Below are 113,963 nucleotides of genomic sequence, written 5' to 3'. Positions count from 1 at the left end.
CCAGTTTGGCTTAGTGATTAGAGCATCAGACCTGCAGATTGAAGTCTTGGGTTCCATTCTGACCAAGGGCACATACCTGGGTTGCAGGCTCGATCCCCCGCCCCCATCAGGGCACGTGCAGGAGGAAACCGATCGGTGTGTCTCTCTCACATCAATGTTTCTCCCTCTGTCTTTTCCCTTCCCTCCCTCTCTCTCTCAAAAAAAGATTTTTTTTCAATGGAAAAAATATTCTTGAGTGAGGATTAACAGTAACAACAACAAAAAAGTAACCTAAACTCTTCAAGAATGTCAATGCTATAATAGACAAAAAGGCATTTAAGATTAGAAGATTAAACAACTTTTCAAGGTTAAAGGAGACTAGGGACATGACAAAATCTTGACAACTAATACATGTATGATCCTTCAATCAAAGCTGAATTGAAAAAAACATCTAGGAAATACATCATTGGGAGAACTTAAGAAATCTGAACAAGTATTGTATATTGGATGTACTCAATCAAATGTTAAATTTCCTTGGGTGCTAATTGTATTGTGGTTATATAGAAAATATTTTAGTTTTTAGAAAATAATTGCTGAAACATTTAGGATGAAGTAACATGATGTTCACATCTAACAGTCAAAAGGTTCATAAAATGAAAGATGAGAGCAAATGTGGCAAAATGTTAAAAATTGGTGAATCTAGGTGAAGAGTATGTGTTACATTATTTTTGTAAATTATCAGTACGTTTGAACATATATGAGTGTATAAATATTTGTATGTTATTCCTATAAAGTATCTGGAGTTTTGAACAGTTGGTAAGGAAGGAAATCCTGTACTATACACCTCTCTACATACTTAGTTCTGTGAGAGATAACAGTAGGCACTCATTACATATTTAATGAGTGTCTAAAGAAACTGGGCTTTGGAAGTCGGCAACTGGACAAAGTCCACTTTGCAGGAGTTCATCAGGGGTACAGTGGCAAATTCTTAGGGCACAAGAGGTTTCCCTCAAATTCACATCGTCACACCAAGGGAAAGATAGAAAAGCAGGCAATCAAAGCTATTATTATCTCACTGAGGCCATCGAGAAGTCAGGCACTCGACAAAATGCCCACTTACAGGGTATACTGTAGTTGCTGCCCCCACACAGGACCAAGAGCTGGAGTCATGCTGCATCCACTTTGCCAGAGGGTACCAAAAACTTGACAGCAAAACAAGTGTCTCTGGCCAGTCACAGGAAGGTACCCAAGTGGTCAAATAAATATGTCTGAAACATATGCAGTGTACTGCTCACCAGATAAACCAGTCCTCAGCTACAAAAAGGCAGAAGAAATCTACAAGACTAAATCACTGGCATTTCCTGCACTGGCTTCAAAGAAACTGGCCCCGAAATAGGACAGAAATGGCAGCTGCCACAGCTGCCAACAGAGGCCTCAACCCAGGAACATGCCATGCAATATGCCCTCTCTCCCTTCTACAACAACCAGACCATTTTACTTCTGCCAAGTGGTCCCTTATTAGGGCAAATGACTGCCCAATGGCCAATCTTTGACACTCTCCTTCCCTCATTGACAGCCAAGATGCTGCCCTTTCCAGATAATTCCTCCCCCAATTTATCAGAAGGAATAGGCAAAACTATTCTCCCTAAACCTCCATCAACTGGAATAAGAGCTATAGTGGTGTAACATAGAGCTTGCTTCTAAAACCTACCATGTTCAGCATTTTTACCAGACATGAAAACATGTAGGGCTTGCTTGCTGAGCTTTGGAATTCTAAGCTGTGGACAAAAAGTATTTTTAGATTTGATCTGGCAAAAAGATCTTAACAGGTTTGATGGGACCAAGATAACAAGATACAATTTAACAGGATTAAAAATAAATCCCTGCATTTAGAATAAAAGAAATCAACCAAACTAACACAGGATGGTGGAGACCTGGTATAGCAATTCATATTAAAGCAAAAGGTTGCCTTTGGGGGGAAAAAGGCTGCCTATAAGTGGGAGGTGGTGAAGAGGCTGTTACTACATACACTCTCAACGAACCAAGAATATGACCAAGCTCCCCAAAACATCAATGCTTGTTTTGCTACCCAAGGCTCAGGTCGCATGAGTAGAAGGCAACTCTGTGTGCCCACCTTTGAAAGGCAAAATCAGAGTACATGCAGAGGAAGGATAACAATCTTGGTGAAGGGTCTGCAAGTCATACTGTGGCAAATGTGAGGGAAGAACTACACATGTCTAACTGGGAAGAACATGAAAACTTTTTTTCAAACTAGGCACACTTATCATGCAGATGACGAGAAAAACTATGTTGTGTAAGAAGGCAAAACTAGAACTAGTGAGTGGAAGCTATAGGAAGATAGATTTTGGTTTGATTGATAGGGAAGAACTTTCAGGATAATAAAGACCTTAAGAATGTGGGTTATGGAACCCAGAATGCTTGGATTAGAACACCAACTCTACCACTTAAAAACTGTATATGGCCTTGGGTAGATTACTCAGTTTCCTTGCCTACTGAAGGACATAGTAATAATAATAGTACTTACCTCACAGAGCTTTAGGAAGCAGTTCATGTAAAATGCTTAGAACAGTGCCTGACTCAGTATATGCTGAGGGGGGGAGGAGTTAGCTATTGCTATTACTGACTGTTGATATAAGGAAGCAGATAACCCAAAAATCATCCTACTAAGTATGCCTGCAACTGCTCAGAAAATATAATAAACATCCTTTTAGACCAGGGGTGAAGAATGTCCAGCCCACGGTCTGGCCCTGCTAAGGCAACAGCAGGCGGGACTTGAAATTCAATAAATCTAGGAGCTTTTTTCTAGCTAATTTTTAAGTTGATAATTTTGTGTGGCCCCCAAATGATGTTATAAATATCCAAATGGCCCTTGGCAGGAAAAAGGTTCCCCACCACTGTTTTAGACTGTGCCAGTTAAGTTATTCTCTCTCAGCTCAACACCAACCCTGTTATGCTCGGCACTGTGATACTGGAGCTTGGACTCCACCAAACCCACTTTACCTTTGCCAGCTGGCTCCTGGTTAGGCTCTGTCAACAGGGGATGCTAAAGGGAAAATGGAAGGCAGAAGGACGCTACAAAAGACTTCTTCCTGTGGCTTGCTGTTTCTTGACAACAGCTGTTGGTTCCTCCTGGCATCTTTCTAAACTCTCAGTACCAGCTGGGCAGGGCTCAACCAAACCTGGCTCCTCCAGGCCCTTCCTATGAGCTCCTGAGAAACCAGCAGCACCAGGCAACACACTCTCCTCAGAGAATCAGGGTGCAGTTAACAACAAATCCCTCCAGACTTCTAGGTTCTGATAACTCCAACCTTCCTCCCTTTGTTTTTCAGTCCTGGATGAGGTAGCTGCTTAATGCAGTTATTATATCAGAGTTACTTTAAGATTCCCTTTTGGCTTTTTCTGTCCTCTATTAAAATAGTGGCTTTTTCAGTTCACTCTATTAAAATAGCTACATGTGGTTTCTATTTTCTTATTAGATCCTAACTGGTTATAGATAAACTGAGCTCACAAGAAAGTTAGGGAAATCCCAGGAATCAGAAACAAAGAAGCTGAAAATTGGATTAGGAGCTGACGGCATACTATCCTAGCAGTGTAAGGTATTTATGAACTGCTCGTACACCAGGAGACAGATCTTGAGTCCTCAAAAAGCAACTGAGATCACTGAATAAATGATGATACCTATAGTAAAAAGATAGACTAGGGGGGAAAACCTACGAACGGGGAAATAAGGAATCTTTCCTTGTTTACCTAGCAAAATGGGAGGGGAAAATCTAGGAATTCAAAACCATAGATGTATACATGAGATGGATCTGAAGTTAAAATTTATACTAAGTTTCTGCCCTGGAAATTTACAAGTAGAAAAAAATTACAAACATTTTGGTCCCAGGTTGGCAATAGCCTTGAGTGCCCAACAGAAGCACACACAAAGTTGCTCCAGAAGATGTACGAGTGCCCAGTGATATATGAAACGATGTTTAACATCATCAGTCATCAGGAAAATGCAAATCAGAACCACAATGAAATACTAGTACACCTCCACGAGAATGGCTCAAATTAAAAAGACTGACAACACCAAATGTGTTGGTTCTTACCAACTGAAACTGGAACTCTCATACTGCTTTGGGAACATAAAATGGTACAACCAATTTGGAAAACTGATAATTTCTTAAAAAGTTAGATATATACCTGCAATATGGCCCAGCCATTCCACTCTGAAAAGACAGGAAAATATGTAACCACTCAAAAATTTGTACATGAATGCCCACAGCAACTTTATTCACAACAGCAAAAGACTGAAAACCCAAAACGTCATCAAAGTGAACTATAAACAAAATTGTATGATATGCCATACAACAAACTACTGCTTAGCAATAAAGGGTAAATTATTGTTATATGCAACTAAATGGATAAATCTCAAATGCATTATAGTGCATAAAAGAAACCAGATACAAAAGTATCCACTGCATGATTTGACTTATATAAAATTCTAGAACATGCAAATTAATCTATGGTGGTTCCTGAGGCCTAGGTGAGGAAAAGATGTACTGTAAAGAGGTATGAGGAAACTTTTGGGAGTATAGGAAAGCTCTGTATCATTTTTTTCTTTCAATTTTTTTTATTGTGGTAAAATACACATAACAAAATTTACCATATTAATATTGTTTAATTGATTTGAAAGAGAAAGGGAAGGAGGGAGGAAGAGAGAGATTTGTTGTTCCACTTATTTATGCATTCACTGGTTGTCTCTTGTACGTGCCCTGACCAGGAATAGAACCTGAAACCTTGGCATATTGGGCTGATGTTCTAACCAACTGAATTACCCGGCCAGGTCCACCATATTAATATTTTTTAAGTGCACAATTCAGTGGTATTAAATACCTTGATTGTGACCCGGCCGGGCGTGGCTCAGCGGTTGAGCGTCAACCTAGGATCCAGGCAATCAGGGGTCGATTCCCGGTCAGGGCACATGCCTGGGTTGCGGGCTCAATCAATGACTCTCTCATCATTGATGTTTCTATCTCTCTCTTTCTCCCTCTCCTTTCCTCTCTCTGAAATCAATAAAGATATATTAAAAAACAAAAACAAAAAAACCTTCATTGTGCAACCATCACCACCATCCATCTCCGTTAATCTTTTCATCTTGTAAAACTGAAATTGTGCCCGGCCAGGTGTGGCTATGTGGTTGAGCGTCAACCTAAGATCCAGGCGATCAGGGTTCGATTCCCGGTCAGGGCACATGCCCGGGTTGTGGGCTCGATCAATGACTCTCTCATCATTGATGTTTCTATCTCTCTCTCTCCCTCTCCTTTCCTCTCTCTGAAATCAATAAAGATACATTTAAAAAAAAACACAAAAAACTGAAATTGTATAGCCATTAAATAATAATTCCTCATTCCCCTCTCCCAATCCCTGGGAAATACTATTCGATTTTCTGTTTCTGTGATTTTTGACTACTCTAGGTACCTCATATAAGTGGAATTATTCACTTGTGCTTTTATGACTGGCTTATTTCACTTAGCATAACGTCTTCAAGGTTCATCCATGCTGTAGCATGTCTCAGAATGTATTTCCCTTTCAAAACTAAATAACATTTCATTTTATATATATATATATATATATATATATATATATATATATATATATACACACACCACATTTTGCTTATCTATTCATCAACTGATGAATGGGTGCAGGTTGCTTCCACGCTTTAGTTACTGTAAATAATGTTGCTACGAACATAGGTATACAAATATCTCTTTGAGAATCTGATTTCAGTTTTGAGAGGGGGTATATACCTGTAAGTGGAATTGTGGGATCACATGGTAATTCTAGTTTCAATTTTTTGAGGAACCACCATACTGCCGTCCAAAGTGGCTATTCTATTTTACATTCCCACCAACAATGCACAAAGGTTCCAATTTCTCCACATCCTAGTAAACATATCATAATGGGTATGAGATAGATCTCATTGTAGTTTTAATTCATAATTCTTTAATGATTAGTGATGTTGGGGATCTTTTCATGTGCTTATTGGCCATCTGTGTATCTTTCTTGGAGAAATGTCTGTTAGTGTCCTTTGCCCATTTTTTAATTAGGTTGTATGGCTTTTTATTGTTTAGTTTTAGAATTTCTCTATATACTCTAGATATTAATCCTTTATCAGATATATGATTTGCAAATATTTCCTCCCATTCTATAGGTTGCCTTTTTACCCTGTTGAGAGTGTCTTCTGATGCAAATTTTTTAAATTTTTCATAATATTCAGTGTGTCTATTATTTCTTTTGCTGCCTCTGCCTTTGATGTTACATCCAAGAAATCATTACCAAATCCAATGTTACGAAGATTTTGTCATATGTTTTCTTCTAAGAGTTTTATAGTTTTAAGTCTTACAGTTAGGTCTTTGATCCAGTTTAGTCAACTTTTGTATGTAGTGTTAGGTCAGGGTCCAACTTTATTCTTTTCCATGTGAATATCCAGTTTTCCCAGCATCATTTGTTGAAAAGACTGTCCTTTCCCCATTGAAGGCCTTGATATCCTTGTCAAAAATCATTTGACCGTATTTTTGAGGGTTTATTTCTGGGCTCTCTATTTCTTCCATTGGTCAATACGTCTGTGTGGTTTTATACTAGTAACACACATTTTTGAATACTGCTACTTTATAATAAGTTTTGAAATCAGGAATTTTGAGTCCTTCAGCTTTGTTCTTTTTCAGTGTTTTGGCTACCCAGAGTATCTTGACATTTCATATAAATTTTAGTATGGGTTTTTCTACTTCTGTAAAAAAACACACAACACCGCTAGGATTTTGACAGAGATTGGTTTGACTTTATAGATTGCTTTGGGTAGTATATCTTAACAATATACACCTTCCAATTCATGAACATGAAATATATTTCCATTTATTTATGTCTTCTTTAATTTCTTTCAGCAATGTTTCGGAGTTTTCATTGTATAAATCACCTTTTTGGTTAATTTCTAACTACTTCATTCTTTTTGATGCTACTGGAAATGAAACTGTTCAGGGAATTTCATTTTCGTTCTTTGACATTGTATCCTGCTACTCTGCTGAATTTACTTATTAGTTCTAGCAGTTTTTTTGTGGAATCTTCAGAGTTTTCAATATGTAAAATCATATAACCTGTTAACAGAGATAATTTTACTTCTTCCTTTCCAATTTGGAAGCCTTTTATTTCTTTTTCTGGCCTAACTGATATGGTAGATCTTTCAGTACAATTAATGATAGCTTTAAAGAATTTTTGTAACTCCATAAATTCCCCATTGTTTCTTATAAGGCTTAACTTGAATTTTGTTTGTTTTGTTCTTTTCTTTGCAGTTTATCAAGCAATCTTAAGTACTGAAGGCAGTGTAAGCCCAAGGTTTGTTCCTTTCACTCTGTATCTTGATTGTGGCAGCTTCTTATAGGTGTACACATTGACAAAACGTTTCCCTTTAAATAAAGTTAATTGTACATAAATTATACCTAAGCAAAGTTGCTTTTCAAAAAATTGCTCTTAGGAGAACTGGCCTCAACACAAGCTACATAAGATTATCACAGATGATGCACCTTTGAATATGAACTCACCACAATTACAAAATACTTGAGGAAACAATCGTGAGCAAGAGTCAGTTACAACAAATGGCAGTATTATAACCCTAAAAACTTCAGATAATTGAACAATATGGCAGAGACTGTAACTTAAATTTATTTAAAATTCCTATAACATAAAAACAAAGATACCAAGAGAAACAAACCGGTAGATTTGAAAATGAACCAAAGAATATGTCTAAAAATAAGCATCCAAAAAGCAAATTAAATCTAGTTGAAGAGTAAATTAGCATGCAAAGATAAAGGAAATTACCCAGAAGGTGACAGAAATACAAAGATGAAAATTATGAAAGAAAGAATAAGAGATGTGGAGGGTAGAATGAGAAGGTCCCATGTAAGTTAAATATGAGATCTGGGAAAGGCACTACTTAAAGAGATAATGACTGGGAAGTTTTACAAAACTGATGAAAGATGTGAAATCTCAGATTGAAGAGTCACTACAAGCTTCCAATAGGATAAAATTAAGTCCACATCCTTTAATGAAACTATAGAACACAAATGACAAAAAGATCTTAAAAACAATTAGAAAGAAAGGCAAGTTATCTACAATGAAGTAATGGTTAAATTGTCAGCATAGTTCTCAAGAGTAATAAAAAGCCTGACATTTTCAAAGTGCTGAGAGAAAATAATTGGAAACCTAGTACCCAGCTAAACCATCACTCAAGACTAAAGAGGAAATAAAGATATTTTCCAACAAAGAGTGTTTACCACTAACAGACCCTCACTAAAGAAAACACCTGCCTGCCCAGCCGGGTGTGGCTCAGTGGTTAAGCGTCAACCTAGGATCCAGGCGATCAGGGTTTGATTCCCGGTCAAGGCACATGCCCGGGTTACGGGCTGCAGCCGATCAATGGTTCTCTCATCACTGATGTTTCTATCTCTCTCCCTCTCCCTTCCTCTCTCTGAAATCAATAAAGATATATTTAAAAAAAAAGAAAAAAAAAAGAAAACACCTGCCTGGCCGGGCGTGGCTCAGCAGTTGAGCGTCAACCTAGGATCCAGGCTATTGGGGTTCGGTTCCTGGTTGGGGCACATGCCCGGGTTGTGGGCTCGATCAGTGACTCTCTCATCATTGATGTTTCTCTCTCTCTTCCTCTCCTTTCCTCTCTCTGAAATCAATAAAGATATATTTAAAAACAAACAAACAAAAAACACCTGAAGCATATAACTATCTATTTGACACAAAAGGAAGAAATAACTTGCAAGAAAGAGTGGTGAAAAAACAAAGAGGAAATATAGCCCTGGCTAGTGTGGCTAAGTTGGTTGAGCATGACACGTGTGCAGGTTCAATTCCCAGTCAGGGCACATACCCAGGTTTCAGGCTCGATCCCCAGTAGGGGGCATACAGGAGGCAGCCCATCAATGTTTCTCTTTCACAATGTTTCTCTCCCTTCCTCTCTCTCTAAAACCAATAAAAAACATTTTAAAAAGAAAAAAGAGTCCCAGCTGGTGTGACTCAGTAGTTTGAGTGTCGGCAGGTGGACTGAAGGGTCCCGGGTTCAATTCCGGCCAAGGGCACGTACCTCGGTTGCAGGCTCGATCCCCGGCCAGGTCAGGGCTCATATAAGAGGCAACCAATCCATGTCTCTCTCTCACACAGATGTTCCTCTCTCTCTCTCTCTCCCCTCCTTTCCCCCTACTCTCTCTGAAAAGCAATGGGAAAAAAAATCCTTGGGTGAGGATTAAAAAAAACAAAGTAAATATATACAGGTAAAATGAATCACCAACAGCACAAAACAATAATTATTACTAATTAGAATTGTTCAACATTAATGTAGAGTACTTCATTTTTGGAAGTGCTCTTTTTTTTTTTAATGAACTTATTTGTACATTTTATGTAAAATTTTCAGACATCAAAGCAATACAAATTATAAAAAATTGGAACAATAATAGAAAGAATAATATTACTGTAACCTCCCACATGACAACTGTTTGGTGTATTGCCTTTATGCTTTTTAATACGCTTTATTTTATATAACTGAGATTGCATTGTGTGTGTGTGTGTGTGTGTATATACCTGTATATAAAATGTCCTAACCTGTTTTCAGAAGTGCTCATTTTTAGTACGGACAATACCTTTTACAATTCGTAGTGTAAACTAGATAGGAAGCTGAAATAAATGACCCCCAACATACTTATTCACCCTAGGGTTTTATTGATTAGACACAGCTATCAAAACATTCCCTCATCAGCTGGGGTTGGCCATCTGAGACAGGGCTTTGCCCTATCCTAAGAGTTCTAGAACTCAAGGCTTACTTCTAGGCATTCTTCCCATTCCCATATTCCATAAATTAAAAAAACGCACATTCTAAATAGAAATGTTTCTTATGTAAGCTTTGGGGCAATATCTTCTAGTTTGGGAGGAGTGGAGCTTTTGGCTTTAGATTAAGATTCATCATTTGCTTCAACTTGGGCTCCCTAAGTAATGTGCCTCTTCCTCTATGAGAGAATACTACACTGGAACAGAAAGGGAGGGAACACATACACTCCTCCCTGCTGACTGAAAGCTACTTTATGTGACCTGAACATTCCCTCTAGGTTCCCATATATTCACCACAGTACAGATCTCCACAAGATAGAGCTCCCCAAATCCCTTACCATCAAAGGTTTCGGCCCACCGCAGAGTAACACACTTGACAATCCATAACTTTGGAAATACAAGACTAGGCAAGACACCAGAGAGTAAAGCATGCATTAAAGCAAGTAAAGTAAATATTATCACATTTTCAGGAGGCAGTTCTATTCCAGGCAAGAGGAGAACATAATACAGAGGTCCAAAAGCCACTAAATGAAGAAGGAAAGCCAGGCTCCTATCCCCTTTCAACCCAAGAAAGCGCATTCATTTAAAAGAATACATTAATGGCCATGCTTCCTCTCATATCAGCATAGGCATGAAGCTACACGAACAAAAGACACTCTACCTAGAAGGGCAACATGCAGACACTCTTAGAATACCAGATGAAAAAGCTACCTCTGGGTTAAGCAAAAGAGGGCGCCCAGAGGGCTCTTTCCCATCCACAGCCTTCACACAGTCACTTTACAAGTCATAAATTTGTACTCTCCAAGATGCATCCACGAAACACCTTACCTGATCTGATCCTCAAAACAACCCCAGGAAGTAGGTAATGCAGGTAAATTCGCTGTTTACACACATGAAAAGTGAAGCTTTAAATAAAGTGGCTCCTCCAAGCCAATCTGCACCCCCTCACAGCTTCTTTCCTCCCCCTCATCTTCATTTAGGCGCACCGCCCCCCCCAAAACACCAGTATAGCCCAGCACGCACTACCTATGTAACCCAGGCCGAGTTAAACCTCAGATTCCCCATCTGTAATAAACTACAATAACGATGTTAGGAATATTAAAAAGATGATCCATATAATGGGTGTGGCACAATGTCTGACACGCCCCCAAACAGATTACTCCCTAGGTTGATGCTTAGAAAATGTTTACCACTATTACTACTATTGTTACTATTACTCCTATTATTAACAACAATAGGCAAAGACTTCCCACTACAGGACCCCTCGGGACAAGCCTTTCAGAAACGTGCACTTCCCACCCCCACCTTCACCCCCGCGACGCCCTCAGCCATAATTTCAGACACGCCCCCAAACAGACTCTACCCCTTACGCACGCCCGGCACCTCCCCCTCCGACATACCCCTCTCCTCACAAACCTTACCCCAGCCAGATTCTCCCCAGCCAGACTCCGTTACGAAGGAGGCCTTCTGCTCGCACCCGCCTCTCCAGCACCCCCTCTAGGGCTGGGCATTCCTGTGGGCCCCTAGGCTGAACACCAGTCGCGGGCCCGCGCCGGTTACCTGGACGCGCGCTCCCGCTCGCTTCCCGCTTCCTTCAGATCGCGTTCGACGGGGACTCGCGCCAGCGCCGTGAGTGCACAGTTAGTTTAAACTATGGCCCCACCCCCTCGCACCGCGCTCTGATAGGCTCCCGTGGGCTGGTGCGCACGCAAGGGCACGCCAGAGGACCGGGGAAAAGGAAGTGTGAGGGCCACCGGGAAAAAAGAAAGGGTGTCACTATTACTCGACCCCGGCCCGACCTGAGGGGAAAGACTACAAATCCCAGCACATCCGTGGCCTTGGAGCCCCGCCCCTGACAAACTACAGCTCCCGGTAGGCACTGCGGCAGTGCTTACGGCGCCTGGCCGAGGTGTAGTGTCGAAGGTAGTTACCATGGAGTTACGCTGGGTAACCCTCAGGTAGTGAGTGGGACGCCGAGGCTGGAAGGGCAGCAACTGCGGGTGAGTCGAGCGGGTAAATAGGAAACTCGTTCCAGAAAACAAAAGCTCCGTTGAAAGGGGAAGGGCACTTTCTTTCACGGGGACCTGAGATACCCCTCCCCCCCCCAAAAAAAAACACCTTTACCCTCTATCACAATGAACAAGACACAACACCCATATGGGATAGACGGGCGGGGGAGGGGAGGGATACATACCCATACAGATTCCGGGGTGCTTAAAAACCATCCCCCCCCCCCCCCCTCCGGTCACAAACATGGGGCTTCCTGATACAAATGCCTCAAATCCCTGGCACCCTGGGAGATATGAAACGCCCTGATAGGCTTGGTTTTCCTGATGAACTGAGACCCAGGGTCTTCAAGACAGGAGAGTAACATCAGAGTAAGTCACAGCCCTAATCCTGGAGATGTAAGGAACTTTATGGGGTTTGCACTGCCCCTTCCAAGCAGGAAGATCCCAGGGTAGGAGCCCCTGTCTCAGAGTCTCAGCAGGATCTTTCCACACACCGTATTAGGGGTCCTGTCCCCAAGTTGTCACTTCTCCCTACACCACCTCCATGGTCTGCTTCTCAAAGCTCTACAGTTAGAGCTTCATTCCTTTTTGTCTTCATGACAGATCTATTGCATTTAGTAACTTGCCCAGCACTTTCATATCCAGTGTCTCTCTTGAACTTTGTGAATCAAGGATATTTATCCCCATTTCACAGATTGGAAAACTGAAACCCAAAGAGGCGCAGTCACTTGCCCAAGGCCACACACCAAGTCACTGCCAGCTAGGACTAGATTCCAGTTCACTAACATCCAGCCAAGTCTCTAACTTGAGCCTACAAACTCTCTAGTTTAAAGACTTGTTCCAAGGAGTAGGAACTGCCCCAGGGAAAAAGAAACCTGTATGGCCCACATTGGATTATTTACATTTCAGCCTGAATGAGTTTCAGATCTTTCCTTGAAAGTTGACATGGGAAAGGGAACTAGAGAGACTGAAGACAATGGAAATCAAACAGAAACAGGAAACTGTCTGGCTACACAGCACCCAGGTCTGATGCTACCATGATTAGCTGGTTTCTGGCTGGCTTCTAGCTGGCCCTGATTGGTCCCCTACTGTCTTAAAGTCCCCCCAGGCTTGGTCCTAGGCCCACTTCCTACCTCACTCTCTATTCCCTTGTTGGGGATTCTCATCCACATCCACAACTTCAGTTACCACCTGTGTACGTCTCCAGCCCAGCTCTCATCTCTTAAGCTCCAGGTCTGTATAGCCAATTGCTTCTTCAACATCTCCTTCAGGATATGTCAAAGACAACCCAAACTCAACACGTCTGCAACTGAACTCATAACCTCTTTGTACTCCAAGCCTGAATTTCTTCCAGTGTTCTCACCTCTGTCCATTACAGAAGCAAAAAAAACAAGATTTAGCTTTAATACCTCTTATATTTCCTATTCATCGTAAAGTCCTGTGAGCTTTACTGCTATAATCCTAACAACCATCACATCCTTCCTTCCTACCCTCCCAGCCCTTTTGCATACTGCAACCAGAGTAATCCTTTAAAAATGGAAATTTGATATTGTTCACCTTCCCCATCCCACTCTCACTTAAAAAGTTACCTTGTTGCTTCCTATTGCTCTTAGCATCAAGCAACATCTCATCCTGACTCCTGCCCACCTCTCCAGCCTCTAGTCTAACTATACATATCCCTCCTTTTATCCCCTCCAGTTAGTTATATGGCCTTTTTAAAGGTCTTCAAAATTTCTAAGTAACCTCTCATCATAGAGCCTGTTTTTTCTGCCTGGAATGTTCATCTCCCCTCCTCTTCCGCCCCCCAGTACAGTTAATTTGTACTTATCCTCAATTTCTTCTCTCAATCACTTCTTTAAAAATGTCTTCCTGACTGTTCAGCAGGTCAGATCCCTCAGTTATAGTAACCTTATGTTCCTTACCTTTATAGCATTGTTTGTTCACTGTAGCAATTTTTAATGTATTTGTTCAGCACCTAGTACTTGCCACCACATAGGGATACAATTATGAGAAAAACATGGTTCCTGACCTGGTGGAGTTTATGGACATACAAATAGTAAGCAGATCATCCTAGTGATATGAGTGCTACCACGGCAGTAAGTATAGGGTATTTTGGAAGCTCAGAAGAGAGTTCCACATCCAAGATTTGGGCCTAAGATCAGGAGCCTCAGAAAAGATGAAACCCGAGCTAAGTCGTGAAGTAAGAATTGGCCAGGCAAAAGGAGGAAGAAACTGTATTCCAAACAGAAAGCTAGCCATGTTCTCTTGGCACTGGCAAAGAGCTAAAGGGCAAGCCCTCTCTTTAAACTTCTGTTTGCTTCACGTTCACCAACATCCCATTGGCCTCAGAAAGTCCAATGGCTGAGCCCAGCATCAGAGTGGATGGCACTAAAAGTAATAGGGCAAAAGAAATGGAAATGGGAGACAATGAATAGAGATCATCAAGGGAATCAGTCTACCATAGGACACACTGATCAATTTTATCTGGAAAGTGATCAACAAAAAGGGTACACTAGAGCTGAGTATTGAAACAGGAGAATATTTACTAAGTGGGCAACTGTTTCTTAGAACTGGATGCAGGCCATTTTGCCACAATCAATAGAAACCTAGCAGGTCTTCCTGTGCTCATGACAGACAGGGTTCTATTATTTGTATCTTGGCTTCATCCCTTCTGGTCAGGCACAGGGCAGCAGGCATTCAGCAAATGTTTGCAGAATTGAATTGGTTACTGTGAATGAGGTGTGGACCGAAACAGCTGAACCTCAAAGCCAATTGTTAGAACAAGCAGCTTAGTATCAACACTTCCAAAACAGAAATCCTGTATTTGGCAGTTTCTCATTCATTCGTCTCACAAACATTTCCTGAGTGCCCGTGGTAATAAGCCAGGTTCTGTGATAGGTGATGAATAAGACACAATACTAGCTTACAGCCTGGGCTACTGTTGTAAGTGGAGATTAATAACCCTTTCCAAATTTTTCAAATTTATCCAAATACTTAGGGATCCATTTTTAATACTAACTCACCCAGAAAAATGCATCAGAAGCCAGTACCACACTAAATCAGAAGTTTTTAAGAAATGCACTGAGGTAATTTGATGGTCAAGGAGACTAATAGTAAAAATCTGCCCTTAAACATTTCAAGCTAAAATTCATGTCCAGTAGTGCAGAACTCTGGGGTCCCAACCCAGGTCTTTGAGAAAAGTATCCAATCTTGCTCAAAGGCATCAGACCTACTTGTAGATTCCCAAGTGGAATGCACTTCTGTCTAGATGAGAGCACAAGTCAGGTTCCTCTATTTCTGCAAAAGAATGATGTGGGGTTTTTTTGTTTCTCTGTAGATGTTATCTAAAAGATTCAGCTCTCCCTAATCAACAACCCATGCCCACCTGGCCAGCCCCTCACTAGACGGAGTTCAGTTGTTACGTGACTCAAGCTGGCACTTCCCCAAAGCTCAGTTGAGACTGCTGCTTTTTTAGAGGAAGCCATTCACTTTCCATTCCTCTAAACCAGCCATTTTCAACTGGTGTGCCACAAGAATTTTAAAAATATGCAATACCTGACTATTTAGTCAGGGGCACTCACCTCTTTTCCCTTAGGTTGTCATTATTAAAAAATGACAACAGCCAACACAGCAATAGCCATCTGGTGTGAATGATTCAAAATCTTATGTTTTTTGGTCAGATTGGCAAAAAATTATTTTTTTGGTATGCCACAGAAGTTTAGTAATTAGTTTGTGTGCCATGAAATGAAAAAGGTTGAAAATTGCTGCTCTAAACTTGTTAAATTCTATCCTTGCATATATTAATTTACACACAAAAAATTTACTTGAACTGTATGTATTAAGCTTAAACTGAAATGCAAACTATCAGCTCTATAGTTTTAAAAAGAAATTCCATTTTAAGAACATTTGTGAATTTGTTTCTGCATACAAACTATTTGTTTCTTTGAATCAAGTGATGAAAACCACATATCCTAATGTTTCCCTTTTGGCCTTGTTTGCCAGGAATTTCAGAGCTAAATATAGGCCTAGTTTCCTAATTCTTTGGTATATCTCTCTCTTCCTTTAATCTGGTTTCTAATCTTTCTCTTCTGTGTTTATATTTTCTACATCCACATGGTCCAGTATGGTAGCCTCTAGTGACATGTGGATAGCGAGCACTTGACAGTTTGTCCAAATTGGGATGTGCTACAAGTGTAAAGAAATACATATATTTTTAATCCTCACCCAAGGATATTTTCTCCATTGCTTTTCAGAGAAAGTGGAAGGGGAGGAAAGGGGGGGAGAGAGAGAGAGAGAAAGAGAAAGAGAGAAACATCAGCATAAGAGAGACACATTGATTGGTTGTCTCCTGCACGTGCCCCAACCAGAGCCAGGGATCGAGCCTGCAACCAAGGTACGTGCCCTTGGCCAGAATCGAACCCGGGACCCTTCAGTCTGCAGGCCAACTCTCTAACCACTGAGCCAAACCGCCTAGGGCTTTCCCTGTTTCTTTAGACTTTTTTTTTTTTTTATGGCTACTAGAAAATGTTAAATTACATATGTGAAAAAAATTATGTATGTGGCTTGCATTTGTGACATTCTTTATATTTCTGTGGGACATTCTTTTCTACAAATCATCCTGTTTTGAGTGTGTTATTGTAAACTACCTCAAATCCCTTTGGAAAGCAGGTGAAATAGTAAATGCAAAGGAGGTGATGGCAGTGGATAGAGTGAAAAAGGGGAGGTTCACTAGGACATATACTTGTCCTTGCAATCCATTTGGTTGTGTCACATATAAAACCCCTCCATATTTTCAGCTGTTCTGAGCAGATGAATAGTGTTCTTATGACTGCTCAGACTCTTGAAAAGTTCTCAGCTTTCCTTAAGCTAACAAATTTTGGAAAGGATCTGATTAAGACAATTCACACACCACATGGTAAATGACTGATAACATTGTGTTCACCCTTCTCGGGGTATTTCCATTCTGACAGGGAACAATCTCTGAAGCCAAAGGAATGAATCCCTAATGGTGGAGTTTCAGGCATCAGTGACAGGTGAGTGCGAGTAAGGTAGTTCTAGTTTTATGTGTGTTTACATACATGTGACTACATTCAGGATGTGGCTGCAAGTAGGGTCCTTGGATGAAAAGATAATGAGACTGATGAACAAGCTGAGCAGAGAAAAGTAGCAAATCCCCAGCTGGATCAAACTCTAAAGGCTATCAGACACCATGACCTCAGGGGTTTGTTAAGCAATAGAATAGCCCAGTTGATGTCACCAGAGGGTAGGTACCAAGACAGTCTCCATGGTAACTACTGTGGAGTAGTAGGAAGGGCCTCAGAGTAGGATTCAGGAGACTATGATTGTGGTCCACAACTGACTCACTGGCTTAACTTTGGGCAAGTGCTTTCTCTCTGGGGTCTCAGTTTCTGTCTGGAAAGTAGAAATGGGTGTTATAACTATCAGTGAACTCTAAGGGATGTGAAGGGGCTCTGAGAAGTAGGAAGTGGCCAACAAATGCAAAGAATCATGATTACTATCTTAAAATATGAATGCAGCCAGACAAGCCTAGAGTAGTGGAGGGTAGAAAGCAAGGGTGGAGGGCCGTGGGGAAATCTGAGGGCTTATGCCCCTTGTACCCGGAATACCAGTCCTTCTCTGTCCTCCCAGGCTGAACCCGGACTCCCAGGGCCCGTGCTTACACCTGACAAATTATGGCCTGAGCTATGAGCAAACACGGCTGCATGAACACTTCGGTGCAAGAGCCCCCTCTTGACTACTCCTTCCGAAACATCCAGGTGATTCAAGGTCAGCCCACAGACAACAGCACTCCACTCACCATGGCAGCAGGCTGGGTGCGATCCCCTAGGGAGAAATCAGCCTTGTACTTAAAAGCTTCAAGAGATTCTTCTGTATGCTTGCATATTTTTTTGTTGTTTTTTTTCTAGGAGGAGTAGAAGAAAGGGAGGTGGGAGTGGAAGTGTTTGGCCTTTTAAAAAATTAGCAGAAAATCTGAAAGGAAAAGGGGCTCTCAGGGTAATTGATCATCTTCAAAACACAGGCTACAGCAAGAAAGTCAGGTGGGAGAAAGCTGGGAAGCCAGTCTGTCAGCCAATAGTTTTATTCTGTTTTTACCTGGAGAGAGGAAGAAGCTAATGGAAGGGAAACACAGCCTGCAGCAGAGTCCTATCTCCTCAGTCTGAGGACACAAGCTTATTCTGATAACCGGTAAAACATGGGGGATCTTATTATTAACAAACTGGCATGTTTCCAGTTTAAATATTTATTTTTTATATTCATTCCAGTCATATCCAAGTTTATTCCATCATCACCCACACTTATTGCAGGTTCTAGCACTGCCCACACTAATTGCCATTTTATCATTCGATGTCTTTGTAAATGGGCAGCTAGTATCTCTCAGGAAGGGACACAGCAGGACTCTAAGCAATATCATATTTTCAAGGGAATATGCTTCTTCCCAGGGAAGTTCTTCTGTCCCTTGCTTGTTATCAGGTCTCATAAATGCTTCAGTGTATCTGCCCTCACAGAACACAGGTTGGCATCAACATATCCTAGACCCATTATCTGGTTTAGCTCTTTCTTAGGCAATTGGTGGACACTTTTAAGTTCAGGAAAGAGGCAAACAGTTATCCAGGGTACTGGATACTACTTGGGTTTGGGTTTAGCGTACTACTTGGGTTGGCATCAGCTACGATAGTAACTCAAGTTTTTCTTCAGTGAGGACACACCACCTACCATGGTCTTTATTTTTTTATGCATGGTGTAGTCCATGTTTCACAAGGGTTTTAGCTGCAGTAATGGCTACATACAATATAGCTATGGTGACAGAAGTAGAAGGAAAGTGTGTCTCCCACCTACACTGGGAAGTCCCACCTCTGAGCAGGCAGATGTAGTTTACTCTCTATGGAGTCCTCACAATGAAGATAGAGACAAGCTACTACAACCAAGGATAACTCCACAGCACAAAACATAATCAGTACAGATCCCCTGTTTTTCATTCAACAGTTAAATATTTGTTGAGCACCTATATCCGTATGTATTGTGTGTGTATATATATATATATGTGTGTGTGTGTGTGTGTGTGTGTATACATATAGGCCAACCATAGTGCTCCTTGATGAATATTAGGAGGGGAGAGGAAGAGGCACATCAAAGCCCCCAAAGGCCAATCCCCTCAGGTTCCCCGGAGCTATGGAACACTTACTTAAAATTGGGGTTAGTGGACAGGGTAGAGTTTGGGGATACCTGGTACACTACTTAGTAATTAATCAATAGATAAATCATAGAATCTGAAATGGCAGTGACTTTAGAAGGTATACAATCTGTACTACCTCTAACCCATGGCCCTCTAACTTTTGCTCACCTAATGTTAAGGGAGTCCCTTACCATATACACCTACCCATCCCTTCCATTATGGGGTGAAGAATGACACAAGGAAGTTCTTCATATCAAACTAACTTCTGACTTCTGGGGACACATGGGAAAAGTTGCATGGTGACCCTTCAGACATATGAAGACAGAATCACATTCTCCCCAGGTTTTCCTGTAGCTAGAAAACCTCTAGTTCTCTGAGTGTTGATTATTTGTGGTCAGTTTCCAGACCTGCCTTTGCCTAATCTGAACAAGGCAGCTTCAACATATCCTCAGGTGATTCAGTGCCCTGGTGGAGCCTGAGGAGAGCAGTAACCTGTAGCAGTCTGGATACCTTGCTCCACCCTTGATAACAGCAGCCCCAAGTTTTAGGCAATGCCATCCCACCAGTGGCTCCCTCTTAGCTTGGGGTCAGCCCAGGATTGATGGCATTCCCAAGCTGCTGCCTTATCACACTGGATGCTAGTCCATATGTGGCCTATTTTGACCTTGGCTTTTATTCATCTTTGTCATTTCATTTCAGGACTTGCAGTCAGGAGATGTGAGGTTGGGAGGCAGGATTAGGAATTTCTTCATGAGCTGGGGTGCTCCAGTATCATTCTGCCACTTTCCTCCAACCTCGCCCCAACTGGGGGTTCTGCTCACTCTAGGATTAAGACAGGGAGCCATCTGGTGGATGCTGCGTGACATGCAGCTGAGGAGAGGAAGTTAACATTGACTAGGGGTGGGAGAGGAAGTATGTCCAGTTAAGAGCTGAGGGGAGGGTAAAGACAAGCTGGCCCTATTCAACAAATACTAAATTTTTCCTTCCCTAGAGACAGCTTTAGACAAGTAACCAGAGGCAAAGGGGCAATAGGAAAACTATAGTCACCTCAGCCAGAGCTGGTGTCTGATTCTGGCTCTGCCACTGTAAGCTTGGGCATAGCCCACCCTCTCTCTAGACCTCATTTGTCCAAAACAAACAAAAAAGGGAAGGGGGTAAGTAGGTATAGGGCTGTCCATACAGATGGGTTCTAACATTACTCTATTCCCTATTCTCCTCTTCACCTAAACTTTCTGAGGGTATTGTTTACACTACCTGCTTATAGTTCTTTAGCTTCCATTCACTCCAGTCGAGCTCATGTCTGCCATCTCATTGAAACAGCCCTCACCAAAGTTACCAGGGACTTCTGAGTTGTTTCAGTCCTCATCTCCCAAAAAATCATTCCTATAAACTATGGACTCCCTGAGCATCTTTAAAACTACCCTCTCCCGCCCTAGCCAGTTTTGCTCAGTGGTTAGAGCATAGGCCCGGGGTCCGAAGTGTCACAGGTTCAATTCCCGGTCAAGGGCATGTACCTAGATTGCTAGTTCCCCACCCATGTCCAAGTGCTAATTGATATGTTGATGTTTCTCCCTCTCTCCCTTCCACTCTCTGAAAAAGCAATGGAAAAAAATATCCTCGGGTGAGGATTTTAAAAAACCAAAAAACTATCCTTTCCTGGTTCTTCCTGTCCTTTCCTGATTATTTAGTAACTTCTTTAATGGACTCCCCTTCCTCCTTGTGCCTCCTCTCTACTTTTTCCTATCCCTGAGGACTCTCATCCATTTCTCTAACTTGTTCATTCTCTATGCTAATTATTCTCAAGCCTGTCTCTCAGACTTTCATATCCAACTGCCTACTTGGCTTTCCACCTTTTTGTACTATAGGAACCTCAGGCATACCAGTGCCAAATCTGAACTCATCACCTGCCCAACCATGTTTCTCCCTTTCTTAATTCCATTATCAGTTACATCAGTCAACCATCAAGTCATGCTGACTGTCCATCTCTTGCTTGGATGATTGAAAGAGCCAAATTGGTCTAGTCCCACCCACTCCCTAAAATCCAGACTCCATACTAAAGCTTCAGACTGATCTTTCTTAAATGAAAGATTTGATTATCTCCTTTGCTCTAAAACCTCCAGTGGCTTCCCATCACCTACGATAAAGTCCAAGATCTCAGCCTGGCATAGAGGTTCCTTGTCTCCTTTTTCCTCCTTGCCCCCTGTGCAGCACATACATGTACACCCATTATGTTCCATAACGTCTATGCCTTTGCTCATACTCTTCTCACCCTTCCCACCCTTCTCCTAATCCACTGAGATCCAGCTCAGGTTCCACCTTTCCTGGGAAACTTCCATGAGCTCCAGACTGTTAGGAGCCCCTCTTCTGTGCTTCCATAACTTAAATAGCATTTATCATACTATATTGCCAGTTTCCTTCCATGTTGCCCCTTTGAGCTCCTCCAAGACAAAAACATCTGCTTCATTCCTGCCCTATTACTCATATAGAGCTTGGCTCAGACTGTCTCTCACATTGTTCACCATGGTATATCCAGCATTGGGTACATAGTAGTTGTTCAATATTAATGGAAGAGAGCAAATCAGAGTGTTACACTGAAGTGAATTCTATAGGCTCTACCAGTGGATAATTCTGGATTTTGTGCTGTCGTCATTTTGGCTCAAACTCAACTCTGGTTTTGAGTTTCCTCATCTATAAAATAGTTGTTGTTTTGTCCCCCTCTCCCCAACACACATACAGAGAGGAGCCAATGATAAAATACATATGAGAGGAGCGTGTGACCTAAACCAAGAGTTTGGGATAGGAAGTCTTTGGCCCCTACTCCAGTCTTATTGACTTCTGGAGCCTGCGAGATGGGGGTCTTTAGCTGACAGTAAGTAGTCGCACTAGACTCAAGCGTCGATCTATGGCCCTGCCAGCACCTCCAGTTAGCTTGGGCTGCTTGTCCTCTCAGCTCCGTCCCTTCCCATCCCCTAGAACCAGACAATATACCCAGGACTCACTTTGTTTCCACAGATCTGATAAGCGAGGAGCCAAGGACAGGGCTGCGACCACTAAGGCACTCAAAGTCAGGGAAGTCACTGACCCAGTCCCTGTGGCTGAACAACAATGTCCTCAATGAGCTGAGAGACTTCAATAATGTAATTTCACAGCTGCTGGAACATCCGGAGAACCTGGCTTGGATCGACCTGTCTTTCAACGATCTGACTTCCATTGATCCTGTGAGTTTCCAGCCCTGGGAGTCTAGTCAGATTGGGCCAGAAGCTACCCTGTCTAGCCCCCAGCCTCTCCACTTCCCACATTTCATCAAGGAAATTGTGAGGCGTTATGGTACTGTGTGCAAAGCACATGGCTATTGACGCAGATGTAGGTTCAAATCCTAGATTTGCCCCTTACAATTTTGGACAACCTTCCTATCTCTTCAAAACCTCAGCTTCCTTGTCTGAAAAAATTGGGATAATATGAAATCATAAAGATTTTGTGAGAATGAAATGAGAATGTATGAAAACCAACTGGCACATAGGAGGCTGAAGTATAAAACCTTAGCTCTTGTTATAAGGCACCCACTGTGCCTTATGCAAAGTTCTTCTGTGGAAGAGGTAGATAGTAAAAGTATAGCACTTATCTTCTCTGCACTCAGTCTCAAGTTTTAAGAAATATATAAACGGGTCCCTTCTTGTCCAGGATCCATTAGGGGGAAAGGAGCTATAGCACAACTTAGGAAATGTCCCCCAGGTGTAGTGATTTCAATTTCACTACTATTATTATCTTTAAAATATATCTCTATTGATTTCAGAGAGAGGAAGGGAGAGGGAGATAGAAACATCAATGATAAAAGTCATAGACCAACTGCCTCCTGCTCGCCCCCTGCTGGGGATCAAGCCCACCACCCAGGCATGTGCCCAGATCAGGAATCGAACCTGGATCTCCTGGATCCTAGGTCAATGCTCAACTGCTCAGCCATGCCTGGCCAGGCTCACTACTATTTTAAAAGCTTTTCTTACGTACCTACCATGATGCTCTGCATCCCTGTCCCTTGTTGTGACAGACTCTCAGATCACCAAAGGTCTTCAGTGAAAAGGCAGCAAGCGAAGGCTCAGGTAGAGGGAGAAGGGCCCAGTCACCTGGCAAGTCAGTGGCAGTTCTAGGATCCAGGCCCATACCTTCCTGCCCCTCAGATCACAGCTCTATGTCAGTGGGATGCCTCTGTACCCCTTCGAAGGTGAATGAATGTAGGTTGGAGTAATCCAGTATGGCTGGGGATGAGGGGTGGTGGAGTGGAGGGCAAGTTGTTCCCCAAACTCTTCTCAAGTCAGTCCTGAGCACAGCTCTAGAGCCCTGTGTAGCCTGGCTTTCGGATTCTTCCCTCAACAGGTCCTGACAACTTTCTTCAACCTGAGTGTCCTCTACCTCCATGGCAACAGCATCCAGCGCCTGGGAGAGGTGAATAAGCTAGCTATCCTCCCTCGGCTCCGGAGCCTGACACTCCATGGGAACCCCATAGAGGAAGAGAAGGGGTATAGGTAAGTGCCCTGCCCTGGAGCTGGGCTGCCCTGAGGGAAAGGAGAGGAGACAAGAAACCCAACACCATCCTTCTGCCATGCTTGGGCCAGGGAAGGGAGTAGAGAGACCTTTAGGCATTTCCTGCTGTCAGGATAAACTCAGTCTCCCCCAAACTACACTCAAGTTCCTCCATTCCTGCAGTCAGGGGAGATAGCAGCAATTGGTGGTAGGGGAATGGGGTGCTGGTGGGGGGGCTGGCCCCCAGCCCGAGTCTTTCCCACAGGCAGTATGTGCTGTGCACCTTGCCCCGTATCACCACGTTCGACTTCAGTGGGGTCACCAAAGCAGACCGCACCACAGCTGAAGTGTGGAAACGCATGAATATCAAGCCCAAGAAAATCCGGATCAAGCAGGATGCACTCTGAGCTTCTCAGAACCCCAGCCGTCCCGAAGGCCTGAGGATGGCCAGTTTGGTTTTGACAATACAGTAACGCATTTGCACTGTTCACCAGATTAGAAGTCACTTGTACCGTGTAAAAATGCCCCCTCCAACTCAGGCAATTGCCAGTAGCTCTGGTCTTGCTTCACTGAAAAGTAGGCAGTGGAGGGAAAGGCTTGTTGGCCTGAGACACAGGAGACCTGGGTTCATTGCATGGCGTTGGGAAACTTATCTCAACTCTAGGTCTTTTTCTCACTCTTCAGCTCAGATATCCTGGGGTTAGAATTGCTTCACAGAGCACTGGGGTTCTATGGAGAGGCCTCTGTGATAGGCCAAGAAGATAGGCCATGAATGTTGAATCCCCCATTTCAATCAGACCATAGTAGTTACTCTCTTATGTTGTATACGTTGGGATTCTGCTTGAAGTTTCATTTGATAAAAAGAATCTTCTACTTGAAAACATTGGCCTTCTGACTCCATGTCAGGTACTCCTGGTCTGTCTGCACCACCACCACCAATCCTCCCCCCCCCCCCCAGGCTTTTCAGTAATTTTACTGAGCCTGTGGCAGGGTCCTCAACAATGACAGCTTGCCTATGTTCCCATCACTGGAGAAAGGACAAGCAACCTTATCCAATTTGAGGTTAGCCCAGGCCGAGTCTCAGCAAAGATCTGGGAACCCTCAACTCTTATCTCCTGGACTCCTTAATGTCCCTAAAAGATGTCCTCCTCCCCCTCATCCATTCTCACTGCTCATAGACTTAAATAGCCAGAAGTAAGCAGTAGGGTGCTGGGCAGGACAGAGGGGCTGAAATCAGCACACAGATGAATACATTTCCTTTATCGAGGGAGATAACTAAACAAACAAACAAAAAACACCAAAACCCCCAAACATGTAAAAACCCAGGGTGCTAGAAATGCAAACTCAATTCATTCAAATTCAAGCTCGTCCAGACACTGGTCACAAACCCTAGTGAGGTGCCTGTGAGCATAAAGTCAGGGAGAGGGGCACAGGAGTGAGGCCAAGAGAAAGAGTAGGAAAGGGGCCTCTACAGGCCCCCTAGTGATCACCCTCAGTGTTACCTCCACCTCTTCCCAGTGACAGTGAAGACCTACCAGGCCCTGTCCTTTTGACCCCCACCCCACCTCTGGCCAGGGCTTCAAAGGCCAGTCCCAAATGGTTCTTCCCTCTCTTGCTCCATCCTCACTTGTTCAGGCTTCTAGCCTCGCTCTTCTCCACATTCTTCTCTGTGATTAGTAGCAGGTTAGGGTACAGTAAAGTCGCAGTGAGGCTGGGGGCCGGGGGAGGCAGGGTGAAGACGGGGTGAAGAGAGGAGGAGAAGAGCTGTCCAAGGAACCCTGTCTTCATGGGATCCCAAACTGTACAACCAGCTCCTCTCTTGCATCCACACGGATCTGAGAAAGTGCACTGTAGGCATAAGCAGCTATCCTGGAGACCTGAGATAGAGGGATCAGGGAGGAGAGGAACAGAGAGAGACAGGTGAGTAGGGAGATCCAGAAACCAGGGGAGGAGGATCGGATGGCCACAGAGGAGGGAATGATGGGGGACAGAAAACCAAAGAGAAAAGTGGGAGTGAGCAGAGCCCACATGCTATCAGGTTAACTCCACTTCCCCACCTCCTCTGAGGAAGAGGGGATGAACCCTCTGCCACAGCCCGGGTAGTGTGAGTGGGTGGGCAGGCGTGGGGCGCGGGGTGGCTCACCTGCTGCAAGTCAGAGAAGGGGATGGGCTCGCTGGCCAGCACTTGGTGGGGCTGACTGGTGAGAGATGGCAGTGGCGGCAGCTTCTTCCAATGGGTCAGGCTGCTACTCAGCACAGCCAAGCGGGTGCTGCCCGAGAAGGAGGAGTGGGATGGGCAGTCAATTCAGTCTGCCCTGCTCTGCCCAGCTGAGCCCAGGTAAGCCTCCCTCAGACCAGAGAAGCAGGGCATGGGGCCTCAGCTCACCGCAAATTTACCTCTTCCCCCGCCCCCCTTGAGTGTCACAGGACAAATAGTGCTGACATGAATATTTGCTGAGGCACCCAAGAGGTTTGTGGGCAGTCTCCTGGGCTGCACCCAAATGAAGAGACTGGACTGGCTCCAAAGCTGGATCAGGGATGGATGGGAGCGGAGGAACCCAAGCTGGCCAGGTGCTCACCTGTACTGCCTTGCCCGGTCCATGTACTCATGCTGCTCCATGCCCTGGGAGTCTGCAGCAGACACATCGATGATGTTGCTTTAGGGAGAAAAGGCACAGAGAAGACATGACAAGTACATCCAAGAGGGATGAACAGGATTCACTGCCAGGCTCCAACTCCAGGACTGATACCAGTGTCCCCACCTGCCTACTGGAGCAGGGCTGGCGCCAGAGGTGCCTCACCCACTGACCTTGTCCCAGCCCCCATGTCCTGGGTCAGCTCCTTCTATCCCAGCCTTTAACATGGATGGAGGAGCTCTGCTCCAAGATGCTCACCTTGCTGTCTTGGCAAGAATAGAGGAGAGCAGGGCCTGCTCATCTGTGCGAGCAGAAGGCAGGCTGTGGTAGTTGGGCTCGGCTCCATTGAGGGCTTTGGTGGGGGGGCTGCTAGGGTCCAGCAGCAGCTTCCGCTCCTCTCGGTCCTGGGAGAGACCACCAGGGAGAAGTCAGCCCCAGGGTGCTTAGTCCAACCTGCCTTTCTGGGCTTTCCTCTCAGCCTAACTCTGACCTTTAAGCACCAAAAATATTTTTATTAGGAATATCCCAGTGCCCAACTATATGTCAGATAAGACTCAGTTCCTGCTTGCCCCTGGAAGCTCAGCTCAGTCTGGTGGTCCAGGATGAATTAAAGTGGAATCAAGCAGTCGTAGACACCCTGAAAAGATGGACGGAGGCACGAAACAAGTATTTAGTAACAGCTTTAGAGCTTCAGAAAATAGTCCAACAACTTACGGAGACAGAATATTAGAGGCTGGAAGTCAGAAGAGGTGGAAAATACCAAAAATAGTAGGGTCTACAGGGGAAATTCATGCAAGCCAGGAGCCCAAGAATGGCCTTCCTGATCCCCCAAACCAGGTCCCCCCCAGCAAGGATGTTCCCAGGATAGAGGGACCCTGTGAGGCCAGGCAAGGCCCTAAGCCCAAAGAGAAAGCAAGCCCAAACTCCCAATGCCCATTCTTTATATTATTCCAGGGCAGGAGTCCCAGCCCCAACCTCTGGGTCACACAGTCTGAGTATGCTTCCTTCTTGAGGGCAGGTCCCTTCCCCTTTCAGATGTTCACCCTGCTCTCTTTGTATAAGACTCCAGGAACCAAACTTGGTACACCTGGTATATCTTGACCTGAACAGTGGAGCTGTTCCCTCCCTTGCCCAGGTGCCACACCTCTATTAATGTGACTTCATTAATGTTCAGCAGCCACTGATCAGTTCTAGCCTACACTGATGATCACAACCCCCAGAACTGACTTGGGGCAAAGTCTCCCTGGTCCTGTATAATTCAGTATTTCTCCTTGTCCTGGTTTAGTCCCTTGTTCTAATCTTTCTGGACAAAACCCTGCCTTGAGCCTATCATCTGCAAATCCCTGCTGGCTTTGTCAGCTGCAAATTGGATAAGGAGACCTGCTGAGGATCTATCCAAGCCATAAAGAATGAGGGTGCTCAGGACAAAGTCAAAGACAAGGGGCCCATCCTGGCTAATGCTGACTCACCAACCCGTAGTGCCAGACCACCAGACTCCTCAGTGCTCCACTCCAGGCCTATCTCAGTTCCTGCCACTGACTTTCCCACTACAGGCTCCCAATTCCCTCCCCAACAACTTTCCTTGCAGAGGGCCAGTTCCTCCTGCCAGGCCTGCCCCACCCCTAGGCAGGCCCAGCCTTGTCACATGACTCTTCCTGCTCAATCCTAGGTTGCCCAAGTGTCCTAGGTTGCCCAAGTGTCCTCGGTTCCCAGCAGCATGAGACAGAAGCTGTGGGCTTCTGTCCCATCACCTCCCAACTCCTAAACAAGCACCATCCCTAAAACACAGGCTAAGTATTAAGGGGCTAGAAAGATAAAAATGCTTGCTAAAGATTAAACTATCCTTAAAGAAAGCTGGTTCCATAATGAAGCCTGAGTTTGCTTCCTAGGTGTCCATCCTTCCTCCAGCCCCACTTCAGACAGACCTTCTTGCAGGACAGGGCAGTTTTTCCCCTATCAGGTTCTTCAAAACCACGGTTGTGTTCCTGAGACCTAGCCTCCCAGAGGCCATACTACTACCATCAGAATGGACACATAACATTGCCTCACCCACAAAGGGCGAAGGGAGCAAAAGGGAAGTTTTTCACACCAAGTTTTGTCCCTGAGTCAATGTCAATTCAGGAGTCAAGAGTTTCACTGTCTACCCTCGCATAAACATGTACATGGCCTGCCCATGACTAGCCATCTGATCCATGGGCACAGCTAGAAGAGACAGCTTGGTCCAATGGACAGAGCACATGGCTTGGCATCAAAATACCTTGGCTATGGCACTTCTCAGCTTTGTAACCTTTGCTAAGTCACTTAGTCTCTCAACTTTTTCCTTGCCTTTATTTAAGTTTTATTTACTGATTTTAGAGAGAGGGAGAGAGATAAACATCTATTTGTTGTTCCACTTATTTATGCATTTATTGGCTAATTCTTATATGTGCCCTGACCAGGGATCAAACCCACAACCTTGGTGTATTGGGACAACCCTCTAACCAACTGAGCTACCTGGCCAGGGCTTCCTTGCCTTTAAATAGACATAAATGGTACCTTATGACAGATGTTTGGCAAAAGTCAAATGAGATAACTACAAAAGTGTTTTGAAAACTGTAATACATTGTGCATTTCTTTTTATTATTACACAAATTCCCAGGGTGAGAAAAAAATCCTCTAGCTAGAGGAACCCTCAGGCCTCAGTGATGAGAGGGGAAGAGGGGCCTGCCCAAGAGCTCAGAAAGGGAATTTTTGATAGTGAATGGTTATGGCTTATAGACAGGTAATTAGACTTTTGCCCCATGACCTCAAATCACCTAGCACTGACCAAACACTGTCTTTGGGGGTTAGGCCCATCAAGGGCAAGGTGGAGATTGAGGAGAGCAATAAGCCCAACTCTTCCAGCTACAAGCTGGTATCCCTTCTCATAAGGCAGGCATTAACCCTTTTGACTCATTACCAGAAAGAATCCATATAACTTCCCATAGGCCACAGCTTTCCCAGTAGGCAGGGATACTGTCCCTTTAACAGGCTGGGGTGAAGTGAAAGGTATTGGCCATAAGGCATGCCTAACATAAGACAGAGGAAATATGATAATGTCTTCATTGTGTTCAGCCACCCATGCCGCTCATACAAATGACATTTTCCCAACCCTAAGTCCTTAACCCAAAACAAATTCATGTGCGCCCCTGGGGAAAGACCTACTCCCAAGTACTAGTGATATAATCCATTTCTTTGATTATCTACCTCACCAGACTGTGGGCTAATTACTGAAACCTTTCTACTGTGTCTGTCTGTGTTGAAATGAGGAACCCAGGTGCACAGGCAATCAAAAAGGTGAGTGGCCAACAGCTTAAGACTTCATCCTGGAAAGCCCCCTCCCTCCCAAAGGAGGTCAGATGGGAAGGGCCAGAATTGAAAATGCACCAAGAGGAAGAGGGAGAATTTAAAACTGGACAGGTTTTCCCAGTCTAATTCTTCTTGCAAAGGGATCTGATCTACAGCCAAATTCCCAGGGTGAGAAAAAAACCCTCTAGCTAGAGGAACCCTCAGGCCCCAGGTAGGGACTGCACTAGAGCAGGCAAAACTGAGCTTCCCATCCCATCCCATCCCATCACCCCACCCAATCCAACGGAAGCTAAACCCGACTTGTTACTACCCAAATAATTCCCCACACGTCCCGATGTCCTCACTGTGTCTGTTAAACCTTTCACTGACTGACTCAAATACCACCACCTTCCAGAGGCCTCCTCTGTCCCCAGACCAGCAGTGAGCTTCCTTCTCCAACCCCAGGTACTGAGAGAATACACAGATTCCTGATTCATCTCGGGACAAACTAACTGAGCCTCAGTTTCCCCACCTTTACAACAGATTCACAAAGCCCGCTAATGCAAGCACAGGGAGGTGTAAAGAAAGTGCTTCCCAGGGACCTAGGCTAAGGATCCTTGAAGCTGTAAAGATTTAAAAGTAGGGAAGGTCAAAGGGATGGGAGCAAGTGAGATAGATAGGCGGCTGCCTGCACACCCCACCGCGGTGAATGTGCAAAGAACTGGGGCTTTAACAGTAGAGGCCGACTCGGGGTCTCCTCTGTAATCTGTCCCCTCCGGGCCTCCGTACTCAGTGAGTCCCGACGTCCGGCTCCCCTCTTCGGCAGGTTTTTTTTTTTTCAGAGCCCCATGCCCCAGGGTCTGAGCCCACATTCCCGAGCCCCGCCCGCCGCGGCCGCACCTGGTCCGAGTCCTCGTTCTCGCTGCTGTAGCAGCATCCCATGGCCGGGGTCGGGCCGGGCGCTCGGGACGCTAGGAGGAGGGACGGCGTCCGTCCGGAGCCCTTCCGGTCACATGTCCCGTGGCTGAAATCAGCAAGCAATCACCGCCCCTCATACTACCCCTTCCTGGAGCCGCTTCGCTGCCACTGCGCTGCGAACCCAGCTTCCGGGCCCGCCCCCACCGCGTGACCATCTCCAACCAATGGGAAGGCGCACCCTGCGGAACAAGACGCGAGACACGTGATGGGAGAAGAGGGAGGGGCGTATCACGTGATTTCAGCCTCGCCTCAATCTCTGAGCTCCGGTGGTCCCCTGCGGGGGGTACAGGCCCTCGTTAGGTCGTGTGGCTTCGGCCAGTGAGCAAACTCATAGCAGATGCCATCGTGATGTGGTTTTCCTAAATGCCACACGAGGAGTGAGTGGGATGCACACACATAGGTTCCAGTTGCCCAGCCACAAGTCGGGAGACGCAGAGGTGTGACAACCAATGTAGTTCTCAGGGCAGGCCTGGGCTCTGTACGTAGTGGAAGAAGGAACCTTCCACCTTCACAAGTGGAGCGGAGTGGAACTTAATCCCGGTAGTGGAGATAGAGACCCCCTTGGTCCCTTCTCTTCAATCCTGCCATTTTATGGCAGCAGTATTATCTTAACACACAAAGCTCACCATCATTGCGCTTTTTTTATTTTAATTTTAATTTTTTTAATACCCGAGGATATTATTTCCATTGCTTTTCAGAGAGAGTGGAAGGGAGAGCGAGGAAAAAAACAACACATCGATGTGAGAGAGATACATGAATTGGTTGCCTCCCACAGGTACCCTGACCTGGACTAGGAATCAAGCCTGCAACCTAAGTATGTGCCCTGGACCAGAACTGAACCCAGGACCTTTCAGTCGACGGGCTGATGCTCTAACCCCTGGGCCAAACCAGCTAGGGCTGATTGTGCTTTTTTTAGAACCATCCCATGTTTTCCCTTGGACCCTGAACACAGGTCCAAGTCTGTCATTCAAGATCTTGAAGATTCTAATACCTGCTTCCCACTCCAGGCCCAGAGGGTGGTGGAGGGTTGGGGAATGTCTCACCAGTCATAGCAGTTTTCTGATTAACCTGAACTTTGCACGTGTAACCTGTCACACTGTCTCCCCACCAGGCTGGCCTGTCGTCTTCAAGACAACAATATCCTCCTGATTGCCTTCTCTGACTTCATTCTTTCAGCATTTCCTGTGCTTAATCCCTATCATGTGTTGATTCATTCATTTTTTGAATCAAATATTTACTGAGTATCTGCAATGTGCCACACACTGTTCTGAATATGTACCAGTTCACAAAACAGCCAAGAGTCCTTGTATTCATGGAGCATCCATTTTAGTGATCGCATTATATTGTATTCTCTATTCCTACACCAGTTTCTTCTACCAAACATGGAGTTCCAGACACACACACACACAACAATAAACAACAACAACAAAAAAAATCATGGAGTTCCTGGACGACAGGGACAGGATCTCACTCTTTTCTGTGACCCACTCCCTGGCACTTACTTAGAGAAAACTTGAATTTGGAATGAATGAGTAAATTACAACCTCCCTATCACCTTGGCTCACACCAGATCCCATGTGCTGATCCAAGAGGTTGGAGGAGAGGCCATCAAGCCCTGTAGCTCTATTGCCCTCAAATCAAGACCCTGGGGTTCTCATAAGTTCTGTGAGTGCTCCTGAGGGTAGGAGGCAACTCCCGCTTGTCCCTGGGGTTAGTAACTTGAACTGCAAGTTTCAGGTGACAGCAGCAGCCTCACATCAATAATTGAGAACAAGTCCAGCCTGCCTCAGGGTTCTACCCCTACCCTCCAAGGACTGCCCCCTCCTGTCCTATGCTCTGATCTTCCCCAAGCAGGAGCCTCCAGCCCAGGTAAGCAGGGCCCCTGTGTGGGTTCCCAAGCACACCAGTTCAAATTTGCCATCACTTGCCTACCTATTCACACCCATTCATACATTCCCACTTTAATTTTTAGTTTCCACCACTATCAGTGGCCTCGCAGGGGTCAGATGGTCCAGGGCATGGAAGAAGACAGGAAACATCCCTCATAGTGGTCTGGGGGGAAGAGGGCTGAGTGAGGAGAAAAGTGTGTGCTCTGTGTATGCACATGTGAAGGGAATTCTGAGGAAGAAAAGGGGGGAATGCAAGGGAGGAGAGATGGGACTGAAAGAGAAATATGGAATCAAGGATTCTTCTCACCCCTAGGGAAGCACAGAGGGAAGGTCCTGGGGTGGGAAGGACATCTCATCCTAACACCCTGTGGAGTGTTTTGATTGCCTTTTACTGAGGCAGAGCAATGACAGTGAAGGGGTTTCTGATTGTAAAGCTGTGCTCTTTTGCTACACAGTAACGGTTCAGGGGAGACAGAGCAGGCAGGGGCAGGGCAGGAGGATATCTCAGAAGGGAACTGGTGAAAGGGGTCCTGAAGAATGGTGACAACAGAGATGAGGAGAAATGGGTGGAGGGAGCAAGGTGAAGATGGAAGTGGGAAGAGGTATTTTGGTGTTGAGTTCTGAATTTAGCATGGAGTCCTTGAAAGTACATGGGCTTGGGATCAGACCAACTCAGATTGAAATCCTAGTTCCACTGTGTGATTCTGGACAAAAGACAGCCTTTCTGAGCCACAGTTTATAAAATATAGGGATAATAATTACTACTGGTAAGGGCTGCACTAATGACAGGCAAATGTCAGGTGTGGGTTTCCCTCACTGCCTCCTTTCACCCCAGGACCCAGGTAGGGACGGACCATGTCTCCCGCCATCGCGCTAGCCTTCCTGCCACTGGTGGTGACATTGTTGGTGCGGTACCGGCACCATTTCCGACTTCTGGTGCGCACAGTCTTGCTGCGGAGCCTCCGAGACTACCTGTCAGGGCTGCGGATTGAGGAACGGGCCTTCAGCTATGTGCTCACTCATGCCCTCCCTGGGGACCCTAGTCACATCCTCACTACCCTGGACCACTGGAGCAGCCACTGCGAATACCTGAGCCACATGGGGCCTGTCAAAGGTCAGTGTTCCCTAGCATTCTACTCCAGGAAGCACCCTCTCCACCCCCCACCCCTCACCCTCCTAAATGGTGAAGGAAGAGCTGGGATCTGCCACTGTCTTAATGGGTGAATTGGGCAGGTTCTCAATCCTCTATGGGTCTCTTTTCTCTCCTCCAGAAATGGGAGGGCTAGACAAAGTTATTAATTCATCCAGCAAACATTTATTGCCACCTCTTTTGTACCAGGCATGTGCTGGGTGCTGGGGGAGAAGAAAGTAGAGGCCACACGGATGAATCAGCCACAGATGCTGGCCTCAAGGGGGGCTTAACACACAGGGGAATAACCATCTCTGCACATAACCCATAACTTTGTAATGTCTTTCTCCCCCACTTTGGAGGCTCCCACATCCCATTCAAGGCAGCCGTCTACCTAGATTTGTCTGAGTCCCAGCTCCTAGCACAAGTGCTTTCAGTCTTAAGGAATTGGTCCAGTTCCAAGGTTAGAAATATATCCAACAAACAAATAAGGGGAAATTAAACTGGAAGTTCTAGCAAAGCTCTCTCAGGAGACTGGAAAATGGATTCTCAGAAAATTGGTGGTTGTTTCTGCCTGGACCTTCCTGGAGAAAGCAAGAGTTGAACTGAGCCTAGTAGGACTGTTTTCAAGTTGGCCAGGCAGGTGAGGATAAGGTTGGGGAAGGGCAAAGCCAGCCACATGTACAAATGTGATAGGAAGGAACAAGCCAGAATGGCTGATCCTGGGCATAGCTGTTTGGGATGGCTGTGGTACAGGCTACAGGTAGGAAGAACTGAGAACTGAAATAGGAAAGGTAAGATAGGATCAGTTCCAAGAAGGTCCTGAATGTGAGGCTGAGATCCCAAGTTCAATTCCAAAGGCCTTAAGATCAAGGAACCAGGGAGTGACAGTGTCAGATTTGTTTTTCAGAGATTCCTAGTGGCTGGTGTGAAGACTAGATTGAAGGAAGCAAGTCGGGAGAAGCAGGGAGACCAGTGAGGGAGCTGAGACTAGCTCAAGAGAGATAAGACTCCAGCTGGTTGGGAGCTGCAATGAGGCAGGTGGGCATTTGAGATCTCTTTCTATGGCCTGCAATCCATCTCCCATGTCTGCTGCAGTAGCTCTCTCTCCCCACAGGTCAGATCCTGACACGGCTGGTGGAAGAGAAGGCCCCTGCTTGTGTGCTGGAGTTGGGTACCTACTGCGGGTACTCCACACTGCTTATTGCCCGTGCCCTGCCCCCTGGGAGTCGCCTTCTCACTGTGGAGCGTGACCCACGCACGGCAGTAGTGGCTGAAAAACTCATCCGCTTGGCTGGCTTCGACGAGCGCACGGTCAGCCCCCACCACCCCAACCCTGGTCTTTTCCCTTGGCCTTGCTCTGGCCAGGCCTCCCCAATAGGAGAATCCCACCTAGGAGAAGGAAGCAGCTCCACCTAGGGAACCTGGAAGCTGTATGAACTCCTGTTCTCCTGTTCAAGTCTTTTGCACATATGTGCTGCTGAATGATGAAGCAGTTAGGAGGAAAGTCTCTGGAGCCCAGCAAATCTGGGTCCAAACCTTAGTCTGCCTCTTATTAGCTATGAGACCTTGGGCAAAGCACTTATCCTCTGAATCTCAGCTTCTTCACTGGCTGAATAGAAATCACAATACCAATCCTGACTTCTTGTGTTCTGAGGCCAGAGGAAATGCGAGAACACTGGTGGGGATCTAGTCCAGGGCCTGCCATAAAGTAGGCCAGATCCTGGTGGGGTCTGGTGTGGGACAACCCTGGTTTGTCCCACCCTCACGTTCAGCTCCTCCCGACCCCACAGGTGGAGCTCATCGTGGGTAGCTCGGAGGAGGTGATCCCGCGCCTACGAACCCAGTACCAGCTGAGTCGGGCAGATCTGGTGCTCCTGGCACACCGGCCCCGATGTTACCTGCGGGACCTGCAGCTTCTGGAGGCTCATGCCCTGCTGCCAGCTGGTGCCACTGTGTTGGCTGACCACGTGCTCTTCCCTGGTGCACCTCGCTTCCTGCAGTACGCCAAGAGCTGTGGCCGCTACCGCTGCCGCATCCACCATACTGGCCTCCCAGACTTCCCTGCCATCAAGGACGGCATAGCCCAGCTCACCTATGCAGGGCCTGGCTGAGGTCCATGCTCAGGGGTACTTACTGCTGCCCCACCTCACCCCCACGCAAGCAAGGACCTCAGAACATCCCTTCCCCTCCCTGCTTGTGCCTGACACATGCTGGGCTCGGTTGGGGAGGCTCTCCTTCTACCTCTGCCCCACTTACCTGAGGCATCAAGTTCTGTCAGGCTGCTTGGTCCCACTGGTCCCCCTCTTTCCAGAAAAAGCCATGAACTGACAGGCAAAAGGTATGAACTCCCACCCCAGCTCTGTCACTGATTTGCTGGGTGACTCCAGTGGGGTCCCTGCCCTGCTCTGAGACTTAATCCACTCTCTTAACACCAAGGAAACTGGTTGGGAGAAGCTCTAGGGGCTTCCCAGTCCTGGACCTCAGAAAGCCTGCCCTCCCGAGCCCATGCCATTGTGGATAGGATTAAAAGAAACAGTAAACTGAGTTAGAAGCACTGCAGTAATGGCTGGTGCAAGCTGGGCCAGAGGAGATGGCAATGGACCCTGGACCCTGGCCTTCCCTAGCCCTGGCCCACATGCCAGGTAGGTTTGCCTGAAGTCCCTTGAATGCCCTCTCCCCAAAGCTCAAGAGAAGATGCTGGATTCCTCTGGGCCCCACCAACAAATAGGGAATAGACCCGGGGGGGAAAAAATCAGTCCTGTGTCTTTATTAAAGAGAGTTAGAAAGAGACTACACCTGGCAACCAAGGGGTGAGGTACTGGCCAGAAAGGTGGTGCGGGCTCAGGTCCTGGGGATTCAAGGGCAGACTGATGGCCTGGGAGAGGCCAACAAGACCAGGTCCTGGCAGCAGCGGAGGAGGTGCCTGAGGGTGAGCTTTCAGGCACTAGGGTGATCAGCTGGTTCTGCAGGGGTCACAGGGTAGGTTGGGTTGGCCTGGAATCTCTCAGAGGCCACGCTGCCTTGTCTACCTAGATCATCCACTGGTCCTGATCCTGTTCGTTGCCTTCCATGTCCACCTGGAGAGGAGGCTGGGTGTGGGTGGGGAGGGGCCTCAGCCACCCAGCCAGCCCCAGTGCCAGATCCTGCTCCTGGCTGGATCCAGGGTCTCTGTACCCCTTGGCCACGAATTAGGTCAGCAGCAGGGGCAAGGAGTAGAGGCCCTTCCCAACCCCTGCCTACCTCATTGACCTCTCCATCATCAGGTGACTCATTGTAGTCGTTCATCTCGTCCATGTCCTGCATGTCCTCATCATCCTCTGAGTCTTCTTCACTATCCTCGTCGTCATCTTCATCCTCCTCTTCATCATCATCATAGTGCTGGTGAGGCAGGGAGAGCCTGTAAACTCTACAGGCCTTCTTGGACCAGTTCAAGGGCTGACCCACTTGGAGCCACTCTCTGGAGCCAACAAATGATCCCTATTCCCCAACCCTGCCCTGCTTGAGTCTCAGAGGCTGGTGCGTTTTCTGCAGGACCTTAGTTCTGGGCCCAGTGCCCACCCCCTCTAGTTCCCGTTTCCAGCCTCCATCCAGAGCTGAGGAGTACAACTGCTCTGGAGTCAGAGGCAGGACCTTCAGAGTTAGAAGAGAGCCTTATTCCACCTGGGCCCCACTCACCTCTGAAGCTGGCTTGCCAATAGGTACCAGGTTGTTGTCTTTCTCTGCAATGCTCTGGAGCTATGGCCAAAGAGGAAGAAAAGCAGGGCCAGGGCCCAAGCAGGGAAGGTCAGGGGCATGGGTCTGGACCACCCTGCCTGCAAGAAGACCACCCAAGTGTGAAGGAGAAACTTCCTTCCAGTTCTCAGGAAAGTTCAATCCCTTTCCTTTCATCTGCAACTTAGTTATGAACTTGATCCAATTACATAAACTCTTTAGGCCTTGATTTCCTCATAAGATTATGCTGAGGGTGAAGTAAGAGACTATTGGCCTAGAACATGGCATCTGCTAGGTCTCCTCAATAAACAGTCAAAATTATTATTTCCTATGCTTTATGGAAAAGAGCCTGGGCTCCAATCTGGCTCAGAGGTCCCACGGTCCCCCAGAAAATTAGGGTAACACAAAGATGAGAATCCAGTTCCTAGCCTGATTATTCTCAGCTCAAAGCAAAAAGCTCTTCCAGGGCAGGCCTCCAGAGTAAGGCTGGGTCATGGCCAATGAAGGGGAGATCCCTGAATAAGGCTCCACCACTGTGCTGGGTCCTCACTCACCCAGGCCTGATGCTGCTGTTCTTGCTGTTGCAGCTCTGTCTCTTCCACACAAGGTCGATCCAGATTAAACCACAGAGTTTCAGTCACACGCGGGAAGAGGGAGGGAAACAAGGTAGACATGGCTCCTAGACTGAGAGAAAAGGTCAGGTGAATCCAGCTCTCAGATGTGTTTGGTTTTGGTTTTTACTTGGGTTACAGTTTGATTTGGTGGTGGGTTGGAGTGGAAGGGAGCAGAGAAGCAGCTCTTCCCTGTGGGAGTCAGACAGTCATGGGTTTGAGTCCAGGCTCCACCACTTACTAGCTGTTTGTCCTTGGCCAAGTCATTTAACCTCTCTGAGCCTCAGTTTCCTCATCTGTAAAATGGAGATAATAATGATACCACCCTCACAATTATTCTGATCATTAAGGTAATTTACTTTATGGATAAGTAAAGCTATTTGTAAGCTGTTCAAAGAGGGATGAGAATGGAAGCCAAATGCAGAGATAGGAATACAAAATGCAGACTAGCATTACAAAATTAGAGGTAGCAGGACTCTACTGAAACTGCCTCTATCTCCTCCTAAGACCTATTTTTTGCCCCTCTATGATTATCCACACATATACACCCAGTGTCAGAAATTTAGGACACTAATCACCTCTCTCATAAACCACAGCCAAATTGGTGGAGAGGGGTAGACGGGAGAACATCCAAGTATGGTTCAGTAAGCATTCTAAAGGCATGGGTAAATGTATAAATAAGTAGATGGAAGGTTGACTGGATGAATTAACGTGTTGTGAAAGAATAAATAAATTCAGCTTAACGAGCTGACCGGGAAGGTCCTAAAGAATATGAATTAAAACCTTTCGGCTCACAGGAAAACTGAGGCTCAGCGACAGGCAACGACTGGACTCTAGGTCACACAGTGAACTGAGGCATATAACTCCCGCCGGGAAGAAGTCCAGGCCGGGTACTAACGATGAGCAGGAGAAAAAGATCTAGGTCTAGTTCGGTTTTTGTCTTCACTTATTTGACCGATCCAGGGCCAGCCCTGCCGTTCCGTGAACCTGAGCTTCCCAGACCACGTACAGGTACAACAGCACCAACCATCATGTCCCAGAATTACTGACAGGCACAGAGACCCAGGCTGGGAAAACGCAAACCGTCGCCGCCAAGCCACCGCCCATTCTTTGCTTACGATAACAACCGTGAAGGTGACCAACGGGAATAAGGCAGGGGCGGGATTCAGAGAGGCATTTACCCTCATAGGGTTGCTAATAGCGAAAGGAGCGGGGCTTGAATAGGGCCAATTAACTGGAAGAAATGCTGGGTGACAAGAAGTAACACCAATGAGTGACGGGCCTTGTGTAACGGGGTGGGGCTTAGTCTCGCGGAAGCGGCCAATGAGTTGGCGCTCTTTAATATTAAAAGGAGTCGGAACACGGAGCTTCGGAGGAGCGGGTCCGGGGACCGGGGTTTCTCTAGGGGAGGGAGGAAGGCGCAAAGAGACAGTAGACGCAGCTTTACTTCTGTACTTACCGCGCCGGGAGGCGGCAGCCGGCAGCGACCCGGAAGCACTTCGCTCCGCCTCAGCGGAAGGACCCTCCAGAACCTGGGACGCACCAAACGCATGCGTCATTGGTCTCTTTTTGTTTGCCGCTCCCGTCCCGGATGTGACGTTACACACCTTAGCCGGGTAGTTGGAAGTGGCAATTTGTCCCGCCTGTTCTTTTGGCCCCGCCTGGAAACTCAGCTAATTGGCGCCCCCGCTCTGCTCCGCCCCTCTAGCCCGGTGGGTGGCTCCGTTTAACCCCACCCTCTGCCTGCAGACTATTTGCTGGTCAACCCCTGCTGCAAAATAGCTGGGCGCTACCTAGGTTAGTAGTGGGCCTGTTTGTTCTGCTGCATACCAAGAAAATTAACCTGCTTTTAACCAGAATCGCTGGGTGGTTTTACACCGTTTCTTTGTCTCCCAGTTTTCCGTGTTGCGCATACGTTCATTATGTATGCCTTCAGCGGAAATACAGGATCCCCTCCCAAATGTATACATACTTTAACAGCTGATAACTCCTTTTCAGGTTTAACTTACTTGAAATAATGAGTGAAGCCAGAGTGCTTTCATCAAAGAAAATTCATCCACTGGACTTTTTTATGGGGATACATAAAAGATGAAGCTTATGGTACAAAACTGGCGAGAGTTGACGAGTTGAGGGCACACAAATACCGAAGGAAATGATTCTTGATGTTTGTGATTACATTGCTTTACATTATCAATCAGCAGTGCCTGGACCAGACCAGTCATCAGTTTGAAAACAGGTGTTGACCAAAAAAATTATTCATTTCTGTCTTTCAAATTTTGAAAATGAACTGTATGGTAATAAACACTGACTTTATAATCATTCAAAGTGTATATACATTTTTTGGGAAACCCTGTATTTGAGTCCCTGCTATAATCCATGTTCTTCAAGAAGCTAAGGATAAATCTAGGAACATGATCTCTCTCCCAAACACCTCACAGTCCAATGGGGAAGCAAGACTGCACACTGGCAGTGGTCTCACTTGTCTCTCCAGATTGCCTGTCCAGTTGTGTATTCGAGATTATGAAAGGGTTTAAAGTGACTATCAGCCTCAGGCACAGAGGAATTCCTCTGCTGCTGAGGAATTCAGCTGCCCTTTCCAGACCAGGGCCAAATTCATCCTTGTCATGTCTTGTCAGCCTTGTCATCTCTTCCGCTCTTTTGCTGATGTCTCTGTTCTTGTAACCTGTAACCCACCCTCCCTTTCAGAGATCGTCATGTCTTCCAGCAAGAGGTCTTTTGAACCCAACCCCCATTAAGTTCTATCACCCATCAGCCTCTTCCAAGGCCAGTAATCCAAAACTACAAAACTGCACTCCTGCCCCAACAAGATGTGTGACACTTAACAGGTCTTTTTTTCCCCTGGACTGTTTCCTCCATAACTGGCATCATAATCTGTGCTCAGCCTTCCTCCTGGCCTGGACTGATGTGAGGTGTGATGAGGTAACATCTTTAAGAGGTCATGTACTGTGCATATCAACATGATTATATTTTAAGCAGCTCTGCTTGTTATAAAGTTTTTCATTAAGGAGTAAAATTTGCTTCTTGGAAATGTCCATTCTTTTCATTCATTCATTCAACAAATACCTACTGAGTGCCTCACAGTGTGTCTGTCAATATTCTAAGTAGCGGGTATACAATAGTGAACAAAACCAACAAAAAACTCTCTCTCACGCTAGCCTGGTGTCTCAATTGGTTGGAGTGTCATCGGTACACCAAAAGGTTGCAGGTTTGATTTCTGGTCAGGGCACATACCTAGGTTCTGGGTTTGATCCCTGGTCAGGGTGTGTGTGGGAGGCAACTGATCGATGTTTTTCTCACATTGATGTTTCTCTCTCTGTCTCTCTCCTCCCTCTCTCTCCCTAAAATCAAATTAAAAACAAACAAAAAGCCCTAACCTGTTTGGCTTTGTGTTAGAGCATTGGCCTTTGGACTGAAGGGTCCCGGATTCTATTCCAGCCAAGAGCCCGTACCTCGGTTGCAGGCAGCCAATTGATGTGTCTCTCTCATATGGACGTTCCTCCCTCTCTCTCTCACCCCCCTTCCACTCTCTCTGAATAGCAATGGAAAAAATATCCTCTGGTGAGGCTTAAAAACAAACAAACAGCCCGGCCAGTGTTGCTCAGTGGTTCAATATCGACCTATGATCCAGGAGATCACGGTTCAATTCCGGGTCAGGGCACATGCCCCCAGGCTGCAGGCTTGATCCCCAGTGGGGGCGTGCAGGAGGCAGCCAATCAATGATTCTCTCTTAATTGATGTTTCTATCTCTCTCTCCCTCTCCCTTCCTCTCTCTGAAATCAATAAAGATATATTTTAAAAAACAAAACAAAAACATATCCTTGGGTGATAATTTTAAAAAGTTAAAAAAAAAAATTTTCCTCATGGAGTTCCCCATTCTAATGAGATAGATAAACAATAAAGATAAATAAAATATATAGTTTAAGATTGCAGTAAATACCAAGGAGACAAAATAAATCAGAGAAGTGGAAGTAAAACATTGGTCGGGGGAGGTTTTATTTATTTATTTATTTATTTATTTATTTATTTATTTATGTATGTATGTATGTATGTATGTATTTATTTATGTATGTATGTATGTATGTATGTATTTATTTATTTATTTATTTATTTATTTATTTATTTATTTATTTATTTATTTATTTTTGTGGGGGGAGAGGTTTTATTTTAGATAGGAGAGCCAAAGAAGACCTTCCTGGGAAGGGGAGTTTTGAAGAAAGTTCTGAAAAAAAGGAGAGAGAGAGAGAGACAACACTATTCTGATGTTTAGGGAAGAGCATTTTGGGGACAGCAAGTGCAAAGGGCCTAGAAATGGCTGGAGCATAGTGTACCCTGGGGAGAGTAAGAGAAGACAGGGAACAACACGAGTTTGAACTGGGCGGGTCCACTTATCCACAGATTTTGAAAAACAAAAAACACAGTCGTCTCTGTTAGATGGGCCAGGTACAGAAACCCAGGTACAGAAACCTGGGTACAGAGACTCATCAGGGCAGGAAGCCCCGGATGCCTAGCAAGAGGCGAAACTGGGAAAAGAAGAACCTTGTCCCCAGGGTAACCTGGCCTCCCCAGCATATCGCTGGTCATGTGGTTTAGACCCCATAAGCGTTTCTCCCTAAAGATAACATCTAGGCCGCAGTTGTATTTCAGTTCCAGGCCCAGAAAAGCAGCGAAGAAAACAGACAAGTGGTGCCCTGGCTGCCTCAGGACCAGCCAAATTGACTAATGACCCCTGCCCTGACACCAATCAATCAATGGAGACCATGACCCTGAAAGAGCACACCTGGAAAGCTGATGAATATTCTATTAAGACCCTCCCCTGAGACCTTCCCTCAGATTGCCACCTGAAAGAGATAAATAAGCTCAGGACAAAGGACCCAGTGCACGCTCTCCAGAAGGGGAGCACGCCAGCACCGTCTCCATCCCTCCAAGGGGACCCCAAGAGACTTGCAACCAGGGAGCAATGGGCAGCAGCAGCTTGTCCCGGGCTTACCCCCTGAACTTGTCTCCGAGGCCCCCTTCTCTCTCTGACTTCTCAGTGAGCCAAAGCAGCCCAGCCTCCGCTCTCCTGTTGCCTCTTCTGTGCTCTTCCTTGTTTCACTGTCCCAAGTATATTTCTGCTACCATCATGGACCCCATATCCTTTGGCTCAGTGCTGTGTAGCCCTTCCCTTTGGATATCCCCACCCCCTTTTAATAAATTTAATTTTTCTTTTTTTAAAAAAAGAGAGAAGACAGAGAGGTAGCAGGAGCCAGCTAGCCTTGCAGGTCATAAGAACTTTGGCATTTACTCCATGTTGAGGGTCCTGTGAAGGGTTTTGAGTAGAAGATCCACACAATTTGATTTATATTTTAACAGAGTTACTCTGGCTGTTCTATGAAGAATAAATTTAGGAGAGGCAGTGGAATAAGCAGGGAGACCAATTGGGAGCCTATTATAATAATCCAGAGGTGGGGGATGAGAAGTGATTGATTTTGAATATACAGCTGACTCCGAACAATACAGGGCTTAGGGGCACCTACCCCTGCACAGTTGAAAGTCTGCATATAACTTTGACTCTTCCAAAACTTAAATTGTCCCTCAGTATCTTCAAGAGATTTGTTCCAGAACCGCCCCCATCTCCACACAAACATACATACACACAGATACTAAAATCCCCACAGATGCTCAATTTCCCTATACAGATCAATGCATATAGTTGGCTCTCCAAATCGGCGGGCTCCCAAATGTGAATCAAAAACAGTACTGGTATTGCCTGGCTGGTGTGTCTCAATGGTTGGCATCGACCCATGAACCAGGAGGTAACGGTTCAGGGCACATGCTGGGGGTGCAGGCTCGATCCTTAGTAGGGGGCATGCAGGAGGCAGCCAATCAATGATTCTCTCTCATCATTTATGCTTCTGTCTCTCCCCCTCCCTTCCTCTCTCTGAAATCAATAAAAACATGTAAAAATTTTTTTTAAAAAGCAGTACCAGTATTGACTGGAAAAAATCCACGTATAAGTGGAACATTCCATTCAAACCCATGTTGTTTTCTTTTTAATCCTCACCTGGGGATATTTTCCATTGTTTTTCAGAAAGAGTGGAAAGGGGGGAGGTGGGAGAGAGAGAGACAGAGAGAGAAACATTGATGTGAGAGAGACACATTGATTGGTTGCCTCCTGCATGTGCCCTGACGGGTGCCAGGGATCAAGCCTGCAACCGAGCTAATGAGGTCCATGCCCTTGGCTGGAATCAAACCCAAGACCCTTTAGTCTGCAGATCATTGAGCCAAACCAGCCAGGGTGAACCTATGTCCTTTAAGAGTCAACCATATTTAGAAGGTAACAATGTTTGCGGACAGATTGGATGTAGAGTATCAGAGGAAGAATGCAGCCAAGATTTTTGTTCTGAATGACTGGAAGACTGGTGGTGTCATTTCTTGAGATGGAAAAGAAAAGAGAGATGCTAGTTTTGAGGGGAACTATCTGGAGGTAATTTTGGGGTGTGTTGAGCTGGAGATGTTCATTAGAATAGAGATGCTGAGGGAGCAAGGGGGCACATGGGGCTGAAGGAGAGAGACGTAGGCTGGAGATAATTTAGAAGTCATCAGCACATACAGAGAGTTTAAAGCCATGAGTCTCAATGAGATCACCAAAGGAGTGTGTAGACGGAACACAGTTTCCTTCAAAATGCAGAATATGAGGAAAACAGAAACAGCAAACCAAACAGAGAAAGAAAGCCAAAAAGATTAGAAAGCCTGGAGAGTTGGATGGTACCCTGGAAGCCAAGTGAAGAAGGGAAGAAATAGTGATTCACTACAGCATGGTTCTGTACAAAATTGTATTTCTATGTATTTCCCCAGCAGACCATGAGCTCCTTGAGGGCACAGACTGAATGTTTTATATGTCCCCAGGGCCCACCCTGACCTCTCCCTTCTTCTGGACCCCTTATCTGCTTCCCCTTGTGACTTATGTCCCCATTAGTCTCTCCTCCTGCTTCCTTTCCTTGTAGGATCTCTAACTCCAATACCCTTTGCTTCCCATCCTTCCTGATAGCTCTCATTTGATGGGAAATTCCCTAGTAACCTAGAGTTTCTTACCAAGGACCTCAGACAGGTTCAACAAGTCATGGTGGCTGGAGAGGAATAAGTGGAAATTTTGAACAGTTGCCCGTGTTTGGCTTTGGCAACTTAGTCAATGATGGTGGTATTTGTTTTAAATTCATTATCCATCATTTATCCTTGCCAAATGTTTGACTTTCTTTCATATCAAGGATAATAAAAGTAAGACTCTAAGAGGTTAAATAATTTTCCTCATATTCCTTTCTTTGTTTCACTGTTTGGTCAACATTTACTCAGTGCGAACAGAGTGCCAGACACTTTGAATAAGCCCTTTGACAGAGAGATTAAGCAGAAATAATCCCTGTCCTAAAGAAAAATGCAGTGTAGTGAGGACAAAGACAATTATAGAAGAGGGTAGTAAATATCAAAATCAATGTATATAGAGAGTGTTATGAGAGCACAGAGGAGGGAGAGATGAATGGGTTCTGGATAAGTTGAGTTTATACTTTTGTTCTAGGAAAGGAAACATTTGAGTGGGCTTTGAGGGATGAGTAGGAGTTCATCTGGTAGCTAAATGGGAGAAGGGGATGTGCAGAGACACATGCAAGGGCATAAAGTTGAAAGCAGATGATGTGTTTGGAGAACAATAAGAATCTTTTTGGGCAGAACTAGGTGTCTGGGGATGGAGAGAAAAAGAATGGTATGAGGATTCAGATGGGGAAGGGCTTTGGTAGCCTTTAGATAGAGGGAGCCAGGATTTGGGGGTCTTACCTTGGCCCTATTGCTGACTTGCTGGGGACCACAGGCAGGTCCTGTCCCATCTCCCAGCTGCTGTTTTCTCTGACATAATATCCCAATCATGTTTCCAGCTCCGATGAGAATCCCTGGAAGATATGCCCTAGACCTTCCCCTTTCTGTCCTGAGGTGTTATCTTCTCATTCATTATGTTTTACACAAGCCACGGCCTGGGCTGAAAGCAGGATGATTTCCCAACAGTCAGAGGCCATAGGCTAGAGAGGGAAATCCATGGCTCTGTGCAGAAATTTCTCAAGGATTCAGGAAGGGCCACAACTGACTGATGTGAATTCAGTGCTAGTGAGAGCTGCTTCCACAATCCTTGAGGTGTGTGGCAGGCTCCGGCAGGGAACAGAGAGGACCATCATTGTCTTTCAGGCATACCACAGGATATTTGATCTCCAAAGGGCTTTCACATACATAGTTTCCTCTTACTCTCACCCGAGTCCTGGGAATCCTGCCCCCAGTTAGCATAGGAGAAAGTGAAGTGGCTTGCCCAAGCTGAAGCTACAACTAAAAAATATCAATCTTCTACTCACTCTTCAAAGTTTTCTTATGGGTTGATTTGTGCTTGGTGATGGGGACACACAGAAGAATCAGATCTGGCTCGGCCGGGCTTGGCTCAGTGGTTGAGTGTCAATCTAGGATCCAGGCGATCGCGGTTCGATTCCCAGTCAGGGCACATGCCCGCATAGTGGGCTCGATCCCCAGTCGGGGGCGTGCAGGAGGCAGCCGATCAATGACTCTCTCATCATTGATGTTTCTCCCTCTCTCTCCCTCTCCCTTTCTCTCTGAAATCAATAAAGATATATTTAAAAAAAAAGAATCAGAGCTGAGCCCTCATCCTCTGGAAGCCCCCAGTCTAGCTTGGAAGGCAAAGCAAATGATTAGGCTCTGAAGGCAGGTCTCTGGCTCATCTCTATTTCCTCACCTAGTACAGGACCTGGCGTAGAGCAGTAACTCAAGAAATGTCTGTACAATACGACTTTTTTCCTTCAGTCTAACGGAATTGAACTGTTCGTTCATGTGACTATGTGCTACAAATGCAACAGTGGAAACAGGTTCTGAGAAGAGTAGAAACATTGAGAAGAGAAAGGTAATGCGTGGGAGAGGATGTGGGGAGGGCTCCTCAGTGACATGGGACCTTGAAAGAGGAGAAGTTGGGAAAGGACATTCTAGACAGAAGGGGATAGCGTGTGGAAAAGCACGAAGACCTGAAAGGGCTGTGGTGTGCTCCACGCGGGGCTTGCTTGTGGCCATCTTAGTGGTAGGCACTGTGAGAGAAACAGGATCACAGGACTAGGCCCTAAAGTCAAAGGATGACACATATCCCGGGAAGAAGGCAAGGAGACATCGGCAAAGGCTTCCGTGAACAGGGGGGACTTCAACTGGGTCTTGAAGGAGGCTTTGGGGTTATACAGTCAGAGAGAAGGAAGGAAAGAGGAAACCTTCCAGGTGGGAGGGGACTCCATGAGCAGGCGCTGGGATGTGGGGTGAATGAGGAGCTTGTCTGGGCAGGAGAGCATGGCATATGGAGGGGATTGCGCGGGGGGGGGGGGGGGGGGAGGCTGGAGAGCCCCACTGGGTGGGCTGGCTGAGAGTGTACCTTTGCCTGGTGTATAAGTTTCCTTCTGCCTCAGGGTCACTTCACACCTCGTTTATTTTCTGGTCAGCAAACAGTCACTGGGGCCTCTCTGGGCTGACTCTGAGTTTCGGATGGAAGGGTGAGCTAGAAACAACCTCTGTGGGTTCTCTTGCAGTCCCTTGGAAAGCAGCCGGGGGGATGGGGGGTGGGGGGGGAGTGGGTGTGCTCAAGCCAGGCCCCTATTTGCATGGTGGGTTTGCATATATTTGCTTACCGAAGCTAAGGCTTCCTCACTCTGACCAAAGCAAAACCAATCAAAAAGTGGGAAGGGAGGCCCACTGTATTGGAGGCAACAACTGAGGGGACACAACCTATGCAAACATACACATACACTCACCAGCATACCCTCCTGGCACACAGGAATGTGGGGCAGAATAAAGCCCCCCCAAAATGTCCAGATCCTAACGCCAGAACCTGTGAAAATGTTATTTTACATGGCAAAAGGGACACTGCAGATGTGATTAAGGTTAAGGACATTAAAATGGGAAGATTAACCCAGATTATCTAGGGGACCCCAATCTGTTTACATAAATCCTTGAAATCGAAAAATCGGAAAGATTTTTTGTGGTCAGAAAAAAGGATGTGAGGAAGGAAGAAGAGTCAGAGAGATGCTACAGTGCTGGGTTTGAAGATAGAGGAAGAGGCCATGAGCCAAAGAAGGCAGGCGGCCCCTATAAGCAGGAAAGGGCAAGGGAACTGACCCTCATCTAGAGCTTCCAGAAAGGAATGCAGTCCTGTCTGGATACCTTGACTGTAGCCCACTGAGACCCATATGGGACGCGTAACTTACAGAACTAACTGTGAGATAATAAATTTGTGTTGCTTTAAGCCCCAAAGTTTACGGTAATTGGTTATGGCACCAATAGAAAAGGAATACACAGGCACGTACCTGCATCCTCACACCCAGAAAGACCCTGGATCACACTGTCATACACGCTTGGGCAGACACAGGCAGGGAGACCCAGAGACTTCCGCAGGCTATAAGTGGAAGTTGGGGAGCAATGTGCCTTCAGGTGTGTGCTGTGAGGGTGGGGTACAATTATAAAAGGGCTGCTCCTTGTGTGTTGTGAAGAAAGCACAGAACAAAGGCCTCAGCCTTTGACCTCATTTCTCACAGCCTTCCCCTTCTCTGCTTCCTCGGACTTTACTTCATAGTTTTACCAACCCTTACACCATCCTTTACTCTAGTTTTTACCTTAAAAACTGTTGAGCTCAGCCAGGCGTGGCTCAGCGGTTGAGCATCAACCTAGGATCCGGGAGATTAGGGTTCGATTCCCGGACAGGGCACATGTCGGGTTGCGCTCTCTATCCCCAGTCGGGGGCGTGCAGGAGGCAGCCGATCAATGACTCTCATCATTGATGTTTCTCTCTCTCTCCCTCTCCCTTCCTCTCTCCAAAATCAATAAATATATATTTTTTAAAAACAACACAACAAACCCATAAAACTGTTGAGTATCAACATGGGTGAACCTTGAGGACATTATGCAAAGTGAGAGAAGCAAGTCACAAAGGACAAAGAGTGTAATAATTCCATTTAATATGAGGGACCTAGAGGAGCCAAATTCATAGAGACAAAAAGTAGAATTAATGCAGGGGCTGGGGGAGGGGACATGGGGAGTTAGTGTTTGATGGGTGCACAGTTTGAGCTGGGGAAGTTTTGGAGGTGGGTGCCACATGGAGATGGTTCCACAACAATGTGAATGTACTTAATGTCATTGAACTAATACATCTTAAAATGGTAAATTTTATATTATGTGTATTTTACCACAATTTAAAATATATATTAATTTTTAACAAGTCTGCTGAGTAGGTACCATTTTAGAAAATGGGTTCAGGGGGAGCAACCAGTCACTTTTCCATCACTGCAGTGCTGCTGGAAACTTGAGAGATTCTGGTTGCCTGATATCTCCCTCTCACTCCCAGATGCTCTTCCCCATCTCTTTTCTCCATCATCATGTCCCACTCTAGTTCAGACTATCACCCCCTGGAACCTGGGCCACTGTGATAACTGAACAGTTTCCTGCACCCACTCCAAATCTCACACAGCAGCCTAAAACCTTCCCCTGGCTTCCCACTGCTTTTAGACTGTGAGCTGAAGTTCTTATCAGGCCATATCTGGCCCTACTTTTCTGTCCACCCTCACCTAAAGCCAACCTCCCTCTTTCTTTCTATACCCCAACCACACCCCAACAGCCTTGCAGTTCTCAGACCCACTAAAATGCTTCCTGCCTCAGGGCCTTTGCATGATGCTTTCATATGCGTGGAATGCTGTGCCCCTTCTTCAACAGGCCAGCTCTGTCGCTCCTTAATAATCTTTTTTTTTTTTTAATGTATCTTTATTGATTTCAGAGAGAGGATAGGAGAGGGAGAGAGGGAGGCAGAAATATCAATGATGAGAGAGTCATTGATCGAGTCCACAACCCGAGCATGTGCCCTGACCGGGAATTGAACCCCGATCACCTGGATCCTAGGTCAACGCTCAACCACTGAGCCACGCCCGGCCGGGCTGTCCCTCCTTTATTTAGGTCTCAGAGAGGGCCCCCTGAGACCTCAGACCAAGTTAGCTCTTCTTGCACACTTCCATGGCATCTTCTCTTTTTCTCACAGCACATCACCTAATATATACACATATATGCCACAAATGGTGTATTTTTAGCTCGAAATAATCCATGTGCCAAAGTAGCACATCTTGGGGAGGCCTGTCCTGAGCCCCTTCGGTACTTCGGATAGGTTAAGATGTCAATCAATATTTGAGGAAGCTGGATGAAAACTATACGGGAACTCTCTCTTTACTTCTTTTGCAATTTTTTCTGTAAGTCAAAGATTATTCTAAAATACAAAGTTGAAAAATCAAATAAACTTAGCAGCTTAAAGTAATAGCTCTCTTATTATATTTCAAGATTTTTGTGAGCCCGGAATTTGGGCAAGACTCAGCTGGATAATCCTTCTGCCCCATGTAGCAGTGACTAGGGTCACTTGGTGGTATTCAGCTAGTGTCCAGTTGGTCTTGAGCACCCAAGATGGTTTTACTCAGCTTGGCACTAGGGCAGGTACTGCTGGAAGGTTGGCCTCAGCTATGACCCCCTCCTCTCTAGGTAGTCCCTGGGCATCTCCAGCAGGGTATCAGTCTTCTTACATGGTGGCCCAGGGCTCTAAGAGCTGGTATTCCAAGATACAGGAAATAGACATTGCCACTGTCCGTCTTAGTCAGTTTGGGTGGCTATAACAGAATACCATAAACTAGGGGTCTTAAACAGAAATTTATTTCTCATGGTTCTGAAGGCTGGAAGTCTAAGATCAGGGTTCCAGTATGGTCATTTCAGTGAGGACCCTCTTCCTTTGCAGACTGATGACTTCTTGATGTATCCTGACTGGTGGAGAGCAGACAGAAAGCAAACTCTCTCACGACTCTTATAAGGGCACTAATCACAACTAATCCCAATCACCTCATTTAACCCTAATCACCTCCCAAGGCCCCACCTCCTAATACCATCACATGGGGCAGGGTAGGGTTTCAACATATGAATTTTGGAGAGATACAAACCTTCAGTCCATAACAGCCCCTTAAGGCTCGGAGCTGGAAACTTGCAGAGCGCCCCTTGTTACTATATTCTGTTGGTCAAAGCAGCCACAGAGCCTGTCCACATTCAAGGGGAGACATAGACCTCACTTCTCAATAGTCAAAGATTTGTTCCCTACTTTAACTCACCACATGTGGGAAAGGGGTGCCCCCTCCCCGCCCCATCGCACAGGTTTGGATTAATCATAACCCTTGGTTCCTGACATGCTCTCATCAATGGTCCAGGCATAGATGGCTTTTATATATTTATTGGTATGTGGTTTTGCTTAGGCTTTTTTCAAAAAGGCAAAGGGAATCTTATGTTCTTCCTTTTTGCGTCAAGTATGATTTGTATGCCTGGGGTAAGATGATACTCTTGTTTCTAAAATATCATATTTACTTTATTTGCATTATTGAGGAAAATATTAGCAGAACTAAATAAAATTGTACAGTCCAGGAAGCTTCAGGGGAGATAAGCCCTGAAGGCTGTTCTAAAAAGTAAACATAGGTTGTGGTTTCTCAACTAAATTTCCTGGAGGTAGGGTAGGAAAATAAGACCTTGTATCTGGAGATCGTATTACAGTGAAAAAAGCATGGGTTTTTCAGTTAAGCCAACTTGGTTGAACCCACTACTCCTCTACTTTCTAGCTGTTTGAGAATTCACCTAACTCCCAAAGCCTCAGTTTCCTCATCTGTATGTTGAGAATAATAATGCCAGCCTTGCAGTGTACTATGAGGGTTACTAGACAAAGCAATGTAAGCAGAGCGTCCATTATTCTAATTGGTCTAGAATAGTTCTCAATATCTGACAACCAGAATGTGCATGCACATTAATATTTAGTAGGCTACAAAATATTTTCATATACACCCTCAAACTACTCCTGAGAGTAGGAAGATGGATACTTGACCCTATTTAGGAAGTGAAGATACTAAGACCAGCAGCATAGTTATGATCACAGGCTGGGACAGTGAAAGGAGGACAGCGGGCTGCTGACTATGGTCAGTGCTCAGCAGTAACGGAGCCCTGGGGAGGCGGATGGGGCAAGGTGAGCACCTCATAACCAGATACTGACCTGGTACCCTTAGACTTACCTGTGGCAGGGCCATGTGCTGAGAACAGACTGAAACCATAGACCCTGCCCCAGGAGAGACATTCTACTAGCTGAGTAAATAATGACAGAATTTGGAGGTTTTCCCAAAATCATAATGGAAAAACATCAATATACATTATAAAAAACAAAAACAAAACAGGAGCGATACCATTTGTCTTCCTAGCTTAGTAACAATTTTACTGTGTGCAGTAATAACATTTGAGAAATAAAGACTAAGGATGAGGCACTTTTAACTTGAAAAAGTAAACTTTGTTTTCTTAACTTATTTTTATAATGATTAATGAAAGGGTTTTTGCCATAGAGGACATTTTAATTAATCTCAGACAGTTCAAGGCATAAAGAAGTAATTTGAAGATTATGCTATCAGATGTGACAATAATACTCAAGTGTGAGGTGGATAACTTGGCTTTATGAGGTTTTTTGTTTCTTTTGTCAAAAGCATAAATGTGCAGTGAAACTACCTAAAAAAGCAAAGCATAGAACATTATGCTATCATTTGTGCACAAAAGTGGGATATGTATAAATGCATAGAATACTTGTAAATGCATAGAATTTCTCTGGCAATTACCCAAAGAACTAAAACTATTGGTGGCCTCATGTTTATGCTTTTGCAAACACGAGAATAGCATCCATAACTGATATGTAGCATTGTCTTGTGCATACACTCGTTATTGAAATTTACATAAGTGGTAACAAATCAGGTGCATCACTCTGTATCTTATTTTTCCATTTAACATTCTGGATATTTATATACATGTATATAATATTTAAATAAAGTATGCATTCACATGATTTAAAAATCAAAACATCATATAAAAAGGGAGGTGCAAGCCTATAAGCCACGTAAGCTTTCAGGTAGTGGCCTATGTATGTTGCATCATTCTGCCTGAAGTTGGGACCAAGTTAAAGAGCCTGTGTTTCAGTTTATGTCAAGATAGTGGAGTAGGTGGACGCTGTGCTTGCCTCCTCCCATGACCATATCAACATTACAACTAAATTATAGAACAATCAACCTGGAGAACCATCTGCAGACTAGCTGAACAGAAGTCCTATAACTAAGAATATAAAGAAGAAGCCACGTTGATACTGGTAAGAGGGACAGAGACGCAAAAAGGGGTGGTCCCACACCTATGTGTGGTGGTTGAGAATTGGGAGGGATGTCTCAGCTGCAGATGTCCCCCCTGAGGAGCTAGGGGTCCCAGCCCCATGCTACACTCCCCAGCCTAGAGCAGTGCCAGGAAAAGGAACCCACAAAACATCTGGCTGTGAAAATCAGCAGGGATTCCATTTTCTGGATGAGACAGAAGGCTGCTGGAAACACAGGTGTCCTCTCAAAGGCCCACACACAGACCACACAGACTCTCTCTTACAGGTACTTACCTTGGGCTCTGGCAGAGGAACAGAGACAGACAGGGAGAAACTGAGTTGTATGATTTATGGCGGCAAGGGCTGGAGAGACGGCTGCCATTGTTCCTGTGTTGAGCTCTCCTCCCACAGGGTCAAATATGAATCTGCTTCAGCCTGGTGAACTCCACTTGCTCCACCCTGAGGACTTCCTCAGACCCCCTCCTACTCAACTCCCGCACTGCCCGAGGCACTTTCAGCAGCAAGCTGCCAGCCTTGGCATCAGCTACAGTTTTTTGCATTGTTGTTTTTTTCAAATTATAAGAAAAAGTGTATTTAGAAAGTTACAGAGATAGTTAAAGTGAGCCAACTGGGCTGTGTAGGTTCAGGAAACAAGTTACAGAAGCAAAAGAAGGGCCGTTGGAGCTCAGGAGAGAGAAAGGCAAAGGTAACCTGCCTGGGAAAAGAAGAGGGGGAAAGGAAAGGTGTGGGTGTGCTCCGGAGAGGGAGAGTGTTGAGCTACAGTTTTTCTTAAAAAACTTTTGAGGAGTTCTGGTCAAGCTCAGGGGGTGCAAGTGACACAAAGGGAGAAACTGAATTGTGCAGCTTCAGGGCGGGGACTGGAGGGACGGTGGCCATTCTGCCTGTGTTTAGTAGTCCTCTCACATGGTAAAATCTGAATCTGAATCTGCATTAGCCTGATGAACTCCACTCATTCCACCCTGACCACTCCCTGAGACCCTGTCCTACCCAACTCACTCACTGCCAGAGCCTATTTTGGCAGCAAGCAGTCAGCCTAAGCCAGCTTAGCAGTCTTTCTTTAAAAACTCTCAAGAAGTTCTGGTCAAGCTCAGGGGCTGCCAGAGACATACAGGGAGAAATTGAGTTGTGTGGCTTCGGGCTGAGGGCTGGAGGGATGACCACCATTGTCACCTTGTTGAGATCTCTTCCTACAAAGCCAGTGGGCAGGCCAAACCAAGGAGAATCAGAAAATCTGAACAGACAGATTGCAAAAAATTCCCCAAAATCAAAAGTCCTGGATTGAATGGCTTCACAGGTGAATTTTACCAAACAATCAAAAAAGAATTAACACCTATTCTTTTCAAAATATCCCAAAAAATTCAAGAGAGGGAAAGCTCTCAAGCTCATTTTATGAGTCCATTACTCTGATTCCAAAATCAGACAAAGACATTCAAAAAAAGAAAATTATAGGCCAATATCCTTGATGATCATAGGTGCTAAAATCCTCAACAAAATATTATCAAACCAAATTCAGCAATATATTAAACAGACCATACACTATGCAAGGTTGGATCAATATCTGAAATCAATTAATGTGATAAACCACATAAACAACACGAAGGATAAAAGTGATATGATCATCTGCCTGGCGAGAGTGGCTCAGTTGGTTGAGTGTTGTCCTGTGCATCGAAAGGTTGCCAGTTCAATTGCCAGTCAGGGCACATAGCTGGGTTGCAGGTTTGATCCCCAGTCAGGGCATGTATGGAAGACAAATGATCGATGTTTCTCTCTCACATCAATGCCTCTCTCTCTCCCCGCTCTTCTCTCTAAGCATGTCCTTGAGTGAGGATTAAAAAAAAAATCATATGATCACATCAACAGATGCAGTAAAAGTATTTGACAAAATTCAGCATCCATTTATGATAAAAACTCTCAGCAAAGTGAGAATAGAGGGAACATACCTCAACATAATAAAAGCCATACATGAGAAATCCACAGCTAATATCATGTTCAATGGGGAAAAGCTAAAAGAATTTTCCTTAAGATTAGAAACAAGACAAGGGTATCCACTTTCACCACTTTTATTCAACATAGTATTGTAAATCCTAGCCACAGACAAGAAGAAAAAAGATATCTGAATTGGAAATGAAGAAGTAAAACTGTCATTATTTGTAAAAGAAATAATACTATAAAGATAATTCTAAAGATTCCACAAAAACTACTAGACCTAATAAACGAATTCAGTAAAGTAACAGGATACAAAATAAATATTCAGAAATTGGTCGCACTTTTATATACCATTATCAAAATATCAGAAAGAGAAATTAAGAAAACAATCCCATTTACAATTGCAACAAAAAAAATTACCTAGGAATAAATTTAACCAAGGCAGTAAAAGGCCTGTATTCAGCAAACTATAAGACAATGAAGAAAGGAATTAAAGAAGATACAAATAAATGGAAGCATATTCCATGCTCAAGGATAGAAAGAATCAACACTGTTAAAATGTCCACACTACCCAAAGCAATCTATAGATTCAATGCAATCCCTATCAAAATACCAATGGCATGTTTCACAGAACTAGAACAAACAATTCTAAAATCTAGATGGACCCACAAAAGACCCCAAATAGCCATGGCAATCCTGAGAAAGCAAGAACAAAATTTGAGGTATCATGCTACCTGATATCAAACTATACTACAAGGCTATAGTAATCAAAAAAGCATGGTACTGGCATAAAAACAGACACATAGATCAATGTATTAATTCACCTGTATGGTCAATTATTGTATGACAAAGGAGGCAAGAATATACAATGGCATAAAGACAGACAGTCTATTTATTAAACGGTGTTGGGAAAATTGGATAGATACATGCAAAAAAACAAAAAACAAAATAAAACTAGACAACATTTCCATACCATATACAAGGATAAACTAAAAATGGATTAAAGACTTAAATGTAAGACTGAAAACAAAACCATAAATCTCCTAGAAGAAAATATAGGGAGTAAAATCTCAGACATTGCTCTTAATAATATTTGTTTTTTATATATCTCCTCAAGCAAGGGAAACAAGAAAAAATAAACAAATAAGACTACATTAAATGAAAAACTTTTTGCATAGCAAAGGAAACCATCAACAAAACAAAAAGACAACCTACTGAATGGAAGAAGATATTTTCCAATGACCTATCTGATAAGGGGTTAATACCCAAAATTTATAAAGAACTCAAACCACACACACACACACACACACACACACACACACACACACACACACACACACACAAGAAACAACCTAATTTAAAAATGGGCAAAGGATCTGAATAGACACTTCTCCAAAGAGGACATACAGATGGCCAATAGACATGAAAAGATGCTCAACATCACTAATCATCAGAACAGTGCAAATTAAAACCATAATGAACTACCACCTCACACCTGTCAGAATGGCTACCATCAACGAATCCACAAACAACAAGCGATGGCAAGGGGGTGGAGAAAAGGGAGCCCTCGTGCACTATTAGTGGGAATGCAGACTGGTGAAGCCACTATGGAAAACAATATGGAGGGTCCTCAAAAGATTGAAAATGGAGCTGCCTTATGACCAAGCGATTCCACTACTGGAATCTGAACAAAACTAAAACACTAATTCAAAAGAATATATGCACCCCCATGTTCATTGCTTTGTTATTTACAATAGCCAAGATATGGAAGCAAGTACATATATACAATGGAATATTACTCAACCGTAAAAAGAATGAAATCTTACCATTTGTTACAACATGGATGGACCTAGAGGGTATTATGCTAAGTAAGTCAGACACAGAAAGACAAAAACCATATGATTTCACTTACATGTGGTATCTAAAGAACAACAGCAACAAACCCACACAAAAACAGAAACAGACTCATAAATACAGACAAGACTGATGGTTACCAGAGAGGAGTTGGGTTTGGGGACTGGGTGAAAAAGGTGAAGGGGTTAAGATATACAAATTGGTAGTTACAAAATAGTCGTGGGGATATAAAGTACAAGGAATATAGTCAATAATATGGTAATAACTATGTATGGTGCCAGGTGGGTACTAGACTTATCAGAGGGATCACTTCATTAATTATATAAATGTCTAGCCACTATACTGTACACCTGAAACTAATACAAAATAATATTGAGTGTCAACTGTAATTGAAAAAAACACAAAAAACACTGCATAGAATGATTCACAGAAGAAAATCTCATTCCAAACCTGTGCTCTCTGCCCAAGCAATCACTTTAAGAAATATTTTGTATCTTTCCAGAATTTTCTTAAGGAAACACATATATTCTTCCTCCTCTTTTTTTCAAGATATAAAAAGTTTAATTTTATAATACCATCAGTAACACTCTATAGTTACATATGGAACAGGAATATCACAGAAAGGGTAATATCCTGGGCTTACATTGTACACAATCCTATGACTCCTTCCTCCTTTATCACAAGCAAAAATTGCATTCTATTGCCACCCTTCTGCACCTTTCTTCTTTCAATTAACAATCTACTTAGAGATTTTTCCATATTCATGCAGCAAGAGCTTTCTCATTCTTTTTTACCAGGTTAAATCTCTTTGGGTGGATGTACCATAATTTATTTAATTGGCCCCTCCCTTAGTGAGGCAGTTGAGCTATTTTCTAGACAAAGCCTGCCTGCCTTCCCTGACTGAGAGGCTGATCAAGCAGTCAGAATGGGCTTATAAAAGGGGAAAAGGAGGTGAGGAGCCACTCTACCTTCCCAGGTGGGCTGAGGGAAGAGGTAAGGGCAGGTGGGAGAGGAAAAGTGGGAATGGGGGGTGGGAGGCAAGGTTGGGTCTCCCACAGGTCTCCTGGGAGGCTGATTTCTCTGCAGACTTTCCTCTGGTGTCTCCATCGCCCACTGCTCTGGCTCAGCACCCTCAGCCCCTTATCTGTTGGCCTTCTCCTAGCTCTAGGCCTCACTCTGCCCTGGGAACTTCTGAAGACCCCCTTGTGTAGGAGGAAGGGTTGTTGATGCATGAGGAACTGGGGTCTGGCTGTCTGGGCCCACACTCTCACTAGCTCTCCACATTGCCCCCCAACCCCACTCCCAACTCCCATAGCACTTGCTTCAAGGCCATGAACCGTACATAACTGAACAACTCAGTGGCCTTCACCTGGCCCCAGGACAGTTTCCCTGTCTGCCCCCTGGCAATCTCTGGGTGCCTAAATGCCTCTAGGCTGCTAAAGCTGGATGGTGCCCCTTCCTTTCACTCCCCATCCCCGTTGGCAGGACATGTCTTGTGTTTCTCTTGAGCAGATTTAAAAGGACTTGCCAAGCTGGCAAAGATTTTCCATTGTGGATGAAATACTGGCTGGTGAAATCCAGAAGAGGTGGTGGCTTCCTCCAAGGTCACAGAGCAAGCTAGTGTTGAAGTGCCCTCAGGCGAGGGTTGGGGTGGGGAGAGGAATTCTTGTCTTCTGGCCCAGACCTCTACATGCCCCTCACTGTTGGCTCAGCTGCTCTGTGGGGTAAACTGGGTGGAGAGGGCAGAATATCTGGTCTTGGGAGGGGGAAAAGAAAATCTTACTAGGAGACTTATGGTTGTTGCCTCTCGGGTCTTGTGTATCTCTGACTGTGGCTTTCTGTCAGGAACAGATGGATATGGCCAGGAAGATCACACAGTTGCTGCTTCTGGCTCTGGTGACTGGTCCATGGGGTGCTCAGCCTAGGAATCCACAGGACAGGAAGGATCTGTTCAATGTCTGCATGGATGCCAAGTACCACAAGAAAAAGCCAGGCCCCGAGGACAAGCTTTATGGCCAGGTAAGGATGGAGTGGGATCTAGGGTGGGGAACAGGAATATCACAGAAAAGGTAGAATAGGAAGAAGCAGGGTGACAGGAAGATCAACTTTGAGGTGGTTGATGGAAGCAGGGGTGTGGCTAAGGTGATTTTGAGGGTCTCCCCCAGGGGGCTACCAAATCTACATGGGGGGACTCACTATGGGCCAGGTGCCTTCCTCACATCTTATCAATAAATATGCCCAAAGGGCCTACTTGGTAGGTGGATGGTGGTCGTTACTTATCCAAATGAGGAAATTGGCCCAGAGAGGGCACAGATACATGTGGAAATTGAGAGGCTAATCATTAGCGGGGGCTAGGAGAGAGACAGGCAGTGACTGTCCCAGCCTTAGTTATGGGCCAGCCCACAGACTCAGAGGTAAGGTAGAAGGGGAGACCGGTCTCTCACAGTCACTCTGAAGCAAATATATACAAACAGGCCAGGTCCCCACCCCCATTAGGTTCCAAAGAGACTGGGACAAATCAGGTGTCCTTGGCCTTGGAAGAGAGTAAGAGTTTTCCAGGAAGACAAAGCAGGAAGGGGCAGCCTAGAAGAGCACAGCATGTACACAGGTCAAAGGGTGACAGCACAAGCGGTGGCAGAGCCCACAGAAAAGGAGACATGAGACCAGGGTCCTCCTTTCCTAGATAAGGAAGTAGTTCAGGAAACATGAGCTTGAACTCCAGGCTCGTGCAGGATGCCAGTATTTCACGGCTTCTGGTTTCCTCCTCTGCACCCTGCAAGGTGTCATGTTGCCGGAGGGCTGGGGACGTTCTCAGGGAAAGACTCCTGGGGCTTGAAGTGAAGAGAAGGAAGCCCAGCAGCCCCATGACTCCTGAGTCATTTCCAACATTTCACTGTTTCGTGTGTGTGTGTGTGTGGTAAAAGACACATGACATGAAATTTGCCATATTAAGCATTTCTAAATGTGTAGTTCCGTGTCGTTAATACATTGACATTGTGCAACCATCACACCATCCATCTCCAGAGCTACTTCATCTTCCCCAACCAGAAGTCTATATCCACCACATCATATTTAGAACTTTTTAAGTTCCAAAGGGTACTTTTAAGAACCCTCTGGCCCGGCCGGGCGTGGCTCAGCGGTTGAGCGTCGACCTAGGATCCAGGCGATCGGGGTTCGATTCCCGGTCAGGGCACATGCCCAGGCTGCGGGCTCGATCAATAACTCTCTCATCATTGATGTTTCTATCTCTCTCTCTCCTTCTCCTTCCCTCTCTCTGAAGTCAATAAAGATATATTTAAAAAAAAGGACCCTCTGGAGTACTTCCTCTTTGCCAAGAAGTAGTGCAGACACAGGCCTCTGAGGGAGACAGATGATTGTAATTCTGAGGGACATGGGCTATACAGGAGTGGCTATTTGTGTTGAACCCCTACATTGGGCTATGAAATGCTTTTCATTACATTAATTAACCCTTTTGGAGGCGGAAACCACTGACCTCAGCTGGTAAGTCAGGGATGAGGTGCATGTAGTCTTGCAGAGTGACCAAGAGTTGGGGCATCTGAGGAAGTTAGGAGTCCTGGAAGCAGGGTCTGTGTAAGCCTCACTAGGTGCGGGCTAGGTAGTTGGAAAGCAGTAGGTTTGGCCTCACCCTCACGGAATTTCCTTAGTTTCTTCCGAGTGCCCAGAACAATAGCATCTCCCCTCTTGCTTGACCCTGGGTACTAGAGTTCATCTCAGAGAGTTGAAGCAATTGGTCCATGATCGCTCAGCTCTTGAGGCCTAGCCTAGAGTGATTTCTAAAGAGAAACCTCCATCACTTCTACCACCTTACCTGTCTTGAATTTCCTCTCTAGGATAGCCTCCCACATTTAGTCAGGCCCGCGTTCAGGCCTATGTGCTGACTATTGCCCCTCTGTTCCCCACTGCTTTCAAAACCTTTCTGAAGGTCCCTAGCCTGGGGTTCCAGACCCCAGGACAGCGGGACCAGCCCACTTCACCTCCACCTCTCACCACAACGTGGAACAGGGCTCCTGCCCACCCTGTCCTGAATCTGAACCCAACCCTGTCCTGAATCTGAACCCAACCATTTACCAGGGGTTCAGCTTACTTATGCTCTGTAAAAACTGGAATAATGTTTTCACTGGATTGTTGAGGATAAAGCACAAAATCCTCAGGAACTTTGCACCTGCAGTTTTCTAGGCCGACAATGGTCTTTGTCTTCCCCTGGCCCAAGGGAAAACCATGATGACATGAGAGAAGAGATTTGATCTGTTTTGCTCGCTGTAGTATTCCCTGCACCTAGCTTTGTGCCTGATATACAACAAGCACTAAGTTAGTATTGGCTGGATGCAAAATGAGTAATAAAAGTAACTTGAACAATGTGAAATAAGTTTGTGAACTATTTAGAGCCATACAAATAATACTTGCTCACTCAGAAAGTGTTCCCCCAGGTTGCCCACATCCTTTGTGTTATTCTCTGCTAAAATCCAATGTTATAATTGCCTTTACCCCAAATGGGGGCTCCTCAAGGGCCAGACATAGAGGCACCTTTGCAACTGAGTGTTCTTCTGGATGATCTACTAGGAGAGAGGGGCCAGAAAAGGGAGGAGATGGCTGTGTTGGCAGAAGAACTTAGCCTTGTGTCTTCCCCACCCAGTGCAGTCTCTGGAAAGAGAACGCCTGCTGCTCTGTCAACACCAGCCAGGAAGCCCATAAGGATGTTTCCTACTTGTACAGATTCAACTGGAACCACTGCGGCCCGATGAAACCCGCCTGCAAGCGCCACTTCATCCAGGACACCTGCCTGTATGAGTGCTCCCCCAACCTGGGGCCCTGGATCCAGGAGGTGCGAGTTCCTCCCATGCCTGCTCCCCGGACATCTCCTCGCGCTGCTCCTGCAGCTCTGGGGCTATTCAGGGCTGGGCGGCTGAGAGCCCTGAGCCTGAGTCCTTTCCCCCTTCTGACGGCCCCCAGGTGAACCAGAGCTGGCGCAAAGAGCGGATCCTGAACGTGCCCCTGTGCAGAGAGGACTGTGAGAGCTGGTGGGAAGACTGCCGCACCTCCCACACCTGCAAGAGCAACTGGCACAGGGGCTGGAACTGGACGTCAGGTGAGAGCTGGGCAGGGGCGGGGACAGAGGGATCCGGGGGGCTGGGGGTGTGTGACGGGCATATAGGGGGATAGAGCTGTGAGGCTGGCGGAACCAGAGAGAGTTCTGGGCCAGTGGCTAAAGGCCTTCCCTCCTCCTACAGGGTCTAACCAGTGCCCAGAGAAGGCTGCCTGCCACCCCTTTCATTTCTATTTCCCCACGCCTGCTGCTCTGTGCAACGAAATCTGGAGTCACTCCTTCAAAGTCAGCAACTACAGCCGAGGGAGTGGCCGCTGTATCCAGATGTGGTTTGACCCTGCCAAGGGCAACCCCAATGAGGAGGTGGTGAGGTTCTATGCTGAGGCCATGAATGCGGCTGAGCTCCGTGGGGCCTAAACTCTCCTGCTTGGCCTGGCCCTAATGCTCCTGCTGCTCAGCTGAGTTCCTTTTACCTTCAGATACCACGACACCCCCACCCAGTTCAGCCCCACAGCTCATAAATAAACCAGATACCCGGCATGAGTCTTGCAAATAATTTGGGTGTGAGTGGGAATGTGATTTCTGCTTACTGGTTTCCATTGATTGAAACCACTGAGACTTGGTCAGTTCCCAACTCTGATATTTACTCTGAATTTACCCGATACTTAACTATTCTTCTAACCAAGGACATATTCATAGCTTTCAACTTCATTCTTCCCTGCAGCCCTAACCTAGAGTCAGGCCCAGGATTTTGTCATCTGAACTGGACCCCAGCCTCCCAGGGTTCACTATTCTGCCCTGTACTCAGCTCTTTAGTAGAACAGAGGGGAATGGGAGTGCCCAGCATGTGCTGGCTGGGGACAGGTGTAGGGGCCACCAAGGGCCATACCTCACTACAGCTAATACCTTCAAAGCACTACCTGCCAAGCATCATCCTAAATGCTTATATTTATTCCCATAGGGTGCACATACTGTTGTTTACAATTTACATATGTGAAAACAGGCCCATAAATTAAGGAACATGGCCAAAGGCACCCCCTGCATAAGAGCTGGGATTCCACTCCAGGCAATCTGGCTATTGAAAACAAGCTTTTCCCTTGTGGAGTGGGCAACTATGTGCATCTTGAAGGGATACTGGACCCACACCTGACCAGAGGAGCTGGGCCTGAACTGCTCTGGCAGAGCTAAGACTGGATCCCAACCCTGGACTCCTAGAACAGGTTCCAAACCAATGACTTGCAGATTTGTAGGCAGTGATCTCACATTAAGTATAGTTTGTAGCAGCTGTAATAAGCTGGGTTATGTTACAGTGCCATCCTTGATATCTCAGTGGCTTAAGACAACTAACATTTATTTCTTGCTCAAGCTACAGTGATTAATGTGGGCTGTCAGGGGGATTCTGCTTGGCACTCAGGGAGCCAGGCTGATGGAAGCCCCATCTTGTCACACACTTCTACAAGACAGGAATAGAGAACTTGGTGAAATCTATAACCGGCTCTTAACACTTCCACCCATCACTTATTTTGTTGTCCAGTTCAAGTTATCATATGACTGTAACTAACTTCAAGGAGGCCAGGGGAATACAATCCTACATGTGCCTGGAAGGAGAGGGGAATCAGAATGTCAACAGACCTAGTGTCTACTACAAAGACTATTATGTTATGGTCAGTGTATTTCTGGCATGGTCATGGTTACAAATTTATTTTTTTGGTTTGGTCCTGGTAAGAAGGAGGACCAACTCTTGGAAGCTATGAAAAAAACTACATCAGCATGAAATGAAGCACTCCAGTGGCTACCACTCTAAATAGTCTTGTGAACTAGGCCAATCAATATATCACATTCTCTACAGAACCAGTTGCATTGTTTACAAATATGACTTGTTTACAGTTGTATTAGCATTAGTGAAATTTAAAATTAGAATCACCTCAATGCAACATACCTTATCAACATGCTTATTGTGTTGTTTGTGAATCATTTATAAAAATACTTGGCTGAACCCCATTTCTGTAGCTGTCATCCTCAAGTTCTCAGGAGTCATTAGCTTACACAAAGTTTTAATAATTTTTCATTTCAAGACTTAGAGCAGTAGTCCTGACATAAGGATAGATACACAGATTAATGGAACAGAATCAGAGCCAGAAATAAATCTTTATATTTAGTGTTAATTGATTTTTTACAAAGGTGCTCAGACAATTCATTGGGGGAAAGGATTGTCTGTTCAACAATGTGCTGGGACAATTGATTACCCACATGCAAAAAGATGAACTTAGACCTACAACAATTTTATATTTAACTTTTTAAAAATATGTCTTTATTGATTTCAGAGAGAAGAAGGGGGAGGGAGAGAGAGAGAGAAACATCGATGATAATAGAGTCATTGGCTGCCTCCTGCAAGCTCCCCACTAGGGATCGAACCTGAAACCGGACATGTGCCGACCCAGATCGAATCGCAATATCCTGGATCATAGGTTGATGCTCAAGAATAGGAGACTTATTGTTTCAAGCCAATAAGTTTAGTCATTAGATTACCGCTAAGCTAAATGGGCAAAAATTGCAGTCACCATACATGACAAAGAAAATAGGATATACAGAATTAACCCTTGGACGTTGTTAAAAAACAAATAAACAGCAACAAAAACTAGCCCTGGGAGAATCTAATTTCCAGAGATGCCATATTATGTTATTAAGAAAAAAGGGGGTGGGGACATCTGTAATAGTGTCAACAATAAAAATAAACAAAACAAAAAGATAAACACTTCAGCAAACCACCAAAAGTATATTTAACAACCTGAGCTATCACCTTAAAAAAATTACCATTTTTCACCGCCCTTCAACAAAATGAGGCATGCAAAGAAACAGGAGAGTATGACCATATACAGAAGAAAAAAAGCAGTCAATAGAGACTGTCCCTGAGGAAACCCAGATGTTGAACTTACTAGACAGTCTTTAAATCAGCTATTATAAAAAAGAGCTAGAGGAAACTATGTCTAAAGGATTCAAGGAAAATATAAAAATGATGTCGGACCAAATAGAGAATGTCGCTCGAGGTAGAAATTATTTTTTAAAATCAACTGGAAGACCTGACCCCAAGTCAGAGCCAAGGGAAGTGAATTCTAGAAAGGTTTTTGGAGGGGCCCTTACCAGGGCTTGGTGATCAACTGCATGTGGGAATGGTGCATTAGGAACTCTTAGTACTTCAGCGACTGAGCCCAAAGGAGCAGACCTGTAATGGGTAGGGGTGGGTGGCGGGAGTCAAGGACAAACAAGGGGCTGTCGCTTTTGACAGGTGCCCCCATGCTACTCAGTGCCTGTCTGGTAGGCTGCTTTAACACGAGAGACTTTTATGTGGTCCTTCTGGTCCAAAGGTCTCTGCATTTGTTTTCCTGAGGAGTCAGGTGGGGCCTGGTGCCTTAGTCCAGCTCTCAGAGAGAGCTAAGGAGGCCAGAGTCACGATGGGGTGGAGGGAGGAAATGACTTTCAGGGAATAAAAGAAAAAATCAGAGGGAGAAAAGTTTAAAAACCACCACTCTTCTCTGCCCCTGCAACTCAGTTGGTTAGAGCATCATCCCAATATGCCAAGGTTGCGGGTTCGATCCCGGTCAAGGCACATACAAGAATCAACCAATGAAAGCATAAATAAGTGGGACAACAAACTGAGGTCTCTGAGGTCTCTCTCTCCCTCTTTCTCAAATCAATAAGTAAAACTTTTTGTTAAAAATAATAAATAAATAAAACCCACCACTCTTTCCATGTCTGTACTCCCACGGAGAGGGTTAGCAAGTGCAAAGGCTTGAAGGTAATAGAGGTGCAAGCAGAATTTCTAGGTGGCTAAGATAGAAGTTAAGAGGGCAAGGGTGAGGAACGAGCCTGGAGAAGAAACACTGGATCAGCAATCCTTAGGCCAACTCCCCGAGAGTCTCTCACAGAGCTCCCCTTTCTTTGAGAAAAAAGCCAGGCTTGGAATCACACACAGGTCTGAACCCTAGCCCCTCCCTGATGCCTGGGAGCTGCCGTTTCCACAGCTGTGAGGATGGGTGAGCAGCCGTTGCACATGTGATGGCTGGTACTCAGGAAACACTCTGGTTTCTCACACACCCACTCCCCGCAGCCAAGAGCTCCCAGCTGTGCGGGTCAAACATCTTCCTCTTATCTTTGTGTGACAAATCTTGCTGGTATTAAGCTTCTAGTCTAGGAGGATACTCTTGGGATTGGCTCCAAGGTGACTGCTTGACCCTGTCCCTCCCTGTTGACTAGAGGGCCTTAGTACCTAGACCACAGATTCAGAGCAGAGTGTGGAGGGAAAAAAGTGCTCTACGGAAAGTAACCTCTCAAGGTGACCTGATTATAAATTTCTAACTGGGCAGGTCATGGTGGGTAGTCACATTCCAGGTCTATAACATTTTAGTAAAAGGTTTATCTTTTTGGCCTTAAGCAAGCTCTGTCCATCTTTTTTGTACAACTGGGCTAATACACCTTTGAAATAAGTGGTAACCACCCTCAAGAGAGCACAGAATCTTAACGGTTCTGTAATCCAATCCCCCACCTTACTTTCTCCCACCTTCATGTAACCTTCCTTAGTTCCCTCCTTAATTTCAAATGCATAATAGAAATTGCGAAACTCGTTCTCTGGAGCATTTGAGATCTTGCTTCGTAGCAAATGTCTGTTTTGGCTCAAATAAACTCACAAGTTCTCTACAGGTTTGGATGTTTCTTACCTCAACAAGGGCAGGGACTCCCCACAGATCAGAGCTCCACTTCCAACTCCCCACCCATTTGCTGGTCACTTCTGAAGCCCTCAGGGCCCAGGGCCCTGGCTCAGGGGCCAAACCTCATTCCTGCAGGGGAGGGGCTTAAAGCCCATAAAGGCTCAGCTCCCAGGGCAGGGTTGGAAGAAGAAGAGCAGGAGCAAGCCCCATTTCGAGGAGTTTTCACTCAATCACTCTCCGGTCAGGAGAAGGCTGAGCTGGGCTTGTAAAGTCAAGAGGGAAGCCTGAGGGTTCCAGTGGCCCTCTACCTGCTGAGATCTTCAGAGGTCTTAACTCTCCCAGGCTGTCACAGGATTCAGGTAAGGCTCACTCAGAAAGAGAGAGAGAGGGAGAGAGAGAAGACGACAAAAGAGGGGGAAAGAACAGCGACAACATGAGCTGGGAGTCAATTTCTTTGTAAACTCTTGAGGGTCTTTCTTTTTGGCTGATTTTGCCGATGGCTCCCACATTTGCATCCAAGCTGGGCAGGTCATGGTGGGTGGTCACACTCCAGGCCTATAACATTTTAGTAAAAGGTTTATCTTTGCCTTAAGCAAGCTCCCTGGGCTTTCGCCTCTGCAACTATCTTCCTCTGGGTTGCATACAGGCACCTTGACAAAACCAAGGCCGGCATTTCCTCCTGCCAAATCTGCTCCTCCCCTCCTCCCTTCCCCCACCAGTGGTATCATCATGGGTCAGGGGGTGAAAAAAAGAAGGCTTCTGTCCTCAGCTGGGGTGGGAGTGGTGGGGATCTAAATTAGGCTAGACTCTTAGATGCTGTAGGAATGATACTTGTGTAGCCCTGGCCTGGTAGCTCAGTTGGTAAGAGTGTCGTCCCAATACACCAAGGCTGTGGTTTGATCCCTGGTCAGGGCACATACAAGAAGCAACCAATGAATGTATAAAAAGTGAAACAACAAAATTGATGTTTCTTTTTCTCTCTCTCCCTTCCTCTTCTTAAAATTATTTAAAAAAAATTTTTTTTAAAGGATACCTGTGTAGGTGGGTGAGTGAGTAGGAAATGGCAGGAGAGCTGGAATCTTGGAACAACTGAGGCTCTGGTCATCAAGTGAACATCTGTGATTTTGCAGCTGGAGGTGAGCGATGTCTGGGGCTAATGAGGTCGGAGGAGTTGGCGGCTCTTTAAGTTGGGGACACAGGAGCTCTTTGCTCTCTATAGCTGACTGGGAGCTCAGAAGCCTACACTCCAGCCCTTGCCTTGTGATTGGCTCTGTCTTGACTCCCTGAGTCTCATTCTTATCTGTATCACAGGACAGGGGTGTTGGAAGTGGACCAGATGATTTTAAAGGATCCCAGCAACTCTGCTGCAAGGTTTTATCAGACCTGAGTTTGGGGGAGAAAATGGAGTAAATGGGGCTTGGGGACTAGCTTTAGGCCTGCATTATTATTATTATTATTATTATTAATTATTTTAGGCCTCCACTATTAATCCATCCCCTCCAATGGAGGCCTGGCTGGTGACCACGTGCAATGATTAACTGCTGAGTGGCCTTCGCCCCATCCCAGGCTCCACTCCTGGGCCACATTCCCACTGCCTGACCAACTGCTGGTCTCCTAGGCCACTAAACCGCAGCCATTCCTGAAGTAAGGTGAGGGGAAGGAACCGCAGAGCAGAGCAGAAGTCTGAGCTGCACAGAGAGCCACCTCCACTCCCAGGTATGCTAGTCCCCACCCCTCATCACAAGCAACAAGCCCTACGGTACCCTTAGCATGTGTTAAAGAATTTGCTGAACTGGGAGGGTCCACTTTGCCTAAAGTGCAGAGAATCCAGAAGTGGAGACTGAAGCCCAGAGCAGAGCAGGACCTGCCTAAGGTTAAACTACAAGTTAGTGTCCATCCCCGAACTAGAACCCAGGGCTCTTGCCTTTCAGCAGAGCACTCAGTTCTCAGTGCTCTAGGTCTGGGGCCCTGGGGTGTGTGTGTGTTGAGGGTGATGGTTGGTGGTGGTGGGGGTCACACCTGATCCAAGATCTGAAGCTGAGTCTAGGAAAGTGGGGAGGGGCTTATAGAGTGACGTAGGTGGCACGCAGAGGGAGGCCCCTGGCTCTAGAAAGCAGCAGCGGTAAGAAAGACTATTGACTGACCAGGTGGGATCCGACAGAACCAGGGAAAAGGGCTTTCTCAGGCCCCACGCCAGGACTCTCCCAGGACTCTGTAGCAGTTGCCCCCACGAGAGCCTCAGCACAGACAAGGTACAGGGGACGAAACTGAAGGAGCTCTGGACTCTTGAGGATTCCCAGAGTCAGACTTGGGTGGTCACTGCTCTGTGACTTGGAGCACACCTCTCAATCTGTGCCTGGCGGATGCCTCAATCTGTGCCCAGCTGGCTGTCATTTGTTGGGACCGCCCCTCCCCCCCAGACACTTAATCCTCAGAGGAGAAAACTAAGCCTCAGATAATTTGAGTTATTTCCCCCCAAGGTCAAGTAGGAGGTGAGTGTGAGGGCTGGGATCAGGGAAAAGTTAATCTGAAACCCTGGGCTCTAAACTGCTGGACTTTGTTTCCCCGAGAATACTGATTGGGTCTGGAATAAATGAATTAGCAAGTGATAGAATGAAAGAACACTGGCATAAATAAAGTAGTAGAATATGGACTGTGGAAGGTATGGGGTGTGGACAAAAAAGGGGGGGTTCTACGGAGAGTAACCTCACAGGGTGATCTGATGAATTCCTAACTAGTCAGGTCATGGTGGGTTATGTCCCAGGCATATCTAACTTCTTTACTAAAAAGATTATCTTTGCCTTAAGCAAACCTGTCCATTGTTTCTGTATAGCTAGATTAACACCCTTAGAAATGCCCCCTTTCAGACCCCTCCTTCTAATAATACCTGACAACACTTTCGGACCACCCCCCTTCTAAAACTTGCAAGAGGTCATGTGATCCCCACTTTGCTTTCTCCCACCTTCATGTAATCTTCCTTCCCTTCCCTCCTTAATTATAAAAGAGACTGCAAACTTATTTTTCAAAGCATTTTTTTTCATTGTTGAGATTCTGCTTCCAGACGTATCCTCTGGCTCAGAAACGAACTCTTACAAAATTCTCAGTTGGTTTGGATGTTTCTTAGGTCGACGGGGGAGGGGGGGAGGAGAAGAAGCACTAGGTGGAAATTCGGTTCCAGGTTTCCGGAGCCCTGCTGGGCAGTCAGACTAGGGGCTGCCCAGCCCAGATCCTGCCCTTAAGGCCCAGGCAAGACACGTGACTTCTACAGGAGATGGGGGCAATGCAGAGGCCAGGCAACTTTGTGAGCAGGGGGTGCATAAGCTTTAGGAGCTGTGGGAAATGAGTGTTTTAGGAGAGCCAGGCACCTGCTGATCAGCTGGCTGAGGGAAGAGTTACCTCCCAAATCTCAGTGCCTGAGGTCAGAGGATTGACGTGCCACAAAGGCTGAGCTGAGGCTAGCTCTGTGGCAGGGGGCTCAGGAGCCTCCCAAGGCTCCAGGGGTCATCCAGCTGGCTGCCAATCCCCACCCACCAAGCCTCTGTACATTTGCCTCCCCCAGGCCACATGGGCTCTGGGAGAGGCCAAATGATAAGTCTGGAAAGGGCTGGAAACAAGGCTTTTTTTGTTTGAGAGAGAGAAACATTAATTTGTCGTTCCACTTAATTATGCATTCATTGGTTGATTATTGTATATGCCTTGACTGCGGATCGAATCCACAGCCTTGGCATATCTAGGACGACACCGTAACCAGCTGAGCTACCGGGTCAGGAGGAATAAACAGAGGCTTTGTTTAAAAAAACCAACACAATAAAAACAACAAAAACCCAACACATAGGTCTGCAGCTTATCCAGAGCTCTAAAATTAAGATATTGGTGTAAGCTTTTGCACAAAGTAATTTGGTGTCAAAATCTGTCCTGGAAATTAATGTGAGGTTATTACAGTTTTTATCCCACTGATGTAACTATTTCACCACAGAGTGTGTGCCTGATTGCTGAGTGCATGCAAATCATATTACCTGCTTTTGTGTTACCTTTTATAAAATCCTAAGAATTTTAAACTGAAACATTTGCCGCCAAAGATTTTTGAACAAGGGATTGTGAACCTATGGTAATCTCCTGGCTATTTCTGCATTTTGCCCAAATCCCAACCCTTAGTTATATCACTTGATCCTCATGACCACTGGAGAAGTCAGTGAGGCCCCAGCCCGGGACTGTCCCAGAAGGTGGTGTCTGATCCCACCCCTCACTGGGGCAGGGTGGACTGAAGTGGGGGGGGGGGTGAGGTGTAAATCGCCCCAGGCTCCCTGGACGCTCCACCCACCTGGCTCCTTCCTACACCTTGAGGCCCCACCTCCACTTTACCTGGGTCGCTGACTATAGCTCTTCCTTCAGGGACTGACATGGCCCTAACGATGACAACACAGCGGTGGCTCCTTCTGGTGTGGGGGGCCACGGTATGGGCCGCTAGGCCCAGGACTGAGCTTCTCAATGTCTGCATGGATGCCAGGCACCACAAGGAAAAGCCAAGCCCGGAGGACAAGCTGCATGAGCAGGTGGACTGTTGTGGAGGAGGGGTAGTCTGGGCTGGGGAGGAAATAACTTGGTTGAAAAAGGCTGGAAATGAAATGTTAAATTCTCTATTCCTGAGGAAACAGACCTTCTGGTTTTCAAACCTGTAAGACCTTGGCCTAGAGTGCTGGTTCTTAAACTCTGCTCCAGGGAGCCCCTGGGTGACTTCAAAAAGGCACTCAGGGTACTTGGGAGCCCTGGAAGGAAACCTAAGATTCCAGGAAGCATTCCAGGGACTGTGGGTACCCATTCTCCATGTTTCCTAACCCACTTCTCACTCCCCAGTTTGTCAGCTGTAATTTGTTCTTCCCTGTGTGATTTTTGTCATCAGAATAAAAATCAGAGCCCGGACCGGGTAGTTCATATGCCAAGGTTTTGGGTTCAATCCCTGGTCAGGGCACATACAAGAATCAACCAATGAATGCATAAATAAGTGGAACAACAAATCGATGTCTTTCTCTCTCCCTCTCTCTCTTAAAAAATAAATAAAACTGAGAAACTAGAAAAAAATCTAAACTAATCTGGGCAGCAATTTGTTTAACATGAACCTCGTGCCTGTGCTGCCAGGACGTTGCCAGCAGCTCAGCTTCTTGGCTGTTGGGCTTCTGTCCTACACAAATCAGGAAGCAGGCCCAGAGAGGAGCCTGGGAAGTGATACTGGAGAGACCCCTCCCTGGGGTTGATTTTGATTTCAGTGTTGACTGGGAATGACCCCTCCAAGGATCTGAGAAGATAAAGTGCACACTGTGCCTAATGGCGTCTTTTCTGCCAACCCCAAACAGTTCAAGAGGAGTGGGTCTCCCATTTGTGAGGCTGGCTGTGAGGCACCTTGTTTCATGCATCTGGCAAACATTTCTGCTGGGGCTCACAGCCCCTTTGGACCTGAGGTCTCCTACCTATGACAATTATTTTTCCACAAACCCTTTAATAACTGGAACCAATCTAAACATTTTAAAAAATTAATATGATGCCAAAACTATAAAGAAGAAAAAACAGAAGGAAGTCACTTGTAATATGCATTCCAGTGTGTAAATGTTCATTTGGATCTCATTAGCACGTAATTATTGCAGTCCTCTGTTTGTGCTTGTGAATGACTGAGCAACAGCTGCAAGAGCGGACTGACATGTAGAGGTGTAACTTGGATACTTCTAGCAGCTTTGGCATTAATTTTTTCAGCCTATATATTTTTTAAGTGCACATTTTATTATTATTATTTTAAATCTATTTTTATTGATTCAGAGAGAGGGAGAGAGAGAGATAGAAACGTCAATGATGAGCGAGTCATTGATCGGCTGCCTCCTGCATGCCTCCTACTGGGGTTCGAGTCTGCAACCTGGGCGTGTGCCCTGACCGGGAATTGAACTGCGGTCTACTGCATCATAGGTGGATGCTCAACTACTGAGCCACGCCGGCCGGGCTATTATTTTGTTTTATACTAAATTCTAGGCTGTGGGTTTCCATTCATTCAATAAAAATGTATTGCGTATTTATGTAATTAGAACTATTCTGGGGTTAGAACTTATTTAACTTGCTTCCTTACCTCCTGATCATTGTTACCATCTCAATGGGACTTGATTGGACCATTCTACAAAATTGCAATTTCCCATCCCTCTCCTGTTTTATTTTTTCCGAAGCAATTATCCTGTGAGAAATGTCCATTGCCTTGTCCCCAGTTCCTAGAAAAGTGCCTGGTTTAGAGTAAGCAGTAGCTCAATAAATATGTGAATTAATTAATTTTGTAATGACTACACCTCCCCAAAAGAAGGTCCCCCAACAGCAAGTATTTCCCCGAAAGACTCACTACATTGGGGGATCAAGGACTCAAAAAGGAGAAGCTGCCTGTGGAAACATTCTGTGCTGGACCAGGGCCTTAGTCTTGTGTCTTCCCCACCCAGTGCAGTCCCTGGAAAGAGAACGCCTGCTGCTCTGTCAACACCAGCCAGGAAGCCCATAAGGATGTTTCCTACTTGTACAGATTCAACTGGGACCACTGCGGCCCGATGAAACCCGCCTGCAAGCGCCACTTCATCCAGGACACCTGCCTGTATGAGTGCTCCCCCAACCTGGGGCCCTGGATCCAGGAGGTGCGAGTTCCTCCCATGCCTGCTCCCCGGACATCTCCTCGCGCTGCTCCTGCAGCTCTGGGGCTGTTCAGGGCTGGGCGGCTGAGAGCCCTGAGCCTGAGCCCTTTCCCCCTTCTGACGGCCCCCAGGTGAACCAGAGCTGGCGCAAAGAGCGGATCCTGAACGTGCCCCTGTGCAGAGAGGACTGTGAGAACTGGTGGGAAGACTGCCGCACCTCCCACACCTGCAAGAGCAACTGGCACAGGGGCTGGAACTGGACGTCAGGTGAGAGCTGGGCAGGGGCGGGGACAGAGGGATCCGGGGGGCTGGGGGTGTGTGACGGGCATATAGGGGGATAGAGCTGTGAGGCTGGCGGAACCAGAGAGAGTTCTGGGCCAGTGGCTAAAGGCCTTCCCTCCTCCTACAGGGTCTAACCAGTGCCCAGAGAAGGCTGCCTGCCACCCCTTTCATTTCTATTTCCCCACGCCTGCTGCTCTGTGCAACGAAATCTGGAGTCACTCCTTCAAAGTCAGCAACTACAGCCGAGGGAGTGGCCGCTGTATCCAGATGTGGTTTGACCCAGCCAAGGGCAACCCCAATGAGGAGGTGGCGAGGTTCTATGCTGAGGCCATGAATCGGGCCGGGTTCTGTAGGAACTGGCCACTCCTGCTTGGCCTGGCCCTAATGCTCCTGCTGCTCAGCTGAGCTCCTTTTACCTTCTGATACCGGGACATCCCCACCCAGTTCAGCCCCACAGCTCATAAATAAACCAGATACCCGGCATGAGTCTTGCAAATAATTTGGGTGTGAGTGGGAATGTGATTTCTGCTTACTGGTTTCCATTGATTGAAACCAGTGAGACTTGGTCAGTTCCCAACTCTATTTATTCTGAATTTACCCGATACTTAACTATTCTTCTAACCAAGGACATATTCATAGCTTTCAACTTCATTCTTCCCTGCAGCCCTAACCTAGAGTCAGGCCCAGGATTTTGTCATCTGAACTGGACCCCACCCTCCCAGGGTTCACTATTCTGCCCTGTACTCAGCTCTTCAGTAGAACAGAGGGGAATGGGAGTGCCCAGCATGTGCTGGCTGGGGACAGGTGTAGGGGCCACCAAGGGCCATACCTCACTACAGCTAATACCTTCAAAGCACTACCTGCCAGGCATTGTCTTAAATGCTTATATTTATTCCCATAGGGTATAGATACTGTTGTTTACAATTTACATATGTGGAAACAGGCCCATAAATTAAGGAACATGGCCAAAGGCACCCCCTGCATAAGAGCTGGGATTCCACTCCAGGCAATCTGGCTATTGAAAACAAGCTCTCTCCCTTGTGGAGTGGGCAACTATGTGCATCTTGAAGGGATACTGGACCCACACCTGACCAGAGGAGCTGGGCCTGAACTGCTCTGGCAGAGCCAAGACTGGATCCCAACCCTGGACTCCTAGAACAGGTTCCAAACCAATGACTTGCAGATTTGTAGGCAGTGATCTCACATTAAGTATAGTTTGTAGCAGCTGTAATAAGCTGGGTTATGTTACAGTGCCATCCTTGATATCTCAGTGGCTTAAGACAACTAACATTTATTTCTTGCTCAAGCTACAGTGATTAATGTGGGCTGTCAGGGGGATTCTGCTTGGCACTCGGAGCCAGGCTGATGGAAGCCCCGTCTTGTCACACACTTCTACAAGACAGGAATAGAGAACTTGGTGAAATCTATAACCGGCTCTTAACACTTCCACCCATCACTTATTTTGTTGGCCAGTTCAAGTTATGACTGTAACTAACTTCAAGGAGGCCAGGGGGATATAATCCTACATGTGCCTGGAAGGAGAGGGGAATCAGAATGTTTGTCAACAGACCTAGTGACTACTACAAAGACTGTCATGTTATGGTCAGTGTATTTCTGCCATCGTCATGGTTACAAATTTATTTTTTTGGTTTGGTCCTGGTAAGAAGGAGGAAGACCAACTCTAACAATATGAAAAGTGAAGCTATCACCCTGGCCGGTTTAGCTCAGAGGTTAGAGTGTCTGCTTGCAGACTGAAGGGTCCCAGTTTCGATTCCTGTCAAGGGCAAGAACCTTGTTTGCAGGCCCGATTCCCTGCCCTGGGTCAAGGTGTGGGGGAGACATCCAATCTCTCTCCCTCTCTCCCTTCCATTCTCTCTGAAAGGCGAGGGAAAGAAATACCCTGGAGTGAGGATTAAAAAAAAACCCCAACCAACCAAACAAAAAAAGCCCCAACCTGGAAATAATCTAAACATCCATCAACTGGTGAACAGACAAAACGTGCTGTATCTATACAAAGGAATACTACTCTTTGTTGCCCCGTCAGGGGTGAACTTTAAAAGCATTATGTTAAGTTAAAGTCCATTTGTATGCAAAGTCCAGAAAAGATAAATTTATAAAGACAGAAAGTAGATTAGTGGTTGCCTGGGGCTGGATTTGGGAAAAGGGATTAACTCTAAAGGGGTATGAGAAGGAATGAAAATGTTCTAAAACTCATTTACAGGGTGGGGGGAGGAGGAGGAGGGTATGGCGGGGGATAGATGGTGATGGAAGGAGACTTGACTTGGGGTGGTGAACACACAAAACCTTGTACAGATGTGTTGTGGAATTGTGCACATGAAACCTGTATAATTTTGTTAACCAGTGTCACCCCAATAAAGTCAATAAAAACAAATAATAAAACTCTTCTACGGTAAGGCTGCACCACTTGGGAAAATTATTTTAACTGTAAATAAGTAAATTTTATGATTTGTGAAATGAATGAATAAATGAATTGCCTATAAGCTACTCTCTCTTGCAATGGTAGCATGTGGGGAATCTTACAGGATTCTGATTTCTATGGGTTGTGCCCATGAGGGCTGTAGTCTAAGGAATTTATCGTCTGGCTCCATACAATCTATCATCTGAGACCATTTTTTTTTTTTTTATCCTTACCTGAGTTTATGTTTATTGATTTTAGAGAGAGGAAGGGAGAGAGAGAGAGAAACATTGATTAGTTGCCTCCCATGTGTGCCCTGACTGAGATTGAACCCAAAACCTAGGTACATGCCCTGACCTGGAATCGAAACCCGAAACCTTTTGGTGTAGGAAACAATGCTCCAACCAACTGAGCCCCAGGCTAAGGCGGAGACAATTTCTATTTCATCATGAACTTTGAGACATTGGTTGGAATAACACAGCAATCAAGGGGGGAGTCTGTTCCTGGTGTAGATGAAGATAACACCAGTTGAAACATTTTAAAAAGTAGCCCACTGGCCAAAAAAAGTTTTTTAGCGACAGTGTTCATTCCAGTTGGCACAAGTGTGGTCTGCTAAATTGAGGGTTATAAATCAGAGCCAGGGGAAAGAAAAGGGCTGCATCATATGACTAATTAAAAAAAGAACATGAAGCACATTACCAAAAATACCAGCACAATAAGCTTAATTACATCCTTTGACTTCACTAATTCTTTTTTTTTTTTTTTAATATTTCTTTATTGATTTCGGAGAGAGGAAAGGAGAGGGAGAGAGAGAGATAGAAACATCAATGATGAGTCATTGATCGAGCCCGAAACCCGGGCATGTGCCCTGACTGGGAATCGAACCCAGATCGCCTAGGATCCTAGGTCGACGCTCAACCGCTGAGCCACGCCCAGCCGGGCAACTTCACTAATTCTTTAAAAATTATTTCACCCAGCCGACACAGCTTAGTAGTTGAGCATCGACCTAGGATCCAGGAGATCAAGGCTTGATTCCCGGTCAGGGCACATGTCCTGGCTGTGGGCTTGAACCCAGTGGGGGGCGTGCAGGAGGCAGCCGATCAATGACTCTCAGCACTGATGTTTCTATCCCTCCCTCCCTCTCCCTTCCTCTCTCTCTAAAAATCAATAAAAATGTTTAAAAAAATTATTTCTTCTTACCTGTTTGTGGGTTAGCATTTCCTCCCAAGAAAGCTTTTGCTTTGGGGCTGGAATTTTTCTGGACAAGAACCAAGGCTCTGATAGGCTGAATTACCCAAGTGTGGTTTATGGTGGTGATGTCAGATCCATGGGTCTATTTTCCTGTCTGTCAATTATATCGGGGCCTTTAGGAAAACAAAAGGAGAGAAGAGAAACCACTTGTTAACAGGACCAAATGATCTGATCAATCTATCCAATTCCAACAGCAGAATGAAAGAGAGAAGAGAGCATGACCCTCCTGGTGAGGAGGTTCCTGAGGTCTCAGTTGATGGCTACTTTCAAGAGAACATATTAGAACCTGGGGAAGGAGATGTGAACAAGGAGAGTTAGTTTTCTCAACTACTTTACCCAACTTAGTTTTGATAATTCCATTTTTCTTCTCTATTTTCTGGAGCTCTGTGGGTAATATGGATAGTGGATGTATTTAGAAATCTGGAAGGCCTTACAATCTATTTAATAAAATGTGTACCAAAATTGCTATCAATAATAAAGGGTGATTTAAACAAAGGCATTAAATCATCCTGGAGCCTGAGTCAGTTTGACCCAGTGGTTAGAGCATCAGCCTGTTGACTGAAAGGTACAGGTTCGATTCCTGCCAAGGGCACATACCTTGGTTGCAGGCTTGATCCCCAACCCCGGTCCACACTCAAGCGAGAGGCAACGGATCGATGTGTCTCTCTCACATCGATCTTTCTTTCTCTATCCCCTCCTACTCTCTCTAAAAAGCAATGGGGAAAATATCCTCGGGTGAAGATAAAAAAAAAAGAAATAGGCCCACAATAACTGAGCAGTCAGTCAGAGCCCTTTACCGTGTATAAACTCATCTCAAAGGCATGAGCTCCTCTCTGCTGTCATCTTCCTCCACATTGTGGATGCGAGGAACAGGGCAGCTCTTATAATACTGATAAACTAATTTTAAAAACATGGAGCATACCAATTATGCTTAATTATTTTTAGCTTCCCTCCTTGAATACTTCTTTACTTGTGAGTGCCATGCTGTCAGAGAGCAAGTTTTTGGTGTATTCTAGCAGCTGTCTAGGAAGTGCCAGGTGATTTTGGTGTAAAATATGCCTTGGTAGTTCTATTATCCTGAATGTAGGACCTGATTTAGAGAAGAGAAACTGAAAAAAGTGTGGTCAGGAATAGCCTTAGTCTTGGCTATGTCCTTAATAAGGAAACTATATTTTATAACATTGTCATTAAGAATTTTAACTTCTCTAGAAGTGAGGAACCCTACTGTCTTATATCATGACCTAAGAGCATGATATGAGTGACAAGCTCAAAATAAAAAAAATAATGTGTTTCCTAAGAAGTTAAAGTTCACATTCAGGTTGGGTAAGGGCCTTAACACTGCTGTAAAGGGAAATCACACAGGAAACACAAAATAACTTTTACCTCTTCATGTTAGGTATAGCTGGTATACTCCAAGGCTGTTTTTCGTAGGAGTGGCCAACATTATTTAAAGCTTTATGCCTCTTAAAATAAAAGTAACCTGAAGAAGCACTTCTGGAATGGCAGAGGCAGGACATCTGAAAATCCACTCTTCCATAAAAGCAAGAACACTGGCCAAATGTCAAATTCAACTTTCCCAGAACTCTGGAAGTTAACCAAAACTTTAAAAAAGCTATGGAGTGTTTATTCAAGAAGAATGGTTGAATCTCACCAGGAAACAGCAAGCTCTTGGCATTTTGTCTTGCTTTCTCCCCCATTCTCCCCCGTCCCCTATTCTGTTAGCCTTTACAACCAGCTGTCACAACTGCAGTAGCTGTGAAAAACAGCAGCCTAGTAGCCACTAGAGGGAGCAGAGTGGGTGTGGAAAAGCTCTATTAGAGAAATGTCACTGTTTGATTTGTCTGGCAGCTCCTGGTAAGAGCCCCATTCATAGGGCTAGTTTTATTTGACCTGACAGAGCTCACACAGAGAAACCCCATCCCTAGGTGTTTGTCCAAACAATCATCAGAAAACTGTCTGATATACCAAACCCTGAGGCAGGAAAACCAATTGAGACATACACGAGGCTGGCCAAAATATGTAAAATATTAAGACTGACATGTAAATATAGAGCTTTGAAAAGCTCTGTAGAAATCCATATGAGTTGTAGAAGTGTATGTAAGTCCAGGCAGTACATGAAAGGAGCCAGTCTCTCAGTTCTAGTAATCTTGAGGCCTGGGTGGACCAGGAAATGAGGGATAAGGCAGAGCTTTGAAGGTTTGCCTGAACCAACACACAGAGTCCATGGCAAAGAGCAGAAGGCATTTAAGGAAATCTCTGTCCACTTATTAGCTAACTACTAAGCTAAATGGCAGAAACATCAGTGACCACACATCACAAAGAAAGCAGGCTTTATAGAATTAGTCCTTGAAAGTCAATAAACAAATAAACAGCAACAAATACGAGCCATGGGAGTATCTAATTTCCAGAGATGCCATATTATATCATTTAAAATTAGCAGTTTTACACCATTCCCCAACACGATGAGACATGCAAAGAAACAGGAGAGTATGGTCCATACACAGGAGAAAAAAATGTAATCAACAAATATTGTCCCTGATATTGAATTTATTGGACAAAGTTTTAAAATCATCTTTTATAAAAGTGAACTAGAGGCAACTATGTCTAAAGGATCCAGGGAAAATATAAAAATGATGTCTAACCAAAAAGAGAATATCAATAAAAAGAGATAAATTATTTTTAAAAAATCAAATAGAAATTCTGGAGTAGAACAGTATAATAATTACACTTAAAATTTTACTAGAGGCCCACCCGGCATGGCTCAGCAGTTGAGCATCCACCTATGATCCAGGAGATCGAGGCTCAATTCCTCATCAGGGCACATGCCCAGGTTTCAGGCTTGATCCCCAGTCGGGGGTGTGCAAGAGGCAGCTGATCGATGACTCTCTCATCGTTGATGTTTCTATCTCTCTCCCTCTCCCTTCTCTCTTAAATCAATAAAGATATATTTTTTAAAATTTTTACTAGAACTTCCTCAACTTGATAAAAAAAAAAAAAAATTCCTAATCATAATGATAAGAAACTGGAAACTTTCCCACTAAAATCAGGTACAAGGCAAGGATACCACCTCTTCCACCCCTTTCAATAGCGTACTGGAAGTTCCAGCTAATACAATAAATTAAGGAAAGAAATAAAAAATATACAGATTGGGAAGGAAGAAATAATGTTATCTTTGTTCATAGGTGACATGTTCTTCTATGTAGAAAATCCAAAAGAATTGACAAAAAATTTCCTGGAACTAATAAGTGATTATAGCAAGATTGCAGGATACAGGTTAATATAGAAAAGTCAATTGCCTTTCCATATACTAACAACATAGTGGGATTTGAAATAAAAAACAACAACAAAACATTATCATTTGCATTGGCATCCAGAAAAATGAAACTTAGGTATAAATCTAACAAAATATGTACAAGATAGTTCATGTTCATGAATAAGGAGATTCAGTATTGTCATGATGTTAGTTATTCCCAACTTGATCTATAGATTCAATGTGATCCCAATCAAAATCCCATTAAGTTATTTTGTAGATATTAACAAACTGATTCTACAGTTTGTATAAACCCAGAGTAGCCAACACAATATCGAAAGAGAAAAAACAAAGTTGGAGGACTGACACTACCTGACTTCAAGACTTACTAGAAAGACATAGTCATCAAAACAGTGGGTATTGGCAAAAAAATAAACAAATAGATTAATGGAACAGAATGGAGAGCCCAAAAGTAGGCCCACATCACAAGAAAAGAAAACTACACCTCCATATCCCTTTTGAATTAATTTATAAGTCCCCTCTACAAAAATACTAGCAAACTGAATCAGCAACATGTCAAAGACATTATACACCATAACCAAGTGGGATTCATCTCAGGAATGCAAGTTGGTTTAACACCCAAAAGTCAATTAATGTGATAAAATACCATATGACTAGAATCAAGGGCAAAACCTACATGATCATCTCAACTGATTCAGAAATATCATTTGACAAATCCCAAACCCTTTCATGATAAAAAAACAAAATAAATAGTAAACAAATTAGGAAAAAAAGAAAATTTTCCCAACCTGATAAAGAACATCTATGAGAAATCCACCACTAACATCATACATAATGCCAAAAGCCTTTCCCTTAAAATCAGGAATAAGACACATATAACCATTCTCATCATGTTTATTCAACATGTTACTGAAGGTTGTAGCTAGGGCTATTATTCAAGAGAAAGAAATAAAAGTTATCCAGATTGAAAACAAGAAATAAAATGATTTTTATTCACAGATGGCATGACATTGTATGCAAAATTCCTAAGGAACCTACAAAACTTTATATCACTAATAGATGAGTTCAGCAACTTTATAGGACACCAGATCTATATATAAAAATAAATTGTATGTCTGACCTTTACGATATGATGGCTGAAGCTGACGGGCTGCTCATACAGTTGCTGGTGCCGATTCTTCTACCTGAGAAATGCTACAACCAAATTTTTGTCGAGTGGGGTTGCTTCACATGCCCTGCCTAAAGATTCTCCCCAAAGGCCTGGGGCTGGGCATGGTAGCTGGATCACTACAGGTAAAACTGTCCCAGGTATTTAAGATCCTTGGAGCCAAGAGTGCTGAAGGGCTGAGCCTCCAGTCAGTAATACTGGAACTAGTGGCATTCGCTGGGACCACAGTCTACGGCATTGTAAACAAATTCCCCTTCGGCTCTTGGGGTGAAGCTCTATTCCTGATGCTCCAGAAAATCACCATCTGCTTCCTGTTCCTACACTACAGAGGACGAACTGTGAGGTGTGGCTCTCCTAGCAGGTTACACCCTGGTCCTGCTGGTCCTGCTTTCACCACTGACGCTGCTGGCAGTAATCACCCTTCTCCAGGTCTCCAATATACCATCTGTGGTGGTGGGGAAGCTGCTCCAGGCAGCCACCAATTACTGAAACGGGCACACAGGCCAGCTCTCAGCCATCACAGTCTTTTTGCTCTTTGAGGGCTCCCTGCCCTGAATCTTCACCCCCGTTTAGGAAACTGGACATCCCCTCATGGCTGGAACCTCTGTGGTCTCTTCCCTCTGTAATGGCTTCATTGCTGCCCAGCTTCTCTTCTACTGGAATGCAAAGGCTCTTCACAGGAGTAAATAGGAGTAGTAGGGCTGAGCTGGCTACTAGAGTCCATTCTGTGTTTCTGTTCATCCACCTAACCTCAGGGTCCTTCTGAGCCAGCCTGCTGGTGTGACTTTTAATCATTCCCCATTCCTCTGCAGATGCAACTTCTTGAGGCAGTGTTTGTGTTTCCATGGAAAGGCATGGTTGGTAGACCCAGTCCTTAGAAAGGAATTGGGGCAGAGGCTTTCAGGCTGACATGCGATATTTATTGTGCACTGTCCTGTGTATGTACTATTAAGCAATCATTTGCTGAGATTCTTCCTTTAACAATTTCTAGCTACTTACTATTTTGGGCCAAAGTCTTGCCCTGTCCTCCCATCTCCCCACTTCCCTTTTGGCCTTAAGAAGACAGAGCCTGGACAGTGTAAGGGACTAGTGGCTTATGGCTGCCTCCCTCCCCCAGCCTGGCTGGGACTGTAGCCTGGGACCCCAGTGCTGGGTGGGGGACAGAGGAAGGGGGATAGAGAATGACTCAGTCAGGGCCCCAGGGTGGGGGGAGGAGGTTCCTGCTCTGGCATGTCCAGGTGGAAGGGAGTAGAGATGGTGCTGGTTCCTGCTGTAGTGACGGGGAATAGAGATGGGGCAATAAAGAAGCAGACACATGGCTTAATTGTTAAAAAAAATTTTTTTTCTGTACACTAGCAATAAACAATACAACGATGAATTTAAGATTAGAATCCCATTCACAATAGCACATAAAAGAACAAAACACACTGCGATACATTTAACAAACTGAAAGACTTGTACGCTGAAAACTATACACTGTTGAAAGAAATTAAAAACCTAACAAATAGAAAGGCATTCCATGTTCATCAATCAGAAGACACTTTCGTTAAGAGGCAATTCTCTCCAAATTGCTCTACAAATTCATATCAATCCTTACCAAAATTCCAGCTGACTTTTTTTTTGAGAAACAGACAATATGAGCCTAAAATCTATATGGATATGCAAGAGACCCATAATAGCCCAAACAGTCCTAAGCAAACATCAAATTGGAGGATTCGCACTTTCCAATTGCAAAACTTATTACAAAGCTACAATAATCAAGACAGTGTGGGAGTAGCATAAGGACAGATGTACACATCAATAGCACAGAACACAGAGTCCAGAGTTTTGACAATGATGTCAAGACAATTTGATGAAATAAATGACAATTCAAAGAATAGTATTTTCAAAATATGGTGCTGGGACACAACTGGATATTCACATGCAAAAAAATTATATTGGACACTTATTTTACTCCATATACAAAATTTAACTCAAAATGGATCAAAGACCTAATCATAAGAGCTAAAACCATTAAAGCTCCTTCAGAAACGTAGGCAAAGAGCTTTATAATATTGTATTAAGCAATGATATCTTGGATAAGAGAACAAAGGCACAGGCAACAACAACAACAAAAGAGATAAACTGAATTACATCAAAATTTAAAACTTCTGTGCATCAATGAACAATTAAAGTGAAAAGGCAACCTATAGAACAGGAGGAATATTTGCAAGTCATATATCTAATAAGGGGCTAATCCTTCAACTCGACAACAAAAAATATATAACCTGATTTAAAAGTGGGAAAAAGACTTGAAGTCCAAAGAACATATACAAATGACCAACAAGAATATGAAAAGTTGCTCAATATCACTAATCATTAGGGAAATGCCAATTAAAACCACAGGGAGATTTCACCTGACATCTACTAGGATGGCTTCTATTTTATCGAGAAAACCCAACAGAAAGTAACAAGTGTTGGCAAGGATGGGAAGGAATTGAAACTCTTTTTAAATATATATATATAATATATATATATATTATATATATATATGTTTTATTGATTTGAGAGAGAAAGAGGATGGGAGAGGGAGAGAGATAGAAACATCGATGAGAGAAGCGAACCATCAATCACCTGCCTCCTGCACGCCCCCTACTGGGGATGGAGCCCACAATCCAGCCATGTGCCCTGACCGCAATCAAGGCAGGGACCTCTTGGTGCATGGGACAACACTCAACCAACTAAGCCACACCTGCCAGGGTGAAATTACAACTCTTGTACACTGTTGATGAGAATGTAAAATTCTGCAGCTGCTATGGAAAACAGTATGACAGTTCCTTAAATATTAAAAATAGAATTACCATATGAGCCAGCGCTTCCAATTCTGGGTATGTACCTAAAAGATCTGAAGGCAGAGTCCTGTAGAGATATCTGTCCACTCATGTTTATAGCAGCAGTCTTCACAGTACCAAGAGGTGGAAGCCACTCAAGTGTTCACTGATGAGTAAATGAATAAATGAAATATGCTATATACATACAATGAAATATTATCCAGCTATGAAAAGAAATTCCGATATATGGGTGAACTTTATGAATATTATGTAGTTAACAAAGCCAATCACAAATGAACAAATACTGCATGTTAGCACTTATAGGAGGTATCTAGAGTAGTCAGATTCATAGAGGCAGCAAGTCAAATGGTGGTTGCTAAGGTTTGGGAAAGGAGGAAATGGGAAGTAGTTGTTGCTTAATGGGAATAGAGTCTCAGTGTTAAAAGTGAAAAAGTTCCAGAGATTGGTTCCTCATTATTATTGGGTCTTCATTATCAACTCTTAGTACTTCTGTGACTGAGACCAAAGGAACAGGCAGTCAATGTACTTAACGAATGTACTTAATGGATATACCCTTAAAAATGGTTAAGATGGTACATTTTACATAGTGTGTATTTTACCACAGTTTTTTAAAGGTCATCCAAAATTGCTTAATTATGTTTAAAGAAATGTTATATGGTGAGATATTATATTTGATCAGGTTTGAGACAATTTTTTTCTGTGACCCTTGACTTCTGTACCTCAACTTCTACCACCTCGCTGCTCATAAATTAACATGACAGTTGTCATTTAAAGCTACTTGGTATGTGCCAGGCTTTTCCACATAAATTCTCAATGATTTTCTTGTGAGCCAGCAAGAGCTCAGCAAGGTTTAGTGACATTTCCCAAGGTTGTGTGAGGGATGTTACTGGGTCCCATGGCCTGACCCTAAAGCCTGGCTTCTTCCCCACCAGGTCTCATACCCCTCAAGTTAGCTTTATCCTAACAACCACTTGGGGAACCTCAAACATTCAGATTCCCCTAGGAGATGAGTAAATTAACAAATAAAGAAATGGAATCACTCAAGATTGGCTGACTTGACAGACTAAAGGAATCTTGAAAGTTGTGGCATCTGGCATGGAACAAAAGCAGAAGCAGAAAATGCTGAACTCAGGGGACATTCTGTGTGTAAGCACATTCAGAGCTCTTGAGTCTATCCTGCCCTGAGGACCACTGGAGACAGTCCAGGGTCTTGGAGCTGTTACCAGCCCAGAGAGAAGCCAGTCCATACACAGCAGTGTGTGCTCCCAGCAGCAAAGGAGGCTCAGGCAAGATTCCCTAAGGACGGAAGGGTGACGGGGCACTGGGGAGACTTGGTGGGTCTGTGTGTAGGGGAGGGGCATGTCTTTCTTTAGAAAGATCACTCTGGCTCCTGTGGTGAAGATGACTTGGAGGGGAAGAAATTGGAGGAGGGAAGACCTGACCCCAAACCAGAGCCACGGGAAGTGAATTCTAGAAAGGTTTTTGGAGGGGCCCTTACCAGGGCTTGGTGATGAACTGCATGTGGGAATGGTGAGGGAGAACAATGGGTCTTCATTACCAACTCTTAGTACTTCAGTGACTGAGACCAAAGGAACAGGCAGTCATGGACAGACAAGGGGGCTGTCACTTTTGCCAGGTGCCTCCCGTGCCACTCAGTTCCTGTCTGGTAGGCTGCTTTAACACGGGAGACTTTTTTTGTTGTTGTTAATCTTCAGCCTAGAATATTTTTCCCATTGATTTTTTTAGAGAGAGTAGAAGGGAGGGGGAGAAAGAGAGAGTGAGAAACATGGATGTGAGAGACACATCGGTTGGTTGCTTCCCGCACTTGCATGGTGCCTGCAACAGAGGTACGGGCCCTGGACCGCAACTGAACTGGGACCCTTCAGTCCGCAGGCCGACGCCCCAACCACTGAGCCAAACCAGCCAGGGCTGTGTTGTCCTTCTGGTCAAAGGGTCTCTGCATTTGTTTTCCTGAGGAGTCAGGTGGTGATCTGGTGCCTTAGTCCAGCTCTCAGAGAGAGGTGAGGAGGCCAGAGTCATGATGGGGTGGAGGGAGGAAATGGCTTTCAGGAAACAGAGAAGGAAAAAGAGGGAAAAAAGCTCTTTAAAAACCAGCACTCTTGCCCAGGTCAGTTTGGCTCAGTTGGCTGGGCCTTCTGTGCACCAAGAGTTCGCTCTTTCAGTTCTGGTCAAGGTCCAGAGGGCTCGATCCCCAGTAGGGGGAGTGCTGGAGGCAGGCAAGCGATGTTTCTCCCTCTCCCTTCCTCTCTCTAAAAATCAATAAAAACATATTTTAAAAGAAGAAAAAAGAGCTCTTTCTCTTCCCATCCCAAGTGCTTCAGGAGCCATGGGCTTTGGTGCAGAGATGGCCAAGTCCAAGAACCATACCACGCACAACCAGTCCTGAAAATGGCACAGAAATGGCACCAAGAAACTCCGATCACAAAGATATGAATCTCTTAAGGGGGAAGATCCCAAGTTCCTAAGGAATATGCACTTTGCCAAGAAGCACAACAAGGAGGGCCTGAGAAGATGCAGGCCAACAATGCCAATGAGCGCGAGCGCTGAGGCTATCAAAGCCCTTGTAAAGCCCAAGGAGGTCAAGGCCAGGATCCCAAAGGGCGGCAGCCACAAGTTCAGTTGACCTGCCTACATTGCTCACCCCAACCTTGGGAAACGTGCTTGTGCCCGCATTGTCAAAGGTCTCAGGCTCTCCTGGCCAAAGGGCAAGGCCAAGGCTTCAACGAAGCCCCAGGCTGCGGGTGCAGGTGCAGCAACAGCTCTGGCTCAGGCTCCCGCTTCCAAAGGTGCCCAGGCCCCCACGAAGGAAGGCTCCACAGTAGAGGCCTCTGGCTGCGGATGTGAGGACAGGACCGGAGTGACCCCCGGGCTGCTGTCTACGTGGAGCTGGTGTCCTCCTATGCTATTTGTACAAATAAACCTGAGGCAAGGAAAAAAGAAAAAAACCCACCACTCTTTTTATTTCTGTATCATTTAACCAAACACGGTCCTGTCTGTGTGTTACATCCCTTGATCCTCAGGCTGACTTGGAGAACTCAGCAGAGCTGGGCCACTGCCTTCCCCAGGCAAACAGGGCTCCTAAGCTGGCATGGGAACCCAGGTGATCCAGGGTCTAAGGGCAGGGCACTTGCTGAACACAGGATAAGGGTGCTGTGTGTCTCTGGCCCTTTTCAGGAAGTGGGGACCTGAACTATTTAATTACCTTTTTTAGGTAAAGTCCAGAGAGAAGGTGTGGGTGCAAGATATCTTCTTCAACTTGGGATCTGTACCCCAGGGTCCACCTACTAACTCCAGATTCCCTTCTGAGCCCTCTAAGCCTGGGTGAGGAAGCCCCCTTTGCCAGTGTCATCTACCCCAGTCTCAGGCAGCCTCAGGACCCCAGAACTGAAGGAACAGGGTCTGACCCCATCCCTCACTGTGGAGATGGGAAGACTGAAACAGGGGGTCTCTCCCCTCACACCTTGTCCTCCCTAATCACAGCTTCCTCCACAGGGACAGAAAGTCATGGCCTGGAAACTGATGCCACCTCTGCTGTTGCTGGCCTGGTTTTCAGCCTCCACGTGCAGTGCCAGAGACAGGACAGACCTGCTCAACGTCTGCATGGATGCCAAACACCACAAGGCCAAGCCAGGCCCTGAGGACCAGCTGCATAACCAGGTATGGCTGGAGTGTGGCTCTGATGCGGGAGGGGACAGGTTCTCACATGGAAGAGGAAGTTAGGGTGGTGGGGGAAGGGTTAAGGGGTCAGAAACCTCACATTATGATTATTGCTGAGAAGGCGAAGATCGGGGAGTGGTTTAGGTGACTTTCAGGGTGGCCTCCTCAGAACGGGATATTATGTCAGCAATAATATGGAACAATCATTTACTGAGCACCTACTAGGTGTCATGTGTTTTCTGTACATGCTTTCATTTTTCCAGTGGTCCTCTGAGGTAGGTAGATGATATTTTCTACATGACACAAATGAGGAAACTGAGGCCCAGAGGAATATATGGACACACAGAGGACCTGGGCATCACCAGCCCTCGTCGTGGGGTAGGGATTGGTGTAGGACGGGGCTGGACACCTCTAGGGGTTTGGGGGAGGATGGCTTTTCCTACTTTGACTATATGCCAGTCCCATGGAGTGCTAGAGCAAAGGAGAAGGCCCCTTATGACTGTGACATGGGGTAGAGGTGTTGTACTTTCACACATTCTATAAAAATTTATGCTACTTGGTTGCAACCCTATTAGTCTCCATAGCTCCTTTTTATGACAAGTATTGTTTAGACTCTCTTTTCTATCCTGGAATGAAGTTCAAAGCTAATAGAGTCTATTTGCACATTTAATTTAAAAAATGTCAACATAACTACCTGTAACACAAAGCAGAAGCAAAAAGAAAGTAATTTATAATAAAATATCTACATTTCAATATGTCGGTTCTCTGGTATGGCTGCATTAGAAGTCATTGTGCAACAGCACATGAATGGAGCAGCTACAAATGAAGATTTGTACAGTGCATTCTATTAGCAACTTAAATGCTATACAATACTCTAAGTAGTGTTGCCATTGATGACACAATTTTCTACAAAAGTGATTAACTCCAGTAATACAAAACATATAGTACAGCTTTCCATTTCATGGTTTTTGTTGTCCTGGAAAATTGGGTATATATTGAAAACATGCTAAACTATGCTGTGCCCATATGTAGGATGTAGTTTGGTTTAGGTTAGGAAATCATAAATATGTTTTTCACTTACTTTTACTTTTTAAAGCAAATGTTTCTGTGGGCCTACTATGTGTCTGGTACTGGCCTAGCCACTGGGGGGAACACAGATCTTAATACTTGCCAAAAATAAGGATTCAACAATGTGTTATTGCATTGCTTTTCTTTCCTTCTTTTTTATTATTTTTATTTTTAATTAAAAAATTTTTTTTTAATTATTTTTTTTATAAACATATCTTTATTGATTTCAGAGAGAGAGAAACATCAATGATGAAAGAGTCGTCATTGATCGGCTGCCTCCTGCACCCCCCAGACTGGGGATTGAGCCTGCAACTGGGGCATATGCCCTAACCCAGAACTGAACCCCGATCTCCTGGATCGTAGGTCGATGCTCAACCGCTAAGCCACGCCGACCGGGCTCCTTTTTTTAAAAAAATTTATTGATGTTAGAGAGAGAAAGGGAGAGAGAGAAATATCGATCCGTTTTTTCACTTATATATGCATTCATTGGTTAATTCTTTTTTTTAAATGTTTTTATTGATTTTTAGAGAGAGAGGAAGGGAGAGAGAGAGAGAAATATCAGTGGGAGAGAATGAGCATTGATTGGCTGTCTCCTGCACGCCCCCACACTGGGGATTGAGCCCGAAACCTGGGCATGTGACCTGACTGGGGAATCAAACCGGTGACCTCTTGGTGCATGGGTTGATGCTCAACCACTGAGCAACACTGACTGGGAATCAAACCCACAACCTTGGCATACCAGAGTGATGCTCTAACCAACTGAGCTACCCAGCCAAGGCTCTCTCCTTCTTTTCTCAAAATGTCACCTTGCAATGAGGCTTTTCAGATCAACTTATTTAAAATTTCAACACTCATCCCATTCTCCACATACCCATTCCCTGCTGTAAACGGTCCTATATAATTGATCATATCCTTACATACCATATTTTTTCTCTTTAGTGTCCTACTGTCTGTCTCCCCTGACCAGAACACATATTCCTGTCTGTTTTGTTTTGTTTTGAATCCTCACTTGAGGATATTTTTCCCATTGCTTTACAGAGAGAGTGGGAGGGAGAGAGAGGGAAACATCAATGTGAGAGAGACACACTGATTGGTTGCCTCCTGCACATGCCCTGACTGGGGCGAGGGATCGAGCCTGCAACTGAGGTATGTGCCCTTGGCTGGAATCAAACCCAGGACCCTTCAGTCCACGGACCGACACTCTAACCACTGAGCCAAACTAGCTAGGGCCTGTTTTGTTGTCTGTTGTATTATGTCTAGAACAGTAGCTGGCATAGAATAACTACTCAATAATAATTTTTTAATGAATAAATTTAAGAACTTTTTATAAAGTGTTAAGGGGTATATATATGATAGTTTATTGTCCTCCCAAGGCAGAGTTTCTCCCAGGCTCCCACAAACCCCTGATCACACTGTTGCAATTGAGTGTCCCCCAAGATGGGCGTTCCTGAAGGCCAAGGACAGAGAGGTCCTCACAGTGAGCCTTTCTAGGGCAACCTACCTGGGGCTGGAGAGTGAGCACCAAATGGGCAGAGGATGGAGGTGGCGGAAGTTTGTGGTGGGAGAGCGACTTAGTGCTGAGTTCTCCCCACCCAGTGCACTCCCTGGAGGAAGAACGCCTGCTGCTCTGTCAGCACCAGCCAGGAGCTGCACAAGGACACCTCCCTCCTGTATAACTTTAACTGGGACCACTGTGGCAAGATGGAGCCCATCTGCAAGCGCCACTTCATCCAGGACAACTGTCTTTATGAGTGCTCCCCCAACATGGGGCCCTGGATCCAGGAGGTACTGGGATCTCCCTCACCCCACCCCACCCCACCCCACCCCACGCCACCCCACCCCACCCCACCCCAGCAGGCTGCCCTCCAGCTCAGTGAAGGCTGTGGCTGCCAACACGTCTGACTGAGAGGAGCCTTCCCACCTTATCTCCCATCCAGGTGAACCAGAGTTGGCGCAAAGAACGTTTTCTGAATGTGCCCCTGTGCAGAGAGGACTGTGAGAACTGGTGGGAGGACTGCCGCACCTCCTACACCTGCAAGAGTAACTGGCACAGGGGCTGGAACTGGACCTCAGGTGAGAGCCAGACGGGTGGGGAGATGGAGGTGGGGTTTAGACAAAGGTGGTTTGAGGATTTGGGATTGCTTGAATATTTCTCGGGTAACCAGGGGCTGAAAGTCTGTGTCTATCCTCTCTCCCCCTGCAGGCTCTAACGAGTGTCCAGCTAAGGATGTCTGTTTAACATTTGAGTCCTACTTCCCCACTCCTGCAGCCTTGTGTGAGGGCCTGTGGGATCACTCCTACAAGGTCAGCCAATACAGCCGAGGGAGTGGCCGCTGCATCCAGATGTGGTTCGACCCAGCCCAAGGCAACCCCAATGAGGAGGTGGCGAGGTTCTATGCCTTGGCCATGACTTCTAGGGCCATGCCCCATGGGATTGGGCCTTTCCTGTTCAGCCTGGCTCTGATCCTACAACTCTGGCTCCTTGACTGAGTCCAGCTCTTCCCAGCTGTCCACTCTATCTGTCCCCAGCTTTGAGGACCAAGGACCACTGTCTGTTCAGCTCAGGTCCACAAATGAAGGATCCCTAAGCATGCCTCCATCCATTACCCATCCTTCTGTCAACCAGTTCCTGTTCCATGGTGGGGCTTGGGATTTCTCTGATAGCCAGTTCTAATAAATAGACATATTCATGTCTGATGAATTATTTTGGTTGTGAGTTTGTGAGTGGATAGAGGAGAGATTCCATAGCTTTTGGATTTCTTTAGAGAAATGAAAGCTGGGTTTCAGTCTTAGCTCAGCTACTCACTATGTGAAAGGGAACAGTTGCTTGACTGCTCTCAACCTTAGTTTTTTCCTCATTAAAATGGGGCTAAAAATTCTTCCTTCCCTCAGGGTTGTGAAATATAAAGGAGCTGTTGCATAGAAAGTAGGTGAGCCCAGTGTCTGCACATGAATAGTTCTCAGGGACCCTGTTGCTCTTGTAGCCTCGAGTAAGAGGCAGGTCCAGGACTTCATAATTTATATTGGTCCGCAAATACTCCCTTTCCCCCAGGCCTTGTCTGTCTGCCTCTATGCTCAGCTATGTAATGAGCAAGCTGGGGATGGGAGTGGAAAAAAATTCACACATAATGTGGACTAAAGGGGCAGAGTTGGGGCTTGGGACCCTCAGAGGAGGAAGAGAGCGTATGGGGAGGGCAATCTGGGGGGTTTCTGGGGAGGAAATCCTCAAGAGCCTTGAACTGGTTCAGCCAGGCTGTGTCCTGGAGGTGTGGCTGGAAGAGGGATGGAAACGCTTACCTTTGTCCCCCATCTGGGTGGCAATGGTAGATATGCCTTCTCTGGAGGGTTGCTCTGTCTTTGCACATTCCCCAGGGAACTGAGCTTCCATTGATCTCGGGGGCCCTCACTTCCCCTTTCCTCCCGGGGTTAGTCTTTGTCTCCATACTCAGGCTGCAGTTACCCCAGAGAGGCGCGGGTACCTGCCTGAGAATATCAGGCAGGTGGGTGACCATGCTAGAACGAGAATCAGGTGTGACTACTCCTAGTCCAGGCCTCTCCCTGCCGCCCCTGGCTGCCCCCTCCCCGCACAGCAAGAGGTGACCGAGGAGAGAAGTCGGGCACAGATTGGCGGACGAGCGACTGGGTTCCCGTAGGGGCCTGGAGACACTGTTGCGTTCGTGGGAGGGTCTCTCAGTTATTCTGTTTACCAAGTTCGGAAGGCTCCACAGAGCCTCCTCCACGTCCCAGGCTTTGCTCTAGCTGCATTAAGTCAACGCGTATTTGAGATCGAGTAAGGAATTCGGCCCGACTGACTCAGGCACTCAGTTCAGCAAAGTGCAAGTTCTCGCCCAGGTTAAAGCGGAACCTGCGACGGCGGCCCAGGAGTTGGCAGCAGCGGCAGCCAGGCGGCAGCCTGCGCCTTTAAGGAGCTAGGGGGGCGGAGGGGCGGGGCAGGAAGCGGACTCACGGGTGGCGCCGCCGAGGGCTAGGTCTTTTTTTGGGGGGGAGGGGCGGGCAGCCCTCCTATGAGCCCCGCCCCCTTTCCCACCTCCAGGTGTCTGTGCCTCACTGGGCTGGAGGGAAGGGGGTCGGGGGTGGCCCAGCAGGCCGGGTTCGAGGAGCTCCCCACTCGGCATCCCGCCTACAAAGGCTCAAGTTTGTTGACTTGGAGGGAGTAGCTGGGGCGGGGGCGGGTGCTAATAATACTCGTCCGTTCAGCCGCCGCGCTTTACAGTTTACACAGCTGTCACCTTCAGTACGCCTTAATTAATAATAAAAATAGCCGCCGTTCGGGAGCGCCCGCTGGATGCCAGGCCCCGCGCCGAGACCTTTACAAGCTCGGTCCTACCGAGTCTGCCCTCATCACATTATCCCCATTACACAGAGCTGGAAGGCGAGGCTCCGCTCGGTGCGGCGACGTGCCGGAGGCCACTAGGCGGGTCAGCGGTCCCGGATCCAGACCCGGGGCCCGGGGAGGCGGGGCGCGGGTGCTACCCCCGGCTCCACCGAGAGCCGCGGGGGCGGAGCGGCGGGCGGGGCGGAAGGCGAGGGGGTTGCGGCGGCCGAGGATGGCCATCTTAAGTGGCCGCTGAGAGTCTAGGGCCGCTTCCCCCGGGAAGGGGCATCCGAGCCGCCCAGGAGGTGGGGGTCCGCGCGCGGCGGCCGCGGCTCTGGGGAGAGGTCAGGAGCCCACGGGTTTGAGAGAACTTTCTCCTGGACGGGCCGAGGGAGGCCTGATGGCGGACTGCTGAGCCCCTGAAGGCCCGGGCCTGCGGGTATGGTGGATGGTGCCACGAACTTGGCCGAGAGGGGGAAGGGCTCTGCCTGGGCTGAGAGGGGCTGCCAGGGACGGTGCGTAGGGTTTCGAGGGCACTGAACCTCGTCAGGGCCTTTGTAGGGGTTCGGATCTCTATGGAGGGAATTCCCCCGCCTTATTTGTAGGGGGCTGGACCTAGTGGAGTTTAGGGGTTCAGGTCTAAGGGGGAGTTGGATTACTTGGGGGTTGGGGCCGCTTGGATGATGGGGAGAGGGATGGAATGAAGTTCATCGTGGGGTCCTTCACGGGTTTTGGGAACTCTTTTCAGCAAGGCTATGGGGGGAGGGCGGAATGGAAAGGATTTTAGGTGGAATCAGACGTCTATGGGAGTTGGGGTTCATATTGCGGTTATTGAAGGGGACTCATTCTCAGGGGAGAAGGCCGGGATCCCGAACTGTCGGGGCACAGGATGGGGGGGGCTTGGGCTTCTCTGGGGGGATTGGCCGGATCTCCTCGGGCTGATGATGGCGGGGCAGAATCTTTGCGGGGTTCGGGAGGTCCCGGGTCCTGTGGGAATGCGGGGGGCGGGGGCTTCAAGGCGTCCGGGGCGGTGGGCCCAGCGGAGGGGGAGGGGGCGGGCCGCTGGCTCCGACTCCGCGCCTACCCCTCCCCCGCCGCCTCTGAACAAACTTTTCTTTCTCTTCAAGTTGAGGCCGGCGCTGCCGGCCGCGGCGGTGGCGCGGCGAACCAGGCGGCCTGCGCGGCGGAGCGCGGTGCCCGGATCCCTGCCTCGGCCGGCGGCAGATCCTCAGGCCCGCGGCCCCGGCCCGGCCCCGGCCTCAGCCTCAGCCCCTTGCGTGCCGGGGGTATGGCGCCGGGTGGTGGGCGCCGGCCGCGCTAAGCCCCGCGCGGGCCATGGCCTCCGCGTGCGGGGCGCTGGGCCCCGGGGGCAACGGGCCGGGGGGCGCGCTGGGCAGCCCGGCCCCCGCCTGGTACCACCGAGACCTGAGCCGCGCCGCGGCGGAGGAACTGCTGGCCCGGGCAGGCCGCGATGGCAGCTTCCTGGTCCGAGACAGCGAGAGTGTGGCGGGCGCCTTCGCGCTCTGCGTCCTGTGAGTGGCGCTGGGGCTCTCGGCGGGCGGGGGGCACAGTGTGGGGTTCCTTGAGTGTGTGGCGAGGGCTTGGGACAATGGGACACCAGCGCCCCCCCCCCCCCCCCCAGTGGGGCCTTGGCTTTATGCTGAGGCCGAGGAAGGATGCCGGGAGCATTTCCTTCCTGCTGTGTCTCGGACACTTTCTGGGGCGATGAAGCCGAGTAAATGCAGTTCTGCTGCCAGGGTGGCTGTAAGGGGGGGAAATGCAGGGAGTCTCTGGCAGACCCCTCAGGCACCCTCCAGGTAGAAGGACCTGGAGGGGTGAGGATGTACACTGCATGGTTGTGTGCAGTGCTTTTCATACAAAGATTGGGTGTCTGAGAGGGAGGTGTAGTTGGAGTTGGGGCCAGAGGGGCTGATGGGGTGTGTGACTATGGTCAGCAGCTCCCTTAGCGGGCTTTACTGTGCCCCCAGGACTGAGGCTCGCACCTGCCTGGCTGTGTATGGCTGGGGCTGGGGACCGGGTGGTGTTGAGTAGAAGAGGGTGAGGCTGTATGGGGCCAGGCCATAATTTCATGAATCAATGAGTGAGTGTGTGTGCTCTGGCTCCCAACTGCCCTAGCCTTAAGCTATGGGTGCTGATGTGGGGCTAGACTTGGCAGCTCTCTGAGTGGGTGTGGTTCTGTGCCTCTACCCATCAGCCATACCTGGCGGTGGTGTTGGGGTGAGTTTGCACTTTTAGTTTTTGTAGTCTTCTCCCTGAGCTGTCTGTCTCCCACACCTCTCAGTCCTGTGGGCCTCAGGAGTGGGGGGTGGTGAGTGGGGAGCCACAGGCTGCTTTGTTTAGATCTAGCTATTTTCCCCCTTAGCCCCATGAGCTCTCCCAAACCTCTCTCCCTCTATCCCTTTCCCCTCTATTCCCTTCACATCTTTGGGGGATGCATTGGCCTAGGCTAGTGGTTCTCAATTGGGGTTGATTTGATCCCTCAGGGGACACTTGGTAATGTCTAGAGACATTTTTTGGTTGTCACAACTGGATGATGCTACTGGCATCAAGTGAGTAGAAGCCAGAGATGCTGCTAACCATCCTACAAGGACATTCCCTCACAACAAAGGATTATGCCATCTGAAATCTCAGTAGGGCTGAGGTTGAGAAACCCTGATGTAGGCAGTGGACCTGAAGAGGAAGGGGCACTCTAAGTCTCAGTTTATGCCTCAAGTCTGAGGCTCAGCCCCGAAGACTAAAGAGGAACAGCCTAAGCACATGAATATCCTGGAGCCCTGCCTCCCACCCCCCTCTGAGGCCTAACCCCTAATTAGGAAGGGGAGGGAGGCAGGTGTTGGGTCAGCTGTTGAGTGAGAGGACAGCTGGGCCTGTGTCTGGGTGAGGAACAGTTATTGTCTCAGGAGGGGAGAATCCTGGCTCCATTGCCAGGAGAGGAGATGGGTGGGGTGAGGGTCTGTGGGGAGCTACTTCAGCTTTGCCAACTGACTCTGGCTACTCCTCGCATTTCAGGAGCCTGGGCATGGGTGATCAGAAACATACTTGCTTACCTGTATATACACCCACAGGTAACATTCAGTACACATTCCTGCCCCAACAGGCACAGGCGATACAACCAGCGGGCCAGGATATAGGTCCTGGCTTATTCCCTGGCTTTAAATCCCAGCTCTGCCTTTTACTTGCTTTGTGGTTAGGCAGATAACTTTTCATCTGTGAGCCTCAGTTTCCTCTTCTGGAGAATGGGGATAATAAAATCTGCCTCAAAAGGTGAAGATTAAATGAGATCACGTCTGTGCCAAGTACTTGGCCTGTCACAGAGACAGAGCTCAGTTAATAGGATGTTATTATTATAAACAGAGACCTACAGTCCACAAACCAACACCCAGTCACATACAGACACCTGCATGGCTTGTGTCTGGTTGGCAGCCAGGAGAGCTCTCAAAGGAGGCCCACTTGAGGGAAGGGGATGGTCCTGGGGCCAAGGTAAACGGTCTTCTCCAACAGCCATTTGGTCCTCTCTGGTGCCAACACCCCCTCCTGCCCAATATGCAGGCCTGGGTGACTTCCTTGGGCAATCCTCCCTGAGGTGTGATGACTGCAGAGGGAGCCTCCAGTCCCAGTGAGTGTGGCCTGCGCCACCCTGGCCTAGCTCAGCTGTCACCTGCTCAGCTGTTGCTGCCATCTGTCAGCACCCCTATTGCACCTCCTCAGTTTGGGGCTCCTAGAGGCCTGGGTCTACCATAGGGGGCCTCCTTAGGTCATCCTGTTTCCTGGTGTCTGGGGAAAGGGGTAGAAATCCCTAGGATGATACCCCCACACTCCCCAGCAAAACTACCCCTGACACACCCAACTTCAGCAGAGCTAGACAACAATGTGAACACAGACAGCAGGCACATGTGTGTTAGCACTTTGCCCATGTATGCAAACAGTGGTTACCCAGGCTTCTGAGGACTCTTAATCTGGCGAGGGGCCCAGACTGGTACCACAGCCCAGAGGGGCTGTTTAGACAGCTGTGTAGGCCACAAAAGAGCTGCCTGTTGCTTCCTGGGCCCTGCAGTAGGTGTGGAGACTATGTAGGTCTGGGGTGGGGGTGGATTCCTGCCTGTTGGTGACACTAGCAGGATAGACATGGACTGGCCCCATCATTAACCCTGTGCAGCCTAGGCAAATGGTTTTAGGGAAGCCAAGCTGAAAGGGCTGGGGGTTGATCCCAGAGGCAGGAGGAAAGGGTACCTTGGGGCTTAGACTCTAGCCTGGGAGTGACAGATTCTGACCTCTGCCTTGCTGTCAGGTATCAGAAGCATGTGCATACATATCGAATTCTACCTGATGGAGAAGATTTCTTGGCTGTGCAGGTAGGGGCTTGGACCCTGACCCCTGATCTTGATTCCAGCCTGTGGCTTGGGAACAGCTGGCTGATCCTTCTCCCACCCTTGCTGGCCGCAGACCTCACAGGGTGTGCCTGTGCGCCGCTTCCAGACCCTGGGCGAGCTCATTGGCCTGTACGCCCAGCCCAACCAGGGCCTGGTGTGCGCTCTGCTGCTGCCTGTGGAGCGGGAAAGAGAGCCAGACCCGCAAGACGACCGTGATGCCTCAGGTGCCACCTGGTGTGCAGTGTGCAAATGCCTGCCCTGCCCCATGTTCAAATACTATCTGCTTCTTTCCATCCCATTTTCTCAGTCTGCCTTCCCTAAAGCCCCCGCTCTAACTATGATGCCAGGACCCTTTACGCCCTTTCCACGGAAGTTTCTGATCGCCATGGCATTCCCCCGTACTTCACTGAGGGTGGGAGGCTCAGATGGAAGCCCTATTGACCCCTGTCCACAGATGGGGAGGATGAGAAGCCCCCACTGCCCCCACGCTCTGGCTCCACCAGCATTTGTGCCTCTGTGGGGCCCAGCAGCCCCGCACCAGCCCCTGAGACCCCCACAACTCCGGCTGCTGAGAGGTAAGACCCCAACCCCCTCCACTGAGCAGGTAGTCCCTTTCTCCTCTAAGAACTATGTTCTCACCAAAGGTGGGGAAGACCTAAACCCCAGCCCCACCCCCTAGGAGCCCCCATCCCATCTCAGCCCCAGAGACCGACATCCTGATCCATGGTACTCTGTCACCAGTACTGTCTCCTCTAGGGATAGGGTAGGGATGCTGGGACAGGGTCAGCAAGGTCTCTACTGACCTCTTAACCCCTTCTCGAAGTGCTCCCAATGGGCTGAGCACTGTCTCACATGAGTACCTGAAGGGCAGCTACGGGCTGGACCTGGAGGCTGTTCGGAGTGGAGCCAGCAACCTGCCGCACCTCACCCGCACTCTTGCCACCTCATGCCGGAGGCTACACAGGTACCTGGAACATGTAACACCAGACATTGCACCCTTACCTCTCTGACCTGTCCTCACCTGCTCCCCCTTGCTGCACAAATGCCCTGACCTCTGACCTCTATCCCTGAACAGGGAACCAGTCATTGCCTCCTGACTTTTCCTCACCTCACCTGAACCCTTGCATCCTCATGGTGGGGGCTAAAGCCCCCTTTCCCTGTACCTGGATCGGGGTGGGGAGTTATTCTGACCTGATGTCTCCCCTAGTGAGGTGGATAAGGTCCTATCTGGCCTGGAAATTCTGTCCAAGGTGTTTGACCAGCAGAGCTCGCCCATGGTGACCCGCCTTTTGCAGCAACAGGTGGGATTGAGGGGAGATCTTTGGAGAATGGGTTCATGTTCCGGGGCTGAGTTGGGGACCTCCTGCATGGTGGCCTCATGTGCAAGACTTATTCCTTCTCCCTTCAGAACCCACCACAGACTGGGGAGCAGGAACTAGAGAGCCTGGTGCTGAAGCTGTCAGTGTTAAAGGACTTCCTATCAGGCATCCAGAAGAAGGTGGCCTGACTCCTGACCTCTGACCCCTTACCTACCAGCCCCTATCCACTTGCATTGGCCTAACTGATCTCAAGGCTGAATCTGCAATTTAGCATTGACCCCCAACCTCAACCATTCCCCTCCCAGCTGTAGCCCTCTGACCTTGTTCCCTGTCCTCCCATGTCCCCTGACCTTGCCCCATCCTTGCCCTCTCCAGGCCCTGAAGGCCCTACAAGACATAAGTTCCACGGCGCCCCCGGCTCCCCTGCAGCCATGCACACGTAAGGCCAAGACCATCCCTGTGCAGGCCTTTGAGGTACATGGCAGGGGGTGCCAGGTGGGGCCTCGTGGGTCAAAGGACAGCTGGAGGTGACGGGGTTACTGCCTGCCCTGTGGTCTTTTCGGCATCTCCCTACCTCTTGGCCTGCAGGTGAAGCTGGATGTGACCCTGGGTGATCTGACCAAGATTGGGAAGTCACAAAAGTTCACACTGAGCGTGGATGTGGAGGGTGGGCGGCTGGTGTTGCTGCGGAGACAGCGAGACTCGCAGGAGGACTGGACAACCTTCACGCATGACCGCAGTGAGCCAGGGCCTGACCTGGGAGGGGTGGGCAGGGCAGCCCCGGGCCTCAGAACACAGGCCAGTGTGACTCATTCTCCATCCCCTAGTCCGCCAGCTCATTAAGTCTCAGCGTGTCCAGAACAAGCTGGGTGTCGTGTTTGAGAAGGAGAAAGACCGGACACAGCGCAAGGACTTCATCTTTGTCAGCGCCCGGGTGAGCAGCAGATTGGGCTACACCACTGGGGACTGCAGGAGTCCCCATGGAATGGGAAGAGAAGGAACACGTGATGTAGGCATGTCATCCCTTCTGGCAGGGGTGGGTCTGACGGGGCAGAGAGTACGTGTATGGAGAGGGGGCGGCCTGAGGGTAGATTTAAATACTCATTCAATGGACATTTACTGAACACCTGTTATATACTTGAGCTATATAATGGTGATCAGACAGGCATGACCCTCCCCTCTTGGTACCTGTTACCTAGTAGGATATCCCTGGAAGGGGGGTTCCCTGGCTGCTCACCTGCCTCTGACTGGTTGCTGTCTCCCCAGAAGCGGGAGGCCTTCTGCCAGCTGCTGCAGCTCATGAAGAACAAGCACTCGAAGCAGGACGAGCCTGACATGATCTCTGTCTTCATAGGCACCTGGAACATGGGTGAGGCCTGGGGGCGGGGGCTGAGGTGGGAGGGAGGAGTGGCCCCAGAGCAGGGGTCTGACCACTCCTCATCCCCTTCACCTCCAGGAAGTGTGCCTCCTCCGAAAAATGTGACATCTTGGTTCACATCGAAGGGACTGGGGAAGACCCTGGATGAGGTCACGGTGACCATACCCCATGACATCTATGTTTTTGGGACCCAGGAGAACTCGGTGGGTGACCGAGAATGGCTGGACCTGCTACGCGGGGGCCTCAAGGAGCTCACAGATCTGGATTACCGCCCGGTGAGGGGGGCCATCTTGTCTAGTCCCCTCTCCTCACGCCCCAAACTATCCTGCTTGACCTTTTGGTGACCTCGGGGAACACAACTTGACTGGCTGTTCTTCTGGTCCATGGACATATACTTTAGGAGATCTAACCTGAGTCCTTCATGCTATGGGAGGAGACCCTCCATAGCAAAAGTTTCTCTTTTGCCCCTCAGAAAAAGATAGCAGGTTTTCCTATCCTGTGCCTGCCAGAACAGTATATAGTATGGGCTGGGGGGTGGGGGGGAGGAGAGGTTGCAAACAGTGGCCCAGCTTGGGTCAGAGGTGACCCTGTCCTCTCCACCCAGATCGCCATGCAGTCACTGTGGAACATCAAGGTGGCTGTGCTGGTCAAACCAGAGCATGAGAACCGCATCAGCCACGTCAGTACGTCCAGTGTGAAGACTGGCATTGCCAACACCCTGGGTGAGCAGCGCGGGTGGGGTCCCTCTGTCCACACCCCCTGCTTCCTCTCCAGCCCAGGATCTCCCCCTATTTAGGTGGTCTCAGCTTTTCCATATATAGATCTCTTTGAACTTTGTAAAGTATGTTCCTATTCTAAATCTCTTCTGGCCCCACCAGCAAGGCAGGTCAGGATAATTACCTCCGTTTTATAGATGATACAGCTCAGGCCCAGAGTGATTGAGTTATCTGTCCAAGGTCGCACAGCTAGAACGTGGTGGAGCTTGGCATAGTGCACTGGACTGTTGGTTTGCATTCCAGTGCTCCTCCAGGGTAGATTCTGCCCTGAATCTGTAGGTCCTTACAGCTTCACCCCTGGGATCCCCTGGGATTTCCAGGGGATCTGCTCAGACATGCAGACACACTCAGGCCATCCAGCTGGACTGTGTGTGCCCCACGTGGATGTCTGGGGAAGGTGTGGGTGTGTGTTCAGGGGCTTGCCTGCCTCCTAACATGGGGATTGGGTTGGGGTGGGAGAACCTTCCCACTGCTGCTTTGAGGGGCAGAGGAGAGAGCTGGGAGCCCTCTGAGGGTGACTCGGGCCTTTTTTCCAATGTCCTGACAGGAAACAAGGGGGCTGTGGGCGTCTCCTTCATGTTCAATGGCACTTCATTTGGCTTTGTGAATTGCCACCTCACCTCAGGAAATGAGAAGACTGCCCGGTGAGTGGGTGCCTTCCCACATAGTCCCTTCACCCTCACCCCCTGTTTCACCTGAGATCTATGCCCCCTCCTATATCCTAGTCCATAACCCACTTCTTTCCCTGTCTCCCTTATCCAACTCAAGACCCCTCTGTCTATCCTTTCCTTGACCTTCCTCTGTCCTCAGGGGCCCTGATCCCTACCCCATTCCTGACCCCAGAGACTTCTTACCTTTCTGCCTGCCCCTGAGTCCTAACTCTGGGAACCTCTTCCCATCCCCATTGTAGGCGGAACCAGAACTACTTGGATATCCTGCGACTGCTCTCGCTGGGTGACCGCCAGCTCAGTGCCTTTGATATCTCTCTGCGTTTCACTCACCTCTTCTGGTTTGGCGACCTCAACTACCGTCTGGACATGGATATCCAGGTGCGAGCAGGGCCTGGTGAAAGGCTGGTAGGGTGGCTGGGCTGGGAGTCAGATGGGCTCTCACCTCTGTCTCTGGCTCAGAGGAAAAGTCTCCAGTCTTTGTGTCCCCACCCCAGGAGATCCTGAACTATATCAGCAGGAAGGAGTTTGAACCTCTACTCAGGGTGGACCAGCTCAACTTGGAGCGGGAAAAGCACAAGGTCTTCCTCCGATTCAGTGAGTGTGGCCAAGTAGGAGGTCTGAGGGCCAGAGATCTGTGATATCCTTGAGCCCTGACCGCAACCTGTTCCCTGCATTCCCAAGGTGAAGAGGAGATCTCCTTCCCGCCCACCTACCGCTATGAGCGGGGTTCCCGGGACACATATGCCTGGCACAAGCAGAAACCAACTGGGGTGAGTGAGGAAAACAGGGTGAGCCTTAGGAGGCCCCAGAGCTGCAGTGAATCAAGGGTATTGTGGGGTCAAGGGTATAGGCCTCTGCAGTTGCCACTCCAGTGCCTATGGCCCCTCTGGGGCTGTAGGGGTGATACTAGGTATTGTGAGGATCCAAGGGGAAGGATGTGGGGCCTTATCAGCTCTGGGGTTGGGGGGGCTTGTGCTGAGCAACCCCCAGCTGTTGTCCCTAACCATGCTGCCCCATCATCCCCTGCCCCAGGTCCGGACCAATGTGCCTTCATGGTGTGACCGGATTCTCTGGAAATCCTACCCTGAGACCCACATCATCTGCAATTCCTATGGTCAGAGCCTCATGGACAGGGTGATGGCGATCCTGGGTGGTCACTGTCCTGACTCTGCTCCAGCTTTGGGAAGTGGGAGCTTTCCCCTGAGCCCCCATTTCTATCCCTCTCCCCAGGTTGCACTGATGACATTGTCACCAGTGACCACTCCCCCGTGTTTGGGACATTTGAGGTTGGAGTTACCTCTCAGTTCATCTCTAAGAAAGGTGACTATTCCTGATGTGCTTGTGGGTGTGGCACACATCTGGGTGGCCACAGATGGAGGCCTAGATGTGCATGGGTTGGAATACATGTGTGTGTGTGTGTAGACGTACATGCAGGAGTATTTCTGAATATGATGTGTGAGAGTGTTTGTGTGCCTGGGTCATTGTAAGAGGTACATGTCCATGAGTATGTGTGTATGTGTGTCTGTGTCTGCTTGGGGCCACTTGTGTGCCCACAAATGTTCCTGGTGGTGTGGTGGGTTGTTGGAGGGCAGTCCCTGAGGCATTCTGGTCCCTGGCCCCCTCTTAGATGGCCTCTCATCCTTGGGTTGTCTGTCTGCCCTGATCCAGGGTCTGGGCGTTAGGCTCTCCCTATTGGCTTGTTGGTACTGGGGGGCCCTCCTGGCCTTCCCTCCTGCTCTCCTAGGGCCCCTGACTTCCTATCCCAGGGCTCAGTCTCTCCATCCTGTTCCTCCTGTTGCCCTCTTAGCTCTCCTGTCTGCCTTCCTCCCTCTTCCCCTCAGGGCTCTCAAAGACTTCAGACCAGGCCTACATTGAGTTTGAGAGCATCGAGGCCATTGTGAAAACGGCCAGCCGCACCAAATTCTTCATTGAGTTCTACTCCACCTGCCTGGAGGGTCAGAAGGGGCTCAGGGCTGGAGTGGGCCAAGGAGGGTGGGAGGCCAGATATGCCCAGAGCAGTCAGCCCCCTAGTTAGGGGAAGGTGGCACTCCATGTGTGTTTCCCACCTCCACCCCAGAGTACAAGAAGAGCTTTGAGAATGATGCCCAGAGCAGTGACAACATCAACTTCCTCAAAGTGCAATGGTCCTCACGCCAGCTGCCCACGGTGAGGCTGCAGCAGGGCCTGGGCTTGTGGGTGCGGGCACGGAGAGGGGTATGGTAGAGTGCATTCAGGGCCTGCCTGGGAGGGCAGGCAGAGCCTGTGGAGCACATGCGTGTGTGTGTGTGTCAGGGTGGGGGTGAACATGAGTGAGGAGAGGGCTTTGCTTTACTTAGTGGGTGTAGGACCAAGTTACAGTTTGTTCATTTGTTGAATAAATACTTAGAACCTTTGCTAAATGTCAGGTCCTGTATTGGCCATTGGGAAATGCAAAAAATTAATTAGTTACAATGCTGTTAAGTGCTATGAGAGGCCTATGCAGGGCTATGTCTTCTACATTAAGGATTTGGGATCTTGCCTTTAGAGTTGAGTGGGAATGATCATGCATGAGCCTGAGGGTAGGGATGGTGGGGGCTTTGTTCCTCACTGGGCCTCTCTGCTCCCCAGCTCAAGCCGATTCTGGCTGACATCGAGTACCTGCAAGACCAGCACCTCCTGCTCACAGTCAAGTCCATGGATGGCTATGAATCCTATGGTGAGGGGCGAGGGGTATCAAGGAGCACAGGAAGCCACACAGGGCCCTAGAAAAATTTGGCAATTTGTTGGTTTGCCCTTCAGGGGAGTGCGTGGTGGCTCTCAAGTCCATGATTGGCAGCACAGCCCAGCAGTTCCTGACCTTCCTGTCCCACCGCGGCGAGGAGACAGGCAACATCCGTGGCTCCATGAAGGTGCGGGTGCCCACAGAGCGCCTGGGCACCCGTGAGCGACTCTACGGTGGGGGCTCCATTGGGAGGGGTTTGGGGCATGAGATGAGGTGGTGTGGGCAGGTCTAGGAGGGAAGGGCCACGGGTGTGGGGAAGGCATTTTGGAATCCCTGGAATATAGTATTTGGAAGTTCTGCAGCCCTGGCTGGGAGTGGGCCTGCCCTGAGGAGTAGCTGGGAAGGGTCTGGAAGGCCAGTGGGTGCCTGATCAGTCCCCTCTGAGTCTCCTTTCCCTTTCTCCCCCAGAGTGGATCAGCATTGATAAGGATGAGGCAGGAACAAAGAGCAAAGTCCCCTCTGTGTCCCGAGGCAGCCAGGATCCCAGGTGAGCTAGGGCTGTGTTGGGTGTCATGTGAAGGGGTGCCTGGGGGCTTTTGGTCAGCCCCTACTTCATCTCCCCTGCCCTGTTCACCCCTGGCAGGTCAGGGAGCCGAAAGCCAGGCCCCACAGAGGCCTTCTGCCCGCTGTCCAAGTTATTTGAAGAACCAGAGAAACCACCACCAACTGGGAGGCCACCAGCCCCACCTCGAGCTGCTCCCCGGGAGGAACCCTTGACCCCCAGGTGAGAAAAGAACCCATCATCCCCCCCACTTTATCCATCACTGTGCTTGGCTCTCAGAGCCAGTCTGGGGATTGTCTGCTGCTTGGGTGCTCTGCTGCCCCATGGCCCTATGCCATGGCCACTCTGGCCAGCCAGGCCTCCTTTAGTTGTGGCTTTCTGAGTCAAAGGGAGCATAGTCAGCCTTTCCTCTCAATTCTACCTTAAGACAGTGAATTAGAAATTGTTTCTGCAACAGCTCCCTCCACGTAAACAGAATTAGTTTGAGCCTTCTGTGTGGAGAAGGCACACGCCTCCACTTGGGATTTCCCTCTGCTTTCTGTGGAGCCCTGCCCCACAAGTGCGCCCCCTCCCCAGAAACAGGTTTGTGGTCAAATGAGTTTGGGAAATGGTTCTTGCTAGATTCTTTTCTTAGATATTCCCAGTGCACATTAGTATTAGCCAAAGCTCTGAGCATGTGGACAGGAAGGAAACCCTTTTTCAACTCTGTTGAATATAGTTTCCCAAACTCAACAGGCCAGGAAACTTCTTTTCCACTTAATAACTATTAATATCCTGGGGAAATAGTGTTCTGTGGATCATACTTTGGGAAAGTAAGGCTTGCTTTCTGGTTAAATCCAGCTGTTGCTTGAACTTAACTAAAAACTCCTAGGTCCAGCTTGGTGCTTTTTCACTCATCTTCAGCTGTTAGCAGCCATCTTGGTTTATTGCCAGGTTTGTGTAAAACTAGCCTGAATTCCTGAGTGAGTCTTCAGTAGATCAGCTTCAGATGCCTCCAGAGGTTATTCCAAATCAGGGCTGGTCATTCTCATTAAAGGTCTATATTGCCCTGCCTTCTGGCACCTGTTTTCACCCCTTTCAGCTCAGGTTTCAAAGTTACAAAGTCATAAAAGATCTGAGGATCTCAGTGAGTGCAGCAAGGAAGTTTAGATGTTATCCATTCAACTCCTTCTGTTCCCCGATTTTGGAGATAAGGACAGCCAGGGCAAGAGAGGGAAAGTGATGTGCTCAAGGTCACATGCAAGTCTAGGACTGGGAAACATGTCCCTGACTCCCAGTCTACTGCACTCACTGCCTTCACTCTGGGTTTCTGGGTCCTGACTTAATTATCCTGCTCCCTAACCCAGGTTGAAGCCAGAGGGGGCTCCAGAGCCTGAAGGGGTGGCTGCTCCTCCACCCAAGAACAGCTTCAATAACCCCGCCTACTACGTCCTTGAAGGGGTCCCACACCAGCTGCTGCCCCCAGAGCCACCTCCACCTGCCAGGGCCCCTGTCCCACCTGCCACCAAGAACAAGGTGGCCATCACAGTGCCTGCTCCACAGCTTGGGCGCCACCGGTCTCCCCGTGTGGGAGAGGGGAGCTCATCAGATGAAGAGTCCGGGGGCACACTGCCCCCTCCAGACTTTCCACCCCCGCCACTGCCAGACTCAGCCATCTTCCTGCCTCCAAGCCTGGATCCTTTGCCAGGGCCTGTGGTCCGGGGCCGCAGTGGGGGTGAGGCCCGTGGCCCACCACCTCCCAAGGCCCATCCAAGACCCCCACTGCCCCCAGGCCCTTCGCCCACTAGCACTTTCCTGGGGGAGGTAGCCAGTGGGGACGATCGCTCCTGCTCGGTGCTGCAGATGGCCAAGACACTGAGTGAGGTGGACTACGCTCCTGCTGGGCCTGGCCGCTCAGTGCTCCTGCCAGGCCCCCTGGAGCTGCAGCCACCCAGGGGACTGCCCTCAGACTATGGCCGGCCTCTCAGCTTCCCTCCACCTCGCATCAGAGAGAGCATCCAGGAGGACCTGGCAGAGGAGGTGTGTGGACCAGGGGTGGCTGGCTGTGTATACCTGAGGTGTGTGCTTGCCCATGGACTGCGATATCCTTTTACTCCACCATTCACCACTCAATGGTGTCCCTTCTACCCTGAGCTGGGTACTGGGAAATTGGGAGACACATGAATTAAGCCCAGTCCTTGCCTCCCTCCTCCCTCCCCCGAGGATGTGGTAGAATGTGGCTGTCTTTCAGTGCTTTTGTGTGTGTGGGCACCCTCAGTGCTCTCCCTGACATGCCCTATTCCTTCAGGCTCCGTGCCCGCAGGGCGGGCGGGCCAGCGGGCTGGGTGAGGCAGGCATGGGTGCCTGGCTGCGGGCCATCGGCTTGGAGCGCTATGAGGAGGGCCTGGTGCACAATGGCTGGGACGACCTGGAGTTTCTCAGGTGGGGGTGGGGCTGGAGGCAGGTGGGTGGGGCTTGCCCCCGGGGCGCAGCTAGGGGCCCTCTGGACTGCCTAGCCAATCTCTCAACCTTTTTCACCCCTTCCTACAGCGACATCACCGAGGAGGACCTGGAGGAGGCCGGGGTGCAGGACCCGGCACACAAGCGCCTCCTTCTGGACACCCTGCAACTCAGCAAGTGATGGCGGTGGCACTGTGAAGCTGCGAATCCAGCGCCCCTCCCTATCCCAGCCATGGTCCCCGAGTTGAAAATTTATGAGGGGTGGGGCAGTATCTTTCTACCTATTTATTGGGGATCTGTGTTCCCCACTGCCCAATCGTTTGGAATGCCCTGATCAGGATATCCTGCCCCTCCTTTTACACTTGGGGGCACCAGAGATCAGTTGCCGTGGTTACCAAGGACCTTGGTTATTCTGGTGCTGTCCTCTCAGCCCCAAGGGTTACCCTAGAGGGTCCATTTGGGTATGTCTGGGCCCCCACTTTCACCACTGCTTCCTTCGGCCTAAACCACAAGGGGAGGGGCTCAGCTAGGACCTCTCCCCATCACCCACTCTGGGGTGTCCATCCGGAAATGAAGGAACAGCCCGAGTACCGGGCTGGAGTTAATTTAAGATTTTCTGTGTGGGTTTAGGGAGGGCAGGCACTTTAATATTATTGGGGCTGGTTGGGGGTGGGGGTGGATCTCTGCCATAAAGTGCCAGTTTGCTTTGTTCTCACTGTCTTCTGGTCTATGCGTAGCAGCCTCGGGTCCTCGCTGGTTGCAAGGGAGACTCAACTCTTGCAGGCAGCCAACCTATCCCCATCCTGGGTACTCAGAGGGGTTACCAGCATGATGTCTTCAATAAATTAAGTTTTATTTGGATTGAGCAAAACTCACCTCAATAAATTACAAGTTTCTCAAAGGAAAAAAACAACAAAACAAAACAAGAAGTGGAGAGGAAAGCCCTCTGTCCCACCGCCCTGGCAGACCCTCCACTCCTCTAAGGGGCTTGCCCTCTGGGCCGGGCTGGTTGCCAGATGGGAGGAAATGCTGAGGGATACACGGGTGCGACCCTTCAGGCTGCTGATTATGGGTGGGCCTGAGGGGGTGGGGCAGCTGGCTGGTCACCAAGGTGAGGAGTGACCCAGCCCTCTGCAAAGTGAGGGGCAGGGCCGGCTGTTCCTCTGAGGACCCTCACGTTCGAGCACTGCTAGGGACGGGCAGTTATTTGATCCCGGCTCCAAAGAAAGCCAAGTTAGAAGGGCCTCTGGGCTCTCCTTTGGGGGGGAGGGGGTCCCAGTGAAAAGTACCCCACTCTGCTAGGTGGGTGTGGGTGAGGACAAGAGTGGCCCTGACTTGGTCTCCAAAACTGGGGAGAGGACACCTAGGGGTCAGACACGGCGGGAGGTGGGGTCGGATAGGGACTTCAGGCAGGCCGCAGGGTGGGGAGGGGCTGTCAGGTCTTGGAGGGGCAGGGGCGTCTCTGGGGCCAGGCCCGGAGCCTCCAGAGTCCGGCCGCTAGAAGAGATTGGTCTTCAGGGTGGGCCCGGGCTTCCGGTGAAAGGAGGACAGGACCCCGGAGAAGGGCCCGGGCCCCGGCTCCGCTGGCTGCCAGGCCTTCAGCAGCTCCGCGGCGCCGGCGCCGGGCCCGCCGCCCCCGCCGCCCGCCACGCCGGCCCACAGGGGGCCCTTGAGCGGTTGTGGCCCCGGGCCGGGGCCGGGCCCGGAGCCCAGGGCGGCCGGCAGCGGGCTGGGGCTCAGGCGGGGGCTGGCCAGGCCGGGCGCGGGCGGCGGCGGCAGCGACGCGGTGCTGTCGGGCGTGGGGCTGCACGTGGACTCCTTGGAGTCGTCGTCCTCGGACGAGCAGCGCGCCTCGCCCTTTTTGGCGCCCGCCGCGCCCGCCGCGCCCTTGGCGCTGGCCGCGCGCTCCTGTTTTCGGAACTTGGCCCGGCGGTTCTGGAACCAGACCTGCGGGCACAGGGGCCGGTTAGCCCGGGACCACACGCGCGAGTGTAGACTCCGGTCCGGAGAGGGCCGGGTCACCGGGCCTGCGAGCGCGGCCCCTCTGCCGTCCACCACTCAGCTCGCCGCCCTCGCTTCTCCGCCCGCCCCTTCCTACAGGTCCTCAGTCTCCCCTAGGCTCTGCGGCCCCGCGGACCCCGCGGAGGGAACTCCGCCTTGGCTCTCCTCACCCAAGGCCCTGTCCCCCAGTGCCCTCCTACAAGACGCTCCGAGTACCCGCCTGGAGTGTCCCACGGCGGCAGAGGGGGGCTTAGGACGCTAGGAGAAACCTTTTGTCTGCAGCTGAGGCGGACCAGCTGGACATCTGTACTCGGATTTGTAGGACAGACATCAGAGTCCGCCCTGCGCCCGGGCTTTCCAGGCCCAGGAGTTTCACGGCTGCAGAGCTGGGGAGGGGACCTGGCTCTGGCCGGCTTTCCCCACCTCTTCCACCTTGCAGGGACCCGAGGCCGCGGGGGCATCCCCTCTACCCGCTCGGCCTCCGTTCCGGCTCCCCAAGCACCACCCTGCATGCGCGGCCCTACCTGGGGCCTGAAGGGAAATCGTGGGCCTGACCAGCTCAGTTCTCCCGAGGGCCTCAGGTCTGCCGGGTCCCGGGCCCAGCGCCTCTCCGGGCTGCGCGTCCTGTCCTCCCCACTTACCCCGCGCAGCTCCCGGCTGCAGGCCGCCCCTGCCCTCCGCCGGGCGAGGCCCCTCAGTCCCGCGGCCCCACGGGGTCGGGCAGTGGCCTCCAGCCCGCTGCGAGCACACACTCCGGTACACACGCGCGCAAACACGCACCTGCACGCGAGCCTCAGTGAGGTCGATCTTGAGCGCCAGCTCCTCCCGCGTGTAAATGTCCGGGTAGTGGGTTTCCGCGAAGACACGCTCCAGCTCCTTGAGCTGCGCGCTCGTGAACGTGGTGCGGATGCGCCGCTGCTTACGCTTCTCGTGCAGGCCCGACGGCTCCGGGAAGAACTTGTAGGGCACTGCGGGCGCGCGGGAGGGGAGCAACCAGGGCCGGGTGTGAGGGGCTGCGCTCGGCCTGCCGCGGCCTGCCCCCGGGGGGCGCTCACTGTCCCCCGCCCCTGGCCTGCCTCTGGGCCTCGGCCTCGGCCGCGGATGGAGCGTCTTCTCTATCGCTCTCTGGAGCCCGCAGGGGTGAAGGCGGACACGGCGCCCTGAGCCCCAAAAGCAGCAGCGAGGGACCAGAACCTGACCCTCCCGTCAAGGCCGCCGACCGCTGGTCGGCCTTCTCCGGGTCCCTCCACCTCCCGCCGGCCCTCCCGTCAGCGCGTCCCTCCCTCGGCCGGGCTGCCGGCTTGGCGTCGGGGCCTGTCTGGCCGCCCTGGCCTTGGCTTGCCATCCGGTCTCAAGAGCCTCGAGAATCTCCCGGGAACCAGTCCTGGACCTCGGCGGGGCGGCTGAGACTCCCCTGCTCGGGTCACCTCTCAGTCCGGCCGCGGGCTCTCCGTGGGGCGGGATCTGCCCTCTCCACCGCCTCTCCCTCCCCCCCCGGCCGCGGTCCCTGCCCCATCCCACACCCCACTCCCTGCCCGGTGTCCCTTCTCTCCCTCATCTCCGGCCGAATCTCTCTCTAACTTCCCCCTTTGGGCCACTCTCTTGGTGCCCTTCGGGAAGTGTCCTTGTTTCTCCCCACCCAGGTTCCTCCATCTTCTCTTTGCCCTTCTGCTTCCTCCCAAGCACCCCTTTCTGTGTCCCAACTCCCCCAAAGCTGGTCCCACCCTTCCCTTCACTCTCTTCCCACCCCTGCCTCCCATCTGCCCCGTCCCAGTCCCCACCGCCCCAGACAGTTCTGATGCTGTCTCCCCATCCCTCTCTCCAAACTGCACTCAGGTCTCCATATTTCCAGGGGTCCCCAATATCCTTCCTCTTTGTCCTATCACCGAGTTCTCTCTCCCCTAGTCCCTGTCTCTAACACCCCAGCCTACCCCTGCCTTTCTCATCAGTTTCCATCTTCCTCCATCCCATCTCCCATACTTCCTGTCTCCACCATCGGTTCCTATCTCCATCTCCCCAACCCTGGGTCCCCATTTCTCCCAGGTCCCCAATCTCCCCATCTCAGCTCACATCTCTCTGCACCTGTCCCTATCTCCCCCAGCTCAGAACTCCCCATTTCCCAGTCCCCATCTGCATCAGGCCCAGAGCATCCAATCTCCCCATCCCTGTTCCAGTTTCTGGCTCCATCTCTCTGGATCTCATTTCTCCAAATCCAGGTCCCTGTCTCACCATCTCTCCCCACACCGACCCCCTGACCCCAATCTTCTACTTGGGTCCCGGTGGTGGTCTTCCCAGGAAGGAAGGAGATAAGGAGGTTGGGTGGGGCGGCCTGGACTGTAATGGGAGGGACAGGGATGGCTGAGAGGCTCCTTGAGGCTGAGGGTTCAGATGGGGACTTGGATGGATCAAGAGGTCTGGGGGTTGTAGGGGCAGCTTTTGGGTTCTGCAGGACTGTAGCTGGGAGAGCCCCAGGAGGAACAGGGAAGTGAAAGTGGCTTAATGACCTGGGCACCCTTTTCTTCGGGCCATGGAGTGGGTTTCAGTGGTGGAAGAGGGTTTGGGTACAGGCGGGATGGGTCCAAAACCAGGCAGGAAGGGCCTGGTGGTTCTGGGGCACTAGGAAGGTTTTCATCTGGGCAGCTCAGTTGCTGGAAGGGTCCTTGCTGGGGGTTTGGGCATGAAGTGGGGTGGTGATGATAAAGACGAGGGTCTGGTTAAACCGAGCCGGGAGCATCTTCCAAGGATACAGGGGATTCAGAGGTTTGGTGTCAGTCTTCGCAGGTGGGGAGGGGAGGGCCTGGTGAGGAGCCTGGGGCTGGACGGGCTGTTTCCTTGACCCTAAGAGTGTGGGACAGGGATGTGGCAGCTGGGAAGGGCGAGGGGGGAGGCTCCCTCCGCCCAGGGCATCCCCGTCTTACAGAGGGGCTGGGCGTCCAGGGGGCACTGGAGGGTCTGGCCAGCGCAGGGGTTGTGGCGGGGATGGTGGCGGTTGTGGGGGACTGTCTCAATCATTTGCGGAGTAGGGAAGGGGCTGGGGGTTCCGCAGGATTTGGAGCGAGGACTGGGCAGGGGCTGGGCTCACCTGCCGAGTAGGGCGCGGGCTGGTGGTCGCGGAGAGCGCCAAGCGCGCAGTTAGAGGAGCCGAGCGCGGGGCAGGGCGGCCCGGCCGCGGGGAAGGCGGGCCGGAGCGGGCTGTACTGGAAGCCGCCGGGCTGGCTGCAGGCGCCGAAGTCGCCGTAGGCGGACGCCTCCATGGCCGCCACGCACGAGTCGTACGAATTGAGGTAGGAGTAGTCCATCGGCCCGGGGTACGAGGACGGGGGCCGGGCCGGGCCGGGTCGGGGTCGGGGTCCCGGGCCAGGTGCGGGTCGGGATGCGGGCTTCGAGCGCCAGGCGCCGAGGGCTCGAGTCCAGCTCGGAACGCCCGCGAGTCCGCCCGCCCCGTCGCGGCCGCGCTCCACCCGGGTCCAGCGCAAGTGCGGCGCCGCTCGGCCCGCGCGTCTTTTAACGCGCAGGACCCCGCCGAGGGGGCGGGGCGAGCTCCTCGGGGTGGGGCCTGGACGGCCCAGACCCCGCCCCCAGCCGCCCCCGACCCTACCCCCTCTCCAAAGGGCCCCCGCCGCCCTCCGAGGGCTCTGGAGGTTCTGGGAGGGGCTGCGCGGGGCCCATCCCTAGGGTGCCCATCGCGCCCCGATCCAGCCCAGACCTTTGGTCTCCGCGCTTCGTGCCAGGCGGAAGGTCTCGACCCCTTTCCCCGGCTTCTCCACCTGCGGCCCGGCGGAAGGGAGGGGAGGCGGGCCCGCCAGCGCTCGTGTGAAGTTAATTCAATTCGTCCCGATAACCGAGTTATTCGGATCCAGCCCCTCGGCCCCGCCCCCAGCGAGGTTCCCCGGCGGGGGGACCGAGGAGGCGGCCCGGGAGGGGGCACGGAGACGGGGCGGGGAAGGGACGGAGCCTGGGATGGGGACTGGGGCCCGGAGAGGAGACGGAAGCGAAGGCGAGGAGGGGATGGGACGCGCCAGATGCGGGTACACAGCTGGAGACGAGCCTGAGCCGCGGACGAGAGAGGGAGACGAAGGTGAAGCGAGGACTTGGGA

The 113,963-nt window shown here is 48.1% G+C and overlaps 9 protein-coding genes and 2 pseudogenes across 23 annotated transcripts; 8 read left to right on the top strand and 3 right to left on the bottom strand.

Annotated features, from left to right (window-relative positions):
- The first annotated feature begins 11,301 nt into the window (after nt 1–11,301).
- LRRC51 (leucine rich repeat containing 51) lies at nt 11,302–24,468 on the top strand. 2 transcript variants are annotated; one of them, XM_087821679.1, is made up of 6 exons: nt 11,302–11,496; nt 16,847–16,909; nt 17,526–17,663; nt 22,084–22,289; nt 23,443–23,591; nt 23,855–24,468. In XM_087821679.1, the coding sequence occupies exons 3-6, from the start codon at nt 17,582–17,584 to the stop codon at nt 23,994–23,996; spliced, it is 579 nt and encodes a 192-aa protein (XP_087677805.1). In that variant the 5' UTR covers nt 11,302–11,496; nt 16,847–16,909; nt 17,526–17,581; the 3' UTR covers nt 23,997–24,468. The 2 variants fall into 2 exon arrangements, with proteins under 2 accessions (XP_087677805.1, XP_016073637.2); XM_016218151.2 differs by lacking the exon at nt 11,302–11,496 and adding an exon at nt 11,800–11,867.
- LOC107541156 (transmembrane O-methyltransferase) lies at nt 23,558–35,641 on the top strand. Of its 2 annotated transcripts, none has more exons than XM_016218153.2 (4): nt 23,558–23,595; nt 33,241–33,512; nt 34,645–34,841; nt 35,321–35,641. In XM_016218153.2, the coding sequence occupies exons 2-4, from the start codon at nt 33,254–33,256 to the stop codon at nt 35,639–35,641; spliced, it is 777 nt and encodes a 258-aa protein (XP_016073639.1). In that variant the 5' UTR covers nt 23,558–23,595; nt 33,241–33,253. The 2 variants fall into 2 exon arrangements, with proteins under 2 accessions (XP_016073639.1, XP_087677803.1); XM_087821677.1 differs by lacking the exon at nt 23,558–23,595 and adding an exon at nt 32,341–32,378.
- On the bottom strand, nt 24,831–30,608 carry LAMTOR1 (late endosomal/lysosomal adaptor, MAPK and MTOR activator 1). Its single transcript, XM_016218152.2, has 5 exons — nt 30,432–30,608; nt 26,484–26,629; nt 26,169–26,246; nt 25,733–25,859; nt 24,831–25,466 (listed from the first exon to the last, which is right to left on the bottom strand). Exons 1-5 carry the CDS (start codon nt 30,471–30,473, stop codon nt 25,374–25,376), a joined length of 486 nt encoding a protein of 161 aa, XP_016073638.1. The 5' UTR covers nt 30,474–30,608; the 3' UTR covers nt 24,831–25,373.
- A 778-nt stretch (nt 35,642–36,419) lies between the features above and the next one.
- LOC107541142 (anaphase-promoting complex subunit 15) lies at nt 36,420–93,166 on the bottom strand. 9 transcript variants are annotated; one of them, XM_087821681.1, is made up of 5 exons: nt 93,000–93,166; nt 37,796–37,925; nt 37,206–37,265; nt 36,771–36,908; nt 36,420–36,607 (listed from the first exon to the last, which is right to left on the bottom strand). In XM_087821681.1, the coding sequence occupies exons 2-5, from the start codon at nt 37,913–37,915 to the stop codon at nt 36,560–36,562; spliced, it is 366 nt and encodes a 121-aa protein (XP_087677807.1). In that variant the 5' UTR covers nt 37,916–37,925; nt 93,000–93,166; the 3' UTR covers nt 36,420–36,559. The 9 variants fall into 9 exon arrangements, with proteins under 9 accessions (XP_087677807.1, XP_016073600.1, XP_016073602.1 ...); XM_016218114.2 differs by lacking the exon at nt 93,000–93,166 and adding an exon at nt 39,312–39,417 and having other exon boundaries at nt 37,796–37,920; XM_016218116.2 differs by lacking the exon at nt 93,000–93,166 and adding an exon at nt 39,312–39,399.
- On the top strand, nt 58,758–62,388 carry LOC107541157 (folate receptor gamma). Its single transcript, XM_016218155.2, has 4 exons — nt 58,758–58,925; nt 61,561–61,749; nt 61,878–62,013; nt 62,156–62,388. The coding sequence occupies exons 1-4, from the start codon at nt 58,758–58,760 to the stop codon at nt 62,386–62,388; spliced, it is 726 nt and encodes a 241-aa protein (XP_016073641.2).
- Nucleotides 71,051–74,014, top strand: LOC107541158 (folate receptor alpha-like). The gene is made up of 4 exons (XM_016218156.2): nt 71,051–71,230; nt 73,142–73,330; nt 73,459–73,594; nt 73,737–74,014. The coding sequence occupies exons 1-4, from the start codon at nt 71,078–71,080 to the stop codon at nt 74,012–74,014; spliced, it is 756 nt and encodes a 251-aa protein (XP_016073642.2). The 5' UTR covers nt 71,051–71,077.
- LOC107541138 (mannose-P-dolichol utilization defect 1 protein pseudogene) lies at nt 81,677–82,593 on the top strand (annotated as a pseudogene).
- Nucleotides 86,838–87,855, top strand: LOC107541139 (large ribosomal subunit protein eL29 pseudogene; annotated as a pseudogene).
- Nucleotides 88,051–91,987, top strand: FOLR2 (folate receptor beta). The gene is made up of 4 exons (XM_087822221.1): nt 88,051–88,224; nt 90,889–91,077; nt 91,230–91,365; nt 91,496–91,987. Exons 1-4 carry the CDS (start codon nt 88,072–88,074, stop codon nt 91,780–91,782), a joined length of 765 nt encoding a protein of 254 aa, XP_087678347.1. The 5' UTR covers nt 88,051–88,071; the 3' UTR covers nt 91,783–91,987.
- Nucleotides 93,167–94,948: 1,782 nt separating the features above from the next.
- On the top strand, nt 94,949–108,756 carry INPPL1 (inositol polyphosphate phosphatase like 1). Of its 4 annotated transcripts, XM_087821674.1 has the most exons (29): nt 94,964–95,160; nt 97,938–98,001; nt 98,093–98,243; nt 98,474–98,594; nt 98,843–98,983; nt 99,227–99,320; nt 99,428–99,517; nt 99,714–99,833; nt 99,927–100,077; nt 100,166–100,272; nt 100,605–100,707; nt 100,795–100,991; nt 101,321–101,438; nt 102,040–102,136; nt 102,403–102,541; nt 102,658–102,757; nt 102,845–102,933; nt 103,196–103,277; nt 103,394–103,483; nt 104,005–104,118; nt 104,241–104,329; nt 104,771–104,858; nt 104,942–105,097; nt 105,333–105,411; nt 105,508–105,648; nt 106,773–107,302; nt 107,387–107,445; nt 107,714–107,847; nt 107,956–108,756. In XM_087821674.1, exons 1-29 carry the CDS (start codon nt 94,964–94,966, stop codon nt 108,044–108,046), a joined length of 3,732 nt encoding a protein of 1,243 aa, XP_087677800.1. In that variant the 3' UTR covers nt 108,047–108,756. The 4 variants fall into 4 exon arrangements, with proteins under 4 accessions (XP_087677802.1, XP_087677800.1, XP_087677799.1 ...); XM_087821676.1 differs by having other exon boundaries at nt 94,949–95,160; nt 99,714–99,812; nt 106,773–107,445; nt 107,956–108,755; XM_087821673.1 differs by having other exon boundaries at nt 106,773–107,445; nt 107,956–108,755.
- A 606-nt stretch (nt 108,757–109,362) lies between these two features.
- Nucleotides 109,363–113,165, bottom strand: PHOX2A (paired like homeobox 2A). 2 transcript variants are annotated; one of them, XM_016208444.2, is made up of 3 exons: nt 112,949–113,165; nt 110,647–110,834; nt 109,363–109,812 (listed from the first exon to the last, which is right to left on the bottom strand). In XM_016208444.2, exons 1-3 carry the CDS (start codon nt 113,163–113,165, stop codon nt 109,363–109,365), a joined length of 855 nt encoding a protein of 284 aa, XP_016063930.2. The 2 variants fall into 2 exon arrangements, with proteins under 2 accessions (XP_016063930.2, XP_087678346.1); XM_087822220.1 differs by having other exon boundaries at nt 109,363–109,837; nt 110,648–110,834.
- Between the last annotated feature and the right edge of the window lie 798 nt (nt 113,166–113,963).

The sequence above is a fragment of the Miniopterus natalensis genome, chromosome 11, assembly GCF_054644295.1.
Source record: "Miniopterus natalensis isolate mMinNat1 chromosome 11, mMinNat1.hap1, whole genome shotgun sequence".
Taxonomy (NCBI): domain Eukaryota; kingdom Metazoa; phylum Chordata; class Mammalia; order Chiroptera; family Miniopteridae; genus Miniopterus; species Miniopterus natalensis.
The sequence above is the reverse complement of the archived record's forward strand: the minus strand, read 5'-3'. Positions and strand labels throughout refer to the sequence as shown.

Bases quoted from the DNA above. Each gene is read 5' to 3' on its own strand.
- FOLR2 (XM_087822221.1), top strand. From the start codon at position 88,072: ATGGCCTGGAAACTGATGCCACCTCTGCTGTTGCTGGCCTGGTTTTCA. The intron at 88,225-90,888 runs GTATGGCTGGAG...CTCCCCACCCAG, and splicing joins AGGACCAGCTGCATAACCAG to TGCACTCCCTGGAGGAAGAA. The intron at 91,078-91,229 runs GTACTGGGATCT...TCTCCCATCCAG, and splicing joins TGGGGCCCTGGATCCAGGAG to GTGAACCAGAGTTGGCGCAA.
- LAMTOR1 (XM_016218152.2), bottom strand. From the start codon at position 30,473: ATGGGATGCTGCTACAGCAGCGAGAACGAGGACTCGGACCAG. The intron at 26,630-30,431 runs GTGCGGCCGCGG...GGTCTCTCCCAG, and splicing joins AGAACGAGGACTCGGACCAG to GACCGAGAGGAGCGGAAGCT. The intron at 26,247-26,483 runs GTGAGCATCTTG...TTCTCCCTAAAG, and splicing joins ATTCTTGCCAAGACAGCAAG to CAACATCATCGATGTGTCTG.
- LOC107541157 (XM_016218155.2), top strand. From the start codon at position 58,758: ATGGATATGGCCAGGAAGATCACACAGTTGCTGCTTCTGGCTCTGGTG. The intron at 58,926-61,560 runs GTAAGGATGGAG...TTCCCCACCCAG, and splicing joins AGGACAAGCTTTATGGCCAG to TGCAGTCTCTGGAAAGAGAA. The intron at 61,750-61,877 runs GTGCGAGTTCCT...GACGGCCCCCAG, and splicing joins TGGGGCCCTGGATCCAGGAG to GTGAACCAGAGCTGGCGCAA.
- LOC107541142 (XM_016218114.2), bottom strand. From the start codon at position 39,411: ATGACGCATGCGTTTGGTGCGTCCCAGGTTCTGGAGGGTCCTTCCGCT. The intron at 36,909-37,205 runs GTGAGTGGGGCC...CTGCCTCACCAG, and splicing joins TTGGCAAGCCAGCTTCAGAG to CACTATGATGATGATGAAGA. The intron at 36,608-36,770 runs GTAGGCAGGGGT...CCTCCTCTCCAG, and splicing joins ATGATGGAGAGGTCAATGAG to GTGGACATGGAAGGCAACGA.
- LOC107541156 (XM_016218153.2), top strand. From the start codon at position 33,254: ATGTCTCCCGCCATCGCGCTAGCCTTCCTGCCACTGGTGGTGACATTG. The intron at 33,513-34,644 runs GTCAGTGTTCCC...CTCTCCCCACAG, and splicing joins CCACATGGGGCCTGTCAAAG to GTCAGATCCTGACACGGCTG. The intron at 34,842-35,320 runs GTCAGCCCCCAC...CCGACCCCACAG, and splicing joins CTGGCTTCGACGAGCGCACG to GTGGAGCTCATCGTGGGTAG.
- LOC107541158 (XM_016218156.2), top strand. From the start codon at position 71,078: ATGGCCCTAACGATGACAACACAGCGGTGGCTCCTTCTGGTGTGGGGG. The intron at 73,331-73,458 runs GTGCGAGTTCCT...GACGGCCCCCAG, and splicing joins TGGGGCCCTGGATCCAGGAG to GTGAACCAGAGCTGGCGCAA. The intron at 73,595-73,736 runs GTGAGAGCTGGG...CTCCTCCTACAG, and splicing joins GGGCTGGAACTGGACGTCAG to GGTCTAACCAGTGCCCAGAG.
- LRRC51 (XM_087821679.1), top strand. From the start codon at position 17,582: ATGAGCAAACACGGCTGCATGAACACTTCGGTGCAAGAGCCCCCTCTT. The intron at 17,664-22,083 runs GTCAGCCCACAG...TTGTTTCCACAG, and splicing joins AAACATCCAGGTGATTCAAG to ATCTGATAAGCGAGGAGCCA. The intron at 23,592-23,854 runs GTAAGTGCCCTG...TCTTTCCCACAG, and splicing joins GAGGAAGAGAAGGGGTATAG to GCAGTATGTGCTGTGCACCT.
- INPPL1 (XM_087821673.1), top strand. From the start codon at position 94,964: ATGGCCTCCGCGTGCGGGGCGCTGGGCCCCGGGGGCAACGGGCCGGGG. The intron at 101,439-102,039 runs GTGAGCAGCGCG...ATGTCCTGACAG, and splicing joins TGGCATTGCCAACACCCTGG to GAAACAAGGGGGCTGTGGGC. The intron at 107,446-107,713 runs GTGTGTGGACCA...CTATTCCTTCAG, and splicing joins AGGAGGACCTGGCAGAGGAG to GCTCCGTGCCCGCAGGGCGG.
- PHOX2A (XM_087822220.1), bottom strand. From the start codon at position 113,165: ATGGACTACTCCTACCTCAATTCGTACGACTCGTGCGTGGCGGCCATG. The intron at 110,835-112,948 runs GTGAGCCCAGCC...GCGCGCCCGCAG, and splicing joins GCCCGCGCCCTACTCGGCAG to TGCCCTACAAGTTCTTCCCG. The intron at 109,838-110,647 runs GGTGCGTGTTTG...CGTGTGGTCCCG, and splicing joins CTCACTGAGGCTCGCGTGCA to GGCTAACCGGCCCCTGTGCC.